The sequence below is a fragment of the Lissotriton helveticus genome, chromosome 3_1 (assembly GCF_964261635.1).
Source record: "Lissotriton helveticus chromosome 3_1, aLisHel1.1, whole genome shotgun sequence".
Lineage (NCBI taxonomy): Eukaryota > Metazoa > Chordata > Amphibia > Caudata > Salamandridae > Lissotriton > Lissotriton helveticus.
This window is the reverse complement of record NC_136061.1, coordinates 1,266,893,634-1,267,037,812: the sequence shown is the minus strand read 5'-3', so window position 1 is coordinate 1,267,037,812 and position 144,179 is coordinate 1,266,893,634. Positions and strand designations below refer to the sequence as shown.

The 144,179-nt window shown below is 45.5% G+C and overlaps 1 protein-coding gene across 1 annotated transcript; it reads left to right on the top strand.

Moving 5' to 3' along the window:
* Positions 1-74,200: 74,200 nt before the first annotated feature.
* Positions 74,201-119,007, top strand: LOC144823422 (digestive cysteine proteinase 2-like). Its single transcript, XM_078681915.1, has 11 exons — positions 74,201-74,323; positions 84,117-84,197; positions 84,647-84,739; positions 99,939-100,111; positions 102,454-102,694; positions 103,428-103,629; positions 104,007-104,200; positions 104,978-105,069; positions 114,638-114,799; positions 116,146-116,335; positions 117,931-119,007. The coding sequence occupies exons 1-11, from the start codon at positions 74,272-74,274 to the stop codon at positions 118,116-118,118; spliced, it is 1,668 nt and encodes a 555-aa protein (XP_078538041.1). The 5' UTR covers positions 74,201-74,271; the 3' UTR covers positions 118,119-119,007.
* Positions 119,008-144,179: the final 25,172 nt, after the last annotated feature.

Here is a 144,179-nt window from a genome sequence, read left to right as displayed (position 1 = left end):
ACAATCTGCCCCACTCCATCCCGAAACAATCTGCCCCACTCAAAGCCAAAATTATCTATTGCACTCAAATGTGCCCCACTCCAAACTGCCTCACTCCAATCCAAAATAATCTGCCCCACTGGTCAGCCTCTTACCAGTTTGTGAAATGGTTATGCTGAAAATTCCCGACTTCCTTATAGGCCAAGGGGTCAGTTGTACGAACCCTACCTGACCCAAGGGGACGAAAGGACGCAGACTGGTTGAATCTTCAGTGTGTCACTTCAAGGCTTTTGGTCTTGGCCTCTTTCCTTCTATAAAACAAACAACAACATTTTAGAACCTAAGTAATATTGTTGTAAGCTGAATATGTAATATTTCATCTGTTCCCGTTACCTAATAGCCCTTCCTCTCTTGGCAGGTATGCTGATGTTGTCAAGCGTATAATGCTGTACCTGTGTAATAAAGGAGCTACAATGTAAGTCCTGTTATAATACCTTCTCACCTATATGATTAATAAAGTAATCTAACACTCATGAATCAAACCTATATATTTATAATATATATATATATATATTACCTACTGGCGGTCGCCAGTAGGTATATATAGTTAGGATTTTTTCCCTATGGGATTTTTGAAAATTCTATGTCTAATAACTTTGGCGTTTGTGGACGGAATTGGCTGAAATTTTCTGGAAAATGGAACATTTTGTTTCTGAGCAGCCCCTGAAAATTTGGGGGGGGTTCGTCCAGGGGGGGCCGAGAAAAAAGGGGGGTCCCAAAACGTGTTTTTAACATTGAGTTTTCCATAGGGCGGTTAGCCTCACTTTTAGCCCGAACGGCTGAATGGATTTGCACGAAACTTGGCTAAATTGTAGGGACTGGTAGCCCGATGTGCCTTTTGTAGGTCTCAATATATGTGCTCCAGTGGATTTTGAGAAATTAACGTTTAAAAAAAGATATATATCTGTAACAGCGGACCTGGCAGCGTCCCAGGACGCGTACTTTACGCGCAACGGAGCTTTGTGAAGCGAAGCTGATTGGTTCTCCGGCGTCTGTCAACATTCCAAACAGTCCGTAGCGGCCGCCATCTTGTCTCTCGGTAGGATCGAGAGACAAGAGGAGGCCAAAGCGAAGGGGCAAATGACCATAAGGGGGCATAGTACATTGTCGCTCACCCCCTAGGTTTGATGTGGAGGTTTTAAAAGGGCCCCGCGGGGCAAAAAAAAATAAAAATAATAATAATCGAACAGCTGAATGGATTTGCACGAAACTTGGCAAAATTGTAGGGACTGGTAGCCCGATGTGCCTTTGCTAGATCTCAATATATGTGCTCCAGTGGATTTTGAGAAATTAACGTTCAAAAAAAGATATATATCTGTAACAGCGCACCGCTTCGCGTACTTTTCGCGTTACGGAGCTTTGCGAAGCGAAGCTGATTGGCTCTCCGGTGTCTGTAAACATTCCAAACAGTCCGTAGCGGCCGCCATCTTGTCTCTCGGTAGGATCGAACAGCTGAATGGATTTGCACGAAACTTGGCAAAATTGTAGGGACTGGTAGCCCGATGTGCCTTTGCTAGGTCTCAATATATGTGCTTCAGTGCATTTTGAGAAATTAACGTTCAGAAACAAGATATATATCTGTAACAGCGCTCCGCTTCGCGGAGATAAAATTATATGTGTATTACCTAGCTGTTGCTAACACCAGTTAGCGACGGCTAGTAGAAGATAGCGACCATCTTGGGCCCCACTTTGCATGTGAGTGATATTTATCACTAATGACATGCAAAGTGGGCATGCCAAGATGTTAGCGACTGGAAACAGTCGCTAACATCGCTATCTCCTATTATCAACTTTTGGAAATATTCGAGATAAGCGCGAATATCTCCAAAAGCTACCACCTGCCCTGAGCAGTTCTTAGCCATGTTATCCAATGGGAGGTGGATAACATGGCTAAGAGCATTAGCTCGGTAATGCATGAATATCGCTGAGTTTTCAGCGATATTAATGCATTGCGGTCGTTTTTTATCGTATTTCCGATAAACCTTGATAATAGCAAGGTTTATCTGCGATAATTTCTGACGGTAAAAAAATCGTTGCTAAGCATCGTTAGGGATAAATATCGCTTAACTTTGGTAATATGCCCCAACGTCTGTTAACGTTCGATTCGAAGGAAATCAGGAAGTGTTGAAAAACATTGTCTGCGCCATCTTGTCTTTTTTCAAATGCCACACTTTTGTCGTGCACGGCAGCCATTTTAGATGCCTTGACCAGACCCACTCTGTGCACGCTGTCGATCCTTAGCATGGCTCCCCACCCTCGCAAGCATCTCCCCCAGGCAGTGGTCACCCCCGCTCTCTGTCTTATGCATGGGTAATAAACCTCCCCCCATCTGCGCTGCTCTTCCCTGAGAATCACACCCTGTGCCCGCCCGACACCTCCCTTTCGCCCTATTCACTACCGCACCCTCTGATACTCCTTTTCCTCTGTGTCCGATTGTCCAGGCTGGTCCTAGGGTATCAGCTAGCCCTGCAGATGTAGTTTATGGCCACAGCTGTAAAGAATCACCCCTCTTCAAAGGAGTTATAGTAGATCAAGGCCCACACTCGATGAGATCCGTCACAGCAGAAGCGTTGCTATTATCTGAAAACCATCCTGTATTGTGATTGGGGAGGGGACCGAGCCTGAAGCGGAAGATTCCAGGGATGACTCTTTGTACATCAAAGTTTTTACAATTATGTGTCACATTAAAAATATATAGCACTCCGACAAAGTAGTAAGATTATAAAACTTTAATAATTTATAAATATATACAAGAAAACAAAAATAGTAATAACATATAAACATTTTTAGGGAAAAACAACGAAGTAGCGGTCGGCTGTGCGAATAGTCCCAACGCAGCACAACGTCCAGATTTCCGGCGTGGGGCGTCGCGGGGGGTGGGTCATCAGTAGCAAACTGTTGTGCGAATAGTTCCAAGGCAGCAGAACGCGCTGAAATCTAGATGACACTAAAGTGATGTCTAGTAAGTTGCCACCCAGCAAATAACGGCATGGGGCGTCGCGGGGGGTGGGTCATCAGTAGCAAACTGTTGCGCGAATAGTTCCAAGGCAGCAGAACGATGGCACCAAGGTGATGTCCAGTAAGTTGCCGCACTGGTTTTGGTATCCTACAATGCTGCTCCGAATAACGGCGCGGGGCGCCCCGGGGGAGGCGGTGAACGGGCCTGTCCAGGTGGAGTGTCATCTGTTGTAGTGGGGCGCCCCTTTACCGTTTCAGTTGCCATTCCGTCCGTTTTTGGTCCACTGTGTCAAAAGCCGCAATTCAGCTGAGTTGCGCCCACTCTTGCGGTGCAGCGATAGGCGGCTGTCACAGGACTCTCAAAATGGCGGCAGGCTGTTTCCTTTTTGGGCCTGGTCCACTGAAATGGCCCTGGGACACCTTGGAAATCGGACGCTTGTCTGCTAGGTCTTGGACCCCATTCTCGAAAGCGTCCCCTCCGCCTTGAGAATTCATCAAAAGTTTTGGGGGCTCCGACTCCTGCAGGCTTCTGGTGGGGAGCGGCTGCCATGATTGCTCGCGGAATGACCACGACTGAGCTACGAGATGGTGGTGCTCTCATGCTGACGCCAGCTTCAGTCTGAAACATCCAGAAACAAGGTGGGGCTTTCATCGTTTGGGAAAAAAAAAAAGTTTTCATCCAATGAAAAGTGTTGTTTTTAGGTCACATGATCAAGCCTTCCATCATTAGGAAACCAAAAGTAAAATGAACCAATGAAAAGTTTTATAAACAAGTCACATGACCTGTTATGCGGCATAGGGTGTAAAATGCGGAGAAAATACGTTGGCACGTGAGGCGGCGTCAGTAGCGGACCGATGTGCGAATAGGCCGAAGGCAACACAACGCGCCAATATCCGGATGGCACCGAGGTGGTGTCCAGCAAGTTGCAGCACTGGTGTGGCCATCCTACAATGCTGAAAGTCGGCGTGGGGCGCCCCGTTGGCACGTGAGGCGGCGTCAGTAGCGGACCGATGTGCGAATAGGCCGAAGGCAACACAACGCGCCAAGATCCGGATGGCACCGAGGTGGTGTCCAGCAAGTTGCAGCACTGGTGTGGCCATCCTACAATGCTGAAAGTCGGCGTGGGGCGCCCCGTTGGCACGTGAGGCGGCGTCAGTAGCGGACCGATGTGCGAATAGGCCGAAGGCAACACAACGCGCCAAGATCCGGATGGCACCGAGGTGGTGTCCAGCAAGTTGCAGCACTGGTGTGGCCATCCTACAATGCTGAAAGTCGGCGTGGGGCGCCCCGTTGGCACGTGAGGCGGCGTCAGTAGCGGACCGATGTGCGAATAGGCCGAAGGCAACACAATGCGCCAAGATCCGGATGGCACCGAGGTGGTGTCCAGCAAGTTGCAGCACTGGTGTGGCCATCCTACAATGCTGAAAGTCGGCGTGGGGCGCCCCGTTGGCCTGTGAGTTTGCGTCAGTAGCGGACCGATGTGCGAATAGGCCGAAGGCAGCACAACGCGCCAAGATCCGGATGGCACCGAGGTGGTGTCTAGTAAGTTGCCGCACTGGTGTGGCCATCCAACAATGCTGAAAGTCGGCGTGGGGCGCCCCGTTGGCCTGTGAGTTTGCGTCAGTAGCGGACCGATGTGCGAATAGGCCGAAGGCAGCACAACGCGCCAAGATCCGGATGGCACCGAGGTGGTGTCTAGTAAGTTGCCGCACTGGTGTGGCCATCCAACAATGCTGAAAGTCGGCGTGGGGCGCCCCGTTGGCCTGTGAGTTTGCGTCAGTAGCGGACCGATGTGCGAATAGGCCGAAGGCAGCACAACGCGCCAAGATCCGGATGGCACCGAGGTGGTGTCTAGTAAGTTGCCGCACTGGTGTGGCCATCCTACAATGTTGAAAGTCGGCGTGGGGCGCCCCGTTGGCCTGTGAGATGGCGTCAGTAGCGGACCGATGTGCGAATGGGGCCAAAGGCAGCGCAACAATATTTTCTGAATAGAAGACACCACAAGGCGCTGAGATGCCAAGATCCGGATGGCACCGAGGTGGTGTCTAGTAAGTTGTCGCACTTCTGTGGCCATCCTACAATGTTGAAAGTCGGCGTGGGGCGCCCCGTTGGCCTGTGAGATGGCGTCAGTAGCGGACCGATGTGCGAATGGGGCCAAAGGCAGCGCAACAATATTTTCTGATTTGAAGACACCACAAGGCGCTGAGATGCCAAGATCCGGATGGCACCGAGGTGGTGTCTAGCAAGTTGTGGCACTGGTGTGGCCATCGTACAATGGTAAAAGTCGGCGTGGGGCGCCCTGTTGGCCTGTGAGATGGTGTCAGTAGCGGACTGATGTGTGAATGGGGCCAAAGGCAGCGCAACAATATTTTCTACAATATTTTCGGAGTAGAAGACACCACAAGGCGCTGAGATGCCAAGATCCGGATGGCACCGAGGTGATGTCTAAGTTGCGGACCGATGTGCGAATGGGGCCAAAGGTAGCGTAACAAGATTTTCTGTATGGAAGATACCACTAGGCGTTGAGATGCCAAGATTCGGATGGCACCGAGGTGATGTCTAGCAAGTTGTGCCACTGGTGTGGCCATCGTACAATGGTAAAAGTCGGCGTGGGGCGCCCTATTGGCCTGTGAGATGGTGTCAGTAGCGGACTGATGTGCGAATGGGGCCAAAGGCAGCGCAACAATATTTTCTGACTGACACCACAAGGCGCTGAGATGCCAAGATCCGGATGGCACCGAGGTGATGTCTAAGTTGCGGACTGATGTGCGAATGGGGCCAAAGGCAGCGTAACAATATTTTCTGTATGGAAGATACCACTAGGCGTTGAGATGCCAAGATTCGGATGGCACCGAGGTGATGTCTAGCAAGTTGGTGTGGTCATCCTACAATGCTGAAACTCGGCGTGGGTCACCCCATTAGCCTGTGAGATGGCGTCAGTAGCGGACCGATGTGCGAATAGGCCGAAGGCAGCACAACGCGCCAAGATCCGGATGTCACCGTGGTGGTTTCATAGTTGAGAGGCTCTTCATCTGCAGTGGGGCGCCGAGATCCGGATGGCACCGAGGTGATGTCTAGCAAGTTGCTGTACTGGTGTGGTCATCCTACAATGCTGAAATGTAGTGGGGCGCCCATTTACCGTTTCAGTTGCCATTCAGCTGAGTTTCGGCTGCTCTTGATGCTACAGCGACAGGCGGCTGCAAGAGGACTCTCAAAATGGCGGCCTGTTCTTTGGATTTGGGCCTGGTCCACTAAAATGGCCCTGGGACACCTTAGAACTTGGACGCTCGATTTTTTTTTCCTTTCCTGTACATGCAAAAAAAGGTAAATGCCCGGTACGTTACACGCTTCATCTGCCACGATGAACTCTCCAGAGGAACCGAAAAAAAATATAGTTGTGGTAACTATACCATGCATCGTCATATGGAGAGGTGGCACCAATTAATTATAGTGCTGCATAAAAGAGAGATTTGGAGGAGAACCCCTGACCTGCTAGTACATTCATCAAAGAAGTGGCACTGAGAGCTTCAGAGGCAAGGGAAACGGTCCCAAATATTTAGAAGAACTTTGGAAAGATTAAAATGACATGTTTAGATTGTGGTAAATTAATTTCATGTGGACAGATGAGTGTTACTCTAATAAATACAGCATATGAACATCATCATAGTCGATGGTTGGTAGAGACATTTTGACTATATCCTGGACCTGCCCGTCCTCGCCCAAAATGGCGCCAGAATAAATGGGACTCGTAACTCCTTGTTGTGTACTGGTTGCAGAACCTTGAAATCACGAGATACGTATGCAGTTTTGAAGCACATGGCGGGCGGGGACGAGAATTGATTGAATATTTCGACATCCCTATTGATATTAAGTTCTGATGTGTTATTGATTACTGTACTGTTGAAAGTTCGAATTAACGTCACCCATGGTACTTGCCCGCAAATGTATATCTAGATAATTTTATTGTAACTGGCCCTGTCGTATTTTAATTATAAAATGTACGTCCACCGATTCCGTAACTGTTAGACACCTTAGTTCTTGCAACCTAATGGCCCGCCCGTTACGTTCCTCTACAGTGTAAATGTCTATTCATCATATACGATTACAGTTTGCTCCGTGGCAGGCCCACGTGGTTATAGGCTCGTATTTGTATAATGAAATTTTCACAATAAAGGTTTTTAAAAGAAAACATGGTAGTAGTATATACATTGGTAAAGTTTTTAATAATAGTCACTGTTTTAGAATCATTAAAAGGCAAGTGAAATAAAGCAGACCAATTACATGAAGGGTAAAAGGTATAATACGAAGGAACGCAGTAAAGATAAATGGTCAAGGGCTGTTGTGTTTTCTATTCCTGCAACATAAAGTGATCGATAAGAATCTCATATTCAGGCGTATCGGCGACTAAGACAGCAGGTCGACCCTCTTTTGCTCAACGGCTCCGTCATGGGACGAAGAAACGCTCTTTTTCTCGAAAAAAGAATATATTTTACTTGCAGGACAGTTGTAAAATTTCCGGGAAAGTACATTAGCCTGGAACATTATAACATATATTTAAGAAAAAATAATGTTCGGAAGTAATTAAAAGCGTAATTTTTAGGTGATATGACCAAGGCTTTCATCATTAGAATAAGAAAAGTAAAATGAACCAATGAAAAGTTTTATTAACAAGTCACATGACTTGTTATGCTTACGTTACGCGCTGCGCGCCCCGGATGACTTCCGGATGCGCTAACGCGGCGCGTCATATGACGCATTACGCGACAACGCAGGTCCAGAATATAGTCAAAATGTCTCCACCAACCAGCGGTCGAAACACAACCCCTTTCAGCAGGCTAAATAGTTCTGTTAAATGACAACAGAAGGGACAGGCAACAAGAACCATCAGTCAAAGAGGGGAGGGCTAGTTCTTCTCTACCGGGTTACATTGGGGCGCTACCGGAACTGATCGAATTGGTAGTCTACAGTGTTTCTGGATGTTTCAGACTGAAGCTGGGGTTAGCATGAGAGCAGCACCATTTCGTAGCTCCGTCGTGGCCATTCCGCAACCAATCATGGCAGCCGCTCTTTATCGTTATTTTGGGCGGGGTGGGTGGCGGAGCCGAGCTGTTTTGCAGCCATCATTGTGTGGAGTTCAGTTCATCTCACTAGTTTTGTATTTGTCATGAGGGGTTGTTCCTAATGTTTCTATTTTAGCGAGGTCAAAAAGAGATCCCATTAGTGGCCTACTGATTTTGCTCGATTCCTTTTCTTTTTTTTTACACGATTTTTCGTTATCTGCAAAGACTAAACAGAGTATTGCGACTCTGTGTTTGTTTGTAAATAGAGAATGAACCAAAGAGAACTAATTCTAAAATAGTAAATACTTGGATAACAATCAATCAAATGGAGAGAGAAGCAGGCACGACTGATTACAACGGGGGCAAAGGCCTGCGTTAACTACCTTTCACTATCTGCAAAGAGAGAGTACTCCTAATAGAAATGAGGGGGGGGCACCATTCAAAGCAGATCAGTGTGCATAAACACGAAAATGTTTTCACTTACCACGTACTTGACATTCGACAGCTTATGATATTTGCTATTAAAAAACCATTGAAATTCACTGAAAAACCATAGGTTATAGACCATATATAGTTAGGAATTAGCATTTACAAAACCTTGAAAATTCACTGAAAAAACCATAGGTTATAGACCATATATAGTTAGGAATTAGCATTTAAAAAACCTTATTTTACTCACACAAAACCATTGAAATTCCATATATAGTTAGTTGCACTAACTATATATCGCGCACCCGCAATCCACTGCTGATCATGTCACATATTACATCATTCATGACATGGTCAGTGACATCACTGATGACATCACTGATGACATCTCAAATGACATCACTGATGACATCACTGATGACATCTCATTTGACATCATTCTTGTGCTAATACGATAAACCTCTTCAGACTCTAATATAACCTTAGATACACTCAGTGTATACAGACACTCACACACTGCCACTCATCCATGGAGTTACTCACACACCCAGTCAGTCATGCAAAGAAACAATCTCACCTCCATTTCTTCAACTATATAGTTAAACACACCTTACTTATTGAAACATATACTAACACATATTTACTCTCTTATACAATCCCTGATACAAGTTCACAATGATCGATACAACCACTCACTCATTCAGTGGCTCTCATGCACAGTTATTTATATATGCCAACTCTCACATGTACTGTGTTTTACATATGTACTTACTATGACATGTAGCATTGAGATATCCATTCACTCATCAATACACTCATGCACACAGTCAACTGCCCATGTAGCTGTTTCCACATGCACTCTTGAACTCATACACCTAGTGAATAAACTGCTCACACATCTATGCATAGAGTCACACACCTTCCAGCCACCCCCACACAAACTCAATCTCCCATAGAAATACTTGGGCAACCAATTAATAACACATATAGCCTCTCGTATAGCTAATGATCAACACATGCAGCAGTTTACAGAACAACAGACATAATGATGCACAAATTAAGACAGTTTAGTCACTAACCCATGCATTCAGTGAGACACATTTAATCACTCACTCATACAGTCAGTCACGCACCTACTAAATCCTTCATCCAGACACTTATACATCCACTCATTCTTCAATATGTAAGACATATTTTAACTTTACAGAAACATACAGTCACTGGATGTTGTCATCAGTGATGTCATCAGTGATGTCATTTGAGATGTCATCAGTGATGTCATCAGTGATGTCACTGACCATGTCATGAATTATGTAATATGTGACATGATCAGCAGTGGATTGCGGGTGCGCGATATATAGTTAGTGCAACTAACTATATATGGAATTTCAATGGTTTTGTGTGAGTAAAATAAGGTTTTTTAAATGCTAATTCCTAACTATATATGGTCTATAACCTATGGTTTTTTCAGTGAATATATATATATATATGTATATATATATATATCATCCAAAAAGCACAGTTACCCAGAAGAGCCGCACTGCAAGTGAAATCATCACTTTATTTTAGTAAAAGGCTGCAAACAGGTAAGGTGAAATAGAACGTCAGAACATCAGTCATACGCGTTTCAGGATATACAAAACCCTTTATCAGTGGCTTGCTGTTGGCAAAGGAAAAGCGGGAAATCGGCACCCTTTATCAAAGTCCTGCCCCAGTGGGCGTGGCCCCCATGGCCTTTTGGACCCCGTAGTGTTGATAATAGTCCACTACAGTGAGTCCGCTTCTACGTCAACACATAAATTAAAATAAACGCCCACTGGGGCAGGACTGTGATAAAGGGTGCCGATTTCCGGCTTTTCCTTTGCCAACAGCAAGCCACTGATGAAGGGGTTTTGTATATCCTGAAATAGGTTTGATCATGAGTGTTAGATTACCTTATTAATCATACAGGTGAGAAGTTATTATAACAGGACTTACATGGTAGCTCCTTTATTACAGATACAGCACTATACGCTTGACAACATCAGCATACCTACCAAGAAAGTAAGGGCTATTAGGTTGCCGTGTTGCCCGACGTGTTGCCCGCCGTAGCAAGAGGCTTGGGCTGTTGCTTAATTTTATGTGTGTGTGTATATATATATATATATGTTAAAGGAACAAACAAAGCAACAACGGCATTACCATGTGCGAGGATGGGACATTGTACCTTAATCTGACTACTTGTGAGTTCCTCAACGGCGGGACGTAGTGCACTGTGTCCGAGGTCTCAAGGCTGGGAGCATAGCGACATTTACCATTGGAGGAACTTTCCCTGTCCGCTTCTCCTGAGAACGACTCCCAGCCAATGAGAACACTCGGGTGGTATTTAAACAGAAGCTCCGCGGCAAACTCACCTTGGCACAGTCAGCAACTACCCGGCACTGATAAGGCACACGCCGAAACGCGTCTGCCGGATGCTGATAATTTGTGGACATCGCGAAGCTTGGTAAATGTGCACCGGTGGAATAAAATCACTGTTGGTAACCTGAGCATGTGTCAGACCTGTCTTTGAGTGAAGCAGGATGGGAGTAGTATGTTAAAGCGGAGGTCGGCTCTGCTTGATCTGACACGCCCCTCGGTCTGGAGCTCCGCATATAACCGACAAACTTTGACTGGCTTGTAGTGCTTGGAAGGCACAATGCGGCGCCCCCCCAACATGGAGTGTCTCGAAAGGTAATGGGGAGAGGGAGCAGACAGTACGTTTGCTTAAAGGATTGCTAAGCAGTGACGAAAGCCAACCTATGTTTTCCCGCAAATTTTAAAGGAACAAACAAAGCAACAACGGCATTACCATGTGCGAGGATGCGACATTGTACCTTAATCTGACTGCTTGTGAGTTCCTCATTGCGGGACGTAGTGCACTGTGTCCGAGGTCTCAAGGCTGGGAGCATAGCGACATTTACCATTGGAGGAACTTTCCCTGTCCGCTTCTCCTGAGAACGACTCCCAGCCAATGAGAACACTCGGGTGGTATTTAAACAGAAGCTCCGCGGCAAACTCACCTTGGCACAGTCAGCAACTACCCGGCACTGATGAGGCACACGCCGAAACGCGTCTGCCGGATGCTGATAATTTGTGGACATCGCGAAGCTTGGTAAATGTGCACCGGTGGAACAAAATCACTGTTGGTAACCTGAGCATGTGTCAGACCTGTCTTTGAGTGAAGCAGGATTGGAGTAGTATGTTAAAGCGGAGGTCAGCTCTGCTTGATCTGACACGCCCCTCGGTCTGGAGCTCCGCATATAACCGACAAACTTTGACTGGCTTGTAGTGCTTGGAAGGCACAATGCGGCGCCCCCCCAACCTGGAGTGTCTCGAAAGGTAATGGGGAGAGGGAGCAGACAGTACGTTTGCTTAAAGGATTGCTAAGCAGTGACGAAAGCCAACCTATGTTTCCTGCAAATTTTAAAGGAACAAACAAAGCAACAACGGCATTACCATGTGCGAGGATGGGACATTGTACCTTAATCTGACTGCTTGTGAGTTCCTCATTACGAGACGTAGTGCACTGTGTCCGAGGTCTCAAGGCTGGGAGCATAGCGACATTTACCATTGGAGGAACTTTCCCTGTCCGCTTCTCCTGAGAACGACTCCCAGCCAATGAGAACACTCGGGTGGTATTTAAACAGAAGCTCCGCGGCAAACTCACCTTGGCACAGTCAGCAACTACCCGGCACTGATGAGGCACACGCCGAAACGCGTCTGCTGATAATTTGTGGACATTGCGAAGCTTGGTAAATGTGCACCGGTGGAATAAAATCACTGTTGGTAACCTGAGCATGTGTCAGACCTGTCTTTGAGTGAAGCAGGATTGGAGTAGTATATATATATCTTTTCCTTTTTTACCTGTGTGGTATTGTTCTATATTATATACTTCCTGTTTGTACATATGATGTCCACATTGTTGTGCACCTTTGCGACCTGTTTCTTTAGGCGCTTTGGCTTTTATCTTGTACATATTGTATTCATTTGCTCCGATCGCGTCATGTGACCTAGCTCCGTTCGCGGAGCGAAACGCGTCAGGGAGAGCACTTGCTCAATGATTTGCAATAAACCTTCTGCACTGCTACACTCCATGGTGTTTGGCGCCTCTTACTTGACTTGGAAGTAAGAGAAGTTGTTGTAAAGGAGAAGGAGAAGGAGGTCCGTGCCCGACTTTTGACCGCAGTCATCGGCGGTCGGGTTTTCTTTGATTCCATTGCCGGGCTTTGGTTTGCACCCGGTTTTCACGGACCCGCCCAGCTTGAGAGGCACAGCGTTTCTTGCAGCCAGTAACGCCTTGGACTTCTGCTTCGGCTTTAGCTTTGGCGCTCTATACTTGAACTCGGATGAGTTTTCTTCAGCTGTGCCCCCCCGCACCTTGCATTATCACTCGTTTGAATCGGCACTGGTGTTTGTTTTAACCCGACGAGACACTTCGGAATCGTTGAGGTCGGCTGACCTCCGTCCATCTCTGAAGCATAAGTCGGGTAAGACGGACTTTGTGTTTGTTCGAGTGTGCAAAATAGAACTGTTCACAGCGGGGTTTGGGATTTCTCAAATTTTGAACTGTATTACAACGAGCCGCTTAGCGAGCAGACAGCATCTTAAAGCTGTACATTACTTTTTTTGACAATGATCTCCAGCGACGCGCTCAGGAGTAGGGAATCAGCGGCGGAAGCCCTCTATGAGAACCTACCGGAAAACACTGCCAAAACAGCCCAGGACAATAGCACTATGCCAAGCAACAGCAATGCTAGGGACTTGCTAAGAACATTAGAAAAATTACTTCGCAGTGAACTTTCCAAATGGTGGGAAAAGAAATCTTTAGAAAAATATCTTGAAGCAAACCGTGTCCCACGAGGGTTGGGGGTTTTGATTGTTCCCACCTACGAAAACCCCGACCCCAAAATGCTACTGGAATGGGCAGAGAATAACTTACAATCATCCAAGAACATGCTCCATATTCTAGTTAAATATGCTCAATCAGACAGGGATGCACTATTGGTTGAAATTGACCGTGTCAATGGACTCTTGGAAGCAACCGGAGAGACTGAATTAATCAATAAGGGTCGAAAGGACATAGACCAGAGACTGGCAAAATTGGGAAAAACCATCCAAGAACGGAAAATACAAAAATTCGCACGCGATAAAAATGACTACGCTACTGGCCGCATCTTTACATTCGCCAGAAAATACGACACATACAAACGAAAAGCAATGTCAGTACAAAATAAAACTGGCGTAACAACTGACAAAGCAACAACCAGTAGCTCCGCTCTTTTGAATGTGGATAATCTATCTGTATCATCATACAGCAGCTCTGAAGGCAGTCTAATTTCAACCGCAATGGGCTCTACTGATCTTACAAGCTTCACATTGGTGGATGAACTAAATTTTGTAAACGAGGACCGGAGATATGCCCTGCGCTCACGGAATATTCCTCAACCAGCAGGCAAACCAGCAGCCAAAAACGCCGATTCAGAAGGCGCAATACCAAAGCGAGGTGGAGGGAGAGGCAACACACGAAGGAACTGGAAAAAATAACTATGACACAGGAAAATACAGTAATACATTTAACTGATTTAGTCCTTTCGAAGGCAGAGGAGCAACTTCTTTCTCTAGGGCTATCTTACTGTCCTCCTAACAATTTTTGCTACACTCAGGCACGGATTGATGTCTTTAAGTTTATCAGGAAGATTAAACTTATGAAATATTTTCTGATTCATCCTGAAATCAAAGACAAAATTACCATTTCCACTGATGAAACTTCGATTAGTAAGCCCTTAAGTGTTAGCAACCTTGCAGGTCTACAAACCTTAATCTCTTTGGCCTGTGAAGACAGTTCTCAGGATACCCCCACAGTCAGTCAGACTATTCCTGTAAACAAGTCACCATCTACCCCATTCCGTGGTAAATCCACTTTCTTACCCCTTATGCCTAAAGACGCCTTGGACATATTCAGTGATAGGGTAATCACTGAATTAAAAACATTGAACCGAACTATTCTTGGCAAAGGAAAAAGACAAACAGACTTCAATAATTTGAAGTATAACGCATTGATCAAGAAAATTCAAGGAAATACGAATGTGATAGTGAAGAGTGCAGACAAGGGTGGGAACACCGTATTATGGGCTAAACCTGACTATCTTCAGGAGGCAACACGCCAACTGGATGACTCTCTTTGCTATACTAAATCAACCAAGTTTGTGATGCTGAAAACTTATGACAGCACTAGAAAAAGGATCAATCAATGGCAAAGACTTGGTCTTCTCACAAAGGAGGAGGCCAAATTTCTTCAAGTACCACATCCCATCACTCCTCTTTTCTATCTTTTGCCCAAAATTCACAAATGTATTTCCCCGGTTCCAGGTCGTCCTATTATTTCTGCACAAGGGAGTATGAATGAGAACATTTCCAAATATGTTGACTTTTTCCTCCAAACACATATGATTTCACTCCCTTCCTATTTGAAAGACACCACTGATTTTTTAGTTAAAGTTGGTGAGGTCATTTGGTGTACTGATTTTTGTTTTCTGGTTATGGACATAGAGTCACTGTACACAAGTATTAATCATGCTCAAGGTTTGGAAGCGACAAAACATTTTCTGAACACCAGGGAGGCAATTTTCAGGGAACACAATTCAATGTTGCTGGAAATGATTCGCATTTGTTTGTTTAACAATTATTTTCAATTTGGTAAGGAAATTTTTCATCAAGAACAAGGTGTGGCTATGGGTTCGTGCTTCTCCCCCAGCTATTCATGTTTACATGTTGGCTGGTGGGAGAAGCACGTTCTAAAGGAAACACATAGCAAATGGCTTGAGCATGTTATCCACTACTGGAGATTTATAGACGATATTTTTATCGTCTGGAAGGGAACACCGGAACAAGCTGCTCTTTTTGTTGATGACATCAATGTCAACAGCAGAAATTTAAAGTTCACTGCCACTATAACTTCTACTTGTGCTGAGTTTTTGGATGTTAAGGTCTACGTAGAACAGGGACAAATCCACACTAAACTTTTTAGAAAGAGCACTGCGGGCAATGCCATTCTTCATGCCCAAAGCTCACACCCGCCCCACACCATCCAAAGTATTCCATTGGGCGAATTTATTCGCATCAAAAGAATCTGCAGTGACCCTGTGATGAGTAATCAATGCTTAGCTGAGTCTAAGCAAAGATTTTTGGAACGCGGGTACAATCGAGATATACTGGACCGTGCACTTTCAAAAGTTGGAGAACGTCCAAGGGAGCAGCTATTGGCCCCAAACATCAGATCTCCTCCAGACTCCACCGGCTCAGTAAGATTTATAACCACTTACTGTTCCCAAGCACAGAAACTACGGCAAATCATTAAAACAGAGTGGCCGATTGTACTTACAGACGTTATCTTGAGCCCTCTGCTACCATCAACACCTGCTATTACATTTAGGAGGGCTCCCTCTATGAAGGATGCCCTGGTAAAAAGTCAACCTGAACTTTCCATCAAAACCCCTTTGTGTATCAAAACAGGTTTCTTTAGGTGCGCATCATGCCGGGCCTGCAATTTTGCTGAGAACAATACTCACTATAAATCAGCTTTTAGTGAGTCACCCATACAAATAACTGAGCATCTTACCTGTCGCAGTGACTTTGTTGTTTATAAGCTTACCTGCACTTGTTCACTCTCCTATATAGGGAGTACAAAATTACCTGACAATCAGCGTATTCTGCAACATATAAGAGCTATAGTAAATTCAGACATGAACTACCCTGTGGCACGCCACTTTAAAGCAGTTCATGATAAAAAACTTAAAGGTCTGAAATACACGCTGCTTTGCTCTGTACCAAACAATGGAAGAGGTGGGGACCGTGAAAGGTCACTCAGACAAAAAGAGGCCTATTTCATTATGTTACTGGATACTAGATCCCCTAATGGGCTGAATGCTTTTGATGAATTACATCATTTCCTGTAAAATTTATTTTCTGATGATTATCAATGTATCTGTATGCTTCCGCTTTAGTTTTATTTCATTTTATTTCTTTTTGAATCTATTCGTATAAATCAAATTGTTAAAGTGTTTTCCATCAATGATGAAACTATATGTAAGATGAAATGTTCAGGATGAACTAAACTTTTGGTTTAGGTTTTTTTTCTCTGTTTTTGGGCTTCCTAGCCACTGATTGTTGTTTTTATTTTTTAAATCTCACTTAACCAGCACTTATATTGACCACAACTTTTGATTATTACATTGAATCAATCATGGGAAGTATGGAACTATGGAATTCACAATCTAATGGCAATCAAGTAAATTCTCTTTTGCACTTGCATTTTGTCATAGCACAACTTTGAATGCTATAGAGTTTTTTGAACTCAGCGACATGATTGTTATGTTGGTGGAGCACTACGCTCTCCATTTGTGCTAAAGTTTCTTCAAACTTAAAAGATTTTCTTTTTTTATTTTGATTGAAATGATTAATTTGCCATGATGATGTGATTGTGTTAAACTTAGACACTTCGGAATCGTTGAGGTCGGCTGACCTCCGTCCATCTCTGAAGCATAAGTCGGGTAAGACGGACTTTGTGTTTGTTCGAGTGTGCAAAATAGAACTGTTCACAGCGGGGTTTGGGATTTCTCAAATTTTGAACTGTATTACAACGAGCCGCTTAGCGAGCAGACAGCATCTTAAAGCTGTACATTACTTTTTTTGACAATGATCTCCAGCGACGCGCTCAGGAGTAGGGAATCAGCGGCGGAAGCCCTCTATGAGAACCTACCGGAAAACACTGCCAAAACAGCCCAGGACAATAGCACTATGCCAAGCAACAGCAATGCTAGGGACTTGCTAAGAACATTAGAAAAATTACTTCGCAGTGAACTTTCCAAATGGTGGGAAAAGAAATCTTTAGAAAAATATCTTGAAGCAAACCGTGTCCCACGAGGGTTGGGGGTTTTGATTGTTCCCACCTACGAAAACCCCGACCCCAAAATGCTACTGGAATGGGCAGAGAATAACTTACAATCATCCAAGAACATGCTCCATATTCTAGTTAAATATGCTCAATCAGACAGGGATGCACTATTGGTTGAAATTGACCGTGTCAATGGACTCTTGGAAGCAACCGGAGAGACAGAATTAATCAATAAGGGTCGAAAGGACATAGACCAGAGACTGGCAAAATTGGGAAAAACCATCCAAGAACGGAAAATACAAAAATTCGCACGCGATAAAAATGACTACGCTACTGGCCGCATCTTTACATTCGCCAGAAAATACGACACATACAAACGAAAAGCAATGTCAGTACAAAATAAAACTGGCGTAACAACTGACAAAGCAACAACCAGTAGCTCCGCTCTTTTGAATGTGGATAATCTATCTGTATCATCATACAGCAGCTCTGAAGGCAGTCTAATTTCAACCGCAATGGGCTCTACTGATCTTACAAGCTTCACATTGGTGGATGAACTAAATTTTGTAAACGAGGACCGGAGATATGCCCTGCGCTCACGGAATATTCCTCAACCTGCAGGCAAACCAGCAGCCAAAAACGCCGATTCAGAAGGCGCAATACCAAAGCGAGGTGGAGGGAGAGGCAACACACGAAGGAACTGGAAAAAATAACTATGACACAGGAAAATACAGTAATACATTTAACTGATTTAGTCCTTTCGAAGGCAGAGGAGCAACTTCTTTCTCTAGGGCTATCTTACTGTCCTCCTAACAATTTTTGCTACACTCAGGCACGGATTGATGTCTTTAAGTTTATCAGGAAGATTAAACTTATGAAATATTTTCTGATTCATCCTGAAATCAAAGACAAAATTACCATTTCCACTGATGAAACTTCGATTAGTAAGCCCTTAAGTGTTAGCAACCTTGCAGGTCTACAAACCTTAATCTCTTTGGCCTGTGAAGACAGTTCTCAGGATACCCCCACAGTCAGTCAGACTATTCCTGTAAACAAGTCACCATCTACCCCATTCCGTGGTAAATCCACTTTCTTACCCCTTATGCCTAAAGACGCCTTGGACATATTCAGTGATAGGGTAATCACTGAATTAAAAACATTGAACCGAACTATTCTTGGCAAAGGAAAAAGACAAACAGACTTCAATAATTTGAAGTATAACGCATTGATCAAGAAAATTCAAGGAAATACGAATGTGATAGTGAAGAGTGCAGACAAGGGTGGGAACACCGTATTATGGGCTAAACCTGACTATCTTCAGGAGGCAACACGCCAACTGGATGACTCTCTTTGCTATACTAAATCAACCAAGTTTGTGATGCTGAAAACTTATGACAGCACTAGAAAAAGGATCAATCAATGGCAAAGACTTGGTCTTCTCACAAAGGAGGAGGCCAAATTTCTTCAAGTACCACATCCCATCACTCCTCTTTTCTATCTTTTGCCCAAAATTCACAAATGTATTTCCCCGGTTCCAGGTCGTCCTATTATTTCTGCACAAGGGAGTATGAATGAGAACATTTCCAAATATGTTGACTTTTTCCTCCAAACACATATGATTTCACTCCCTTCCTATTTGAAAGACACCACTGATTTTTTAGTTAAAGTTGGTGAGGTCATTTGGTGTACTGATTTTTGTTTTCTGGTTATGGACATAGAGTCACTGTACACAAGTATTAATCATGCTCAAGGTTTGGAAGCGACAAAACATTTTCTGAACACCAGGGAGGCAATTTTCAGGGAACACAATTCAATGTTGCTGGAAATGATTCGCATTTGTTTGTTTAACAATTATTTTCAATTTGGTAAGGAAATTTTTCATCAAGAACAAGGTGTGGCTATGGGTTCGTGCTTCTCCCCCAGCTATTCATGTTTACATGTTGGCTGGTGGGAGAAGCACGTTCTAAAGGAAACACATAGCAAATGGCTTGAGCATGTTATCCACTACTGGAGATTTATAGACGATATTTTTATCGTCTGGAAGGGAACACCGGAACAAGCTGCTCTTTTTGTTGATGACATCAATGTCAACAGCAGAAATTTAAAGTTCACTGCCACTGTAACTTCTACTTGTGCTGAGTTTTTGGATGTTAAGGTCTACGTAGAACAGGGACAAATCCACACTAAACTTTTTAGAAAGAGCACTGCGGGCAATGCCATTCTTCATGCCCAAAGCTCACACCCGCCCCACACCATCCAAAGTATTCCATTGGGCGAATTTATTCGCATCAAAAGAATCTGCAGTGACCCTGTGATGAGTAATCAATGCTTAGCTGAGTCTAAGCAAAGATTTTTGGAACGCGGGTACAATCGAGATATACTGGACCGTGCACTTTCAAAAGTTGGAGAACGTCCAAGGGAGCAGCTATTGGCCCCAAACATCAGATCTCCTCCAGACTCCACCGGCTCAGTAAGATTTATAACCACTTACTGTTCCCAAGCACAGAAACTACGGCAAATCATTAAAACAGAGTGGCCGATTGTACTAACAGACGTTATCTTGAGCCCTCTGCTACCATCAACACCTGCTATTACATTTAGGAGGGCTCCCTCTATGAAGGATGCCCTGGTAAAAAGTCAACCTGAACTTTCCATCAAAACCCCTTTGTGTATCAAAACAGGTTTCTTTAGGTGCGCATCATGCCGGGCCTGCAATTTTGCTGAGAACAATACTCACTATAAATCAGCTTTTAGTGAGTCACCCATACAAATAACTGAGCATCTTACCTGTCGCAGTGACTTTGTTGTTTATAAGCTTACCTGCACTTGTTCACTCTCCTATATAGGGAGTACAAAATTACCTGACAATCAGCGTATTCTGCAACATATAAGAGCTATAGTAAATTCAGACATGAACTACCCTGTGGCACGCCACTTTAAAGCGGTTCATGATAAAAAACTTAAAGGTCTGAAATACACGCTGCTTTGCTCTGTACCAAACAATGGAAGAGGTGGGGACCGTGAAAGGTCACTCAGACAAAAAGAGGCCTATTTCATTATGTTACTGGATACTAGATCCCCTAATGGGCTGAATGCTTTTGATGAATTACATCATTTCCTGTAAAATTTATTTTCTGATGATTATCAATGTATCTGTATGCTTCCGCTTTAGTTTTATTTCATTTTATTTCTTTTTGAATCTATTCGTATAAATCAAATTGTTAAAGTGTTTTCCATCAATGATGAAACTATATGTAAGATGAAATGTTCAGGATGAACTAAACTTTTGGTTTAGGTTTTTTTTCTCTGTTTTTGGGCTTCCTAGCCACTGATTGTTGTTTTTATTTTTTAAATCTCACTTAACCAGCACTTATATTGACCACAACTTTTGATTATTACATTGAATCAATCATGGGAAGTATGGAACTATGGAATTCACAATCTAATGGCAATCAAGTAAATTCTCTTTTGCACTTGCATTTTGTCATAGCACAACTTTGAATGCTATAGAGTTTTTTGAACTCAGCGACATGATTGTTATGTTGGTGGAGCACTACGCTCTCCATTTGTGCTAAAGTTTCTTCAAACTTAAAAGATTTTCTTTTTTTATTTTGATTGAAATGATTAATTTGCCATGATGATGTGATTGTGTTAAACTTAGATTTGAAGTTTATCACTTACTTAGAGCACTATGCTGCAATTCCTCTTTTTCCTTTTTTACCTGTGTGGTATTGTTCTATATTATATACTTCCTGTTTGTACATATGATGTCCACATTGTTGTGCACCTTTGCGACCTGTTTCTTTAGGCGCTTTGGCTTTTATCTTGTACATATTGTATTCATTTGCTCCGATTGCGTCATGTGACCAAGCTCCGTTCGCGGAGCGAAACGCGTCAGGGAGAGCACTTGCTCAATGATTTGCAATAAACCTTCTGCACTGCTACACTCCATGGTGTTTGGCGCCTCTTACTTGACTTGGAAGTAAGAGAAGTTGTTGTAAAGGAGAAGGAGAAGGAGGTCCGTGCCCGACTTTTGACCGCTGTCATCGGCGGTCGGGTTTTCTTTGATATATATATATATTTATGTGTGTGTGTATATATATACACACACACATAAAATTAAGCAACAGCCCAAGCCTCTTGCTATATATATATATATATATATATATATATATTACCTACTGGCGGTCGCCAGTAGGTAGTTATAGTTAGGACCTAGTTTCCATAGGAAATCCACAACATTCTATTTGGAATAACTTTGGCGCCGGTGGACGAATCTTCGTGAATTTCTCCAAGAAAATGGCCTGCTCGGTTCCGCTCCTTCCCTGTAAGGTTTGGGGTGATTCGTCAAGTGGGGGCCGAGAAAAAAGGGGGATCCCAAAACGTGTTTTCCCCATGCAATTTTCCATAGGGACCTTTAGCCATGGCTACAGCTCGAATGGCTGAACGGAATTACACGAAATTTGGCAGAGAGGTAGAGTTCTGTTCGCAGATTGTGCTTTTTGTTAAATGGTGTAAATCCGTTTAGTAGTTTCTGAGGAAATTGCAAGTAAAATCATAGCGATATCTAGAGACGGAGTTCAGCAAGCGTACGGAAATCCGTTCAATTACGAGCGCGAGCTGCATGCTGATTGGCTGTGAACTGTCTGTCAACACTCGAACCCAGGAAGTATTGGTGGCCATCTTGTGCCTCGCTAGAACCGAGTCACAAGAAAACAGTAAAGCAAAGTTGAGAAATAAGGGAAAGGGGTAGGCTACAAACATTCTGATCCTCTAGGCTTGCTCAGGGGGTCGCACATGGATGTTTAGGCTCTATTTTTTATTTTTATTTTTTTAAAGGAAAATCGCGGCGTACGCGTATGGAAACACGTACAATTACGAGCAAGAGCTGCATGCTGATTGGTTGTCAATACTCCAAAACAGGAAATGTTGGCAGCCATCTGTTTGTCGCGAGAGCCGAGTCACAAGAAAACAGTAAAACAAAGTAGAGAAATAAGGAAAGGGGGCAGGGTAGAAACATTCTGGCCCTATAGTCTTGGTCAGGGGGATGGTACATGGATCTTTAGGCTCAATTTTTATTTAAAATAAAATAAAAAATGGCGGGGTACTCGTGCAGTACTTGTACGCGGTGGAAAAGGTGAAAAAAAACTAGAAGTCCGTTTTGTTTATTAGGTCCCGGGGGGGGGCAAATTACGGGGGCAATTTTTAGAGCTATATGTCTATGACAGTATGTAAAACTTTCCGTTTTTTTTCCTGCATCAGTTGTACTCTCTACGCATGCGCAGCCTTGTTTGCAAGTGCACTTTCTTTTCTTTTACTTCAAGTTCGCCAAGCAAACCTCTCCTGATTTTAGGTATTAAATTTGCTGCTTTCTTTTCCTGGGTCATGTGTGTCATCCGGTGTTATACTTTTGTAATATATTAATAAACATATTGTTTGTATATTTATTTGAAATGTAGTGTTGAGGCGCCAAACGTTGATTACATACTCCGTCCAACCTCATTTTAGTAGTTTTTCTCTGTTATTTTTATTATACCTGTTACTTTAATTTTACCCTGTGCATATTTTCTCTGTGATCGATGAGATTTCGTGCCACAGATACCACGGTGTTTGTCCTTTGTCTCCGATCTTATGTGTGTGGTAATGGTTTTGTGGTGACGATCACGCGTGCTTATGAACGGGTCTGGGCGTGGTGGAGTCTAGGGTACCAGGCGGAGGGGCACGCAGCTGCACTCATACAATATAGAAGTAATATAGGATTTTTTAAACTTAAAAAAAATTCTTCCATAGTTATCCTAGATTAAGTCTTCTGTTAGTATGTTCATTAAATACATGAATATATGTTTTTAAACAATTAAAAACATTTGCGTCTTTTTTGAACGGGGCGCCGTACATGACGTCACACGGAAGCTTTGATGCGACGTGTAACGTCAAAGCGTATCCGTAGCGTATGCTGAGAATGATTAGCAGTACAAACTATGGTGTGATCACACTCTAAATCAGAGCACAGGGTGCGCTATGAGAATGGTTAGAAGTGCTGACTCATTGGAGATCCAATTCCGGTGTGTGGCTTATCCACAGTATCATAACGTTATTTTTTAACCTGGTTAAGTTTGAGGTTTGCATGAAATACTATGCTATAGGCAGATATGGATGTTTAGGGAGCGCTTATCTGCATGAAGCTTGGTTATTACCATTTACATATAGGTGTCTGAGGGAGGTAAAAGAAGTCTATGTGAATGGCGAGGATTGCACAATAGTACTAGATCACAACTTAATTTGTAGGACACATACAATTGCATGGCTCTTGTATACAAGATGCGCCTAATTTGGACTGAGTTTTGAAAGGTAGTCAGACACTTGCTATCATAACAACGTTCACTTTACTGGAAACGGGAGTTATTTACTTTGAAATAATAGAGATTGTTGTGCAATGTTAGCAGGCATGATTACGGTAACTGAGCGTGTGGTTTGATTAAAAGAAAGTTGTGTTAACTCCTCTGCATGGGAAGCTGGATGTTTCCATCTGGCTGTCGATTTCGACCTCGAAAGCAGAGTCAACTAAATGAGTCGTATAAGAGCGCTATTGTCTCATAAAGAGGTCGCTCTTATATCTGGTACAGAAACATTTGTCCTTCATGTAGCAAACACCCGCACAGAAGTGCATGCTTTATTAAATACAGACGTGCTCATGAATTTTGGGGAGTTAATTCAGAGTATCTTTAATGTGTCCTTGACTACGGGGTTACCTTAGTTTTTTAAAGTTAGAAGCAGTGGCCTTGTGACTTCTGTAGAAAGTATATTTGGTGTCTTTTTGGGGTTTTTCCATTTGATTTTTTCCAGTATCTTTGGTGGTTTGCGCTTAATACTCGCATTCATTTGCCGGTGTGCTTTTATTAAATTGTTTACATAAATATGGATGCACATCCTGCAGCAGACGATAATATGTCCCGGCTGTTGCTGCTTCGCAGCCGAATGATTAGTTACCATGGAGCGCTGCCTCTTGCAACGTTGAGTGCAGTTTATGGATTATCGTTTTGATTCTCCTTTTTCACATGCGTTCAACTTGTCTTCCATTGCCTGAGCTGTGATTTCGACTGGGCCCTGGATTTGTGTCTCTGTAGTACGGTGTCTCCCAACGCGGATTATGACCAGCTGATGAGCCCCTTACTGGTTCATGACGTGCTCTGTATTGGTGGCGGGATTATGGCCTTAGCAGCGACACATGGAATAATGGGACGTTGGAATGTTTTTGCAGCGGCGCTTGAGTTCTTGGCACGCAGTTACATTGAAGATTACCTGAGTTTTCCTCCGATGGTGATAGAGGCTCCGGTCGTTGAGGAACATGTATGTTCATTCTCACTATTGAATTGGATGGCTGAAATGTTTTCAGATGAGAACAATGACTTCCTGTTGGAGGCTGTTGCAACATACTGTGCTTACACGCTGTTGGATTAAGACTCTTTGATTTTTCTACGTATTCTTTATTATTTAGCTACTGCTTTCTATCAAAGAGCGAATAACTTTTTTTGGGAAATGTGAACTTGACTCTGCTTTTTAGGCTTGGACTCTGCGTTTCTAATGCGCCCACGTTTATATCACGTGCTTTGATCAAGAAAGGGTGCCGTGGGGCTGAGCGTTGCACTCACAGCCTGTTTGTGAGAAGTTGGCCTGATGTATGATGTCTCCAATTCTGGGGGCACCTTGTATCAGTCCAAACAATCCCTTCTGGTGGTGGTTGTAAGTCAACCTTAAAAGACAAGCTATCCTAATGGTAGCATGGACTAAGCAGCCTAAAGGCTTAACTCAAGAGGGCATGTGAAGCCAGCAATCCTGCAATATCAAATGAAAGGACACCACACAAGTTATATATTATAAAAATATATGTATTTATTCTTAGAATAATCCCCTGTACTCTTTATGAGTATAGAAGCACAAGCGTTTAAACAAAAGCACAGTATAACATATGAAAGTTGCACAATTATGGATGAGGCCGGTGGCCACTCAAACCATATATCAAAAAAGTAGTATAAGTATCACCTTTTGAACTGTGGTAAGGCCTAGGGCCTTGGAAATCGCTGGGACTACACTGGACTAACAGCAGTTAGGACGGGAGTAGCCCGCTGGATTCGGGTGCAGCGCTAAAAGCACATGCATGCACCAATGCAAAGTCAACGGTGCGTAAAAGTTATCGAGTTACAGTTATAAGAGTCTTCCAACTGGACTAGAAGGACAAAACTTTAGACACTAGAGGTGTAAACCACTACAGGAGCATTGGCGTTCAAGAGTCACGTCGCCCCCAGGAAGCGGGTGCACAGGTGCAAAAGCGTGTCGGGTCTCGACGTGTAGATCTATGGAGCCTGGGGATGAAGATGCTGCAGGCAGCCAGAAGAGAAGAGTCCGGTTGGATCCAAGGGTGGATCGAAGATGTAGAGTACCTGAAAGCAGAGGGGACAGAGTCTGGGTCACTAGCCAGTGACCAAGAAGGAACCAGGAAGGAACCAGGCAATGTCGGGCGCAATCAGGTGGTTGTTGTGAAGCTTGTCTCCGCTGCCATGTGGACTCTGGGGCACCAAGGATGTCCTGGAGTGAATCACAAGCTGTCCCACAAAGGTTCTCGCTGTTGGCGGTGTCGGCTTCCGAATCGGAGTTAACAGGCCTTGGCAAATGCAACCCACGCAGGATTCAAAGATTGCTTCTTACTCGGATCAGCAAGGTCAGAGCGGGTGCTCCTTTTCAGGGGAGCGAGGGCCAGTCTTGAGCAACCAGACTAGCAGAGCAAATTTAAAGGTTTGTCGGTACTGGGGCCACTAGCTAATGGGCAAGCGACCGGACCAACGTGTCAAGCAGGAAAATGCAAAAGGGCCCCACGCAGCACTCAATGAGTGTGGAGGGGTGAGCTTTGGTGCAAAAGCTGCTTGGGGCTGGGGCTTCTAAAACCCCAAAGCACAGCTTCGAGGGAGCCTTGGGAGCTGCATGGTCAGCACTTCGTAGTTTTTCCAAGATGGCCGGCCCCACGCTTCAGGTCGCCTCCACGGGTCTCAGATTTGCTGGGACTGTGGATCGAGCTGTTGGAAGGCAGGAACGCTGGGTCTTGTTGATCTCTGTTGCTCGAGTACTGGCAGGAACTGCAACAAAGCAAACGGTGAGGTGCTGGATAGTGCCTGTTTGCACAGGGTGGTCACTCCTTGACCACAAGGGAGATTCTTCAGTCTTCCACGTCGAGTGGGATGTCGAAGGGTCCAGAGTTTTGTTTCATAAGTTTCAGTCAGGATATTCTGATGTGCATCAGCACAGCTCCTACCTTTATTCCAAAACAAGGGTCTGGATTACCTGCTAGGTCCCTCCTATGGGTGGGACCCAGGAAGGGGGTGGTTACTGTAAACAAAGGGTTCAGGCAGATCAGGTCGATTGCCCCTTTTCAAGGTTTGCCCGGCGTTAGCCGCTTCTCACCCAACTCACGATTATCAAATACAGAGGCAGGCGCTGGAGACTGGAAGGCAGGAAACGGGAGTTTATTTCCGACGGAGCAGAACACATCAGATCAGACAACGAGGTATCGTTTCGAGGTGCTCTAACCGCATCTCTGAGGCCTGGCCTCTTATACACAGTTTTATGGCTTTATTACATTTGTGACATCCGTGGTATTGCTTTGAAGTACGGAAAAGGCATCTTTGGAATCCCCGGTTCAGGCCCGTTCCCACACATATCTACAGTAGGAGTCCCCACCCCTAATCTCAGCATGATGGCTATCGCGCAGCTGGACATTCCGCTGGGAACAGAAATGCGGGTGATCGGTCGGATCTAGGGCTGTGAGAGCATTTGATGTGAGGCGAGGTCCTACTGTAGGGGCAATAAACTGCATCTGTTGGGCTAAATGATGGCCTGGGATCAGGCCGGACAATCGGGCACGGAGGAAGAGGTTATCAAAGGGCCTGTTTTATGAATGAGATGAAAGAGTGTGGGGTTTCAGCACGGGATGTGGCTCGGAGGCAGGGTCGCGCTGGAGGTGTGTTTAGGGCCCAAGCAGGAGAGACCGGGTGCCGTCAGGGCGCGCGGGGGGGGGTGCTTGCGAGGACGGGGAGTGAGGGGGAGAGACGCGCTGGCTATCGGCAGTAGGCAGAGAGGCCATGGCACCTAAAATGGGTGTTGTGCATACTTGTGCGTGAGTCTGAGGAAATGGACAAGATGGCTCAGATGATGTTCAGTTCACAAACTAGATTTCAACAGTCCTCCCTTTTAACATGTCTCGCCAACTTGTCAATTCGGATCTATCCCCATAAGGCCACGTATTTCTACCTCATAGAGGGGACTCATGTGCTCAGTTCCGAAGTCCAAAGTCTTAGGGCACATGCAGTTGGCAATGAGTGAACACAAAGGTGGCAAGCATTGAATACCTAGGCAACACCCACACAGTACCACGACCGGTATCAATATAAATGTAAACAACCTCCATCCCCAGTCCTTCAAAGTACCCCAGAACCAGCTCCCAAGCGACCATCCTTCCTGCTCCTGGTGAACCTCTGAGGAAAGTCTGTGGAGGTGCTCGATTGCTTTGTAGACTGAGGGCGAGTTATCTGGCACGTAGGTGCAACAGCTGGACCCAATGATGCGGCATGCTCCTCCACGGTCAGCTAGAACCACATCTAGAACAAGGCGGTTCTGAAGAGCCACCAGGCGGACTGCCTGAAGCTCGGCCGTATTGTTAGTGAGGATGCCAGCCGTGATGTTCATGGTCGTTTCTACTGCCTGGGTCAGGTGTCGGATGGCGCGGCTGTTTGCCATTGGGCCCCACAGAGGAACAAGTCCCTTTACTGCATCCAGGAACTGTGCTCCGGTGGAGTCGGCTTGTTCAATGTCTCTTGCGCGCTTCTGCCGGTGATGGTTTGCTGGGGCCACGTACGTTGGAGGGAGAATGAAGGCGATATAGCAAGTACCCCCCCAACCTTTTGGAAGCCAAGTGCAAGGTTTGGTGCCACAAACAAAGTACATATTCGGAGAAGCAACAAAGGAGGGGGGATCAATTGAGTCCAATGTTCTGGTGATGTGGCAGGAACTGTGACCCACCAGCTGTGTTCCCAGGCCTTCGAGGCACACGAGGCCCGTGACATTAATAACAGACAGAGCCACAGTCAGAGTGGCAGCAGTTTGTTTCCGTAGGTAGGAGAAGGTGGGTCTGGCTGGATTATGGAACACCTGCATTTCAACTCGATCCTTGGCAGGGATGTCCATATGGAAGGAGGAACCAGAGGTCAAAGGACAAAAGGGAGCAGATGTTCTTCCGGTTTTGTTCAGCCAGAACCCATGGTAGAAGTGTGACACTGTTTGACCAGAAGTGGCGTTGTCCTTGTAGCTCTCTTGCAAGAGGATCAACCAGGCAAGGCAGGAGCCGTGAACTGAGAAAGGGGAAGGGGAAGGGATGAAAGGGATGGAGTGTCCGGTGGCATGCGGGAGCAACCCGCAGATCCAGCAGTTTGTGGCGTTGGCGGCAAGGTTGTGTTGGTGCAACAGTTGCACGAAGGAATTGTTCCAGAACTCCTTACGCCTTTCTCGGAGCTGAGGCGAAAGGGAGATCAGGTGATGCTCTTTCATAGTGGTTGGCTGTGCAGTGGTCAGCAATATCTGATGAGCGGGTGCGCTCTCTTCCACGATCCAGAAGGAAGTCATGAGGAGGAGGCAAAAGAGGAGGACAATGAAAAGGGCAATTGTCTTCGATTTGTGCATACTGTCAGTCTTTGGGTCCGGTAGTGGGTATTTCCGGTTGCTTCCATCATCTTCTTATCTGGCGCTTCCATCATCTTCGAGGTGCTCAGTAGTGGGCAGAACCGCAGACTTCGTTTAGTTTCTCTCTGGGTAACCCTTGGTTGTGTTTAGGCTACCGTTCTGAGATTCAACTTAGTCTGTGGTCTACTTAGCCGAAGCTCCCTCCTTTCGACGCAGGAAATACCCTTCCCTGGATGGCACAGTGGGATCAGAGAATTTTGCAAGTTCGAGTGCCTTGGTATCAGGATAACAGTTCAGTGATGGCCGGTCTTTGTTCAGCAGTTCTTCTTGGGTGCTGACGTTTTCTGTCGTGGCCAGGGTCGAGGAGACCTTCTTACAGTGGTGTGCGTGCAGCCAGTGTCGTTTCCCCTCCACTCGAAGAGCCGTCCGGGTGGTGATCAGTACTTGCCAGGGGCCCGTCCACCGGGGTTCCAGACTCTTTGCCCGTTGGAAATTTCGGATCAGCACATAATCCCCCGGTTGGATATCGTGACCCGGACCCCTGGAAGCTTTGGGGATGGCCTGCTGCACCTGCTGATGAATGACAGACAATGTTTTAGTCAATTTGCACAAGTAATCAGACAGCAGGACGTCCGGGACGTCGTGAATGGAGGTCGGTTTAGGGGCAGTCCAGAGGTTCATCGGTCGCCCAAATACAACCTCGTAGGGGGTCAAATGGTGTTTAGTGGGAGTGGAGCGCATCGATAGCAATGCCAGTGGGAGGGCATCTGGCCATTTAAGTTCTGTGGTGGCCACTATCTTCGACAGTTTTAGTTTCAGAGTGGCGTTGTGTCGCTCAACTAAGCCAGCAGATTGGGGGTGAAAGACTGCATGAAACCTCTGTTTTACACCCAACCCTTTCAAGATTAGTTGGATAACTTCAGCTATGAAGTGGGAGCCGTTGTCGCTTCATAGAAATCGACAAAGACCGTAGCGAGGGAAAAATTATTTCAGTAGTACCTTGGCAGTGGTCATGGCAGTGTTATCACGGGTTGGATAGGCTTCCACCCATTTGCTGAAGGCACACACAATGACTAATACATACTTCAGGCTTTGGCATCTTTCTAGTTGGATGTAGTCCATCTGGAGGACCTCAAAAGGATGGTCGGGGACCCCAAACCCTCCCCGGGGTACCACAGTTCCTTTCCCAGGGTTGTGTTGCAGGCAGATAAGGCATTGCTGGACCAGGCGTCTGGCTGAGTCGGGGATTTTGTCGTTGTGCCAGACCTTGGAGATGAGTTCGATCATGGGGGCAGATCCTATGTGTGCAGGGGAGTGAGCCATAGTCAGTATGGGGATCAAGTATGAATTGGGTAGCAGCCATTTGTTAGTGTCCTTTGTCCGCCAGCAGCCTTCATCGTCTTTCAATCCCACCCGTGCCCATTCAGTCAATTCGTGTGGTGAGCTGGCCATCTGGATGTCCCTAATCGTTTCCCTAGCGTCAGTCCATTTTTCTGCTTGTGACCTGGTCACATACATGCGTGTCGTCGTCCTATTCTCAGCTGTGGTTCGGGCAGTGATGTCGGCCAGCGCGTTTCCCTGTCCGACTAAGTCTGTCACCTTCCTGTGTGCCTGGCATTTGATTACAGCTAATCGTTTGGGGAGGAGAACTGCTTCAATCAGGGCGGAGACTAGATCTCCGTGGAGGATGGGCGTTCCGTGGGACGTCAGGAATCCCCTTTCTCTCCACAAGAGTCCAAAATGGTGAACCACTCCGAAGGCGTACTGGCTGTCCGTGTAAATGTTTGCCGTAGTCCCTGTCGCTATAATACATGCTCGTGTGAGGGCAATCAGTTCTGCCGCCTGTGCGGATCGTTGCGTGATGCGGGCGGTTTCAACTACAGTTCGGGCTGTGGTAACTGCATAGGCAGCTGAGGTGGTGCCGTCGGGGAGTTTTATGCAAGAGCCGTCTACCCATAGCTCTCCGTCAGGGTCTGTGAAGGCGGTGTCTTGGAGGTCAACTCTACTCCTAGTCTGTTCGTCTGTGAGGGTCACACAGTCATGCATAGGGGGGACATTTGGGTCGTTTTCGGGCAGAGGCAACAAGGTGGCTGGGTTCAGTGTGGTGCATCTTTTCAGTGTGATGTGGGGTGCAAGCAGAGTCAGTTCGTATCCGGTCAGTCGTGCGCTAGTCAGGTGTTGCGTCTTAGTCTGGTTTAGGAGGGTGTCAACAGCATGGGGCACTAATACCGTGAGGGAATTCGAGAGTACGATCCCCTCACTTTGTCGGATAGAGACAGCAGCGGCAGCTACGGCTCGAAGGCAGGCAGGCAAGGCTCTCGCTACGGGGTCAAGGGTGGCAGAGAAATAGGCACAGGGTCGTTGCTTGGGGCCAATAGTTTGAGTCAGGACAGACAAAGCGCACCCCTCCCTTTCGTGAGTGTAGAGAGAGAAGGGCTTGGTGTAATCGGGGGTTCCTAGGACTGGCGCAGAACAAAGGGCGTCTCGAAGTTCTTTGAAGGAAGATTGGCATTCGGGGGTCCAAGGGAGTGGGAAGGGGACATCTTTGGCTAGTAGGGAAAGTAGTGGCTTTACAATGAGGCTGAAATTTGGCAACCACTGCCGGCAGAAGGAGGTGAGGCCTACCAGGGAGCGGACTTGTTTCTGGGTCTTTGGGACAGGGGTTTCTAGAATAGCCTGAATTCGATCGGGTGTAAGCTTTCTCCCGTCTTTGGACAAGAGGTGGCCTAGGTAGGTGACCTGGGGTTGGCAGAATTGCAACTTCTTCTTGGAGACCTTGTGGCCATTTTCCGCAAGGAAGTGCAAGAGTTGGATGGTGGCTGTGACTGCAAGTGGAGTGGTGTCGGCCGCCAAAAGGATGTCATCGACGTACTGTATCAACACCACTCCCTCCGGTAGCTGAACGGCGTCCAGCTGCCTCTTGAGGGCCTGGCTATAGATGCTGGGACTTTCTGTGTAACCTTGGGGAGCTCTACAAAATCTATATGAGCGGGATTTTAACGTGAAGCCGAAAAGGTAGCGGCTGTCTGGGTGGATGGGGATGGAGAAGAAAGCGTTCTTGAGGTCTATTACAGTGAAGGTGGTGGCTGTGGAAGGAATCAGGGTCAGAATGGTGGCGATATCTGAGACTACGGGGTACTGAGGTACAACTACCTTGTTGACCTCTCGAAGGTCGATGATGAAGCGGTACGCTTTCTCATCTCCCTTGCCCTGCTTCTTCACAATGGGTAGGATAGGGCTGTTGCAAATATTGCTGACTACTTCCTCTACCACTCCTGCCTCTACCAGGGACTGGATTATCATTACCAATGCCTTCTCACCATCGGGCGATATCCGATACTGTGGGAGTTTTGGGAGTATCGCATCTTGGCGAACAGTTATGCGCACGGGGTCGATCATCATTCGTCCTACGTCAGCGTCAGTCTTAGCCCACAGATACAGAGGTAGAGAGTCAAGTAAGGATGCGTCAGCGTCAGAGATGGAGAACATGTGTCGTGCGGGATGAGGTCTGAGCAGAGTCGGGTTATCGTACAGAATGACTCGAACTCCGTCCTGTGAACACCTGATAGTAGCTCGGAAATGCTTCAGTAAGTCAAGTCCCATAATGGCATCGGGGGTGTTGGAGGAAAGCAGAAACGTCGTGTCAGTGGGGTTACTGTCCAAGTCGAAGGAAACCGGTGCGGATAAGGGGTTAGTGGAGGGCGTTCCATCAAAGCCTATTGATGTTATGTGTGAGCCAGACAAGGGTGCCCTTGGAATCGGTCGTTTAGATAACGCACTACGTGTCGCGCCAGTGTCTACCAGGAATGGAGACTTCGTACCTAGGACCTTAGCGGTGACATAAGGACCTTGCTGGTCAACATAGAGCTCGACTGGATCCCTTCCTTGCCCTTGGCAGTCCTTTGCAAAGTCGCGGGCATTGTCGCAGTCAGACTGTTGGCACTGATTCTGCCGGGGACGGTCAAACGTGTTCGGTCTGCCAGGTCTGTCATTGTTGGTGTCGTGGGTGTGACCTCGTCCCTGCCCTCTAATCCTGGGGCCATTCGTCATGTCCCTCGTCTCTTTATTTTTAATCATTTCCAGAAGAACCGGACATTGAGACTTCCAATGGCCAAATCCTTTGCAAAACGCACACTAGTTCTCATCGAGGTCTGTTCGTGGAGCGCCGGGTGTGGGTGTGCGGTCTCTAGGGGGTGGATTTCTAGGGGCATTCGACTGGTAGTTTCCTCTATACTGTTCCCTTCCTGTCGTCACTCCTTGCAATTGAGCAATCATCACTCGTTCTTTCAAGTCCTTTTTCTTTTTCTCTGTTGCCCTATCGTTCTCGTTCTTTTGGTGTTCGTAGTACTGAGCCATCTGAAGGATAGCTGCAGGTTTGGAGGCCCCCCAACTACTCTCGCTCATCTGTAACTTTTGGGAGACCTCTTGCGATAGACCCTTTACGTAGTTTTGCACAAATAGGTGTTGTACGGTTGCAGTGGTCATGTCTTGGCCACTGTAGTCGGAGAACACCGTCTCAAATCGGGAGAAGTATTCTGATACGTCTTCCTGGGGTTTCTGACGGCAAGCCGTGACTATCGACCAGTCTACCTTCTTCTCTGGGATCAATGTCTTTAGTTTCTGAACTATTTTGTCCGGGAGTTCCAGTATGTCTTTTACAGGTTTCTTTCCGGGTTCTCGCTATCTTTCTCCCCCACTGATTGATTGGTTGCCCGAACATTGTTTGTTCGAGGATTGCTTTCTCGAGAATTCTCTGTCTACAAACGGGGAAGGATAAAAGTATCCTGTCCTCCTTTGCAGATAGTGAAGAATAGGTAACGCAGGCTTTTGCCCCCGTTGTAACCCGTCGTGCCTATTTCTTTCTCGCCACTGATTGTTTGATTAAACGGACATTGATTGTTCGATATTGGTTCTTTGGAGGTATTCTCTGCTTACAAATAACGTGGAATAGAGATATTCTGTCTAGTCTTTGTAAGCAGTGAAAGGGTAGGTAGCGCAGGCTTTTGCCCCCGTTGTAACCCGTCGCGCCTATTTTATTCCTCATTTGATTGATTGATTGTTTGTCCAAACAGTGACTGTTTGGAATTGGTTCTCTCTTTGGGTATTCCCTATTTGCGAATACTGTAGAATAGAAATATTCTGTCTAGTCTTCGCAAAGTAGTGAAGGATAGGTAGTGCAGACTTTTGTCCCCATTGTAACCCGTCATGCCTATCTTCTCCCCATTGTTCAGTAGTTGGTTCAGCCCGGACCGCTTATTAGAGGTGGATCATCCGGCTCCTCTGGAGGGCACCCCTAATAAAGATATGTTTTTAAAATATGGACTAGTCGCCGTAGCTTATAGTAAGTTGTGGCATAAATATACTAAAAAGGATCAGGAAAGTCAGTGGCCACTGATAGGATCCTTCGATGACGCAAAAATAAGCGTGCTGGAAACAGCCCTTTGTAACAATAAAACAACGCCCACTATGCTTGATAGTTTTGGCATGTGGCGCAAAGAAGCAGAGCAACGAAAGAAAAGAGAAGAAGCAAGAATAGGAAAAGAGTTACGAAAGGCAGCCCACCTGACCGCTAAGAAACTAGAAGAAGAAATAAAAGAAAGAAAGGAGGCCAGACAAAAGCAGGAATCTGAGTCGGCAGGCCAATGCCCTGTTAGGACCCCCTCTACGCTCTACTCTGAGCTGCCCTCCAAACAACGGGCGAACGATGAGTTACTGCTAGGTCCTCCGATCATCTACATGCCCCCCCCATATGCCCCCTCCCAACCTCTAGTACAGCACCTGCCAGCTCCGAGTGCAAATGAGAATGACCTTGGAGCTAGTACCCCAGCCCTCACGGCCTCCGCACCGGCCGCATTAGTAACGACATCAGATGAACTCGAGACTAGCAAGCAGCCACCAGCCAGACTGAATAGATTGAGCAAAGATGAGCGGGATGGAATTGACAAGATAGTAAAGACACTGGTAGAACGGAAGGAGAGCGAAGAATACACGATAGATATGCACAATTCACATGCCGGTAGCCACAGACGGCATTTCGTGTTACGGTTTAGCTACCACACACTGAACGCATATGAGGATAGGTATCAGAATCAGGGTCCTGCTAAACTGACAGCTTTATATAGAAAAGTCAATGTTGGAGACGAGGCTGAACACGACGTGACGGACCTCTTCATGCAAACGCTTGAGGTCTTCCGCCACCTCACGGAACAGAAACCAGAAGTTAAGATTACAGTCCCTGACACGACTGGGTCCTCATCAGAAGTAGCCAACACTATGATGCCTATCAGAGAAGCCGCCCCCTACTGGGTTCCCCCGCGAGGTCAGGGAACAAACGACGATATCAACCACGCAAATGCGAAGGGGAGGGTTGTGTACAACTGGGTTTATCAACCATGGGATCGGCAAGATATTTTAACTTTTAGGCAAACCCTGCCCGATTTGAGAAAGAACCCGACAGCATTTTATACCGAACTAGGTACAGCCTTGGGTTCAACAATAATGACTCTAGCGGACATTGACTTGTTTTTCGGGTTATGTCTGCCGGCTGACGTGTGGAAGCAAATCCGGAAAACCGACCACACAGATCTGTTCGGACATATCTGGAATCAACTCAGTGAACTAGATAGACAGTGAGAACCCAGAAAGAAACCTGTAAAAGACATACTGGAACTCTCGGACAAAATAGTTCAGAAACTAAAGACATTGATCCCAGAGAAGAAGGTAGACTGGTCGATAGTCACGGCTTGCCGTCAGAAACCCCAGGAAGACGTATCAGAATACTTCTCCCGATTTGAGACGGTGTTCTCCGACTACAGTGGCCAAGACATGACCACTGCAACCGGACAACACCTATTCGTGCAAAACTACGTAAAGGGTCTATCGCAAGAGGTCTCCCAAAAGTTACAGATGAGCGAGAGTAGTTGGGGGGCCTCCAAACCTGCAGCTATCCTTCAGATGGCTCAGTACTACGAACACCAAAAGAACGAGAACGATAGGGCGACAGAGAAAAAGAAAAAGGACTTGAAAGAACGAGTGATGATTGCTCAATTGCAAGGAGTGACGACAGGAAGGGAACAGTATAGAGGAAACTACCAGTCGAATGCCCCTAGAAATCCACCCCCTAGAGACCGCACACCCACACCTGGCGCTCCACGAACAGACCTCGATGAGAACCAGTGTGCGTTTTGCAAAGGATTTGGCCATTGGAAGTCTCAATGTCCGGTTCTTCTGGAAATGATTAAAAATAAAGAGACGAGGGACATGACGAATGGCCCCAGGATTAGAGGGCAGGGACGAGGGCACACCCACGACACCAACAATGACAGACCTGGCAGACCGAACACGTTTGACCGTCCCCGGCAGAATCAGTGCCAACAGTCTGACTGCGACAATGCCCGCGACTTTGCATAGGACTGCCAAGGGCAAGGAAGGGATCCAGTCGAGCTCTATGTTTACCAGCAAGGTCCTTATGTCACCGCTAAGGTCCTAGGTACGAAGTCTCCATTCCTGGTAGACACTGGCGCGACACGTAGTGCGTTATCTAAACGACTGATTCCAAGGGCACCCTTGTCTGGCTCACACATAACATCAATAGGCTTTGATGAAACGCCCTCCACTAACCCCTTATCCGCACCGGTTTCCTTCGACTTGGACAGTAACCCCACTGACACGACGTTTCTGCTTTCCTCCAACACCCCCGATGCCATTATGGGACTTGACTTACTGAAGCATTTCCGAGCTACTATCAGGTGTTCACAGGACGGAGTTCGAGTCATTCTGTACGATAACCCGACTCTGCTCAGACCTCATCCCGCACGACACATGTTCTCCATCTCTGACGCTGACGCATCCTTACTTGACTCTCTACCTCTGTATCTGTGGGCTAAGACTGACGCTGACGTAGGACGAATGATGATCGACCCCGTGCGCATAACTGTTCGCCAAGATGCGATACTCCCAAAACTCCCACAGTATCGGATATCGCCCGAAGGTGAGAAGGCATTGGTAATGATAATCCAGTCCCTGGAAGAGGCAGGAGTGGTAGAGGAAGTAGTCAGCAATATTTGCAACAGCCCTATCCTACCCATTGTGAAGAAGCAGGGCGAGGGAGATGAGAAAGCGTACCGCTTCATCATCGACCTTCGAGAGGTCAACAAGGTAGTTGTACCTCAGTACCCCGTAGTCTCAGATATCGCCACCATTCTGACCCTGATTCCTTCCACAGCCACCACCTTCACTGTAATAGACCTCAAGAACGCTTTCTTCTCCATCCCCATCCACCCAGACAGCCGCTACCTTTTCGGCTTCACGTTAAAATCCCGCTCATATAGATTTTGTAGAGCTCCCCAAGGTTACACAGAAAGTCCCAGCATCTATAGCCAGGCCCTCAAGAGGCAGCTGGACGCCGTTCAGCTACCGGAGGGAGTGGTGTTGATACAGTACGTCGATGACATCCTTTTGGCGGCCGACACCACTCCACTTGCAGTCACAGCCACCATCCAACTCTTGCACTTCCTTGCGTAAAATGGCCACAAGGTCTCCAAGAAGAAGTTGCAATTCTGCCAACCCCAGGTCACCTACCTAGGCCACCTCTTGTCCAAAGACGGGAGAAAGCTTACACCCGATCGAATTCAGGCCATTCTAGAAACCCCTGTCCCAAAGACCCAGAAACAAGTCCGCTCCCTGGTAGGCCTCACCTCCTTCTGCCGGCAGTGGTTGCCAAATTTCAGCCTCATTGTAAAGCCACTACTTTCCCTACTAGCCAAAGATGTCCCCTTCCCACTCCCTTGGACCCCCGAATGCCAATCTTCCTTCAAAGAACTTCGAGACGCCCTTTGTTCTGCGCCAGTCCTAGGAACCCCCGATTACACCAAGCCCTTCTCTCTCTACACTCACGAAAGGGAGGGGTGCGCTTTGTCTGTCCTGACTCAAACTATTGGCCCCAAGCAACAACCCTGTGCCTATTTCTCTGCCACCCTTGACCCCGTAGCGAGAGCCTTGCCTGCCTGCCTTCGAGCCGTAGCTGCCGCTGCTGTCTCTATCCGACAAAGTGATTGGATCGTACTCTCGAATTCCCTCACGGTATTAGTGCCCCATGCTGTTGACACCGTCCTAAACCAGACTAAGACGCAACACCTGACTAGCGCACGACTGACCGGATACGAACTGACTCTGCTTGCACCCCACATCACACTGAAAAGATGCACCACACTGAACCCAGCCACCTTGTTGCCTCTGCCCGAAAACGACCCAAATGTCCCCCCTATGCATGACTGTGTGACCCTCACAGACGAACAGACTAGGAGTAGAGTTGACCTCCGAGACACCGCCTTCACAGACCCTGACAGAGAGCTATGGGTAGACGGCTATTGCATAAAACTCCCCGACGGCACCACCTCAGCTGCCTATGCAGTTACCACAGCCCGAACTGTAGTTGAAACCGCCCGCATCACGCAACGATCCGCACAGGCGGCAGAACTGATTGCCCTCACACGAGCATGTATTATAGCGACAGGGACTACGGCAAACATTTACACGGACAGCCAGTACGCCTTCGGAGTGGTTCACCATTTTGGACTCTTGTGGAGAGAAAGGGGATTCCTGACGTCCCACGGAACGCCCATCCTCCACGGAGATCTAGTCTCCGCCCTGATTGAAGCAGTTCTCCTCCCCAAACGATTAGCTGTAATCAAATGCCAGGCACACAGGAAGGTGACAGACTTAGTCGGACAGGGAAACGTGCTGGCCGACATTACTGCCCGAACCACAGCTGAGAATAGGACGACGACACGCATGTATGTGACCAGGTCACAAGCAGAAAAATGGACTGACGCTAGGGAAACGATTAGGGACATCCAGATGGCCAGCTCACCACACGAATTGACTGAATGGGCACGGGTGGGATTGAAAGACGATGAAGGCTGCTGGCGGACAAAGGACACTAACAAATGGCTGCTACCCAATTCATACTTGATCCCCATACTGACTATGGCTCACTCCCCTGCACACATAGGATCTGCCCCCATGATCGAACTCATCTCCAAGGTCTGGCACAACGACAAAATCCCCGACTCAGCCAGACGCCTGGTCCAGCAATGCCTTATCTGCCTGCAACACAACCCTGGGAAAGGAACTGTGGTACCCCGGGGAGGGTTTGGGGTCCCCGACCATCCTTTTGAGGTCCTCCAGATGGACTACATCCAACTAGAAAGATGCCAAAGCCTGAAGTATGTATTAGTCATTGTGTGTGCCTTCAGCAAATGGGTGGAAGCCTATCCAACCCGTGATAACACTGCCATGACCACTGCCAAGGTACTACTGAAAGAATTTTTCCCTCGCTACGGTCTTTGTCGAATTCTATGGAGCGACAACGGCCCCCACTTCATAGCTGAAGTTATCCAACTAATCTTGAAAGGGTTGGGTGTAAAACAGAGGTTTCATGCAGTCTTTCACCCCCAATCTGCTGGCTTAGTTGAGCGACACAACGCCACTCTGAAACTAAAACTGTCGAAGATAGTGGCCACCACAGGACTTAAATGGCCAGATGCCCTCCCACTGGCATTGCTATCGATGCGCTCCACTCCCACTAAACACCATTTAACCCCCTATGAGGTTGTATTTGGGCGACCGATGAACCTCTGGACTGCCCCTAAACCGACCTCCATTCACGACGTCCCGGACGTCCTGCTGTCTGATTACTTGTGCAAATTGACTAAAACATTGTCTGTCATTCATCAGCAGGTGCAGCAGGCCATTCCCGATGCTTCCAGGGGTCCGGGTCACGATATCCAACCGGGGGATTATGTGCTGATCCGAAATTTCCAACGGGCAAAGAGTCTGGAACCCCGGTGGACGGGCCCCTGGCAAGTACTGATCACCACCCGGACGGCTCTTCGAGTGGAGGGGAAACGACACTGGCTGCACGCACACCACTGTATGAAGGTCTCCTCGACCCTGGCCACGACAGAAAACGTCAGCACCCAAGAAGAACTGCTGAACAAAGACCGGCCATCACTGAACTGTTATCCTGATACCGAGGCACTCGAACTTGCAAAATTCTCTGATCCCACTGTGCCATCCAGGGAAGGGTATTTCCTGCGTCGAAAGGAGGGAGCTTCGGCTAAGTAGACCACAGACTAAGTTGAATCTCAGAACGGTAGCCTAAACACAACCAAGGGTTACCCGGAGAGAAACTAGACGAAGTCTGCGGTTCTGCCCACTACCGAGCACCTCGAAGATGATGGAAGCGCCAGATAAGAAGATGATGGAAGCAACCGGAAATACCCACTACCGGAACCCAAAGACTGACAGTATGCACAAATCGAAGACAATTGCCCTTTTCATTGTCCTCCTCTTTTGTCTCCTCCTCATGACTTCCTTCTGGATCGTGGAAGAGAGCGCACCCGCTCATCAGATATTGCTGACCACTGCACAGCCAACCACTATGAAAGAGCATCACCTGATCTCCCTTTCGCCTCAGCTCCGAGAAAGGCGTAAGGAGTTCTGGAACAATTCCTTAGTGCAACTGTTGCACCAACACAACCTTGCCGCCAACGCCACAAACTGCTGGATCTGCGGGTTGCTCCCGCATGCCACCGGACACTCCATCCCTTTCATCCCTTCCCCTTTCTCAGTTCACGGCTCCTGCCTTGCCTGGTTGATCCTCTTGCAAGAGAGCTACAAGGACAACGCCACTTCTGGTCAAACAGTGTCACACTTCTACCATGGGTTCTGGCTGAACAAAACCCTAAGAACATCTGCTCCCTTTTGTCCTTTGACCTCTGGTTCCTCCTTCCATATGGACATCCCTGCCAAGGAACGAGTTGAAATGCAGGTGTTCCATAATCCAGCCAGACCCACCTTCTCCTACCTACGGAAACAAACTGCTGCCACTCTGACTGTGGCTCTGTCTGTTATTAATGTCACGGGCCTCGTGTGCCTCGAAGGCCTGGGAACACAGCTGGTGGGTCACAGTTCCTGCCACATCACCAGAACATTGGACTCAATTGATCCCCCCTCCTTTGTTGCTTCTCCGAATATGTACTTTGTTTGTGGCACCAAAGCTTACACTTGGCTTCCAAAAGGTTGGGGGGGTACTTGCTATATCGCCTTCATTCTCCCTCCAACATACGTGGCCCCAGCAAACCATCACCGGCAGAAGCGCGCAAGAGACATTGAACAAGCCGACTCCACCGGAGCACAGTTCCTGGATGCAGTAAAGGGACTTGTTCCTCTGTGGGGCCCAATGGCAAACAGCCGCGCCATCCGACACCTGACCCAGGCAGTAGAAACGACCATGAACATCAGGGCTGGCATCCTCACTAACAATACGGCCGAGCTTCAGGCAGTCCGCCTGGTGGCTCTTCAGAACCGCCTTGTTCTAGATGTGGTTCTAGCTGACCGTGGAGGAGCATGCCGCATCATCGGGTCCAGCTGTTGCACCTACGTGCCAGATAACTCGCCCTCAGTCTACAAAGCAATCGAGCACCTCCACAGACTTTCCTCAGAGGTTCACCAGGAGCAGGAAGGATGGTCGCTTGGGAGCTGGTTCTGGGGTACTTTGAAAGACTGGGGATGGAGGTTGTTTACATTTATATTGATACCGGTCGTGGTACTGTGTGGGTGTTGCCTAGGTATTCAATGCTTGCCACCTTTGTGTTCACTCATTGCCAACTGCATGTGCCCTAAGACTTTGGACTTCGGAACTGAGCACATGAGTCCCCTCTATGAGGTAGAAATACGTGGCCTTATGGGGATAGATCCGAATTGACAAGTTGGCGAGACATGTTAAAAGGGAGGACTGTTGAAATCTAGTTTGTGAACTGAACATCATCTGCGCCATCTTGTCCATTTCCTCAGACTCACGCACAAGTATGCACAACAGCCATTTTAGGTGCCATGGCCTCTCTGCCTACTGCCGATAGCCAGCGCGTCTCTCCCCCTCACTCCCCGTCCTCGCAAGCACCCGCCCCCCGCGCGCCCTGACGGCACCCGGTCTCTCCTGCTTGGGCCCTAAACACACCTCCAGCGCGACCCTGCCTCCGAGCCACATCCCGTGCTGAAACCCCACACTCTTTCATCTCATTCATAAAACAGGCCCTTTGATAACCTCTTCCTCCGTGCCCGATTGTCCGGCCTGATCCCAGGCCTTCATTTAGCCCAACAGATGCAGTTTATTGCCCCTACAGTAGGACCTCGCCTCACATCAAAGGAGCGGGGATTAATCAATGCTCTCACACCCCTAGATCCGACCGATCACCCGCATTTCTGTTCCCAGCGGAATGTCCAGCTGCGCGATAGCCATCATGCTGAGATTAGGGGTGGGGACTCCTACTGTAGATATGTGTGGGAACGGGCCTGAACCGGGGATTCCAAAGATGCCTTTTCCGTACTTCAAAGCAATACCACAGATGTCACAAATGTAATAAAGCCATAAAACTGTGTATAAGAGGCCAGGCCTCAGAGATGCGGTTAGAGCACCTCGAAACGATACCTCGTTGTCTGATCTGATGTGTTCTGCTCCGTCGGAAATAAACTCCTGTTTCCTGCCTTCCAGTCTCCAGCGCCTGCCTCTGTATTTGATAATCGTGAGTTGGGTGAGAAGCGGCTAACGCCAGGCAAACCTTGAGAAGGGGCAATCGACCTGATCTGCCTGAACCCTTTGTTTACAATTGTCACCCCCTTTTCCTTTGTCCAGTTTCGCGCCAGAGCTGGGGCTGGAGTGCCCCAGAACCGGTTTGACTGGATTTTGCATGGGACACCTTGTGTGCCCCAGGCAGTGTCTAGTTTCTTTCAACCCTCCCTGCTCCAATCCACTATCTCCTGTCTGGGGTGGTGTAAAACCTCCCTGTGACAGAAACCCTTTGTCCAGGCCTCCCCTGCCAAGTTTCGGTCAGCAGCAGGAGGTCAGACTTGTGTTGGGGCAGCAGCATCCATTTTGTGATGCTGAGGCTCTGGTTAGGATTAACCGTGTTTTAAGTAAAGTAACATGTCTTCTCCCTCTAGAAGGGTGGAATGCTACCCCCGTCGCCAGAACGGGCGAGGGAGTAGTATTCCAAAGTGTATGACACGAAACACGACATATTTTGATAAAGCCAAACCAAAGTTAGCATTAACCGCGAGGATTATAATGCACTTAAGAGTATATGGTATGGCAGTATCACTGGAACAGCAGTAAGGAAATGGTCCCGAACACTGCAGACAGGCTGAGCTCATGCTAGAGCACCATCTCACATAAAACCAAGCACTCTGCCTCCAGGATTGTAAAGGCCTGCCATAGGAGTGACTTATAGGTGCATATGTGCCCAGATATAGGTTTAGACATAGGTATACTATATCTAAGCAAGGGGTGAGTACACCACCTTGCCCCAGCTGAGTGATCAGCCAGTTATGTCGATTTGGATGGCCAGCCAGGGGTGGCAAAAGATATGCTGCAGCCCCTGGTAGGCCTTGGATGCACCTATGCCCTGGGCACCTATAGTGCACTGTACAGGGGCTGATAAGGTGACCCAATCCAATTTAGTTATGCACCTAGGGTACATGGGGTCCATTTTAAAGAGAGAGCAGATAGCCTGGGGCCCTGAATAGCAGGGTTCCAGGCCAACTAAGTCGAAAACCAGCTAAACACAAGGCAACAAATCTGGGGTAACCATAGTCAGGTATCCACCTTCCTACACTGTTAAGTTAGCATGGGTTTATTAGAAGCTTATATGCTATTTTTGCTTTCCTGCTCTGCTTTGCGCACGACAAGTACTTGTGATATTGTTTAGAGAAGGCTGAGTATTTTGCTTTATATGAAAATAATTTGGTATGCTAGATTTGTAAACTACCTCGCTAGTTTTGTGTGTATAGTGAGAGCATGGAACATCAAGGTTATCTTGAATACTGTGTCTGTTATTCAGAATGATCCTCACACGTTCGAGCCATAATACATATGGAGCTGTGGCCACCTCTGATACTTGCGCGTTTCATAATCCATTGTGGAGGCAAAGTTACACACAGTTGGAGAATATTCGTATCTTGACAGTTTGTGGAGCACTGAATGTGATCCACTACTGCTTAGTACCAGAGGTATGGGTCTGCCCATGTAATCCTATGAGACTTTCTGTAGTTATAAACTAATCTGCTAGGTAGGGAGGGTGAAATGTAGGTATATTTTAAATGTGGTTACCTTTAGCATTATAGGATGCTTTTTCTGTTTGTATTTCATAGAATAGTAACAATGCTGACAACCTTGTTTCTGATAGTATGTTTGGTTGTATTTTCTAAAGTACCGTGCATGAGATTATGGCATTAGAAATAAACATTTCAAAGTTGCACGTGTCTTTATTTACATCTTGTTTTGGACTGGTGTAAGACTATATTGAAAGAGTGTTTTTGTTATCCACTTTACTTCATGTAATCTAAGTCGCATGTTCTGGGTTGACTAGTCATTGGTGTTTTTGCTCTAGGTCGAAGAACCAATGAGTCACTGATTGCTAGTTTGGTAGGGGGTTTGTGTAGTAAGGTGGGTTTTGGAACACTGTAATTCACTGAGGTCCTAAGTCTTTATGCACAGTTCAGTGTATGAGCAGAATTCCTGGAACAGTAGTTCAAACAAAAAGGCTCGATAAAGGGCTTGCACTTTGAATATGAATATAAAATAGAAGAATAGTTGATAATCACAGCTAAGGAATGCAGCAATTAGATGTGTGTTTGTGTAGATGATGTGTAGATTGAGTGGAAGATGAAAAACGTGATAAAATAAGAAAGGTTGGAGAGATGCAAACTACCCACTGCATTGTCAGTGAAGTGGATCTTTGGATTTCCAGGTCATTAAACAGATAGGGTGTTGGATTCCACAGTGGGAGCAAGAAAAACTAGTACAACAACTAAGGAAGAAAGCTAGTGCATAAAGTACACACAGTTGGGCAGATTTACAAGGTCGTGGGAAAAATGATGCAAAAGTGGAGAAAGGGGCTTGTAAACCTGTCGCAGTGTGTGGTAGAAAAGACGCAACAAAGGACAGAAGTGTGCAAATTACCCACTGCTATTCACGGGTAGTAGTTACCAAGAAGGATGAATAAAAGGCCTGCACTTTGAATTTGAATTAAAGAAGAATAATTGATAAGCTTAGGCAAGAATGGTAGCAAGTAGGTGTGTGTATTTGTGGTTGTTGTGTTCATTGAGTGGAAGATGACTAAGGTGAAAAATTAGAGAGGTTGCAGAGATGCCAACTTTCCATTTCTTTGTAAAGGAAGTGGGTGTTTAGTTTTCCAGTGCATATATATTCACTGAAAAAACCTTAGGTTTCAGGCACATTATAGTTAGGAATTAGTATTTAAAAAACCTTAGAAATTCACTGAAAAAACCATAGGTTTCAGCCACGTTATAGTTAGGAATTAGCATTTAAAAAACCTTAGAAATTCACTGAAAAAAACATAGGTTTCACCCATGTTATAGTTAGCTGGACATTTCTCTCATACAAAACCATTGAAATTCCCCCGTTATAGTTAGTTCAGCTAACTATAACTCGCGCGCCCGCAATGCACTGCTGATGACGTCACATATTACATCACTCATCACATGGTCAGTGACATCACTGATGACATCACTGATGACATCTCAAAGGACATCACTGATTACATCACTGATGGCATCTCAAAGGACATCACTGATGACATCACAGATGAAATCATACATGTCAAAGAGTGGCAGACCTCCTCTCACCCTAATATAACCTATAATACACACATTCAAAAATAGATACTAAAATTTCCAAAAAATGGAGATACCAATACCAGTTACAACAACTTATTCAGTAATTCCAACATCTACATACAACATACACATCCACTCATCCACTAACAGTTCTATATGGTCACTTAAACATGTACTCACTCATCATATGTACTCATACACCTATACATCCTGTTACACACCAATATTCATCCATACAGTTACTCACACACATACTCACACATGCAAATAAACTATCAAACATCCATTTGTTTGCATATACAGCTATACACACACACCAGTACACTTACTTTTACAGAAACGTACGCATACTTACTCTCTTAAACAATCAGTTATAGAAACACATACTTATTTATACAGGACATTTTTCAATCTGTCACTGTCATATATCCTTAGTTATATACATCAATACTCACATACACTAGTTTAAAACATATGTAGTTACTCATAAAGACACTATTGAGGCAGGCAATAACTCACTAGCACACCCATACACACATTCATCCACCCGTACAGTCCTGCACACATGCTGTCTTCAAAACACATACAAACAGTGAGACAGTCTTTCATGCATCTGTGCCCTAAGTAATAACCGCCACCAAACCATACAGACACACATTCGGATAAACAAAAAACCAACTAATAACCCATATAGACACTCGTGTAGCTACTCACCAACCCATGCAGCCACTTATACACAAAGTGAGACACTGATACAGATATTTACATATTTAAACATTACTCGCTAATACATGTATACACTAAGATATACTTAATAAGTCAGTTATACAATGAAATTTACAACAAAAAACATCCTTTTAGAGACTTATTTACCTATTTATTCTTCCATCGACCTTTAGATATACATTTATAAAAATATTTATTTTTCAGAAAGACACACATTCAGTGGATGATGTCATCAGTGATGTCATCAGTGATGTCATCAGTGATGTCACTGACCATGTGATGAGTGATGTAATATGTGACGTCATCAGCAGTGCATTGCGGGCGCGAAAGTTATAGTTAGCTGAACTAACTATAACGGGGGAATTTCAATGGTTTTGTATGAGAGAAATGTCCAGCTAACTATAACATGGGTGAAACCTATGGTTTTTTCAGTGATATATATATATATCAATCTAATCCACCCCACCCCACCCCACCCCACTGCAATCCAATCTACTCCACTCCAATTCAGCCCACACCAATCCAATCCACCCCACTCAAATTCACCCCACGCATTTCCACCCCACTGTAGTCCACCAACCACACTTCACTGCACCCCATTTCAATCCACCCCAGTCCAATAACAGCACCCCATCCCATTTCAGTCCACCCCTCTCCAATCTAATCTACCCCATTCAGTCCACTCCACTCCACTATAGTCCAATCCACCCAACTCTACTCCAGTCTGCACCGCTCTACCCTACTTCAATCCACCGCCACCACAGTTCAGTATACCCCATTCAATTCAATCCAAACAGCCCACCACACTCCAATCTACCCTCCCCAGTCCAATCCACCCCACTCCAAACCAATCCACCCCCTCTAGTCCAGTCCAATCCACCCCTCCACTCTAATTTACCCCACTCTAACTCAATCCACCCCACCCCAATCCAACCTACCCCACCTCAAACCAATCTAATCCACTCCAATCCAACCCACCTCACCCCATTTCAATCCACCCCACCCCACGCCAATCCAATCCACCCCATCCAGTCCATCCACTCCAATACACTCCACTCCACTCAATGCAACCCACTCTAGTCTAATCCACCCCAATCTATTCCAATCCAATCAACCCCACTACCTCAATCCACTCCAATCCACTCCACCCTATTCTACCTCATTCCACTCGACTCTACTCCACAACACACCGCTCCACTCTACACCACGAGACTCTAAGACACTGCACTCTAGAACACTGCACTCTACGAAACTCTCTGCCACTGAACCACTGAACTCAACTGCCATGTATTCAACTTTACAACACTCTACTCATCCTACTCCAATTTATGACACTCTACTCCTACAAAACCAGTCTATGACACTCTTCTCCCTCACTTCACTCTAAGACACTCTACACCACTAACTATTAGCCATGCTGAACAGCAGCCACGCTGATGTATAACATAAGGAAAAGCACATTGCCAAAGCCAATATCTCTTGTGTAGGCGAGACATGTTGGCTTTGTCAATGCTTGTTAAAAGTACCTGTTCTAAAAAATGAATTACAAAACTGACTTAAACAATCAATTTAGGTTTATTACAAATATTTTGAAAAGTCCAATAATGAACTCTCTAGGTTTTTCCTAAGCGGAGATAGCAATATTAAAATTAATATTGGATCTCAGTGCTTTCCTATGGAACAGCTAACCCTGCTACAGTGAAAATAGCCTTTTGGGCCTTTTCGCTGTAAGGTCATATTTTACATTAAAAATTGTCATGTAGTACTCTTATATACCATGATCACTGCCTTAATGGGCATTAAGGCCTACTTTGAGGTGACTTAATAATATTGAAAAGGGTGGATTTGCCCTGCCAAAAAGTTGTTTTCTACACGTCTAATTGGCAGTGAAAACCTGCACCACTGTGTTACACATAGCAGGCCTGCAGTCATGTTTATCCAGTCACTGCATAGGGTGGCACAATTTTTTCTGCAGCCCACTGGTAGCATTTTACTTACATGCCCTGGTTACACTTTAAGTACCATATACTGTTATATTCCTGAGTTAGGCCCATGTAGGGAAGCAGCTTATTTCTCACATTGTCCTCACAAATAACATATCCAGCTGTGACCTTTTGCACATATTTGCATGCACAACAATGTCGGATTAGTTTCTCTGAAACTAAACTTGTTTTTACATCTAGCTTTGCACAGTATCACAACGGCCTGAACATCATATATAAGGTCTTGTTTCGCACTAAGTACAAATGTCATCATTATCTTCATCCACAGGGCGAAAGGGTTATCTACATATCCATAACATCACAAATGTATGTGCATATCGAAGGCTGATTTCTAATATAAAAGATGAGCATCCTGATAGATTAGTAGAGGAGGCACTTCCGCCGACACAGAGGGTCATTGCATTCTGAGAAATCACCACGCAGTGGTCTGACATCTCACGAGGGGTGTCCAGTTCGTGACCAAGACGGGGTCCTTCATTCTACCATCAGGTAATGGGGGTTGAATTGTCCCTTGGGGGAACTCTTGGCTCTACACCTGCACACACTCTAGGTACACTTAGAGTACGGTTCGCATAGTAGGAGTATGCTAGATTACTGCCTTGTTTTTATGCCTTCATATATACATTGTTTAGCACCATGGTAGACCTATATCTACTATTAACACTTATGGGGCCACATGCATCAACCTATTTAAGAAGTGCAAACGGTGCGAATCGGTAAATTCGGCCGTTTGCGATTCCTAAATAAGTTTTTGGGATGCATCATACATTTTTGTGAAAATCGCTATTTTTAGTGATTTCCAAATATGCGATTGCTTTTAAGGAATCGCAAAATTGCGATTCCTTAAAAGCAATGCATGATTGTTTTTCAAATTGCGAATTAGCAATTAGGGGGTGCAAATTACCACGAGGTTGGACCTCGTGGTAATTTGCGAAAAGTTATGAAAATGCTCAAAAATGCATTTTTTTTAACTTTCATGTTACAGATACATATGTCCTTAGGACATGTGTATGTGAAACATGCACTTTAAAATACATTTCAGGGGTGCAGGGGGGGTCCTTTGGACCCCCCTCTGCACCCTTGCAATGCATCAAACAAATGGGATTCGCAAAATAAAAAAGTGCAAAACGGCATTGATTCCTATGGGCCTCTAGGCCCATAGGAATCAATGTAATGCCATTCCTTAATTGCGATTCGCAATTAAGGAATCGCAAATACCGAAAATTAAGAAATCCTAAAAACTTTTAGGATTTCTTGATGCATAGGATTTTGCAATTCCTAAATTGCGATTCCTTAATTTTCGCAATTTAGGAAATGCAAAATCCTACATTGATGCATGTGGCCCTTGGTGCTTGTAATCACGTTTATCTGCTTCTGTCTCATAACCATTGCAGCACACGTAATTTAAGCAAGAATAACGTTGGTTCAATAAATATTATTGAAAACATACTACTGTGTATTCTCTGTATATTTCTCTGAGAATAAGTAAGCGAGTGACTGAACAAAAGGTTCTGCACTGTTTTACTGTTTCCACAATCCATGAGGGGACAGGGTTGTCATGTTTAGTGGATGCCAGAAACCATTTGCTCCCAGTGAGGTTAGGGGGGCTTATGGTGGCACTGTGTGCTAGCTGGTCTATAGACCAACATATCCTGTGGGGGTATCCAGAGTCAGTCTTGATACTGAGCCCCTAGTTTATGTTGTCCAAACAATGGCAGATCCTACAGATTAATGGGTGCTATATGACAATATTAGGGATTTATAGGTAAATTAAATATGCTACTTAGAGATAGGCTATTTCATCCATTTAAAAGGGAGAGCACATGACTTTACCAGTGGTTACCAGGAATAAACTGCACAGAGTTGCACAGCCAACACAAATAGCCAATTCAAAAATAGGGGGATACACCACTTAAAAGATGGTTATTTTCAGTATGCTTGCTAATACATGAGTGGTCCATCTTCGTCCCAAAAGTCACTTTCCTGTTCTCCATACCTACCATTCCCCCTGTATGGGTTTGATTTGTGAGGTTTGGCCCTGCTGTTTTGCTGTAGTACCAGGTATATGAGACTGTAGGTGTGACCAGCAGCGGCCGGTGCAGGAAACCGCGGTGGGGCTATGAGGTGGGACAGTGGGGATGTCGACAGATGATTGAATAGGATGTGTTTATTTTTTTACTTTTCCCTATTCCAAAGTCTGTAGACATCCCCCCAGCCCCACTCCACCCCACAGCGCTTACCTGCACCAACAGCCGCTGGACGGGACAACCATAAAAGGAGCTGTATACGCATTTGTAGGAACCAGCACTTACCTAGCTTTTCTCATCTTAGATTCCCAAAAAATCAAATACAGGCTGAATGGAAAATGAGTGAGGGATGACTTTCCAAGGGAAGCGTGGAGTCAGTACCCCCAACCCTAGAGCTCAGAAGATTCTCCTGGTTGCCACTGGTGTGGGACCACCTGCTTCTAGTGAGTAAAACTTGGCACACTGGAAGTTTCTGTCCCATCTTCATACCCAAGTTTCAGACAGATTGTGTATTCCAGTAGTTTAGTTCTTTGGCAGGTTCTGGGCAGTTATGTATCATTATGATTTCCATGCAAACTGGTCCAGGAATGGCCTTTGTCAAAAGTGTAGGCACAGAGGTGGGGTGGAGCTGGGTGTTTCCTCTCAGAAGAAATATAAACAAGGGCATTATAAATATGTGGATTACCACTACCGGTAGTGTTAACCAGCAAGGAGAGGCTCTGCCCGATAACAAAAGGCCAGAAAAGAGCAAAGGACACATCCTGGCTTCAAAGGGACCCACTGTCCCCTCTACTAAGGACTCTCCAGTAAAGCCCACTTCACTGACCCCTGAAATGTGTGACAGGGCTCTTCAATTCACTACAGTTGCCTGTGTGCGCTCTCGACAGAAGACCACAAGGGAAAATTAAATAAATAATTATTTTTCCCCTTGTCGTCATCTGTCGAAATCCCCCCGCCCCCACCACCGCCATACCGCTCTTACCTGCATAGGCTGCGGCTGACAAAAAAACACCTCAATCACATATATGTGAGCACACGTTACTTGCTTCACACACTGATGTATGAATGACCTGATTGTAGGGAATGACAGAGCACTAAAAAAATAGGTGCTGCTGGTAAGTCCTCTGTCTAGCACCACAGTCAATCCTCTACATCCCAGCGAGGTGACAGCAATCCCTCTTGTACAAGAAGGGTACACATGGTGTGCCCTTCCAAACTCAGAGCCCACACAGGGCCTCAGCCGACAGGCATGATCATCCTGTGTATTGTCGTGGAAGTCAAAACACTACAACCTACAGTGAAACTCCGGACAAGGTGGTCTGCTCAGCGGAACCAGGCAGATGGACCTGTCTTCCTCTCCATGCACCTTCTTTCTGTCGTAGCACAAACATTTATTCAATGAGAGAGAGATGCACACCATTTTGATCCACTTTCTTCAATAGTTTCGACCAAGTTTATCTTTCAAACTATTCTGGCGTGCAATACTTTCTACGCGCTTTGTCCCGTCGCGCTGCAACCATAACTACACGATTTGTCAAAACAGATTGAATAAAATGAATTGAACAAAAAAGAGAAAAAAATGAACGGACAAAATTGTGAAAAGCATAAAAAAGTACATGAACTTAATTCATTAGATTCCAGCTACTACAGGGCTGTGCAGCTTTGTGGAACCAATGTTGGCTCCCTTCGTGGTGTAGTAGCACAAACATTTGCCTGCTATGTATTAAGTCTTTATTACGGGAATATAGTTCTCTGATGGGCACCTACATGTATGTAGTGCTGCTGAAGCAGTTTATAAGAATGTGATTATGCCAGTGGTCGAAGTGCATTAAAAAACAAGCATTTACAATGCAATAGGTCTCGCATTTGCGAGAGTTTGAGCGCTTGGCATTGTAAATGACAGTGCCTTGTATTTATGTGTTTTTAAAACCTGCAAGAGGTGCGTAAACATGCACTTGGTAACTATAGTCCTTGCTTACGAGAAGCAAAGCTGGTAGTAAAAAAGGTGAAGTCTTGTTTCTCATAAGCAACAACTATAAGTGCAAAGTGCATGTTTACATACCACTTGCAGCTTTTGAAAACACATAAACAAAAGGCCTTGTTATTTACAATGCCAAGCGCTCAAACTCTCGCAAATGCAAGACCTATTGCATTGCAAATGCTTGTTATCTTTAGTTTGGGAAACGGGATTATGGAAAGATTTATTGTTTTTATTGTGAGGGGCGTGTTATGGTTTGTATGCTTACATAGTGACATGGAATGTAGAGGGTGGTAGATGGTGACACAGTGAGGTTCCACCGTCCAGCATTCTGTGCAGGAGTTGCTGTGGCAGAGGAGCTGGACATATCTGTTTCCTTTATGATTGAAGCTTACAAAATAAAGTGTGTGTGTTCCTGCAATCTGCCCCATTATTTCTGTGTAAGGAAGCTGTACACTACACACATACACTCACTGTACAATAATATGAAGTAAACAACAGTTAAAAAACTGTGCACAGCAAAATACTGAGATGCAGGGGTCATTTTGGAATCATGATGTTGTTTGATGACATATACTTAATTGTGTAGTGCACATTGTTCTGTAATGTGTGCTATTGCAACTATATAAAAATGATTTAAGTGCATCTCCCAAAGATAGGTCTCTAAAAATTCACAGAGTAAAGATACAGTTCTATCACCTTTTTCACTGAGAGAAGAAAAACATTATTTAACAATAAATCATTCCTTCAGTAAGGATAGTGGTTTGTATTATTTTCGAACACCTACTATATTCACAATCTGTTCTGGAAACAACATTTAGGTGATAGCTTGAGTTTTGTAAAATTTGTTAGGCTTCAGACTGATATGCACTATTGCTTGACCGCAGCCACTAGTTAGTTCTCAGACATCCAAGGAAGCCAACATACAATGTCAAACTATGTGCACATGCAAGTGAAGCTCACACGAGTTGTTTGTATGCGAAGACCCTGCAATTTCACCTCCCCTTACTTTCAAACAGCGAGCACACTTTATAGTAAAGTGCTGATATGTACTACTAATTAGGCACTTCATGGTAATCTAGGTTTACAATCATTTTTCACACATAAATCCATGCTGGCAAAACCTACATTGATTGAAAAATTCAAAGCAAAGGTTTATTTTAGGAGCCATGGAACTGGGTACCTCAACTTAAAATCGGGTGCATCTAAACTCTGGCGTTCCTGCTCCGTGATATAAGCCGCTTCATGTCAGTGAGACAAAGAAAATGCAGTGAGCTTCTGTGTGAAGACAACACTAGGCAAAGTATATTCTTAGAGAGTCAATGAAACGTGAAAAAATAGTTCTACTTGAAGACGTGTGCAAGGCCTACTTGCATCTTTCAAAGGAACCAGTGTGTCAAAACATGTATATGATGTTCCTTTCTTCCTTCCCAGAGACTTCTCCTGAATTCATGCAGAATATTCACTGCAGTTGTAGTTTCTAGATCCCGTATTATGGTAACAGCAATGTGTTATCCGGTTACCATAAGTAGCATACCATATACTGCAGGTATTATTGCCATAGAAGTACAAAAAAGCGTATTGTAATAACTCCAAATTCATGAGTATGAATATCCCTTCTTTGTGCATTTATTTCCTGTTTAAACAACAAACTATACGAAGGTCACCATTGTGCTAATTGGCCAAACATAATGTTTACACTGCATCAGGCAACAGTATAAGCTCCACACCATAACAAAGGTGGCTGTCGACCAGTGATAGTTGCTCAAAGGATAAGTGCTTGTAACTGTGTTCACTTGAATAACGAGAAAATGTCTCCTCTGAAGTAACTATAAACAAACATACGGGGGGTCAAGGGGAAATAATTTAAAGACCTGTCTACTCGCGCCCCTTCTATCTCAGTGCATACATACAAAAGAGAGGACCAGGTCTGGTGTGGTGTACTGTAAGATGCGGCAAGCAGAATCACATGGATGCGTGTGTAACACTAACTGAGTCGCACTGGGCTATTAAATTTCCCTTCAGACCACCCTCGTGGTGGAAATACATCATGTGGGAAAAAGCATTCGCTCCAATTACCGCCCAACCGCCAACTGACGGTGCGGATGGATAAAGCGACGCATAAGGCCACAGTGTTGCTCAATGAGTCATGCTGAATGGGTGCAGTGCTCTAATGATAGTGCTAACTAAAAATGACTACCCGAACTTGAGATAATGATTTACTAAAGACAAGTGTGGGTGCCAAGATTAAAAACACGCCTAGTGAATGAAGAGGAAAAATACACTATGGCGCTGTGCTGTGTGGTCAACTAGTTTCAGCTTAATGGAGAATTGCTCCAGCTTTCGTCAGGACCTAATAGTTAATCAGCTACTGCAACAAATTATACTTAATATGTGAGATTGCAAACAACTGAATATTTGCATCAAAACCAATAACGTGAAGTGTACTTGGAAAAATTGGTATCTGCCAGGAACTTGGAGCCCCAATGTCCGCTGGAGACAGGAAGGTAATCTTCTTCCCAGCTTATTTGTGGGTGACGACCTCTCCTCACCCGGCAACCGCTCGGGAAGTGGAGGCCCCGCTCTCTCCGTCGGTACCCCATACTAGATTCGAGCGGAAGGGAACAAAATTGAAAGAACACTTCTTTAGTGAGGTCCAAGTTCATAATGTCTGCGTGTATCCAGCTATGCCGTCAGAGCTAATTGCGAAATTAAGCCCCAAGTACTGTGATCTTTCTCAGCACTGAGTCAAGCAGCAGTTAATTATAGACTACATACAAGCAAATCATATATAAATCATATAATACAACTTACACATGCCCAGCTGGAACTGGCTTGCTTTTGGGAGGAGATGGGTGTTATACAGTTCTCCAAACAGAGCTGAATGGGAGCGTGCTTTGCCCTGTGGCTAGGGAAGGGAGAAACCAATGTTGAAAGGCCAGGGACTGTAGACGGTCCTCGCTGCCTCTCACCCCACTTTGCCTTTCAAGCCTTTATCCACGGTGTTCCTCTCGGGGAGCCTACCCCTGCCTCTGTTGCTGCCTGGTGCTCTTCCTCCACTGGTAAGTTCTAGCAGATGTTACCACCCATTTAAACCAGAGCCTTCCTGCAGCAGCCTGTGTCCCCGCTGCTTGCAAGAGCTGCTGCTGGCTCTACTCCGAAGGAAGCTCGATTGCCGCTGCTAAAGACATGATGGCAGAGGAAAAGCCCATCTCTTGCCGCTTGTACCGACAGTGCTCTGCCAGCTTCCCTGACAAAGCCAGCACTGAGCGGGGAGTGCCCGTTCTCACACATGCAGCAACAACCCCAGGCAGAGACACACACTTCTCCGACGTTCAAAGAAACTGAAACAGACACCCGGGCTAAATAAACAAAGCGTTTCTATTGAAAACAAGCTCTCGGCATTGCTGTGGCGGGGGCAGGGCGGAGGAGCACATTCCTCAGAGGTGGGGCTGTGGGAGCCCGGTCTGACACAGGAGCTGGGCTGCTGCTGGAAAGCCAAGCAGGGAGGCCCCACACGCACTGGGGCTGCATAGAAATGACATCTGATTTAGGGAAAGTAAAGAAATAGAAAAGATTTTCCATTTCTTTACTTTTAAAGAATCACTGCAACCGTGCATCTGAAGGAAACAAAAGAAAAGCCTGGGGCCATTATTAGCAAGGAGGCTGCTGGGCTAATTAAATAATAAACTTTGTGGGAGAGCATGGCCTGATAGTGATGCGGGCGGAGGCGGAGTGAGGTGGGTGGCATATAAAGAGGGATGGGCAGTGTATTGTGCAAGGAGCAGGCACTTCAAACAAGCTCTCGGCATTGCTGTGGTGGGGGCGGGGGAGTGCATTCCTTTCAAGTCTGATGCGGGGGCGGTGGAGCGGCAGCCTTTGAAGTCTGAGGTCGAGGCACAGACAAATGGTGGTGTGTAATGTGTGATATGGCTGGCAATGATGTGCACGCGCCTGGCTCAAATGAACTGTACGCGATCCACAGCTAGGTAGACTTTTCGGACCGCTTACTATAATCTCGCCTATCATCCCTTCGGGATGTAATAGGCGAGACCTAATAAGGGAACTGTGATGCTGTGCACAATGGATTTGAGGCAAGTAAGTGTGGGCGCATGGTCAAATTAGTGGCTAAAAAAAATGTTAAACAAATGCAAGATAAGTCAATCAGTAGGAAACACACTGTCATAGTTTTTGAAACCTCTATTAGAGGTCTGTGTCTGTAACCAGAGAACCACAGGACTGAATCTTGGTTGGAGCAGTGGAGAATAGGGGCACAGCACAGGCCCCTGCATTCCCTTCAGCCACTTTAAAAAGCACACACTTCACAGCTCAGCTGATAACTCCTTTCCAATACCACTCAAGAACAATTAATCTGTGTCATCAAAAAGTGTAAAGTGATTGCATTAATTAAAGCCAATAGCGGCATCCCAGCTCCCTTCACATGTGCTGCAGATTGACCCATTGTGCACATTTACATTTCTTTCAGGTAAGCTGGCCCCCTGACAAGAAGGCTTGTTTAGCTGTCTGTCCCTCCCTCGGTTTCACAGCACAGAAGACTCACCGCTTTAGGCCGGAGCATTTCAGCTCTTGGAATTAATCCTCCCAGGACGGTTATCTTTTCACAGAAAGTAGGGGAACTATTTTCCTTGAATTAAAAAAAAGTATGGGCACGTTGTGCCCCTCTGATCCCTCCCATTTGGACCACTGCATTATACCATAAACTTCTCTTCAGAACCGCTTCCAGGACCTGTGTTTATTAGCATAAATATTTTAAAGAAGCGACTGGGAAACGTGAAAAATGGCCCAATGCTTTCATAACTTGTGAAGGGGGGGTGGGGCGGGGGGTGGGTGGGCTCCTTTACTTCTGGTAATCAGACGGCTTCAATGTTGGCAGTGTCATGTCCTTGTAGCCGGACTGCCAATATACCACACACAGGACACAGGTGAGTATGTGTAATCTTCTATATTTTATTTTGCAGCAGCCTGCCTCAGCACGTCCTGTCCCCTTGCTCAGTCCTCTTTGTGTCCGTCCTCTTCCTGTTCCCTAACAGGATGTGGTGTCCGGTGACCTGGTCACCTCCCTCATGACCCACAGGGTCCTAGTGTCCCCTCATGTCCAGTCGCCCATCTGTCAGGTCACTACACCTCCCCCCTTGTCGCAAACAAATCTTTGGTACATACAACAAATCTTTGGTGCATTTCACCAGACATTGTCACCCTCTTTTATGGTGACAGTATTTGCTGATGATACTGGAGAGGTATCGAGAAAGAGAGAGAGAGAGAGAGAGAGAGAGAGAGAGAGAGAGATAGACATTGATATACGGAAAAATGTGTCCACCGGTCTCCGTTTCTTTGCATCTCCTCAATCAGTCTCTTGGGCTTCTTGCCTTCTCTCTTTGGTCTTTGTTCTATTAAATCCTCTTGTACTGTTTCCTCTTTGGCGTCTTTCTTCAGCCCACGTTTCGGCCGCTCCTCTTCTTTTGTCTTCAATTCTCTAGAGTACGACCCATTCCTGGTGATGTGGTATTGTCCTGCTGACGCCGTTATCATTTGCCCTTTCACTTCCGTTACCGTCAGTGGGTCTTTTGCGAAAGTGCTGTCTGACTTCCGTTGTTGTCTTTGTCGGACTAGCGCAGTGTCTCCTTCTTTCGCTTTCGCATCTGTTGCATGTCTCTTCCGATCAGCATACGCCTTCATTCTTGTTGTCGCTTCTTTGTCTCTTTCAGCTATGTCTTTTTGTTCCACCCTTTCCACTTCTTTCACTTGAGGCAACCTCGTCCCACTTGATCGCCCCAACACCAGCTCTGCAGGGCATCTTCTTGTGGGGCTGTGAGCGGTGTTTCGACAGTCTCTCAGCACCTGACATAGTGCTTGTCCAATTGAGATCTGTGTTAGCTTGTTGCTCTGTATTGCCTTTTTGATCGTTCCCATAGATCGTTCGGCCATTCTCTTTTCTTGCGGCCACAGAGACGCTATTCGTCGATCGTTGATCCCAAGGTACTCCATGAGCCTTTTGCATTCGTCACTTGAGAATGGTGGTCCATTGTCTATTTGTTGTGTCTGCGGTGACACCCATGCTGCCAATATGTCATCCAGAGCTGGCAAAGTTGCGTTGGCTGATGTTGAAACCACTTGTCTCACTATGGGGAATCTGGAGAATTCATCTGTACCTACCAGTAGGTAATTTCCTGTTTCCAACTGCCCGTAGAGCTCAGCTGCCAGCTCTGTCCATGCTGCTTTTGGAAGTGCGGACATTTGCAGTGGCTTCTGCTTTGATGTGGGCCCCGTTATTTGGCAGATGTGACAGTACATCACACTTTCTTCTCCCATGTTGTCACGTCCCGGGAACCATACTTTTTCCCGCACCATTTTCCTCCTTCTCAGCGTCCGTGGTATTACTATCTTGGTGCCTCTCATCACTATTCCGTTCTCGCCTTCTGATTGTTCTTCGCTAATCTTTTTGAACGCCAACAGCTCTTCCTTCAATACTTTTTTCCCCCAGCTGCTGTTGTTGTTGTTGTGCCTCCACCTTTGCTGTTTTGTCACCTTCATTATTGTCTGCATGGTGATGTCTTGTTTTGTCTCTTGTTCTAGTTCCTTTACTGTTATTGTTGCCGGTGTGTTATTCTTTCGTGCAAACTTTAGATGTTCCTCTGCCATGGTTGTCGCTTGGGACACTTGTGGTAGGGTTTGCTTTGACATATCGTCTGCTGTGTGGTGTTCCTTCCCCGGCTTGTGTATCATTTTGACGTTATAATCCATCAGCCTTGTCCCCCACTTCTCTATCCTGGGCAGTCTCTTTCCGTTTGGGTGTCCGTATCTTATCATCAGTGCTTGGTGATCTGTTATGATTGTGAACAGCCTTCTGTGGATGACCATGTGGTAGCGTTCACACGCCCATCTTGCCGCCAAGCTCTCTTTTTCCGGCTGGGAGTATCCTTCTTCTACGTTTGATAGACTTTTGCTCCCATATGCCACCATGTGTCTTGGGGAATCTTTTCCTGCTTTGTGTTGTGCCAATATTGCTCCCGGTCCCACTGGGCCGGCATTTACAGTCAGTTCAGTGCGCTGCTTGGGGTATTCTTTTAGGATGCTTCTTTTCTCTGGCATGGCCATGAGACCCATTGTCTGAGCTGTGATTATGCTCAGCAAACATGGCGCCGGGATGTAACCCTTCAGCACATGAATGTCCTCTTTGATCTTTTGGTCTTCATGTGTCGGTTCTTCTGTTAATTTCCCAATGTTTGTCACTTGTTTCCGTGACCCCCAAGTGAGAACCTCAACTCGGGACAGTCTCAACGTCTGCTTTCTCTTCATCTTTTCGTATTCCGATATACACCTGATGTTACATGTTGCACCGCTGTCCCACACAAACTTTGTTTTATGTGATCCTACTCCTATAGTCACGTGCTCTGTCTTTTTCATTTTTTTGTCCACCAGGCACCCTCTTTTTCCTTTTGTACCTTCATCCGTTGATTCTGTGGTAACATCCGTCATAAGATAGAGTCGTTCAGTCTTTTCTTCTTCTTCTTCCCATTCTGGTGATGAGTTCCTTGTTCCTGTTTCAACATGTCTATTTGTTGACACTTGCAGTCGCCATAGTCTTCCTCTGTCGTTCCTGAGCTGCACTCCTTGGCGTGCGCTGGCATATTCAGTTCTCCGGTTCCATTTCTTGCATGTCTGGCCAAATGTTAGGCATGGGCCTCGATGTGGAAATTCAAATCCACCTCCGTAGCATGTTCCTTCATGGTCTTTTCTCGTGGCCTGTTTATTCCTGTCTTTTTTCCAGCTGCCCGCGCGATCATTGATAAAGATCAATTCAAAATGGTCAGGCGATTTCAGTAGATGTTTCCTAAGTTAAATTTGCCCGGCGTAAAACGCCTCTAATACCATACGAAGTTATTCAATAAAGAGGCAGGCGCTGGAGACAGGAAGACAGGAAACAAGTTTTATTCCGACGGAGTAGAACACATCAGATCGGACAACAAGGTATCGTCTCGAGGTGCTCTCTCAACCTCTCTGAGACCTGGTCTTTTATACACTGGTTTAAGACATGTGAACGTTCTTTATTACAACAAGGGCATTGTAAAGTATGGGAACGACATCCCTGGCACCCCCCCAGTTCCGGCCCATTCCAACACCTGACAACAGTAGAGGCCCTTTCCCCTCATATGATTGGGAGGGGGCTATCACGCAGCTGAGTGTTCTGCCGATTCCTTTGGAATGTGTGCGCCTGATCGAATCTCAGGGGGTGGGGAGGTCGTGATCAATAGTGGCTCCTTTCAGGAAAGGCGAGTGCATACAGTAATGGGCAATAAACTGTATCCTCGGGCTAAGGGATGACCAGCGGTTCGTACAGGCAGTCGGGCTCAGAGGAAGGGGGGTATTCATGGACGGAAAGGAGGTGTTGGTCAGGCGCGGGGTGTGATTCCCTGAGACAGAGTCATGGGAGGGGAGGGTTCATGACTTGTGCATGTGAGTGCGGGGGCAGCCAGGGTGCGCGGGGAAGGCTTGCAAGGTTCAGGGAAGTGTGCTGACGGGCGATCGTGAACAGGGAGACCATGGTACCTAAAATGGCTGTCATGTATGCTCATACGTGAGTCTGCAAGATGGCGTAGATGATGTTCAGTACACGAACTAAAATTCCACAGTCCTCCCTTTAACATGTCTCGCCAGCTTGTCAGTTCGGATCGATCCCCATGAGACCACGCACCTCTATCTCGTATAGGGGACTCATGTGCTCAGGTTTAAAGTTCAAAGTCTTTGGGCACATACAGTTGGAAATAAGTGCACATAAAGGTGGTAAACATTGAATACCTAAGCAACACCCACACAGTATCATGATTGGTATCAATATAAACGTAAACAATCTCCACCCCCAGTTCTTCAAAGTGTCCCAGAACCAGCCTCCAAGCGACCATCCTTCCTGCTCCTGGTGAACCTCTGAGGACAGTCTGTGGAGGTGTTCGATTGCTTTGTAGAGTGAAGGTGAGTTATCTGGCACGTAGGTGCAACAGCTGGAGCCGATGATGCGGCATGCACCTCCACGGTCGGCCAGGACCACATCTAGAACAAGGCGGTTTTGAAGAGCCACCAGGCGGACTGCCTGAAGCTCAGCCGTGTTGTTAGCAAGGATGCCAGCGGTGATGTTAATTGTTGTTTCTACTGCCTGAGTCAGGTGTCGGATAGCGCGGCTATTTGCCATTGGTCCCCACGGAGGAACAAGTCCCTTTGCTGCATCCAGGAACTGTGCTCCGGTGGAGTCGGCTTGTTCAACATCTCCGGCGCGCTTTTGCCGGTGGTGGTTGGCTGGAGCCACATACGTGGGAGGAAGAATGAAGGCGATGTAGCACGTACCCCTCCAGCCTCTTGGGAGCCAAGTGTAAGCTTTGGTGCCACAAACAAAATACATATTCGGGGAAGCAACAAAGGAGGGGGGGTCGGCTGAGGCCAATGTTTTGGTGATGCGACAAGAACTGTGACCCACCAGCTGCGTTCCTTGTCCTTCGAGGCATACGAGTCCTGTGACATTGATGACAGACAGGGCCACGGTCAGGGTGGCAGCCGTTTGTTTCCGCAGGTGGGAGAAGGTGGGTCTGGCTGGATCGTGGAGCACTTGCATTTCGACCCTTTCTTTGGCAGGGATGTTCGTAAGGAAGGTTGAACCTGAAATTGCAGGACAAAAGGGCTTTCCTGTTTTGTTCAGCCAGAACCCATAGTAGAAGTGTGACACTGTCTGACCAGAAGCGGCGTTGTCCTTGTGGCTTTCCTGCATGAGGATCAACCAGGCGAGGCAGGAGCCGTGAACTGAGAAAGGAGAAGGGATGAAGGGGATGGAGTGTCCGGTAGCATGTGGGAGCAACCCACAGATCCAGCAGTTCGTGGCATTTGCAGCAAGGTTGTGCTGGTGCAACAGTTGTACGAAGGAATTGTTCCAGAACTCCCTACGCCTTTCTCGGAGCTGAGGTGAAAGGGTGATCAGGTGGTGCTCTTTCATGGTGGTTGGCTGGACAGTGGTTGGCAACATCTGGTGAGCGGGTGTGCTTTCCTCCAAGATCCAGAAGGAAGTCATGAGGAGGAGGCAAAAGAGGAAGACAATGAAGAAAGCGATTGTCTTTGATTTGTGCAAATTGTCAGTCTTTGGATTCCTGTAGTGGGTATTTCCTGTTGCTTCCGACGTCTTCTTATCTGGCGCTTCCATCATCTTCTTATCTGGCGCTTCCATCATCTTCATCTTCAAGGTGCTCGGTAGTGGGCAGAACCACAGACTTTGTTTAGCTTCTCTCCGGGTAACCCTTGGTTGCTTTGGGTCACCGTTCTGAGATTTTTAACTTAGTCAGTGGCCTACTTAGCCGAAGCTCCCTCCTTTCGACGCAGGAAATACCCTTCTCGAGATGGCACAGTGGGATCAGAGTGTTTTGCCAGTTCAAGTGCCTCGGTATCAGGATAGCAGTTCAGTGATGGTCGGTCTTTGTTCAGGAGCTCTTCTTGGGTGCTGACGTTGTCTGTCGTGGCCAGGGTCGAGGAAACCTTCTTGCAGTGGTGTGCATGCAGCCAGTTCTTTTTCCCCTCCACTCGAAGAGCCGTCCGAGTGGTGATCAGTACTTGCCAGGGGCCCGTCCACCGGGGTTCCAGACTCTTCGCTCGTTGAAAGTTCCGGATCAGGACGTAGTCACCCGGTTGGATATCGTGACCGGGACCCCTGGAAGCATCGGGGATGGCCTGCTGCACCTGTTGATGAATGACAGACAATGTTTTAGTTAACTTGTATAAATAATCTGACAGCAGGACGTCGGGGACGTCGTGAATGGAGGTCGGTTTGGGGGCAGTCCAGAGGTTCATAGGCCGCCCAAACACAACTTCGTAGGGGGTCAAGTGGTGCTTAGTGGGAGTGGAGCGCATCGATAGTAATGCCAGTGGAAGGGCATCTGGCCACTTAAGTCCTGTGGTGGCCACTATTTTTGACAGTTTCAGTTTCAGTGTAGCGTTGTGTCGTTCAACCAGGCCAGCGGATTGGGGGTGGAAGACTGCATGGAACCTTTGTTTTACCCCCAACCCCTTCAGGATTAGTTGGATAACTTCAGCTATGAAGTGGGGGCCATTGTCGCTCCATAAAATTCGACAAAGGCCGTAGCGAGGGAAAAACTCTTTCAGTAGTACTTTGGCAGTAGTCATGGCAGTGTTATCACGGGTCGGATAGGCTTCCACCCATTTGCTGAAGGCACATACAATGACCAATACGTACTTCAAGCCTTGGCACCTCTCTAATTGGATGTAATCCATCTGGAGGACCTCAAAGGGGTGGTCGGGGATCCCAAACCCTCCCCGGGGTACCACAGTTCCTTTCCCGGGGTTGTGTTGTAAGCAGATAAGGCACTGCTGGACTAGGCGTTTGGCCGAGTCAGGGATCTTGTTGTTGTGCCAGACTTTGGAAATGAGTTCAATCATGGGGGCAGAACCTATGTGTGCAGGGGAGTGTGCCATTGTCAGTATGGGGATCAAGTATGCTTCAGGCAGCAACCATTTGTTCGTGTCTTTTGTCCGCCAGCAGCCTTCATCGTCCCTTAGACCCACTCACGCCCACTCAGTCAATTCGTGTGGTGTGCTGGCCGATTGGATGTCCCTGATCGTTTCCCTAGCGTCGGTCCATTTTTCTGCTTGTGACCTGGTCACATACATGCGTGTCGTTGCCCTATTCTCAGCGGAGGTTCGGGCAGTGATGTCGGCTAGTGCGTTTCCCTGACCAACTAAATCTGTCACCTTCTTGTGTGCCTGGCATTTGATTACTGCTAATCGTTTGGGGAGAAGAACTGCTTCAATCAGGGCGGAGACTAAATCTCCGTGAAGGATGGGCGTACCGTGGGACGTCAGGAATCCCCTTTCCCTCCACAGGAGCCCAAAATGATGAACCACCCCGAAGGCGTACTGGCTGTCCGTGTAAATGTTTGCCGTGGTTCCTGCTGCTATGATACATGCTCGTGTGAGGGCAATTAGTTCTGCTGCCTGTGCGGATCGTTGTGTGATGCAAGCTGTTTCAACTACTGTTCGAGCTGTCGTCACCGCATAGGCAGCAGAAGTGGTGCCGTCTGGGAGTTTGATACAAGAGCCATCTACCCATAGTTCTCCATCAGGATCTGTAAAAGCAATGTCTCGGAGGTCAATTCTACTCCTAGTCTGTTCGTCCGTGAGGGTCACACAGTCGTGTATAGGGGGCACATCGGGGTCATTTTCGGGCAAGGGTAACAGTGTAGCAGGATTCAATGTCGTGCATCTCTTCAGGGTGATGTGGGGTGCAAGTAGAGTCAATTCGTACCCTGTCAGTCGTGCACTAGTCAGGTGTTGAGTCTTGGTCTGGTTCAAAAGGGTGTCAACTGCATGGGGCACTAATACCGTGAGAGAGTTCGAAAGCACAATTCCCTCACTCTGGCGGATAGAGACAGCAGCAGCGGCTACTGCTCGAAGGCAGGCAGGTAGAGCTCTGGCGACTGGATCAAGAGTGGCAGAGAAGTAGGCACAAGGGCGTTGTTTGGCGCCGATGGGCTGAGTTAGAACAGACAATGCGCATCCCTCCCTTTCGTGAGTGAAGAGGGAGAAGGACTTGGAGTAATCTGGTGTTCCTAGAACGGGTGCCGAGCAAAGGGCATCCCGCAATTCCTTAAAGGATGCTTGGCATTCGGGAGTCCAAGGGAGTGGGAACGGAACATCTTTGGCCAACAGGGAAAGTAGGGGTTTTATAATGAGACTGAAATTTGGTAACCATTGTCGGCAGAAAGAAGTAAGGCCCACTAATGAACGGACTTGCTTCTGCGTTTTTGGAATGGGGGTGTCTAGGATGGTTTGGATTCGGTCGGGCGTAAGTTTCCTCCCTTCTTTGGACAGGAGGTGGCCTAGGTATGTTACTTGGGGCTGACAGAACTGCAGTTTCTTTTTGGAGACTTTGTGGCCATTCTCCGCAAGAAAGTGCAAGAGTTGGATAGTGGCAGTGATTGCAAGTGAAGTGGTGTCGCCGGCCAAAAGGATATCGTCAACATATTGGATCAACACCACTCCATCTGGTAGCTGGACGGCGTCCAGCTGTCTTTTGAGGGCCTGGCTGTAAATGCTGGGACTTTCAGTGTAGCCCTGGGGAGCTCTACAAAATCGGTATGAACGGTTTTTTAAAGTGAAGCCGAAGAGATAACGGCTGTCTGGATGGATGGGGATAGAGAAAATTGCATTTTTAAGATCAATAACGGTGAAGGTGGTGGCAGTGGACGGGATGAGAGTCAGGATGGTGGCGATGTCTGAGACTACGGGGTACTGTGGCACCACCACTTTGTTGACTTCTCGCAGGTCGATGATGAAGCGGTACGCTTTCTCATCTCCCTCACCTTGCTTCTTAACAATGGGTAGGATAGGGCTATTGCAGACATTACTAACCACTTCCTCTACCACTCCTGCATCCACCAAGGACTGAATAATCGCTACCAATGCCTTCTCGCCTTCGGGCGATATCCGGTACTGTGGGAGTTTCGGGAGTATTGCATCTGGTCGAACAGTTATGTGTACAGGATCGATCATCATTCGTCCTACATCCGAGTCGTTTCTGGCCCATAGGTACAGGGGTAGGGTATCGAGCAAGGATAGGTCAGCATCTGTTATGGCGTACATATGTCGTGCGGGGTAGGGTCTGGACATGCTCGGGTTGTCGTACAGGATGACTCGGACTCCATCCGGGGAACACCTAATAGTAGCTCAGAAATGTTTCAGTAAATCAATACCCATAATGGCGTCAGGGGAGTTGGAGGAGAGCAGAAATGTTGTGTCAGTGGGATTGTTTCCTAGGTCAAAGGAGATAGGTACAGACAGGGGATTAGTGGAGGGCGTTCCATCGAAACCTATCGAGGTAATGTGTGAGCCAGACAAGGGTGCCCTTGGAATCAGTCGTTTTGATAATACACTACGTGTCGCTCCAGTGTCTACCAAAAATGGAGACTTTGTACCCAGGACCTTAGCAGTGACGTAAGGACCTTGCTGGTCAACACAGAGCTCGACTGGATCCCTCCCTTGCCCCTGGCAGTCCTATGCAGAGTCGTGAGCATTGTTGCAGTCGGACTGTTGGCACTGATTCTGTCGGGGGCGGTCAAATGTGTTTGGTCTGCCAGATCGGTCATTGGTGGTGTCGCGGGTCTGCCCTCGTCCCTGCCCTCCAGTTTTGGAGCCATTTGTCATGTCCCTTGTCTCTTTATTTTTAATCATTTCCCGAAGGGCCAGGCATTGAGACTTCCAATGCCCAAATTCTTTGCAAAATGCACACTGGTTCTCATCGAGGTCGGTTCGTGGAGCGCCAGGTGTGGAGTTGCGGTCTCTAGGGGCCGAATTCCTAGGGGCATTCGACTGGTAGTTTCCCCTATATCGTTCCCTTCCTGTAATCACTTCATGCAATTGGGCAATCATCACTCGCTCCTTTAAGTCCTTTTTCTTTTTCTCATTCGCCCTCTCGTTCTCGTTCTTTTGGTGTTCATAATACTGAGCCATCTGAAGGATAGCTGCAGGTTTGGAGGCTCCCCAACTACTCTCACTCGTCTGTAACTTTTGGGAGACCTCTTGCGATAGCCCTTTTACGTAGTTTTGCACGAATAGGTGTTGTCCGGTTGCGGTGGTCATGTCTTGACCACTGTAGTCGGAGAACACTGTTTCAAATCGGGAGAAATATTCTGATACATCTTCCTGAGGTTTCTGACGACAAGCCGTGACTACCGACCAGTCTACCTTCTTTTCTGGGATCAACGTCTTTAGCTTCTGTACTATTTTGTCGGGGAGTTCCAGTATGTCTTTTACAGGTTTCTTTCCGGGCTCTCGCTGCCTATCTAGGTCATCGAGTTGTTTCCAGGTGTGTCCGAACAGGTCCGTGTGGTCGGCTCTCCGGATTTGCTTCCACACATCAGCCGGCAGACACAACCCGAAAAACAAATCAATGTCCGATAGAGTCATTATGGTTGAGCCCAAGGCTGTGCCTAATTCTGTATAAAATGCTGTAGGGTTCTTTCGTAAATCGGGCAGGGTTTGTCTAAAAGTTAAAATATCTTGCCGATCCCATGGTTGGTAAACCCAGTTGTACACAACCCTCCCTTTTGCATCTGCGTGGTTGATATCATCGTTTGTTCCCTGACCTCTTGGGGGAACCAAATAGGGGGCGGCTTCTCTGATAGGCATCATAGTGTTGGCTGCTTCTAATGAGGGCTCAATCGTCTCAGGGACTGTGATCTTGACCTCTGGTTTCTGTTCCGCGAGGTGGCGGAAGACCTCAAGCGTTTGCATGAAGAGGTCCGTCACATCGCTCTCAGTCCCATCTCCAACATCGACCCTTCTATACAGAGTCGTCAGTTTTGCAGGACCCTTATTCTGGTACCTATCCTCATATGCGTTCAGGGTGTGGTAGCTGAACCGTAAAATGAAATGCCGTCTGTGACTACCGGCATGTGAATTGTGCATATTCATCGTATATTCTTCGCTCTCCTTCCGTTCTACCAATGTTTTTGCTATCTTGTCGATTCCATCCCGCTCATCTTTGCTCAACCTATTTGGTCGGGCTGTTAGGTGCCTGCTAGTCTCATGTTCATCTGCTGTTGTTACCAATGCGGCTGGTGCGAAGGCCGTAAGAGCCGGGGCACTAGCGCTAGGGTCACCCACACCTGCACTTTGAACTGGTGAGTGTTGTGCTAGAGGCTGGCTGGGAGCATAAGGAGGAGGCATGTAGATAATTGGAGGACCGAGCAGTAACTCGTCATTTGCCCGCTGTTTGGAGGGCATCTCCGAGTAGAGCGCAGAGGTGGTCCTGACACGGCATTGGCCTGCCAGTCCTGATTCTTGCGTTTGTTTAACTTCCTCTCTTCTTCTTATTTCTTCATCTAGTTCTTTTGCGGCCAGATGGGCGGCTTTTCGTAACTCTTTCACTATTTTCGCTTCCTCTCTTTTCCTACGATGTTCTGCTTCTTTGCGCCACATGCCAATACTATCAAGCATAGTGGGCGTTGCCTTGTTTATTTTTACAGCTGCTTCTAGTGTTTTTATTTTATTTTCATCAAAAGAACCTATCAGTGGCCACTGACTTTTAGGATCCTTTTTTGTATATTTATGCCATAACTTACTATAAGCTATAGCGACTAGTCCTTGCTTAGTAAACATGTCCTTATTAGGGGTGCCTTCCAGTGGAGCTGGATGGTTCATCTCTAATAAGCGGTCCGGGTTGACCCAACTATGAACCAATGGGGAGAAGATAGGCATGACGGATTACAAAGGGGGGCAAATGCCTGCACTACCTATCTTTTCGCTATTTGCAAAGACTGGACAGAATATTCTATTCTACGCTATTTGCAAACAGAGAATACCTCCAGAAAGAACCAATTCCAAACAGTCAATGTTTGGACAAACAATCAATCAATGAGGAATGAAATAGGCACGACGTGTTAAAGGCTTGCGTTGCCTACCCTTCACTATCTGCAAAGGGAGAGAGAATATTCCTATTCTTCCCCGTTTGCAGGCAGAGAAAATCCTTAAGAGAACCAACTTCGAACAATTCAATGCTCGATTCAATCAATCAATCAATGAGGAGAAAAGTAGGCACGACGTGTTAAAGGTTTGCGTTGCCTACCCTTCACTATCTGCAAAGACTAAACAGAGTATGGCGATTCTGTGCTTGTTTGCAAATAGAGAATTTTCTCAGAAACAGTCAATAAGTAATACTAGTATTTTCAAACAATCAATCAATCAATTTCGCAATTTGTCGTATGTCACGACCTTACCCGGACCGTATGGACAGTTTCTCGTCTTCCGCTTCCAGCGCCCGATTGTCCTCTATTCTCTTGTTGCTATCGCGGCACTCCTGGTGGTTCCCAGTCAGGACCGTAGATCACTCGGGAGAGGTCTGCTCGGAATCAGTGAAGTTCAGATGATCGGCTGTCAGACGAGGGTCTATCGGACAGGAGCTCTTCCGATCGTTGCAGTTGTTCACTCTGTCGTCGGGACCTCTCCCACTGGATCCACGTGTCGCTGATGGGCCCCGCGTTTGGGACGCCAATTGATAAAGATCAATTCAAAATGGTCAGGCGATTTCAGTAGATGTTTCCTAAGTTAAATTTGCCCGGCGTAAAACGCCTCTAATACCATATGAAGTTATTCAATAAAGAGGCAGGCGCTGGAGACAGGAAGACAGGAAACAAGTTTTATTCCGACGGAGTAGAACACATCAGATCGGACAACAAGGTATCGTCTCGAGGTGCTCTCTCAACCTCTCTGAGACCTGGTCTTTTATACACTGGTTTAAGACATGTGAACGTTCTTTATTACAACAAGGGCATTGTAAAGTATGGGAACGACATCCCTGGCACCCCCCCAGTTCCGGCCCATTCCAACACATGACAACAGTAGAGGCCCTTTCCCCTCATATGATTGGGAGGGGGCTATCACGCAGCTGAGTGTTCTGCCGATCAGTGGCGGCTGGTGACATTTGAAAGTGGTGAGGCGTAATTATATTGTCCTAATGCACCGCAGCGAGCGAGCGTAGCGAGCAAGCCGGAACAACTTACGGAGGGTTCGGGGGAGAACATTTTGAAAAAAAGAGTGGACAAATGGTGCATTTTCAAGCAAATTTGAGAAAGCTGGAAGGTTAATAAAGCAATTATAAAAGTGCAGTTATTACATTAATAAAGAGATGTCATATAACATAGGTAGCTGCTTATTCAGTATGTGTGTCTTTGCTCTCCCTGTGCCCTTACATATCACTCCTCTGTGTCTTTGCTCTCCCAGTGCCCTTACATATCACTGACTCATCTGTATCTTTGCTCCCCCTGTGCCCTTATATATCACTGACTCATCTGTATCTTTGCTCCCCCTGTGCCCTTACATATCACTGACTCATCTGTATCTTTGCTCCCCCCTGTGCCTTTACATATCACTCCTGTGTGTCTTTCCTTTGTCCGTGTCCTAACATATCTCTCATCTGTGCCTTTGCCTCTCCATGTGCTCTTACATATCACTACTGTTTGTTTTTGCTCTCCCCGTGTCATTACATATCACTCCTGTTTGTTTTCCTCTTCTTGTGCCCTTGCATATCACTCCTGTCTGTCTCTGCTCTCACAGACCCCACTAGCTGGACACAGCAAGAACAATTGTCACAGTTAAAATACAATTTACACCAGGGAGTCTAAAATCGGAGCAGTAAATTTCATATGTAAATGGTATTATTGCTGGTATTAATCTTTTACATCACACATAACAACAAATAGCATTGTATCTCGATGCTTCATCGTCATACCTGATATACACCGCCATTGAACAGCAGAAGTGTGAGAATCCCTAACCGTGTCCCCAACAATGATCGTACATGTAGCAGCAGCATATTGCTTCGATTTGAAAAACGAGCTGCCCCTTTGAAGGTAGGAGATGTTTCACAGAACAGTAAATCTGCCCTTGCGCTGCGTACACCCACAGCAGCAGGAACGCCAGAGCGCTTCCTCGCAAACAACCGCAGCATCCATTAGTCTTCACAATTTTGTTTTCTGGCAGCAAGTAATGTATATGTGATTAAAATTACACGATGCCTTGAAAAAACATGTCAGGCAGCCGTGCCAAAGCCGTAATTGCACAACAACAGGCATTTAAAGATCCTGCGCACAAACCGATCGAGGAGAGAGCAGAAGAGATGATCGAAGGTGGCAAGGCTCAGCGCTGTGGAGTGTTGTTTGACATGACAGTTACCTAATAGGGGTGTGTGATACTGTAAACACTTTCTCATGCAAACACCCCTTCAAAGGCAGTTGCTTCAGGAACCTTGCTCATGCGTGGGCTGTTGGCCCATCTCTAACTATGGTAATTCTGGCTGTGTGAAGCCCTGACCACCACAACTGGTTTTAGCCGGGCCAGCAGAAGAGGCTGGTAGCGGCATACCGGCTGCTGAGAAAGAAATATTTCTACTTCTTCATTAACCAGAATCAGATAACGACGCAAAAATCTCACTTTCAAAAACTGTGCCTGTTCGCGCAAGAGATGAGAAGGAGGAGGTGTGTGCAGTTATTTCTTGAGCATTGTATGATTTACAACTCATATTATGCATGGCTTTCGTGAGCATGCGCAAAATTTCGATGTTCAGTTCCTGAGAAGTCGCAATATTAGTTGCAGAGTTATTTGAAGTTTGAGACATGGCACGCACACATTTTCACTGGGGTCCTCGTGTGTATCGAAATGTGATCTAAAATATGGCTTTTACCTTTGGAAGGGTCACCCAAGGAAACCCTTGCTATGACTGTGACATGCCGGATGGAGGGAGGGCAGTGGACTGCGCAACTATTGCAGTAGCAGAGTGCGGATCGAACCAGTGCCACAGTACACCCAGGGTCTGTAAATGCGACAGATACCCTGTCTGCCCAAATTACGTCCATATGACAGCCAACTAACGGGCCTGCTGTCTAAAGCGAACATATAAATAAATCCAACCACACATGGGCCCCTGACGGATCCGCCACACTTCATGCTGCTGTAACCCTCAAAACCCTGGTTAGCTTCCAAATTCGAATGCAGGCAGCCCTGCGGCTGAGACGTAAATGTAATGGCTTTGTTTTGTTGCTATGTTCGTGAAGACCACGCAGGTGTGTTTTTTGTGTTCCGTGGTGCAGCGCTCAGCAGTGGTGAAAGCATACGAACCAGGCTTGGATTTTCAGTTAAGAAAAGTCAATAATAAACTTTTACTTAACTTACCTATACCTTCCCAAGTTACCGCCTTCAAGTTCCGACTCGGACTCCAGCAGACTCCCGCCGTCCTGTTTAACTCCCATGGTGCTCGATGTCGTCACGCAGGAAGGCTGCAGGCAGCCTCCCTCCACAACAGCACAGCGCTGTGATTGGTTCGGCCGGCTGCCCCAACACCACGTGATTTCTTGTATGCTGCTGCATACAGAGAGCAGGGACAGTGGGAGGGGTTACTCGAGGGCAGGGGGGAGCGGCTTGACCGCTGTTCTAAATACAGTTAATACTGTCTGTTTGGACAGCCTCTCAGGCTTCCCAAACAGACAGTATTAACAACAGTGGGAACGCCACTCCCCCCTGCCCTCGAGAAACCCCTCCCACTCTCCCAACCGGAACTTCTGCTTTCTCATCGTGCTAGAAGGCAGAAACAAATGGTAGTTCTCTACTATTTGTTTCTGCCTTCTCGCACGGCGAGAAAGCAGGGGGGCGGCGCCCAAACGCCCCCATGGAAGATCCGCCACTGCTGCCGATTCCTTTGGAATGTGTGCGCCTGATCGAATCTCAGGGGGTGGGGAGGTCGTGATCAATAGTGGCTCCTTTCAGGAAAGGCGAGTGCATACAGTAATGGGCAATAAACTGTATCCTCGGGCTAAGGGATGACCAGCGGTTCGTACAGGCAGTCGGGCTCAGAGGAAGGGGGGTATTCATGGACGGAAAGGAGGTGTTGGTCAGGCGCGGGGTGTGATTCCCTGAGACAGAGTCATGGGAGGGGAGGGTTCATGACTTGTGCATGTGAGTGCGGGGGCAGCCAGGGTGCGCGGGAAAGGCTTGCAAGGTTCAGGGAAGTGTGCTGACTGGCGATCGTGAACAGGGAGACCATGGTACCTAAAATGGCTGTCGTGTATGCTCATACGTGAGTCTGCAAGATGGCGTAGATGATGTTCAGTACACGAACTAAAATTCCACATCTTGTTCCATTCGTTTGTCTTTTCCTCGCTCCATTTCCTTAGCGTGTGCTGTCGCTCTTGCCTCCGCTCTTGCTAGCGACGCGATATTCTCTAGTGACGTTCGTTCTTTTATTCCTACTTGTGGCTCAGACAACTTGAAGGGTGGCGGTCTTCTGTATTGTGCACTTTGTCTTTCTGTTTTAGTTTCTGCCATCTCTTCTATTGTATGTGCTCTTCCTGGCACTCTTCTATTCTAGGTGCTCTTCCTGGCACTCTTCTGCTTTCTGTGCTCTTCTTGGCACTCTTTGTTTGAGGTGCTCTTCCTGGCACTCTTCTGTCTTCTGTGCTCTTCTTGGCACTCTTTGTTTGTTTCCTGCGCTATCTCTTCTTTTCTGTGCTCTTCCTGGCACTCTTTTGTGTGCTCTTCCTGGCACTCTTTTGTGGTTTCCCGTGCTCTTCCTGGCACTCTTCTGTTCTCCGTGCTCTTCCAGGCACTCTTTTGTTGTTTCTTGTGCTCTTCCTGGCACTCTTCTGTTCTCCGTGCTCTTCCAGGCACTCTTTTATTGTTTCTTGTGCTCTTCCCGGCACTCTTCTGTTCTAGTGCTCTTTCTGGCACTCTTTCGTTGCTGTGTCTCCACCTGATGATAGTGTGTACCCTTACTTTAAAAGTGTCACCAGGCGTACATGTTCAATAGACACAGAACCAAGACTACAGCTCCCAGAAGGCACTGATTTCTCAAATGAAAGCCTATGACAGTAAACATGGGGGGGGCGGTCGCTTGTGCACCCTTGAGTGGGCTGCTCTCCGTTCCTGGTCTGGCACCGTGGTTCCGTGCCCACGCAGTCCTCTCTGAGGAGCCTCTCGCGCCCTCAGCGCGGTCAGCTGAGGCTCGATTGAAATCAGCCGCCTCTTCTTGCGCAAGCTGGAGAATCCGCGCTCGCCATTGGCTCCGCTGTTTGTCCGTCACGGATGCTCCTCCTTAAAAGGCGGTGTTGTTGTGTGATCGTGACCGATCCTGGGTGTGGAAGTGGGTAGTGCAGGGTCATGGAGCGTCGCTGTCTGGTCGCACTGTTCGCCCTGTGTCTCTGCCAGGGAGGTAAGTGTGTAGTAGTATTGTCCAGCGCCCACTGCTTACGGATTCACCTCTAGGCGCTCCGCGGGGCAATGGTGTGTGCAAGTGTCTCTGCACAGCGCCGGAGTCTGAGCCTTTCTACAACAGTGCGATGCGGAAGGGAAGGCACTTGATGGGAAATATTTACAACCCTTCTATCCTTGGCCTCTCTGCTGTGACCGCAACATCGTGCTGTATAGAGGGCAGTCCCTAACAGCCAGATGCGGTGTGTTCTGATTATGTGGATCTAAGGAGGAGAGCTCCCACGTTATGGTGTATTTGGTGTCTGGTCCAGGCTTGTCAACTCCCGTCTTCTATATGATACTGACCCAGTCTTTTGGACATCTTTACTGTCTGAGGGAGGTATGATGCATTCTGGGATATGAAGTCCGGGAACATCTATAGTAAATGTACTGCAAGGCAAGATACACTGTCCAATTTTACATTGGTTTGTAGTCCTATGAGGAATGTGTCCCAGGGACTCGCTGTTTTATTGGACAGGTTGCCTAGGACATGTCGGGAGTGAACAGCGCATCCAGGCGGGTGAGGCAGGGGGGTTGTGGGACATATTATCTAACTTCATTCAATGCTGCCTGTCGTTACATGTTCTACTTCTACAGGAAGTACTGTGAGCGATGTCGGCCCTCGCGGGGCAGCACGTGCTGCACCCTTTTGAAGTCGGCCACTTGACAGTCCTAAGTCCTTTAACTTTTCCCTCCCTCTTCAGTGGTAGGCATGTTCGGTACCTGCGAGTCACGTGATAAGCCTCCTACTCCTTTACATAATGTGTTGTAGGAATTTGCGTTTCTACTTGATTGTGAATCCTTTACACTGCACAAAACTAGAGGAATACCGTTGGCAATATAGTTAAAGCATGAGGTGAAATGAGGAAAAAGTGAATCCTCACAAAATAGCTCACTGGTACTTGCCGCTGTCTCCCACAGGATTGCAAGTACCATTAAGCTCTGCTAAGACAGTGAGTTTTCTGTACTCTTGAGTCGGTGTGCATTCTGGGGCGTGTAGTTCTCTGCTAGGGGCGCTCGAAAGCGCTTCTTTGCGCTCTCGGACTCCTTGCATATTTCACACTTTATAAATGCGGTTCAATTTCTCCTCCGCCCTCTGTAATTGCATTCGAAACGATAAGGTATCTGCTTAATGCCAGCCTCAGACTGGGCATTTAAATCTCGCTCGTAGCCTTTGAGTGACGTTGCTGGGAAAGGGGGGAAAATAAAGCAGAACCAAATGGGATCAGTTATAAATGTGTAGCCCAGCTCTCGCGTAATTCAAGTACCAAAGGGCTCTTATGCTTACCCTGATGCATAGTGCTGATATAGGCAACGCCCCCCCCCCCCCCGCAATATAAACATAGCATGCACTGTATTATCAAAAAACAGGTTTGTTGGAAAACCGTTTGCTGCATGTGTCATGCAAGGAGTATGCCAACGTGGTGGATTAACTTGCAGGCGGTCCAAGGGCAGGCAGCGGTGACTGACCTAAGCTGCCTGAGCCAAAAAGCACCATGGCCAACCCAATCGGTGCTACCATTTGAGTTGATTCTCCCCCCCCCCTGGACCACCAGTCCATGACCCTACTCATGCCTTTTTAGGGCTGTAGCAAGCCAAGCCCCCAGTTGCTTAGGCTTGCAACCACCCGAAGGACCAACGGGGTGCTGACGTTTATCCAGGGTCCTGCCGTAAGTCCTAGGGTTTGGCATAGAGCACCCCTATTGTGCTCCTGACGAGGGTACCTCTATGTACCAGTCCGCCTCTGGATCGCCCTGTAACTCTGCCAAAGCCCTGTATGTGGCCACTGCCATAATGGGGGACCCGTTAACATGGCAGGCTCCATACCCACCTGCATATACCAGTCCTTCCAGCTTTACCGAGTCCCCCTCAACCGCTGGCAGGTGTGCCCGTCCCTATCTGGGTACCCTGTTTGCACTAAAGAGGCCTTGCTTAATTTATCAAGCCCTTCTAATTGTATTTGAGTTGAACCAAGCCCTCCTGCTCGGTGGGCTTGTACTTGGCTTCATTTACCTTTCTGTAGGAAATTTCGATGGGCTCCCCGGAAGTTGGGAACTACTGTTAAACTCTATAACCATAGTTCCAAGATATGTCCCTCTAGTGCCCTCTGTCCTAATTTGGGCATTCTGATGGGGATTGGCTGGGCCTGGTATTTACCCCTCACTGCCCAGCCTCCAAACTCAGGATTTGCTGTTAAGCATAGAGGTGTCCGCCTTCAATGCCATGGGTATATTTGTTTAAATAAGTTATTTGTGGCCCACACAATATCCTTATCTATCTTCGTTATCCTCCATTTGTGTGCGTACAGCACCAGCAAGAAATAGGACCCCTTGGGGATTTAAAACTGCTCTTTTCGTAACCACAGTTCTGTGATACAATCCATTGTGCAAATTTGTGCATTTTCATTTGGGGGAAGACTAAACCCTTGTTTACTCCCTTACTTGGAGAGTCCCAAACTTGAGGAGTTACTCATGCCCAATTCCCGCACCAGCAATTGAACATGCAGACATGTATTGATTTTACGCTGTCCTATCCTTTCGAGGGCGCCTGATCTCCCCACCTAAAACAAGACAAAGGTGGATCTAAAAACAGGGGGTGAGGCCTGAGGTCCCCCAAGTGTACTCCAAATATTTTGCTACATATCATGTTCGTATTGCCTGCAAATATTTTGCTACATATCATGTTCGTATTGCCTGCAAAACCCATCAGCCTTACTGCGACCTGCTGGTGATCCCACCCTAGCATATGAGCCCATAGCCAGACTTCTGCTGAAGTAATACCAGTGGACAGAACAGATGCTCAGATGATAGGGAGCATATCTGCTCCAAACCCAATTTCTCAACACTATTGAAGCCACAGCACACCTTTTGGAATGACCAACTAACACAACCCACCTAGCTGAAGGGCTGCATTGTTTATTAGGTTAATTGCAGGAACCCTTGACCCACACATCTTTACAGTATTCTGCTCCATGTCATCATTGCCTGCAAGCCCGTCACCGTCTGACTGCTGAGTCACCCGCTGATGTCCTCACCCTAGCGTGAGTAGCCCAGTGCCAAACGTCCGCTAATGTATACCAGAATGCAGATGAGTGGATGGAAAAGCTTCTGGATGGTGAGAACAGTATGTACAGAATCCAACCCCAGTTTAACTGCGGACTCTTGATGGATGCTTTGTTGCTGTATTGATGCACCTACCCTACCCTACCCTGGCATGGATTGCCCAGCACCTGAATTCTGATGCAGATATTGCCGGGATGCAGACAACCTGGAATGAGGATTGCTTGCTTTAATACTGTCAGCCATTGTCCTCCAAACAAGCATTACCCACACAACACCTTGAGAACCTGCCCTCTTTCCAGATCAACACTCCTACACTACCTGGCTGTACCTGCCCTAGGACAGGCCGTTTTAAACCGTATGTGAAGCATCCTGTGGTACACACTGGTTTTGCTGAGGGCACATATCCGTTAACCGGCCACTAAGTTTGCACCTCACCCGTTTTTATTAATACAGCTCTATTGACCCAATATTGACATAATGCAGTACCAGTGGGTAGTTTTCTTTTGTGCGTCACCAAGTCGGTTCCTTGCTTAGTTTAACCATATTAAAATCATGTAGTATCTACACACTTTATTTTCCTCCTTGGACTGTACCATGAAAGGAGTTTGCAGCACCAATCTCACTGTTAAAATGTAATTAAAGTTTAAAGTGGTATGTCTGGGCATGACCTCCCATTCGACTCTACAGCTGGGATACCCGACTAGATCTGCTAGATGGGATACCGAAATTGAACCCCCCCCCCAGTGAAATTTGTAGTAAATCCATGATGTACAGGGATGGGCTTGCTGCATGAAAACTCATCAAGAGCCCATAGTTCCCGATTGCGACACCTCTGGTAGCTGGGCTAACCCATCCGCTCCTATTCGGTTGTAATTCATGGTGCTGACAACTGCAGGGCTATGTGTCTGAGGCCCTGGTTGAACTTAAACAATCTGCTTAGAGTGGATGGGTTGTCAACGTTGCATGGCAGTCGTCCAATACCTTGCAAATGTAACTCCTGACAAGTTGTGCCAGTGCAGATGAAGTAAGCTATATCCAGCCTGCCTTCATTTCCTCTTCCACGTGTGTGTATAGTGCTTGTTGGAGTATCGCATAGCTATGTATTTGTGAATCCCACGTGCTCCTGTTGGTACTGAATAAGACGTTTGTTACCCCACTCACTGATACTCCTATTAACCCTCAAGAGGGTGAAAGGTTGAAGAACCCAACTGGGTTTGATCCTATGACCATGAGTTTGAAACCAGCAGGAAATCGGTCTGGGTTTTCTTTTGCCATAGCCATGACCCCCTTCCCCTCCTGTGCCCTTTTGAGCAGGCCAATTAACCTGCAAGTGGCCATTTGGCTGAAACCCCAGTGGGACTTGGCAGTCCTGTTGAACCTTTATCCTTACAGCATAGCAACACTCACCACTGCAGGTGTCTTGGTGCATGAGCATCCTCTGGTCGCACTAGATAATTCAGTAATTATTTCAATTAATTCAATATAGTGAATAGGAATAAAACAATGCACAGGCAATTGAAAATTTCACGTGCACTGTAAATGGGGAAACATTTTGGACTTGTCTGTCAAAATTAGTTGGTCGCCTTAGATCCATTTGTGTGAGCAGTGCGGGTGCATCAAACAGAACCAAATATGGACAACAAGTGACCCCAATAGAACTAAGACATGAGCTTAGTGTGGGTGTGCTGTCCAGTTTTTGCCTGGCTATGGTGTAATTGCCTCCCATGTGCCACAAATTACTGTGCAGGTCTGCTCACACTCCCAGCCTGTATAAATGTTAACAATGTGAGTGGTCCAATGGCATCATTGTAAGAATCTAAGATTCCCAGTATGTTATAACTCAGCCCCCCTTGTGGGTCCTGCCTGCACCCCTCTGCCTCACTGAGTCACCTAGATACTTCTCACTTAACGCATTTGCGTGTCCCTCCAGAAAGACACCTAGCAACAACTTGATGCACTGCAGCTAGGAGGGAATACAACCCGTTGCACCCAGCTCTGTGGGACCATCTGCTATGGTTTGAATGGCCAGGACCACTTTTTTTTATATCTATATATCTTTCTGCAGTTACTTCTTCCTTGAGGGGACATATAGTAATGTCTTGGTCCTGAAGCTCTGAAATACCCAAACTATTAGCATTGCCCAGTCCTGTTCCTATAGTGGGGACATGATGGGGCACAATTACCCCAGGTCTGCATATGTTGCCTTTTGGGAGTTTAGAGTACATGCATACCATTTCTCTTGCGTTTGAATTATGAAAATATAATGCTGTCCCTCTATCATCTCAACCAACAATCCACAGGTTTCCTTGTGTTTATGAAATGCATTTAATTTAAGAGACTGTATATTTGTAGTTTGTTGAGGGATATCTTAAAATGAATGTGTTCCTACCATTATCTGGTGTGGGGCACCTTAGTTACTTTTAACTGGTATTAAATTTACCCCATTTTCATTATTGGGGTATTGAAAATTCATATGCCCATTCCCAACTGGGCAGCAAAGTCGAATCCTTAAAGTCATTAGACAGAGTGCTCAAAGGTCCCCTATTGGCTGTTCTAAGTTCCAGAAAAGGCACCATAATGACTGTAACCCATATAGATCTAGTTGCATCTTCCAATCTGTGCTGTGTACCCAGCTCATTCTGAAGTACTAGGTAAAGTTTTTTTTTTTTTGTTTTTGTTTTTTTTAATTGGGAAACTTGAGTTTAAACGGCATCAGCAGCGAGGACACATGTCCCACCGACATACAGAAGCATGTCCTGTTAAGGGCATTACTGCCTCTCTGAGGGCATCAAGGAAGTCAAAAGGGCAAGGTAATGGAACAGGGCAAGCTCACAAAATTAAAAGCACAAGAACCAACATGTAGCCATGAATGACAAAAGGTCACAGGTATACAGACAGCCAGTCTTTATGCAAACAATGGGTTGCATTCTGTGGCCCGTAGTGGCACACGTTGTCAATGGGATCCTTGATATGGTATAGATATGCTTCGCCTACCCTTAGCAACAAGACATGCCCAGCTGGATGCTCGGGCACTAGGGCAGTGATACTTGAAACAGGGTCCGGGGTCTGCACGACCACACTGGGCTTACAAGAGAAGAAACACCCACAATGCTGCAAGTAAATGGGCAAGCGTTTACAATAAATGAAAGAAAAGAAGCCCAGGCCTTGCACATGGGAGAAAGGACAGGAGAACCCAAGCCCCCCTTATGCCCAGTAACAACCAGGTTCAGACCACACTGGAGGCACCGCTAGGTAAATGCTGTTACAAGTATCAGCTTGCCCCCTCACCCATGATATCCTTATTTAAGGGGGGCAGCGAGGAGTGTTAATTTCAGATTCCTGAGGGCAAGGCTTCCAGCCCCAAAACAATGTCCTCTGAGAGGAGAGCAACTGTCCCAAAGGGCCCAGCCTCCACGCAGAACACAGCCTCCTGACCCGAGAACGCGACACAGAACCCGGGGTCGACCTTGGACAGCGTGACCAGGCAGCACAAAGACTGACTTCTAATGCACAACATGTTTGTTGGATAAACATGTGATCTGCCCAGGATCACAGGAGCTGGCAACTAGGCTCTAACCTACCAAATCACACTGCCCCACCAGCGCAACCTACCCAGCAAGGACAGCGGCTCTCGGAGGGAGGGGTAAGGTGGCCAGCGAGCTCTGCCCACGGCAAGGGACATGGCAAATTCTAAACAATCATTGGCATAGCCAATACGTCTCGCCTTTGGGACATTGTAAGTGTTTAGTTATCCAGCACAATATCCTTGGTGCAACATCAACTGTTGAATGGCTAAACACTTATAAGGCCCAAAAGCCGAAGACCTATTGGCTATGCCAATGCTTGTTTGAAGTTGTATCAGTCACAGTCCCCACTTAGCTGAAATCCCAAAGTGGCATAAAAGTACCCATGGTTAAGTCTGCCACGAAGTTTTTTTTACATAAATGTTTCTGATCTGTTCAATTTATAAAGGACTGCCCCATTACCATTTGTTCCTCCTATCTTGTCCTTTACCAGGGCATGTCTGCCTGACTTCTGTTCTAGTAATCCCTATATTGAAAAATTAAGGGATCTTTAGTAGAGGGTGGCAAACCTGCTTGATTTAGAAGCTGTTCTTGTTCGGATCTGGGTGCTATAAAGCTTGCATTTAAACCCCTGAATCCCAAATCACATATTACAACCATATATGCGTTAAGTAGGCAAGAGGATGCCCGAGAAAATAAAAATAAATAAAAAAATCTTGGGCAACTGGAAAGAGTCAGAGGAGCTGGACATATAAGCGGGGAAGGTTCTGGAGTAAAAAACACTGCCTCTTAAGATATGGATGTCCTTGCCCAATGCGACTGTGTAGGAAAGGGGATTGATATAACTGAAACCCTGTATTCTGTGGTGGTCGGAGTTCGTATTAATACATTTATAAAGGAAAAATCTGCTTTCTCAGATGCTTAGATCGTGAACCTGTGATGGTTTAGTAGGGTAATTAAGCAACTTCACGTTAAGACAGATCTTAGAAACTCTTAAATTCTCTGATTTAGTTTAAGGTGTAAAATCTTAGTTTTAGGTTGACCCCTGCACAGTTAGCCTTTTAGCGTTTGGAAGAGCCTCTCCCCAGCGAGAAGTGAGCCACGGCACACCTCCGGAAATAAAATACATTCACAGACTCTTACCAAGTGTTGCTCTGGACCCCTGCCATTCCTCCATTTACAATGACCCTGCAGCACCCTGACTAACTGCTGGTGCCTTCTGGTAACTCCCTACACCCCCCTATTTGGCTCCTGAGGTTGCCTATTGATGGAACTCTTTTCAGTGCATGGGAGCCTAACCCGTCACTTTCTAAATGAATGTATCCTTTCAAACCCATGTGTAATTCTGTGATATGTTAAAAGCAGGCTGTGAAAAAGCAGGCTGTGAAAAATGTGTATGTTTAAAGTGTCATGGGGGATTTTTTTTTCTGTGAACGTTACTCAAATGGCTGTGCAGGGAAGTGTCTGAAGTATGCGCAGTATATATTGTTTGCTTTTCATACAGCCCCTACAGAACATTCCTTGCGTTCACTGGAAAATTAAGCAGACTCTAATGTTATATAGAGAAAAAGTAAGAACTTGTTGTGGAAAAAAAAAACAATTTTGCATATTCAACTCTGGAGCTTACCTTTATCAAAATGCAAACCATCCCCCTTTCATGCAAAACTAGAGTTTTTCCTGCTAGTTGGAAGGCAGCAACTGCAGATCTGTTAAGGATCTCGTTCATCGATGAGTAGCGCCTACTGCGCCACATAGGCTGGTGCCTACTAACAACAAGTTTGAGGAGAGCAGGGGGAGGGAGAGGGGGCCTGCACCGGTTTCCCTTGCGAGAGTGAGCAGGGGCACCATCTGTTTGCAAGTTAATTACAAACCGATGGTTTCAAATCTCGCTCCTGCAAGGGAATCACCAAACGTGCACAGGTTGCGATTGAAAGCCATGCACGATTTTGGCCGAGTGAATGGATTCCTAAAGGTCTCCTCCTAAGCAGCGCATGTGCGCAGCATAGGCGAGACCTAAAAAAAAACGTGCTTCCTCCCAGCTTGCCAATGGAGGTAAGCACATGGGACAACCACTGTCCCCACAGAACTCCCCTCGGGCGTGCAGGCCTTTAGGTCTCTTCTACGGACAAGGTTTGCAGAGCTAATTAGGACTACACTGCCTAATAAAAGGCACAGCAACTGGTCTTGCTATGGTTAATTTTTCGGTCGACCAGTCAGCTGTTTGGTTGAAAAATATGTATTGTAGGCTCACCAAGAACATAGTAGCTTGTAGCCACCATGTCTTACTGTGGTGGTTTTTGCTGTCACTCATTTGCTTGCTTATGTGTCCCATCTTGATCTAATTTGTTCTGTCCATGGAGCTCGGCCTCTTCACCACCTTTGTTTGGTATTTTTAATGGTTTTTATGTTTCTACTGCTTCTGGTTTCACCTCCCCTCCCCACACTACTCTTGGGTTGAGTGCTCAATTAGTACTTTCCTACTGTAATTTCTCCCCTGCTACCCCTTCCGCCCACGTTGCTCTTGCCCTAGTCTATTCCCTTGTTGCTTTCTCGCCTTTGTCACCCCTACCCACTCCATATTGATGTCTCTACCATTGCTTCTCCTCCACACCCTCACCATTGCTTCCACCAGCACCCTCCGTGTTGCTTCTTCCACACCTGCCCTCCTTGTTGCTCCCCTAAGTTTGTATTTGCAGATCCAACTGGGTAGGAAAACTCGCTCACGTCCTCTTGCAGGCATGGTGCCCACGCTCAAGAATAACACAGCCATATTTTTACTTTTTCTTTAGATGTGCAGTACAGCATGACTGAAATCAATTGGCAAAGTGAATACACCCCAAAGGTGTGTAATTTCTGAAGGTTAGACTAGTTCAGTCAGTAGTATCTTCGTTGCACCAGTAACCCTATCATCCTGTGATGTGCACTAAAGGCATTCTGTACATTTTCGACATGGCTTCCCTGGGATGGGCATCTTGAGTCCCAGAATGCTTTGCATTGGTGCTAGAATAACCAGGACTCTTTAGCTGCCTTGACATGATAGGCTTGTTGCATTCGGGCGTTGCGCACGGATCTTCCCAACAGACGGGCTATGAGCTCTGCCTGGCCTCAACCTTCCCTCCTTTTTTAAGGCAATGCTGAGATCACTTTCATGTCTTCTGCTCTTCTCCAGGTGCCGGGGATTGGACTTCAGGTGCTGAGGAATGGACTTCCTGGGAGCTGCCGGACTTTGGTGACTTGTATCATGTGGCAGGTATGGACCCTACAGGTGGTGAAAAGCTACCAAGGTATAGAATGACCTTGGGGTACATTTTCAGGCCCCTCACAGCAAGCCACACATGGGTTCATGCTGCTTGAATTTGTCTCAGTCACTTTGGCTTGAAAAGCCATCCTTTTTGAAACTTCCACTCTAATTACAGGCCAGTACCACCCCCCCCCCCCTTTGTTTAAACACTGGGGTTATCTAGTTGCATTCTAAAGGGCACCGAGAATTGCTGGAAAAGGAGGTAATGGTCAGGTCTAGATATACTGGGTGTCACTTTTTTTTTGGGGGGGGGGGGCCACCTCACCCCCTATACGGTGGTAAGCATCTGAGACAGTAGCTGTCCCACCTGCTCCAAAGTGGGTAGAGTCAATGGGGGGGGGGGGTGGCTCGAACGGCAGGGCAGCTATGGTCTCAATGCCAATCTCTTTACCCCACAGGGACTCTCTACCTGCCTTATGCTGAGATTGTGGAGCCGTTCGAGGCCTGGTACAACCTTTCTGGCCGGGAGAGCCGCATCCAGTACTACGATGGTAAGTTTCCATAAGGAATCTTTGCACCCTGCTTTACAAAACTAGAACCTAATCGCAGACTGTGCCAGCCTTAAGGGACATGACTGGTGTGCAAATCCTACAGTTTTCAGCTTTACCACTTTTGTTCCCCTATGTTGGACTCTTCGTTTAAAAAAAAAATATATATATATATATGTATATGTGGTTTTTTGCCTCGCCACTCCTGCAGGAGGCCCTGCCGGTTACCTCTGAGCCTCGCATACACCTCTTCAAGCTGGTTTTCCTTATGACTGTCTCACATACCTTGTACCTCTACATACATGCACGTCTAGGCATTCAAGTATGTCACCTTTTTGGACTCCTGTTCTCGCAGCTGTTTAAACTATTCTAGAGATGACGCTCCCGAAGGATTGAATATCGTCAAAAGCCCCTCCCCCCCCCCCCCCCCCCCCCCCCCCCCCTCCCCGTCACTCCTCCTGATCGCCTCACTTTGTTGCTGGGACCACTTTGCAAGGCATCTGAACTCTGGCAGGGTCCTAAATTGGCCTAAATGGAGATTTTGTTGGCAGCTGCGAGCAGTACTGGGATTGTGTTCATAGCCTCCACAGTTGACTGATATCTGAAGGGCCTGGCGCATGGGTGAAGCTGTCGCGGAGCCCTGACCACTGCATCACTTAGTTTTAAAGCCATTAAGCTGTCCTCTCCACCAGTGCTGCTCGGCGAAGCGGGCCCGGAGTGCAAGGCTCTGCACTTGACTACACAATCTCACCTACTCCTTGTAACCTTGCTTGCGAATTTGCAATTTCTGAACCAAGCTAGGTCGCGTTTTCTTGCCTTCACTGACCCCTCCCCACCCCCCCACCCCAAGCCTGCTTTGATGCATGCTGAACCAACCCCTGCGCCTGGCACCCACTTGGTTCCCTTACATCACAGGTTCATTACATGGTCTTTGGTTGGGTGAGTACTCGTTCTACTTCACCAGCTTGGATTCCAAACCAAGGCTCTCTAGCGTGCTTCTAAACATGGAGTGCTGTGAAGGACCTCACTCAAGTCTCCAGAGCCGCATCTGTCCCTTCACCTTCATCCGTTCTCGGTCACTATGCCAGAGACTGGCACATAGGTGTTATAGGCGCGGAGATACTCCTTCGGGAGGTGATCCTAGCGCGGTATAAACCCGTAAATAAATAAATGGGTGACCGATGGAAGGTCACTGTTGGGGTTCGTAGGGTGCCAGAAAGCTTCAAAGTTAGCAAGGTTGCTAGAAGGTTTTAAAGTTCATTAGTAGTTGCAAGATGCTCGTACCTTGGAGTTGCTTTAAACCCAAGTAGTCCTTTAGGAACACATGTAGGTTCTTCAGATCGTCGCCAGTGTTTTAACGGAAGAATGTCCAGATCCAAGAAGTATCTTCAAGTAGTTTATTAGGGAAGAAGTAAAGTACAAAGAACGAACCCCAACAGGAGCAGCCTCCTTGCTGCTCGGCCCTACACTCAACTGACATTCACCCATGCATCCAACACTCTGACCTCACCACTTGTACTAACATTCTACACACATCCACTGGCTGAGCAGCAAGCTAGAAGCAGGTACCACAACTTCTGCTATCCGTTTAAAGAATAGATTGATATATCATGCAGACAGCTGCAGTCTTGCCAGTCCTAACCAGGAATGGCATGTCCATTAGTCGGGCACTTTACGTGGCAGCACAAGTCGAATATCCCTTGTTGCTCCTAACGCACTTACATCTGGAGAGCTTTTTACTTCATAGGGTAGTTGGTATTCATTCTAGAACCTGTCCCTCTGTCGTAAATGTTTTGATGCTTTTATTGCATACTATACAGTGGAATAGAAAATCTATTCCAGGTTGCAGTTAACTATGGCACATGTTTTCTGGTTGCTTGTGAAATACGGATTTCATCATGACTACTCAAGAGCTGAACTTTACCACTGTTTGGGCTACTTGCTCCATGCAGCAGGAAGGATTGGATTGAGAGGTGTTCTTAATTCGCCTCTAAGTGAGGCAAATTATACCGCAGTCTGTCAGCATCAGTTTTTAGCTAGAAACTTTTTGTGAATTCCTCACATTTTGTAGTACATGCATAACTTTGAGCCAACTGGTGCAACACTAGAATCATCTGGACCTCCCTATACTTTATTAGCAGTTTATTCCTGAACTGTAAAATTAAATGTAACATTCCAGTAAGGGCCCATTGTTGAAGTGTCAGGACACCAAACCGCCTATTCCGGATAACTACAGCAAAATAGCCTTGTTAATAAAACACATAATCTGCGTGATATGTCTAATGATGCCAACTCGGGGGTTCTGGTGACATGTACAAACTACTCTGCCTTCTGCCTCGTGGTTTAGTAGGTTACCAGGACCCCTTGATGGCCAAATTGGGCATATTCCATGCTATCTCCTAATGTGTAATAGCTTGAAAATATGTAGGTTTTAAGATTTAAGTAGTAACTGAATTGCATTAGTTACACTATTTAAAATGTAATTGCATTTTAAATGGTGTTAGTCCATATTTAAGTACCTTTATGTAATTTACTAACTCATGAACCCTAACCTCTTCACTACTTAAAACACTATACACACTTGTATCACATCTTCTTGCACCACGATCGCTTTTAAGACTTTTTAGAAACCCCAAAAGTTAAGCATATTCCGATATACTTATTCACGTTCTAATTAATTCAGCTACAAAGGATCTTTTTTCTATATACTGTAACTATTAATTACGTTTTAATCTTAACTCTAATTTATAACCTTTCTTGTGCTTTTGCCGAATGAGAGCCATCCTTAATGTGTGCACACAGTAATTTAGTCACTTAACTTAAAAAAAAAAAAAATAAACCACTTTCCTGCAAACCAAAATAACTTTATACTTGTGGTGCAAAGGCTCGCAATGTAACTTCTGTGATGTAATGTTTCCGTAGCAGAGCCTGTGAAGCGAAGGTAGCGCATCATAGCATTATTGGCTTTGGCGTTGCTTGGATATAGGCCAGTTGCTGAAAAGTTGATACCCTCTTTGCTGCGTGCCTCAAGATGGGAGCGGCTTGTACCATTGGTGGAAATAAGAGTCTGTATCTAGGATTGAGAGGAGCCATTGGTCGTGGGTTGCTAGAGGGACCCATCTCATGGTTGGAGAGGAGCAAGTGTCCTGTAAGAGGCCAAGCCCAGGGGGAAAAGCCATGCCTGCAATGAGTCCAGGGATCCAAGCAGCAGGCCCTCTTCACTTGACAGAGGCAGGTATCTTAAACATGGTGTTCCCTGAAGGGGCTACCCACCCTAGAGCACCTTCCGCCGTGCCTGACTACAGGAGTGACGGCAGCAGTGATGACTGGGATTGCAGGTACGTGCACCATCTCGCCACCCAGAATCCCGTCCTCTGTTATCCGCTGGGGTTGTCCTAGGGCAGTTGTCTCTTCTGGCTGCTGCATCATCTGCTAAGCAGTGTGTATAGAAGATGATGGGGATGGGACGTATTGGATGATTGTGGCTGTTCTTTGTTAATGGGTAAAGCGCTAGTGGCAACTAGGAAGGTTTTACTGCATCTTAGTCAGCCGCCTTACCCTCCAGGGCCAAAGTACTGGATGCAGGAGCCTGCCGATCACCCTTCGGGCTGTGATCGCAGAGTGGAGGTGCAGGAAAAAAGGCACGCAGTGTGATAGCTACAAATGTGCTTAAGTGCCTGGCCGTGAGATCACAAAAGATCACGTGTAGCAGCCATGATGGATTTTTTTTTTTTTTTGTGCCAGGCTGATTTCCTGTGGTGCAGGTGTGTAGGAGGTGCTGTGTAGTTGTCCGCCACTCCCTCTTCACAGGCAGAGGGTGCTGAAGGTAACCTGGAAGGGCAAGTGTGGATGGAGGATTGGCTATTAATGGATGCCTCCGCAGTCTAAAAGAGAAATTAGGGCCACTTAGCACAGTGGTTTCATAGAGATGGCAATGCAACCTTACTGGAAAGCAAACTGGCTTCAGGAGAAGGGTTGGTGAATTGATGCTGCAGCCTCCCTTTCCTCTTGTGGGCAGTGAGGGAGGGCTAGTGACTGAGGGAAGAGCAGTGTTCAGTTGCAGTATTTGTAGGCTGTCCCCATCCTAAAAATGCTGTGGTTTTGATCCTAATGGCGATGACTTTTATTGCCTGAAGCCAGCTGAACCACAGTAGCCAATGGGTGACTAGCTTTTATAACCTGTCTGATATGAGGTTCTCACCAGACAGCTGGAACTATAGTAGGAGAAACCTTAATGGGTCGCTTTTGTTGTCTTGGGGAAAATCTGAGTCGTATTCTGTGGAGGTACTGAGTCTGTTTGTTTCTGCTTCTGAGAACTCTGCAGTCCTATATGTGTGTAGTAATTCAGACTATTGTTGGGTCCTTGTACAATAACATGTTTTGAGTAAGCGGCATGCCTCAATTGGCAGCCAGTTTAGAGAAGGGGCTCCTGCATGGAGGACAGATTTGGTGGAACACGTCTACTTTATGGAGCAACACATGGAAACGGATGGTCTACAACTGAAAGCCTTGCTTTTGTAGACTTTTTTTTTGGGAAGTTTATTTCAAATTACTTTTCAGCTTGGTGACTTTGAGTTGACTGACTTCATGGATGTGATCTTTCAAGTAAAGATATCAATCTGTTTTTCAGAGGGGGGCAGGTTTGAGGAATGGGGCAGGTTTGAGGAATGGTGTGTATCTTTACATTCCACTAGTCTTGTCCAGTAGATTTACTTTGACTGTAATGCAAAGGAGAAACTCATCCGTGATGGAATTGAAGTTGTGTTCTTGCTTTGAGTATATTAGAGAAGATTATTAAATTGGAAGTTTGTTGGCTTCAGTTTAAACTGCATATTGTCCACATTAAAGAAAAAAAAATTTTCATCACCCCCCCCCCCCCCCCCCGGAGGCTAGAGTGCCTAAAGATACTGCCTAGGAACCTGTAATTGGCCAATAGAACAGGCCTTATGTCCACTTTTAATTTGGTTTCTTTTCTTCTTTCCCCACCTCCCCTTTCCCTGCCGCCACCTTCAGTGGCCTTTGTTCTGTGTAGCGTTAACCATCTTTCATCTGCTTCAGTGTGCTATGATGGGCAACCTTGACTTTAAGAAGTGGGTGGGGGGTGGAAAGAGTAGAAGGTAGTGCCAGCAGTGACTGGTTAACCATGAACTAGTCTGTTTACTCTGACTGCTCCTTGACTGATTCTGCTCAACTAAAAAAAGCACTGCATTTTTTTCGCAGTAATATAACCATTTCCTTGCCTCTCCAACCCACAACCACCTCTTGCATTACTTTCATTGATGTGCTGGTTATGGTGGTAAAAATGGTCTGGGCCCTAGGTGCCCATGCAGCAAGAGTAAGGGCACGGTGACTTACATCTTAGAACTGGCCCAGGGCACATGCCCGGACCCTTTTTTGGCAAGGATCACCTGTCCTATTACACCGGTGTTGGATGGGTGTGGGGTGGTAATGTGAGCCAGCCCTCGGTGAGTGGCAGGTACAGACCAACAATCTGAAACACCAGAACAGTGACCAGCCAATCGCTACAGCACTCGCAAACTTTATTGAAAATGGACCAACCAGTCCAACCTGTGGGAAAGAAAACAGGACTTCAGTCTTTTTGGCTGCTTTCCGGACGGGATGAATGTACAACTACAGCTGTGATCACCAGTTCTAATTGGCAAGGCTCAGCAGTTCACTGTGGATCCTGCCTTACCTGGACTCAAAGCATGGAAATCTATATACATCTGTCTACTCTGCTTGCTGTGAGGGTGCAAGTGGAGCAATAGTGAAGTCTGGACTATAAATGTTCATGGAGCACAGATTTAGTTTGAACAGCTAACCTCCTAAGACCGATATCCTGGTCAATGAGTCTTTCTCAGAAGCCGCAGCGCTTCCAGCTGTCATCTGGTGGAACAATTGCCAACCTTTCTCACCAGGATTCCCCTCTCATGGGAGTTCCCAGAGCTCCTCTTTACCAGACTTTCTAGGGACTGTGTACTTCACTGTGTTGCTCCGCTGATCTTCTATAGGCCCCTAGAAGAGTCTCTCCTTCAATTCACTCGATCTGCCTTGAGGGTAGTTAACAGGTCGGATTACTCCTGCCATCCAGAATCTGGTGCACCAGCATTAACCGGACCGTCTTTGGGGTAACCAGCTTCTGACAAGAGTTCTTAATGTTTCCTTGATCAGTGGGGGGGCCTACTGAAGATGCATTTAGTCAGGATTCTGCTCACCTTTGATTCCCTGAGGCCTTTGCCCCTTGATTGCCACAGTCTGGATTGGTTGGATCCTCTACTAGACGCCACAACCGCCTTCACTCGGGCCACAATCCAGTCTCATGTGCAAACCCTCACCCCCATGTAGCTAGTACAAATTGTCCAGCTTGCGCTCTTCCACAGGTTTGCTTGGTGTAACTAAAGACTTCTGGGCAGCCAGCCTCTCATGGTGCCAAAGATAGTTCACTGACCTCTGGGTGTTGCATAGGTACTGTGCGTCACTCATGATGTCCACAGCTCCTAAGATGTTCTTGCACTCAGTCATATTGCACCTTTGCAGTGTGCCAGATGTCTATTACACACTGCTCCTTCTTTCTTTGGACTCATTTCACTGACCTCCTACCACACTTCTTTTTCCTCTTTCATGATCTATTCTGGTCCCATCCTGTCTTACTCTTTTTCTGAACAGGCCTCTCTATATGTGATGTGCACTTCTCATGGGTCTCCCTGGCCATGTCCTACCCTTAGGACAATGCTTTCTCCTCATACAGTGACCAGATGGCTCATCATGACCTTAATTTCAAGACCTCTCCTAGGTCTTATTCCTTTGACTTCAGGCAAATCTTCTCTCTAAAATCTCACTGGTCACCTTCCCCGACCTCTCGCAGGTCTCTTCTTTTAAGGTTACTCCTTGTTGCACTCCAGCCTCCACACAGGCAGGCTTCACAGGGTCTGTCAGACCCTGTAACATGTGCCCTCTGCCTGGCTGGGCACTCACACTCCATGTCCAGCCAGTACTGTCAGTTCCTCTGGCAGTTTTTGGCGCACTTCTGACTTTTTTTTTGCCCTCTGTTCACCTGAGGGGTGCTCCTTCTGGTGCCTTGCATGCTCTGGTCCTTCTCTTGCGGCAGCATCCTCTTTGCCACTGAGCATGCATTCAGCACACGTTCTTCAGTCCTTCGTGGACTTGCTACTTAGCTGTTCTTGCCATAAGTGTAGTCTTGGCCGCTTTCCTTAGCTGGCAGCCTTCAAGTTCTTGGTTTCCTGTATGAGCATATACTGTCCCACTCCATCAGTTAATGCTTTTGGAGGCCTCTTCTCTCCCCTCCCCTCATGCTTCAATCACTGCCAAACATTGTTCTCCGCTTTTGGGGAGCCTTTTCTGTCGCTTGTCTTTACTGCTGCAGTGACCCATGGTCTCTAGGTGTTTCTGCATTCCACTTCATAAGCCCTGGCAGCCAGGCTTTCTTCTGAAGATTTCCTCTAGGAAGGTGCCAGTCTCATTCACTGTGGGCCTCAGCAGCCTTTCCTGTGCTGCTGTCCAATTCATTAATTTTCTTTCAAGGTTGTGGTCTCACGCCACCTCTAGGTGGCGCTGTCGCTGCTTCCCACTTCCTAGTGGCAGTATTTTTTCCAAATCGCAGGCTTCGCGTAGCCGCGGGTTCAGTTGTCTTGCTGTTTGTTCTTGCTGGGGACTGCATACAAGCCTTGCCACCTCAGTCTTCACTTCGGGTTGAGGCAGCCTGCTGCTCAGACCCCTGAGGCTACCGACTCCATTCCTCCCCACCTACATATGCTGGGGCCGGCACCCCCTTTACAGCAGTTCTCTGGGATGCGTCATGTGGCTGCTGCAGCTGGGTTTTTTGTATGACTTCCTGTTGCTGCACTTGGGCAGCAGTCTCACTTAATTATGGACTGTCCAGGCCCTCACACTGCTCACGCGGCCTTGTCCAGCTCGGCACTGCCCACCTGCCGAGCACACATCTGCCGGCAGCAGGCTCACTTGTCACTTTGCAGGACACCCTCCACTGGCCCGCAAACAAATGCCTTCACAGGGTCAAGTCAGTGCTCCGACGCATGTGCTGTTGTGCACTCCCACTGAGCGGCAGCACCACTCATCCTGCAGGCTTCCTCACGACTGTTGGGTCAGCCAGTTCTTCACCTGCAGCGCGGTACATCCGTGGGGGCGTAGCACCCCCCCCCCCCCCCAGCTCCCTCGGCGTCTTTGAACTTAAGTAAACCGATTCAGTTTACTTAAGTTCAAAGACGCCGAGGGAGAACTGACAATCATGTCAGTCAGCATGATGTCGGACTGCCCACCCCTTCAGATTCCGAAGGGGGTGGGCAGTCTGGCATGTTGACTGACATGATTGTCAGACCAGTGGGGGGGCAACAGGCAGCAGAACACAACTGCGCATGAGTGGGGACGGAGGGATATTTTTTACCCTTGCCCACTCATGCGCACTTGTGTTTTTACTTGTTGGCGCATGCCCATTAGGAGTCCGTTGGGCTCCTAATGGGCGTGCGGCGGGCGAAGAATAACTGTGCCCTAGCAGCGCCAGGATTGGCTGGGAGGGGCTGCCTGCCAGTCCACTTCACTGACGTTGTGAAGGCGCCAAGGGGAGCAGAGGTGGCGCGCACCGGCTGTGACTCGGTAAGTAAGTTTTCCTTCTTTCAATTTAACTCCCCCCCCCCCCCCCCCCCCGCCTCAAGCCGCAACTGCTGCAGGCTGTGGCTTATTTTCAGCAATAAGGAGCCGCTGTCGTAGAAAGTGCTCATTTCAACCCTCGTCGCAGCCTCAGCAAATTGCTGACAGTCCCACATTTTCCTGCCAATAAACGTGACCCTTTGATCTCCACTGTCCAGCACAAACACATTCCTTTCTCCTGCACATTAAATGACGTGTCCCAACATGTTGATCGCGATGCCCACTCGCTTCTTAGGAAATGCCTCTGCAGTTATCTGTCTGAGGGTAGATCCTTGCTACACAGAGGGTCCCTGAAAAATGTATGTATTCTGCCTTGCGAGCAGTTTTAAGGGTTGCACTTTGTTACACCCTCTTTACCCCACATCACTTCTGGGGTCATGTTGCCAACTGCTGGTATATGTGGCAGATTATTGGTAACATCAAAGGCCTTACCAAAGCACCGTACATGCCTTAACTACTGAGTGCTACTGTATTTTCAATATGTAATTAAAGTAAAATGTTGACTATATAATTTTATTGGGTAAAGTAATGGGCAGTGAAAGATGCTTTTGGAATGCAGCAGTCGGGTACGATCGACTTCCCTTTTAACTTAAGGATCTATTTAGCAATAGGGACCTCATTATGAAGCCTACTGAGAGGCTGGTAACCTGAGTAGAAGGGTGGGATACAGTGCAATCATGCAAAAAGTGACCATGCGTCCTCTGAGCTACCGGTACAGGGGCAATTGTAACCTCTGAGGGAGGGTGGGGGGGGGGGAAGTGACCCTGCGTCCTCAGAGCTACCGGTACAGGGGCAATTGTAACCTCTGAGGGAGGGTGGGGGGGGGGAAGTGACCCTGCGTCCTCAGAGCTACCGGTACAGGGGCAATTGTAACCTCTGAGGGAGGGTGGGGGGGGAAGTGACCCTGCGTCCTCAGAGCTACCGGTACAGGGGCAATTGTAACCTCTGAGGGAGGGTGGGGGGGGGAAGTGACCCTGCGTCCTCAGAGCTACCGGTACAGGGGCAATTGTAACCTCTGAGGGAGGGTGGGGGGGGGGGGGGGGAGGAAGTGACCCTGCGTCCTCAGAGCTACCGGTACAGGGGCAATTGTAACCTCTGAGGGAGGGTGGAGGGGGAAGTGACCCTGCGTCCTCAGAGCTACCGGTACAGGGGCAATTGTAACTTTGGAGGGGGGGGGGGGGGGCAAAGTTGCTGGGTATTACATGTGTCATCTTGAGGGTGCCCTGATAAATGAGGAATTACCAGCGATCAGTAATTTCGGTCCTTATTCCTCGGGATAATGCTCATACCACGCGCTCCTGTTACTGCAGCAGACTCAACCTACTTTTAGCCGGTGGAGACAGTCTGTGGGTGAAAGGCAGAGCCACAGAATTATATGATCACTTCATTCTATGGGTCCAGTAATTGATTTTACCAGCCCTATTGGAATTACATGGCCATTCTTAATGAGAACCCATATGTCATTGCATATAGAGCAAGCATCAGAACAGTTATGTCGTTTTCTATCCAGTAGCCGCACAATGGATGAACTGTTTTGTAGAGGTGGGTTTTTTTATCCTATACTTTGTGGAATTGTGAGAATTGCAGATTTGATGGACAGTACACGGGATGACTGCCAAAGTGAAAATGTTTTAATGATTTTCAGGACGATCTCCACATTTCCAGCATCTATTCACAAGTGTAAATGAGCTTTTGAAACTTTTCGTCCCTAGGAACCAGTATCTATTTTCCCAATTCACGTGGTAAATGTTCCTAGTGCAGCGCATGCAGTACACTTCCGGTTTCACAGGTCCCATGAAGCACGTAAACATATGCGTTGACGCACACCCAAGCACAAAACCTCTTTCTAATAACATTCACTTTACCCCAGTACCACGGTTTATACTTTATTAAATTAACGTGTAAAACTGAAACCGGTAATGGAAGCTTGAGCTGGAGAGGCATCCATTAAATAGTTTCAAAATCGGGTAATAAGGAGGCCTAATAGAAAATGAGCCCACATGCCCTTGATTTACACTGGGCATTGTTGCCAGGGCCATCCATTTGGACACTGGATGTGGAAAATTGGTAATCTCATTGTCCATTGCGGTCTGATTTCAAAATAGTGCCCGCTGCACGACTTGGAGCCTGTACACATTTCCGAATGCGGATGTGGCCACTCCAAGGATAAGGCCAGCCACCAGACTCCTGGAGCTAGGATGTGATTTGGTAGTCTGCAGGGCCCACTAATGAGTGGTCATTGTCATACCAAAAAGAGGACCGGGGCCAGCAAGTGACGACTTGGTCACAAGGACATCTGTGCAGCTGAAGTGGCCACCGGAAAAATTATTTTGCAGCATTCAAGGGATGGACAATCTGGCTATAAAAATCTGTAATTTCGTCCAACCTGAAAAGTCCCATCTTGCCTTCTGCACGAACCCCCCTCCCCCGAACCACCATTAAGATGTTTGAGCTCGCTCGCCACGGTACAATCCAAATAATTTTACGCTCTCACCACTTTCAAATGTCACCAACCGCCCCTGCCTGCTCTGCAGTAGCCTTCCTGGGGTCACGACAAGCAGCACACTCGGCCAGTTCGGCCCTCCTTATTACTGGGGACACCATGCTTGGCGCACCGCCATAGGCTCACCATCAGCTGCTGCTGCAGGAACATGTACCGGTGGGCGCCATCTCCTTTGCCCACCTTATTGTGGTGGGGTGCCCTCGACATAGGCAATGCTCCCCCCCCCCCCCCCCCCTTATCCACCAACAAGGCAGCAGCACACAGGCCCAACCCGCTCTTCATTAATAGAAAGGGTCGGCCCTAGGCCCCAATGATTAAAAGTAAGGAAACGGACACAGTGGCTTACATGGTAGAACTTGCCACGTGCACGTATGCCCAGCCACTTTAATTGGCCAGGTCACGACCTGTGAAGAATGGGTGTGGGGTGGTAGTGTAAGCCAGCCCACCGTGGAGTGGCTGGTACAAACCAACAATTATGAACATTAGGAACAGTGACCAGCTGGTCACTACACAAGGGGCACCTGGTTCAAAGTGTTTTTTTTTTTTTTTTTTTTCTTGCATGGATTTGCTGTAATGCGTCCTTACAGCATTGCTATAGGTGCCAGTTCCACACCGACTTCAGTTATCCCTGCTGCCCTGAACCACATACTTTTCCCAAGACTAGTACGAACCTTTCACTTGGCTGGATGAAAAATCTGTCAATCGCTCACTGAAGACTTTGGACTCGCTGAGTCACTACAGTTATTAATTTCTGGCTTTCAGTGCACTGCATCCAGATGAACTTTAGCGGCATACCTGAATTCGCCTCCACCCCGTCGCCTCATTAAAACTGGGCCCGTGACTGGAGTTACTTTAAGTACTCATTTTACATGTGTGCAGGGCAACTAGCAGTACATGCTCAAAGGTCTGAAGGGTGGCCCCTGATCAGAATCTTGCAGGACTGAGTGGACCGACCGGATCTACCCTAGGACCGGACTGTCTAGGTAGTAGGTATTTCTGATATTTTAATAGCCTTATTGCATCCTGCCATGTGTCAAACCACAAACTTGCACCACCTTACAAGTGTTGTCGCTGCCTTGGCTATGGTGAATTGCAGCTGGCCCACAGGCCTTTTGGCATAGATTGTAGTTAATTTCTCTATCTCAACCTCTTTATTTGTAAAGTGTTTGCCCTGTGCATAGCAAAAAGCCGACAGGTGAGTGACTGGCACCAAAGTGCTAGCACCCATTCAAGTCCACGACCCTGGCTGTCTTCCTGTTAACTTGTCCGGTAATAAATTGGTGTAGGGAGATTGCACTGAGCACCTTATATACTTACTGCCATCACTTCTGTGCACCGAAGTGATCACCATACTTCTTATTTGTCAGAAGTCACAGCGAGCACGTGGGTAGAATCCAATAGCATACACAAAGATTAGACAGACCAGGTTTTGGGGGGCAGGGGAATATTGGAGTCAAATCCTTCAGAAAATACACCACAGCCGGTAATTTAGACTGTTGATGAGAAACTTATAAGGGCCGACCATTATTTGTGCCCACCTACAAGACCCACCTTGTTGGGTCAATGAAAGTCAAACACTTCAGAAAGGTTCCCACACAGATGGGATAATGTGAGACTCCCCACCAGTCCACAATATTACCCAGTTTCCTGCATAGGAGTTGTATGGAGGAGGGGTGAGTTTATCTACACAAATTATTATATATGGCAAGTCAATAACTTGGCTGGCATCTTCTCCATGCAGGGAGCCATGGTTGTTGGTTGCAGGCATAGGCCCCACTTGTTACAAGGGGTCCTACCAAAGGAGTAGCTAGATCACAGGTTTAATGCCTGGGAGTTCTGACTAACGCAATGGCTGGCCTTTTCGGCACTATTGTGATTGGGCCTTAGTTGTCCTGACTTTGCTCAACTGCACAGGAGCAGTAGTGGCAGGCACTCTGTATCCCATCGCAGACATAATTTTTCCTAATTTCCTTTTTGGGAGGAACTGTGTACAGAAGTGGGTCTTTGGTCTTTGGTGTGGGTGTGTGGTGGAGGGGGACTGATCAATTGGGCATTCCATGTGTAGATTAAAGGTACACTGGCATCTCTGAATTGAGTTGCCCCTAGTTGTCCATTAGCTGACATCTGCTCTGGTTTTCATGGACTCTTCTAGGTGGCTGATTTCACGAAAGATATTTTGCTTGTTCAGCAACATCAAGAGCACTCTTGCCTCTTGAGCCAGGACCCTCATACAACACTACTTGTCGCAGCACCACATGGCAGTAGTGTTGTCCAGAGGGCCTGCACCAGCCCTCCCTTGATGGTGAAAATTTCTGGGCTAAGAGGATCATCTGAGGTTTATGGGGCTGGCTCTGTACTGGAGACCAGAGGCATCTGATCTCCACCTCCCCCAGATATCGTCCTCCATCCAGTAATTGTGAATCCGTTAAAACTGGCTTTCAAGTGCTTGTCCTGCCAATTCAGTTGGTGCTAGTATGATACCATATTATGTCCTGAGCTGTCTCTTGTATCTAGACTCAGCTGCAGAGAACATACAGTTGCCTCCATTGCAAACCATGTTCCGTTGCTGGGGTCCGCATTTACACCTATATGGTACAAGGAGTACGCCCAAGGTAAGGAGCCCAATAAGCCTCAAAACAATGGTCATGGATACCCATGATGCAGCTGAAATATCTAGCTCATACTGAATTTATCCCATTTTCTCTGCTGCTGAGGAAAGGCTTTCAACTCTGCTGTGTCCAGGATAGCCCCTAAGAAAGATAGTCTGCACAGGAGCCATGTGGGACTTCAACTTTTTGATGGACCTCCTTAAGGAGGTCAAGTGCTTGTATGTTGTCTGGCGGAGGAATACGACTTGACTGCAGAAAATCTGCATGCTGTCAAGTTACAGGAACACGTGTATCCCATCTCGTTAGTCAATAAGTGAGGCGCTGACCGCACATGCATTCTGCCAAGCATAGGGGTTCCATCTATTCTCCACTGTCCAGAATGGAGGATGTGAGCCAGAGTAAGCATTTTGAATTTGTCCTTTCTCAAAGACCATCTGAAATTGGAGCCTCTGTACAGGCCTGCAGCTTTCATTCCCCTTGAGGATGGAAACATAGCCCATATAGCACCCCTTGCGTGTATGGACCATCACCCATTTGATTTTTTTTTTGGCCACAAAATTAGTTTTGAAGCCAAATATAAGCTAATAATTAAACCTATGTAAAAAATGTGTCTATAAAATATTGCAATGGATACCTTTTAGATTAAAACTGTCATGCACCACCCGGGTATTTAAACTCTTGTATGCAAATGAAAGGTGTCTGTCCGCCCACCCCCCCTGTATGGTGGGTGGAGCTTATGTCGGGTGCTTGTAGTAACTAAAAACCATTTCCGGAGTATATTTAGTCTTCTGCACAGGGACGTGAATGAGCAAAGCGGTGTTCTACAGAAACTGGTCCCATAGCAGGTGCATTCTGGGATGTAGGGAACCTTCTTTTACCCTAACAGCGGCCTGTTAGGATCAGATCTAATAAAGTAGGTGTAGTGATATCTGGGTTCATCGTGCAGTGTTTGTCTTAGATCCTGACGCAGACATTGGCTGGGAGGAAATCAAAACTGCCACTTTTCTGGTAGGGAACAGCGGTCTGATTTACAGTTTAACATAATGTAATATTGAATCCAGATTTAAATGTGTCACCCCCTCCAGGTGGGGGAGCGGGGGCATCACTCTCCACTCATCGCATATCTTAAAAAAAAAAAAAGTTCTCTCAGTTGAGATCAGTCCTACCCAGAAAATGCCAGTGCGTGTGGATGTTGAAGTTGACTATACATTTGCACCTGGTTTGACATCTAGTGTAATTGAAATGTTAGAGTAGGCTCAATTGAGGCACATAGTGTAGTTGCATACACCTAGTCAATGGGTACATCCACTCTTCTCCCAGGATGTGAATCTCTGGCAAGGCAAATATGTTAAGCAAATGTTTGAGGTAATATACACAGATCTGAACATGTCTCAACCTTCTTTAGGACAAGTTGTGACCTACCAGCATGGATTCCAGGTTCCCTTTGGTGCTGCTTACAAAATCAGTCCAGAAACAACCGAATCGGAGGTCAATGTCCGAAAATGCTTCCAGGTCAATGGCACTGACAAGGACCCAGTCTTGCCTCAGTCAGTTTTGCCCAACTTGGAGGGCTTCAAGGTGAGGCTTCAAAAGAGCTCAGTTTGAATGCGCTCTGGAGATGGATTTATTTCCCTGAATGATAATCTTTTGTTTGAATCGCCCATTACTGCTGTTTAGAAAATTGAGATGACTATCGAATGCTCGAATAATTAAGAGTAGCTGCAATTCATTCAGAGTCCCTTTCCTGTTCATTTTGTATTTGGTTTTCAGGAAGTAAGCCAGGAAGTGACTGACCACATTTGAGGATGTGGTTTGAGCAAGGAACCCAAACTTGCTGTGCTGGCCTCAAGCCTGACGCTGATTGAGCACGCTTGTGATCTGTTCCCCCCCCCGGCCACATCCCTGTGCTCTTACATTTGTGGTACACTGGTATAGCTTTGGGGTGTTAAACAACTGAACAAAATCGTTGCCACCTTTGGCTCTTACAACCCTTTACGTCCCAGATTTGATCTAATTCCACTAAGCAATGATCAACACAACATTTTTCTTTAATATTTTATAGGAATTAATTGTATGACATCAAATGGATTTAACTGTTACTACAAAATTAGATCCTTCTCGCACATCCCTCTTCGCACAGTTAATGGTTATTACACTGCCCTTTGTTAGTGAAGCTCAGTTGGGCTTTCTCAGACCTCTAGTAAGCTCTGGCCTGAACAACAAAGGCACACTGGCTGTGCCCATGCCGTACCTGTAGCTGAAGAGTATTGGATAACAATCATTCCTGTCAGACTGTAGGATTCTGTTGAGTTCTGGAACCCATTTCTCCAAAAGATGATAACCTAAATCTCCCAGCCAGAGTACTTTTTAAAGCGTTAATTAAGCCCTGTCTTAGTGCAAATTAGGACTGTGCATAATTGCGGGAATTAAAATAATTTTGAAACAAAAGTACTATGCATGTAACTGAGAAACAAATGGTCATTTTACCGGTTTATCCTGGTGCCTAATCATTGATATCTATCTATCACAATCACTCCTTTCTAGCCTGTATTTATATTGCCACTTACAAACAAGTGGCCCTGTTGCACACGTCTTTCACTCCTACTTTTTATAAAGTTTCTCAGTCTGCAGCAAGTGAGGTCGGTGGATGTCTTTGTAGTTTACTTGAGGCAGCAACAGCCTTTGCCAGTGTCCAAATGTTAGAGCTTCGAAGGTATAAACAGTCTGCTTAATCACTCGAGATGCCTGTGCATCCGACTTGTAGAAATCATACAAATTATTGTAAAGGAAAAGGGTTCAAAATCAGAAAAATGCAAAGTACATGACTCTCCTCCAAAAAGAGATCCACTGTCCCAGAATGTATCCCTTAAAATACATGATCGATAATTTGAGATTTCAAAACTAATTTAGTGGTCTAGGATCGGAATAAACACGTTGTCACACATTTAAGGATTCCTTGTCTACCTCTTCCCTCAGGGGAAGCTGTATCTTGTACATTTAAAATCTGTGATTCAGCGGACTAGAGTTATATATTTCTTAATCATTTTGAATTTTAAAGTGTTTTTTTTCTTGAGCTTATTTTTGTTTTGTAAACTTTTTGTGGGACGGAAGAGTGGGTTTGTTTAGATGGCAGTGAAATCTTGGGAAAGGGAAGTATCCAATCTTACATTAATTATTTTTGATGAACCGTACTGTAACTTTGAAATAAAAATGAATTCATATAAATGGTGGTTATTGCTGAATAGAAACCCAAAGTATGGGGTTTAAACAAGATGGATAAAGTTGGTTTGGTGGTTGGCTGTTCCACACCTGTGAAGACTGGAGGCACCCATCTGGCCCAATGGACTGAACACCCACCCATCTAATGAATTACATCTCAGTTCATTTATTTGTGCAGGGAAAGGTTTGAGTCCAAGATTACTGTAGGGCACCAGCCTCTTCTACACAATGCATACTTAGAATTTTCCCACTACTAGGCAAGCATCAAGGGCGAAAGGTCTACATTTTATGTACATACTAGACTATTAAAATGGAGTAGTACTTGCTAGGGACTCCAAGTTAAACCAAACACTGCAGATTCTCCAAATCTCTGCAACAAGACCACTCCTGCACCTCTGCTAGGTGCAACACGAAGGTCCACCACAAGGTTGCAATGGCAGAGCAGTGTGGTTAACACTACAGGAATGGCATTGTGCTGTAGTTTTGTTAGTGGAATATGGATAGCGCTGTTGGATATCGGTACTGGTGTGGCGGGGAGTGCTTTAGATTGCTTATTTAGACATTTGTCACAAATCTCACTGCAAAGCTAGTTAGGAATTTGATGTGCAGATGCCTGTTACCAGGGCTGGTATTTACTTGCTTGTATTTTGACTATTCTGTAGTGACCGTTGGACCTTTTACTCTCCCAAAACTTTTTTTAGCCCATCCGTCGGGAGCACTTCCGCAGGCGGCCCTGCACGGTGTGGCAGAACGTGACTACCTGGGGAAAGAAGAAGAATGTGTACACCCTGTGGGTGACTAACAGCAGCAGTGGGCCTGTCCCTGTGCACTATGAGATGAGAGGGTTCAACAGCCTGCTGGGCTCGCACTATGACAAGTATGAGGTGTCTTACCACAAATTCTCCAAACGGTTATGCTGCCAGGTTTTCAAGCTGCCAGAGGGTGAGTATCCATGTGGGAGGTGGGGACCTGCGCATTAAGGGTGTTGAGACTACCCCAAACCGTTAGAAGGACTTTAGTCCTAGTGGAAGACTGTATGCAGGGGAAGATCCTTTATTAGAGATTGGGGCTGTGAGCAAATTCCCTTTCTTGCATAGCTTAGTTATTGTGAGGTTCGGGATGACTGGGAACCTCCAGGTGGATTGTGATCAGAGCACGCATTTTATGTATGGCTGGGCCCACATGTAAGGTGTGTGGTTAGGAGTTCATTAATGGGTAAATTGAGTGTCTAGCGAGCTGGCATTTACAGTTCTCTTTGGGGCACTGTGTAGGTCCAGTGTGGGTGGGCCTCTAGAAATGCCAAAACCAGTCCACCAAATTGTAAAGTTTAGTTGTGGTCCACCAGCAGACGAAGTCTTTGGAGAAGTGGATACTGGTTAACTCCAAAGATTTTAAATGTTCCATGAGGAGTTGGCAGACATGCGCCTCACTACAGAGCGCAAGATAACATCTTTGGTCCATATACGCTTGGAAAAAAGGTTACATTTAAAGAATATTATTTCCCGTGTCCAGGTTGGAGAACAGACTGGTGCAATAGTTTGTAGAACTGGTTTGAATTCTTAGGTATAGCATTTGCATGTAATAATTCATCCTTAACATGTTTTATTACAACTTGCAATACAAGCTTGAGAGCAAGTGTTGTGACTTGTAGGTCTCTTTTTTTCTGTTTTTCTAGGGTTAAAATGTGAAGGGTTTCCCGGGCCTGGACTTGAGCATAGGATCCTGGCCAATCCCATGCAGGACTACTTTAGCCAGTATGAGGAGGCAGACCGAGCGCATCGGTTGTTCACCCACTATACCGAGCAGTATGGGAAGGAGTATGGCATGGAGGAGGAGGAGCTGGAGCACCGCAAGCAGACCTTCAAACACAACATGAGGTGGGGTCTTGAGGAGTGACTAGTAAGCGAGCTGGAGACTGGTGCAACCGGGTAGTGAGTCCGAGCACAGTGTTTTTCTATGTCTCTGGAGAAATGCCTTAAACCAGCTCTCCTCCATGTTTCTGTTGACTAAGCTTCCGGCTCTGTACAAATGGAGCCCGAGCAATGGTGTAATTTAGGATGTTCTATGAATTCTATGTATAATTATAACTAAGGTGATCTTTGAATAATATATCAAGCCTACCAAAGTGTGTAGCCTGCAGGAAACTGGATCAAAGCTTATAGGAGTACTGCAGGAGTTTATGTCCCCCGCCCTCCCTGAATTCCAGGAGGCTACTCATTAGATCTTACTGTCTTTTATCTTCCAATTACCACAGATATGTCCATTCTAAAAACCGAGCTGGCTTATCCTACAAGCTGGCATTAAATCACCTGGCAGACCGCACCTGGGATGAAATGTCTCTGATACGAGGGCGTCAACCCAGTCGCAGCCCCAACAGAGGACAACCTTTCCCCGATGAACAGTACCATGGTGTTACCCTGCCTGATGACATTGACTGGAGGCTTTATGGTAAGTGTGAAATAAGCTGGACATAATGTAGTACATCATGGGTTTTCTGCTTTGTGTTAGTACTTGACTTGCTGAAATGAAAGGAAGTGGTTGGGCTCCGGGAGGAAGAGGTGTGGCGCCGCGGCCAGGGCGACTGACGCTGGAATCTGGGGATCAGGGTTCGATCCCCGGCTCCGGCGGCAGGTTAGCCCAGCACCATGTGACTCTGGGCAATAGCTCGCTTAATCTTCCCGACGGCCCCCAGCGCCTAGAGACCCTTACGGGTGATTGTGCGCTTTACAAATGTGGACTTTACTTTTACTTTACTTTATTGATTGGGGGGGTTTTGAAAGACCATAGGGCTGAGATGGAACTCGAACGCCAGTTGAATGTCAGGCTCCAGGGCCCCAGTATGATGGCATGAGTTGAGAACAATTGGAAGGCTTTGCTATTAGCAGGTTATACCACGCAAAGGTAATTAACATTGACAGATCTCCTCTTTTGCCAAATGAAGCAATGTGACCATCTGCTATGGAGCAGTCCTACCTTCTCATTCACCTACTAACATAGCCCCTGGCTTCCCCATGTTCCTTCTAGCTTTTCAGGCCTCGAAGTTTGCAACCCTTCATGTCCATGTTAAATTGTCAGGAGTGCAGAGTGCCTATTCCCTTGTTCTTACGGTCTCATTGATAAGACCCGTGAAGTGCTGTTTGCATCTCCTGTTAGTCTTTGTCTCTTCTTGGCTAGCATTATACTCTGGTGTTATAACGCATGATTGCTTTCCTTTCCACACCTCAGGTGCAGTGACTCCTGTGAAGGACCAGGCGGTTTGTGGCTCCTGCTGGAGCTTTGCCACCACTGGAGCATTAGAGGGGGCCCTCTTCATGAAGGTGAGTGCTGAGGGATGTAGACAGAAGACTAGTATCTAATAAGCGGTACAAAAGGGGGTGGTGATGGACTGAGCATCTGAATCAAACTCTCACACCCAGTCAAAAGATCTGGGTTTAATACATCACTGTTCTTTAGCCCACTCTGCCACCCCAGTTCATACATGGCCATATGCAAATCAGTCTGACCCTGTGCCTCATGGGAACAGTCCAGCCCGAAATGCTAAGCCATGTCTTCCCTGGACCGGAAACAAGCTTCCGAGGACCAGTTTCTGGCATTCCAGCCGTCTTCAGCCCGGCTTGCTTGAATTCAGTGGCAAAGTGAGCAAGGGACTCACGTCTGAGCATACCCTGCCACACTTATGGCGGCCAAAAGTGGTACAAAAGGGGGTGGTGATGGACGGAGCATCTGAATTATCACTCACACCCAGTCAAAAGATCTGGGTTTAATCCATCACTGTTCTTTAGCCCACTCTAGTAAGAGCAGACACCACAACCTTCAACAAAACGGAGCTGCTTAATATGTGATATTGCATGTAATCTGTTTGGAGCTAGGGAGAGATCAGTATGCCCATTTGAAGCTGGAACTTGTGACCTGTCATGACCCAACTCTTGCTTGACAATAAGATCATGAGTTCAGTTTCATGTTGCTGCTACAGGGATTGGATGGAATGTTGCCCGAGATGCTGTTTGAATATCTTTTGCTCTAATCCAAGGTTGTTTTGAGGCGCCTCGTCTAGAGTATGGTGAACCAGATATCTGTAGTTGCTGTAGAAGTGTGATTTCAATTTCCTGCAAAGTTTGAGGGCGCATTATGCAGCATGACTATGGACAGCAAGCAATAGCATGATTGAGGTCTAATAGGGTTTCAGACCTCACATAGTCTGTGTATGGAGGGGGGGGGGGGGGGGTCTGTCTCAGTACATTGGAAAAGACTGTGCATGGGGATTCAGGCTGGGCTTTTTAAAATGTATCTGTAGAATCATCTTGGCGTGTCACACTTGGCAAATTCGGGGTCCACTGTAGGCCCAAAATATGTAAAGCATTTTACTGAATGCCCGTGGTCTCGTGTGTTAACATTTTTATTGCGTGTGCCACCATTTTACTGCGTTTTTCAGCAATGAGGAATTGAGTGAATACAGAATCACATGGAATGAATCACAAGTCCTGAGTTTAACCAGGGTCTGGGGTTCTCGCAGGCTTAAACCCTGATTCATGGTAAACCTTCAGTGCAGTATAGCTTGGTTCTTCGCCTGGTAGGTTACGTGAAAAGCATAATCTGGTCTCTTTTTGTTATGCTTTTTTTCCACCTGGAGGAGCACTAACTGGTGTCTTACAGTTGTGATCCGAGAAAGTGATTGAGATTGGAGTGCAGTTAAAATTACCTCAATCTATATGAATTTTATTGTCCTTAGGAGGAGTAAGAATAAATGGATAAAAGGAACAGTGCAAAAATAGTTACTGTTCTATGGCACCTAGTGAAGGGGCATAAGTGGTCGACATGTTTCAGCCCATTGGTGCCCTGTCGGGTCAGTGAGCTTTCTTCAGGACCATATAGTAACGCGCTACGGTGCTGAAGTAAGTAGTGCACTTACCCATCTTGATTGAGCCTGTTGGCTCACTTACAAGGTATAGGCAAGATTGTGTGTCTCATTTACGGGATGATCGTGTTCCGGACGGGCAGTTGGACTCTTTGTGAGGTCCTGTCTGCAACTTGTGCTGTCAGTCTTCTGTGCCCTGTGGTGCCCCGCCCCCGAGAACCCCCAGACCCTGGCTACACACAGGTCTTGTGATTCTGTAGCTATTGGACGGAAGCTGAATTAATCTCTGCTTCTCTCCTCACCACCCCCCCTAAATCTTAAGAGATTTGAGTGAATATACATCCACTAGGATTGTAATTGCTAAATGCACTTACTACCTTTGAGGCATTGAAGTGCTTTCTGGTAAGTAGAACCCTACTCCAGAACCCGCATTTGGAAGTTAGTAGGCTGTAGATCAGAATGTGCCTTTCTTGGTGTATTGGTTTTGTTTGTTCTTGTTTATCTTATGTGTTTAGAGTAGGGCTAGAACGATGGGAATTAATTTGAATGGGGGAAGAGTAGTAAGTGGCTTTTGTAAGTAGTGGTCATGTGCCTGTTGGCTGGGTGACATGGCTATAAAGGAGAGTACGTTTGAGAAGGATGCTTGGGTTTGCTAGTAGTCAAAGCTTTGGGATTAGTCGGAGGGTTTCTTGTGAGATATGCAAATATTTCATGGCATTTAAGTTTTAGTAGCGGGAGTTAACTCTGCTATATATGTACATAGAAACCGTGAATATGAGGTTTGTAATATGTACATCTTGTGGTGTGTAACATACTTGGCTCATTAACATACCTCCTTACAATGGGAAGTATAGTTCAACGTACTATGATGAATGTGTAGCCCCCACTTTATCTCTATTGTGAGAAGCATAGTTGGTCATGTCTGAGTACACTGAAGTGGTACACTGGTGTTAGAGTATAGTTGTCATGTGGGGGAAGAGCCAATTATTTGCCCTTGTGAAGCTAAGATGGCTTTCAATGACTCGTATGTGAGAATTCCATTCTTTGGCTGTTTTTTAAAGAGCAATAATTTTTCTTAACTCGATTACATGTATACATGGGTTTTTGGTTAGCCATTCAGCTAGTGGTCTGTTCACACATTCATACTTACTTCCACCCATCACTGCGTAAAGCATGTGGCAATGGTTCAACCCACTATTGACTGTTTTGCATTGTGAATGATGCCATTTTGCCAAATCACATGCAAAGCAGCTGTAAAAGTAGGGCACTTAATTGCCAGGCCTTGTGCATCAACCTATTATCCCAATTTTTCTCTATTTTCAATTATTGGATCGTAATTGACAAACGCTGGTTGAATGTAAGCTCAAAAGACTGTATGGGATGCCTATTGCACAGAGATCAAGAGTGGGTAAATCGCTTAAACCCATTTACCCAGGCTGAATGAATAAATTCCTTGGCACCAACTCAACTAGATGTGATTTTACCTTCTATCCTGTGTAGGGCAGGATTCTAGATGTACCTTGTCTCATTGCCCATACATCTATGATCCTGATAATAGGCAGGGCTGGCCGTAGCAGGCAACTTTTATTTTACTGATGGGCCAGAAAGGTGGCGACTGGTTTTGGATCTATTTTTTGGGGGGGGGGGGGGGGCGGGGTTGTTTCTGGTGGCTGGTTTTGCAGCACTGCTGCAAAATCTGCCCTCTGTAGTAGAGCAGTAAGGCCGGTTTGAGGCAATTTCTAGGACTGGTTTGCGTTCCCAGTCCGGATTATAGCAAAAAGTATAAATGTGCGATGATCAATAAGGTCTTGATAACCAGAAATAAGTGGCTTTTTTTTTAAAGACTCTCTGCATTTGAGATGTCATCACTTTCCAAACTTTTATTGCTTTTATATGCATGGTTTTTGTTTGAGACTTTAATTTTCTTTGCAGACCAACCAATACTAAGATACAGAGCTCCTTAAATTCACTTTTTTTTCCTTTTTTTTCCCTTTTTTTTTTTCTGTTCGAACCCAAGCTGCAGTAATATGGCCACCAGGTTCAATAGGATCGTAACAAGACTTGCACTATACACAACTAAAGCACTGCAGTGTGACCCATGCTGATGCATGCACATTTGCAGTCAAAGGCAGCTGGAGCACAAACTCTCTTGGCGATGGGTACTCTTCTGCATTGTCTGGGACGTCACTCTTGGATTACTAAGTGGGGTGACCCGGGGCCTCTTTATTCCTTGGTGTGGGTGGGACTATTACTCATACTAAGGTCGCGCCCTCATGTGGAATTGCTATAATAAAATGATTAGCCATATATCAGAAAAATAACTGACCTACATGTTTCGGCTCTTGGCCTCTGTCCATGTCAAGTCTGCCAGCATCACTTAAATACACGGCTGCTAATTATTGGATAGCAGCACTGGTTCAGTAACCTAGTGGACGTACTCCCACAAGTTGGTCTGGGGTAGCATGGCAGCCATCTTACAACTTAGATGCTGGTCTACACTATCAATTCATACAAAGTGGACCTTCCATAGTGAGCAGAAGTCATCATTCATATTCACATGAAAATCAATATAATTGGCTCATGTTTGAATCCGGCCCCGCCCCATCGATATGTTCATTTATTCTGTTGCGTGGTGACCATTGTAGGACGGGCAGTTTCTCTATTCACAACCCCACACTGCATCATATATTCCATGGTGTGAATTGCACTCTAACTTCATCATACAATAATTCACCAAACCCTAGGCCCCCCCCCCCCCCCCCCTTCCCCGCGAAGCGTCAGACTTCACACCCTCCCAGGACCTCTGCAACAAACTCTGTTCAGTGAAGTTGTAGAGGGACTTTATCTTGAGATGAAGTAGAAGCAGAGACCAGGAACAACACTATGCCTACCTCCAGCAACGCCAGCCAGCCTACCTTCTCTACCTGGACCCCTGTCACTACAGAGGACACTGCCACGACCATGAAGAGCATACACTCAGGAGCCATAGGATCCAAACTACTACGCACAATCAACTCCACCTTCGAAACTGGCATGTTTCCAGACTAATGGAAACGCAGAAGTCCAGCCCCTCAAGAAGGCCTCTGCGTACCTGACGGACCACAAATAAACATATCTCGCTCCTCCCTACGCAGCCAAAGGCACGAAGGATGTAGATGTATAGATACTGCTGATGTCTTAGTTGGAAAGTTGTGGAACTCTTCCACCCATTGTTCTAAGGAAACACCACCAAGCGCTGCATTTTGTTTTTGTGAAGGGTGGGGAATGTTGGAGTGAAGGAGGGGAAATTAAGTATGTTCAGGAGAGCGTAAACTGTGCAGTCATGAGATGCATATTGAGGATTTGTAAAAGCTGTTGGGGCAGATGGGATGTTAGCGTCTAACAGTGAGACTGCATAGAATTTGTGTTGAGGGCTCTTTTTTTTTTTTTCTCCTTTCCAGTTAACGTTGTCTTAACCATTACTGTTAATCATTTGATGCAGCTCAAGTGCATTAGCAAAGCAATAGTTCTGGATTGTTTAAGGTCCCATTCTTATGCCTGACGTAGTAACATAGTGTAACCCCAAGAGCCATTCTTCATGCCACCAGGTTCTGGAGACCATACCATAATGGGATTTTTTTGTTTCATTGCACTGACTATGCAGTATCAGTTGGGTGTCAGGTTTTAGGGTTGTGGCAGTCAACTACCCAGTTCCCATGGTGTCAGGCTGTCATCCTCATTTTACTGTCTTATACTGCAAATAAATGCAATTATTAACGAAATAACCACTTTAATTTGAGTCACTTTGTTTGCATGTCACTTGATCTAAAATTTCATGTGAGATTCTTGAGGATCATATCCAGCTCAACCCTCCCTATGAATTTCTATGATTGCTTTGCTCTACCTCTTGTGCAGCATGAATGCCGGAGAAAATCTGCATCACCGAATGATTAACACAATGCAGGTTTATAAACCTGTTTAGCATAACAAATGTTAATAAAGAAACCTGTTGGAACATGCATGTTTGGCCTAAAGTGGAACCCTCAGGTGACTCTTGCATGCATGGTCCGTTTCTTAACGTACATGGCTGCAGTGCAGAGACGTTAGTTTGCCGCACACTGAGGAAATGAATTGTAGAGAACACTGGTGTGCTTTTTAATTTGTTAAATTCTTTTGCTTTGCTAGTTTTTTGGGGAATGCACAACCACTTTTCACACCCTGCCACTTGGTTTTTCCTCTTGGCACGTTGAGATCTGCTGGATGCACTTGATGATGGGGCAATCCTACACACTAGCATCTCATGCAGGAATTCTTTGCTTTGAGTAGGTGCTTTTATATTGTTGAAATCAAGGGGGGGGGGGGGGGGAGTAAATCACCGGATGTGATTAATTCAGTGCTCAGTTTTGTGCTTACTATCTTTCTTTAGTTTCATTAATGCAGATTGGGAACACTGGTTTTAAGATGGCTGCTTCATTAAGTATTTATGACCTGCATTGTGGGCCCATTCTGACCATTATAATTAAGCATCGCCTCAAAGGGTGTGACCTGATGGGCAGTATCCCTTCTGAGGGGAGAGGCTTCATCACTTGGAACCTATTGAGGCACGGTTACTCTTTAGTGGTTTCATTGTTACTGCCTTGTTTTCGCAACTTGATATAAGGAACTAAGCGACTGCACTTCTAAAGCAGAAGTCTGGATGCTAAACTCCATAGAACGGGAAAGGTAGGGTTTGGTCACCTTGAGGTGTGTTCTGCACTCAAAGGCTGTTCCAGAGGGAAAACAGTGGTGTAGGAGCATCGCCCACTGCATGAACTGCAAAAAAATCACACCGGGGGCTCCGCTCATCACAGGAAGGAGTGGTGGCAGCCCCTAAAGTGCATATGATGGTTTGTCAGGGCGACCAACCATCATGTGCACTTTGCAATTTCTCCACTCAGGCTGTAATTCAACTTGCATGGACAACATGCAGACTGCCAGACCCTGTTTGGTCTGAGTGCTGCGGCTCTGCACTCAATCAATGCTGCCAAGGCAGCACTCTGATTGGTCTGGGGGGGGGGTTGTGTGCTTCCTAAGAAGTAGGACAGAGGCAGAGATCCGCAGTATAAGTGCGTGTTTTTTTTGTTTTTTCCTCTTCTCCTTCTAATCTTCCCCACCCTCCTTCTGTTGCCCCAACCCCTGTTCAGTAGCAGCTGCTACTGGGTGTGAAGCGTATAGTGTTCCAGGGGGTGCATAGGTTTTTATTTTCATACCAGCGTGTCACTTTCATTAAAGCATGGGGCTGAGAACAAGGCCATTAGAAGCTGCTCTAAGACTATGGTGAAGATCTGGTGCTAGGCCACATGATTTTTACTGGTACTTGGTGATAGCAACATTGTTCTGCACATTCTTTTCTGGGAATTGGTGGGGAGGCCAGCCTTCAATGATCAGATAAGTTTCAAATATAAATGTACTGCCTAGGTCAGGTTTTTTTTGTGGTGGTTTTTTTTTTTTCCCCCATAGCGTTGAGAAACCTTATGGCAGACAGAGGATATGGCCTAACCACTAGAGTGGTCGACCTCGAAGCTGGGAAACCAGGTTCGAGTCTCGGCAGGGGGCGCTCAACATCCTATGGTTCTGGGCAAATAACATTAATCTCCCAGTCTACCTGAACACCAGTTGTTAGACACATGCCATTTTGTTAGCGTGAGCTTGACCGAAGTATCATAGCACTATGTAAAACTCCGCAAAAAAATGGCTGAACAGCAGAGGGCGCAGACTTGAACAATTGCTATATCCTTTCAGGAATACGTCGCCAGTCATTTAAACACAGTGACTTAATCGACTGCCTCCATGGCAACAAGGCACTAAAGGCCAGATGTAGGTGGCCATTTACCGACCGGTAACGGCCGATTTTGGCCGTTACGACCGGTAAATGGGTTATTGGTATGTAGGGGGCTACATTTACCGAATCGGTAAAATACCGAATCGGTAGTTTTACCGGTTCGGTAATTTCGGGATGTAGGTGGGACTCTTCAGAGTCCCTAAGGGCTTACAGATTCGGTATTTTACCATCCAATTGGGTGGTAAAATACCGAATCCAGGTGTGCATGCACATGTGTGCATGCACACCTATGCCATGTGACAGACATGCCTGTCTGCCACATGGCACACATGCCAGTATTTGGGGTGCTAGAGGGTGTCAAGTGACACCCCCTGCACCCTTGCTGGAATCGGTATTTACCGATTCGGTAAATACCGATTGTTACAGAATCGGTAATTCAATTACCGATTCTACCTACATCTCCCCCCTTCTATATTACCGATTCATAAATACCGAATCGGTAAAATTCAGTATTTATGAATCGGTAATATAGAATTACCTACATCTGGCCCTAATGCCAACCATACTCCCACCACTCGGATGAGCCTTGCACTACCAGAAGTACAAACTAGCCCTTTAACTTGTGGTCACTGACTAACAGACCACTTCTTTCATTCACCGAGGAAACAAATCTTCGGTCTCTAGATATCAGCAGAGAGGATGTCACACTGTCTCAGCAAAACATTTCTGGCTGTGAGGGAAGCTCTTCCCTCGTAGCTAGAGTCGTCTTCTTACAAAAATCTCTGGTGCCAGCAGCTGTAGGGTTTTCTACCTTATCCTTGGGCGAGACGTCCGTCTTCTGCACTGGTGAGGTAATGCGAAGAAAGTTGAGTTGTCCCTGGCACTAAAGTAGCTAAATTAGCTGTAGTATAAGATGCACATATGTATGCTTAACTAATTGTTTACATTTCTAATTCTGGAGGGCTTAATGTGGTTGGTTTAAAATTATTTCAGTTACTGTTACCTTTTTCTGTTTAGTTAGACTGCAAGCTGTCTTGTTGGGGTAAAACCTATTGTAAGCTTACAGCCTGCCCATTGCCTACCATTGTTTGGCTTGATTAAGTTTGTTGGTTAGTAGATGGCTTGCCTTGCTTGTCCCTCTCCTGGAGCATATCTGCTTTACAATGCTTTAGATTGTCGGACTTGTATCCTTCCATTGTTCATATATAGGGAATTATTTCTTTTTCATATTGAACACTTATGGTATTGCTGGTCTCCCTAGTGTGTGTGTGTGTGTGTGTGTGTGTATATATATCACCCCTCTGCTATGTTGCTTCCCAGCTTGACTATTTGTGCAGCAAGAGGAATATTTTTTCTGCTGTATAGCTGAATAGCAGACCAAGGCAGGTGATCCAATAAAACCACCCGATCAATATTGCATGTAGGCATAAGCTTTGGCACACAGGCTTTTATGGCATGGGAGGGGAGGGGGGGAGGGGAGAGGGGAGGGGAGGGGGGGGGGGAGGGGAGAGGGGAGGGGAGGGGGGAGGGGGGAGGGGAGGGGAGGGGGGAGGGGAGAGGGACCATCTGCTGCATTCTCAGCTGACAAGTGAGGCAGAAGATCTACTTAGCATGACACTTCTGCTGGAGGCCCATAAATGCCATCTTTGGACAAATGCAGAGTAAAGAATGGCTGAAAACTATGGAAAGTAAATTATTCTTTGGCAAGTGTTTGCCTTTATTCTGACACTTACTTTTTTTAATTGTCTGTTTTGAGTTAAACTTTGGTGCGACCTAAGCTATACCATTTTTTAAAGACTGAAGTTTATGTATAGTTTTGATGTTTGTTTCTCCCCCCGCCCCCCTCTGTGTGCTTATTTGGTGGGAAATTACAGGCACATATTGGCAAAGCAAAAAGCTTGCCACTCCTATAATATAGGTAAGACCTGTTTGCTTTTTTCAAAGCTTGTAATGGGTTGTGTGAACACGATGTGTTCGGGTTTAAACCAGTTACTGTCGCTAATCTTTCTATTTTTGGGTACATGGTACCAATTATCCTCTGGCAGGAGTGATCGACAAAAGGCCTGGGCTTCGATTTGCATTTCAGGTAATCCGAGGCATTCTCCTCAGATGCCACGTGGATTAGGCAGTCCGGATTCCCAACCGTTATTTTACCAGAGTTTGTGCCTATAATGCCGCATGTAAGGGACCTTTACGTGACTCTACCTTTTTCTCTTCCATCTCTATCCAGACCGGAGAGCTGGTGTCGCTGTCCCAGCAGATGCTCATGGACTGCACCTGGGGCTTTGGCAACAATGCCTGTGATGGTGGCGAGGAGTGGCGGGCCTACGAGTGGATCATGAAACATGGCGGCATCGCAACCGCAGAATCCTATGGTTCCTACATGGGGCAGGTGAGCTGGATGTGGATGAGATGAAGTAGTATCTTTAGATCAATGGAGGACCCAGATGGGTGGAGCTTGAAGGAACACTTTCATAGCCATGTGTTGCTGTGCAGTGGTGTAAGGTGCATAAAGGCCTGAGGGGAGGAATTTTCTGCTGGCCGAGTGAGGGGAAGTGATCGCTCGGATGTCCTACTGGCCTTTTAAGGCTCTTGGTCATGTGTTGTAGAAGTGGGTAAGGGTCCTATTTTGGACATGCAAAGTCTTTGCAGGTCCAAGGGGAGGACAAGATGTTGCTCCCATGGTTTAGGAAACTCATATGCTCCCCATGTGTATTTGACATGTGTGGCTGATCTGTAATTATTTCACGAGAGCTCGTGCCAGCCTCCGAACAGGTGGAGGGAGTCAAACTGAGGCAAGCCACTGGTCGTGCGCAGATAGCATTCAGTGTTCTGCTCTGGGGTGCAAACATTTTGCATGCAACCTTGGAATTGCATGATCTATATTTATATGCAAGTGAACCTTGGCCAGAAGTGGCTAGGAGATGCCATTTAACTGTAGGATGACTACCATGATCCGGGAGAGGCGCCAGTCTCCCATCTTCGCTTGGTCCAGTAATGTCTTCAGCTTGGCCACAGGTGAAGTGGACGGGGTGTTGTGCCTGTGGCTGAGAGGACCTTGCGCAGCTAGTGATCAATGGTTATTCAGTAGAAATTCTTCCAAATGGTGAAACATTAAAGGAAGATCTTAGTGGCAGATTTTTCACATGACACGTCATTGTTTGCCTATGTGTTGTGTGCATTTAAACTGTATGCTTCAGAATACCTCCTTTTAGAGCCGTACATATCGTGGACTACTCACCTGAACAGTTCTTCATATAGTACTATACCTGTAGTGCAACAATGGAACTAGCTGGGATTAATCCAGGCTGTGTAAACCAAGCTCTTAATCCTGTTTAGAGATGCCGCATACTCCCAATTACAGCAAAAATACAAACTGAAGAATGCAGTTTAGCCTCAGCAGATTTTAGCACTTTAGCTTTATCCTGAACTCGTCTTTGGGTTTTAACTTTTTAACAAGTTGACAAACCCTATTCTAATTGGACTTGGTATCTTCCGGGTGGAGGCATCTTTCGCTGCATTTTATATTCACATAAAAACGTTCTGCCACCCTTTGAGTGGATGCCAACATCACAAGCCCAGCGAAGGCTCAGGAGTTGGTTTGTAATGCAGCACCCAGACTACACGTCTAATTAATAAATGCTTATCAATGGAGGCTGTGTGCATGGAGGTGGTGGTTTTGTTGAGAACTGGAGACCTAATAGTTTTGTTGGTTAATCCTACTTTGTTTCTCCTTAGAATGGATTCTGTCATTATAACCAATCGGAGATGACTGCCAACATCACCGGCTACATCAATGTTACATCTGGCAACATCACTGCCTTGAAGACTGCCATTTTTAAGAGGGGTCCAGTGGCTGTTAGCATTGATGCTGCGCACAAGTCGTTCTCCTTCTATGCCAATGGCGTATACTATGAACCAGAGTGTGGTAAGTTGCAGATCTCATTTTAAGTGCAAGTTGGTACAGTTGAAGCGCCCAAATCTGCCTTGGTGGTACCTCCTTGGATATATGCAAGTGGCACAATGGTCCAGAACTAAGTTAAGTGTAGCTTCTATTCAACTTTTTTGTTTTGATTTTTTTTTTTTTTTGTTTTGGCTTGGTTTGAGATGGTCCATTGCAGAAGAATGGCCTACAGTGAGCATGCTACAAGTCTCCTAGTGACTGTACAGGCAGACTACCGATTCACTCTGCCTCACCCCCTCAACAGACTATCCATTTTATTTTTCCTTCATGCTACCTTACTCGCCGCCACATGCAAACGCTGCCAAAATCTTGTTACACACTGAAGTCTTGTGTAAAGCTCCTTGTTTACATGCTTGCACCCATATACGGAGGTTCAGATGATGCCTCGGATATCTGATAAATCCGTGGACCAGTCCGTAGACCCTTCAGATGCTCCAAGCAAAAAGTGAATCTTTTCGGACTAAAGACTGAGCAGCATTTGTCAGATCCCTATTCGGTCAATGTAGGAAGGGCGATCGTGTTTAATTTTTTTGTTTTTATTTTTACCATCGTAAATATCATGTTCTAGATGTGGTACCGAGTTCAAATTGCTTGTATATTGGGAGTTTCTGTGCCAAACAAGTCATTTGAACTGATGCCAGTTAAAAGGCTGAATGTTGGGCTTTTGGAAATTGATAATTATGGTCCTAATCAGATGAGCTGTAAGATTGCAGGTAACTCCGGGAAGACTGCCTGCCTGCTCAGACGCAGTCTATTTCGTACTTGTCAAGAGGTGAAACAAATGTGTACTTTAAAATGTTTTCTGACTGGGAAGTTTAATAGGGTGCCACCCTCGATCGTGCATAGGCCTTATGGTACTTTACTTTGTAGGTAGATTGAACAAGAAGTTCTGTTGTGATTGTTACTTTGGCATCCTGGCCCTAGTTCTACTTGTTGATGGTGACCAAACGCTAGTTCGATAGGCAAAGGCTTTTATATCCTAATGGGTTGTCCAGGTATCCCTAGTAAACTTAGGACCACTCACTGACACTGGGTTCTCTGAAAGCTTAACCCTGAGTGCCGTACACACCCCTGTCTGCAAGCATGGTGGCGCTCCTAATCCAGTATGCTAGGGGAGGGACGGGGATTGAGCAGGTTTTAGGGAGCCGTCATCCAATTAAGTTTAATTGCTGTACAATCCTCTCCCTATTCTGAGGTGCAGTGGGTTGTGAAAACTGTAGTAACGTGCACCTCCTTCCAGAGCATCTGAAGGGAGCTCTGCTCAGTTCTACTGAGAACAAATAAATATATAGTCATATGGGTCCTTGTATTCAGAGGTTTTAAAAAAAAAAAATTTACGTTTACCCTTGGAATAAAGTAAGGAGGGTGGGTTTTTGATTTGTGGTTTGGTGTTCGTCTGATGGTTGGGGTGCTAATAAACATGTTGGCAATTTGAAGTCCAGATTGTTTCTAGTTCAAGCACCATATTTAAAGGGATTGGGTTATTTATCAACTTCGGTTCTGTAAGTTTGATTGCATTCTTGCAGTTAGATGTTTGAATGGTCTGCTTTTACCTGCAGGTAACAAGACTGAAAACCTGGACCATGCGGTGCTTGCTGTTGGATATGGTGTGCTGAATGGAGATCCCTACTGGCTGGTGAAGAACTCTTGGTCCACCTACTGGGGCAATGATGGCTACGTCCTAATGTCCATGAAGGACAACAACTGTGGTGTGGCCACTGATGCCACCTACCCCACGCTAGACTGATCTCCAGGGGTCCATGGGTGATGGATGAAGTGCTAAGCTTGAGGCAGAAGCCTCCCACAACTTTCCTATCTGGAAATCTGGGTACCAGGGGGTGATTCTTTGGATTGAGGTGTGAATCACTTCTTCAATGAGTATGTGACCATACTTGGTAGTCTGTGGAGTGAGCAACTTTTATGAATACTTTGAATTTGACCACATATTTCGACTGCACTGAAGACCCATTGAGTTTCCCATTTCTGCTTCAACTTCAATTGATTCCCATTGCTTAAAACAACGCGGAGAAGTAAATGCAGGTGTCATTTTGTACTTCTGTTTTTGTGGACCAACCGCCAAAGAAAATTGGATTCCTTGGTAGCCTGGTTGACTCTTGGGTGGCACACGACTAAGACTTTCTCCTTGCTGGCATAGCACAAAAACCAGTTGCAGTTGATTTAAGCCTGAATAGAGTCCCTGCCCCCCCCACCTCTTACACTATTGAGAGGCGCATAGTTTGGTAGGTCTCTGGCTGCAGGTGCATATTCTGGGGGATTGTGGAGTTGTACACAATGATGCATTTTGTGCCAAGTGTCCCAACATGGCTCTAACACAAGCTGCGTGTTATATCCCCCCTTACACACCCATTGATCTCCTACAATAAAACAGTAGAAATTGGATAAGCTCTTGTCTAGAAACCACAAGTGTCACCAATAGTGCGATTTATTGAACTGGTCCACTGGCCTTCAGAGATGCAGGCAATACCTGTGCTGTTTCTTTATCCGGCATGCAAGTACTCATACACTTGCGTTGCAAGTAACCTGGATGGCCAACCGAGGGGCAGTGTGGTACACAACAGGTCTGTTTGTTCAAGGCTGTGTATTTGACATGCAATAAAGCACCCTTTAATTGAGCAGAAGCGAGTCTGTGTATTTGATCTTATGACTCTTTGGAATGCATTATTAACCCTGCCCTGATCGGTCAGCATTTCTCCTTTCATAGCGAGGGCTGGTTCGCCTGACCTAGGCACATGCCCGATCAGGAGTTTATTTTTAGTCTAGTGAATTATGTAAGTCAGACCTAATTCTGGATGATGTGGGACGGGGGTGGCACCAGCACCATCTTTGCAGCTGTGAATGTCATGACCTAAAGCCGGGAGGATTTCTGCTGAACTGTACTTTCTTTGCTCAAACTGCTTGAAGTACCTTCTCTGGTTTTACACCACTTTCTCCCCCTCCCCCCCGACCACCATGTTTCAGGCTGTAAGTACCACAATGTCAGCCATAAATGCTAATCTATAAATCTGTGCTCCCCCCCCCCTCCCTGCACTTCTCAAGAAGCCAGCTTGCTTGGCTAGGAGATGGCAGCTTGATCATAGACTGGTAATTAGGCCATAGCCCTTTTTCTCAGGGCAGAGGTTCAAGGGGCGGGGGGCGGCTTGGGGTGTTACACTTCCCAATAAATGTATTCTTTTTTTTGATTTCTGAAATTTTTTATTGTATATAAAAATATATATTTACATGGACAAGGCTTATACATGAGTGGAAGAAGAAAGTAGGCAGAGAAAGAGAAAGGGAAGGAGGGAGAGAGAGAGGGGGGGGGGCGGTAGTCCGTATTCTTGAGGTTGTTCGATGGCTCTGTATTCCAAAGTTCGGATTCCATTGTACATGGTCCAAGGGGCAGCTTGATGTTTTGTCATGTCTGTGTTCGCCCGTATCTTGCCCCCCGCCCCGGGCCCGAGGGGAACAGTAAAGAGATATAGTAGGAGTTGAGAGGTGTGCAGGGCATTTTGTTAACGCATAGGTTCCAGCGTGTGCCCTCAGTTACATCTTGTTCAAACGCCTATGGCGGCTTATGTGATGATAGGTAGAGGTCTAAGGACCCCCACATGGTTGACTGCTTGTGCGTTTTCGGTGTGTTTCGCTGTGATGTGGTCTGCCCCCTTAGGAACGTGACCCAGTTGAGCCATGCTTGGGGTGCCGCTTTTGATGTGTCCTTCCAGTTAGTTAGGACTATTTTAACTGCGGTTGTCAGCAGAAGGTCAATGAGGTCACGATCCTCTGTAGTTGTGATGGCCTGGGATGTGAAGCCTAGGGCTAGGCTTGCAAAGTCTATCTGTATGTCTATACTATACCTGTGATCTCATGGATGAGTGTTCTGATTCTTCCCCAAAAGTCCTTTATTTTTGGGCACTTGAGCAGGAGGTGTTCTAAGTCTCCCCTCTCCTTGTCGCAGTTCCAGCATACATCGCTGTCTCTAATACCCAGGGTGGCCAGTCGGGCCGGTGTCCAGTATGCCTTGTGTACTAGCCAAAATTTCGTCTGGTTTAGTGTCGCCGTTATCTTTTTCCTAGTTGTGGATCTCCACAGCTCGGCTTTCTCCCCCTCCCTTAGTTCTTCCCCTGCTGCCTCCCCCCAGAAGTTTGTGACTTTGTCATTAAGTTTGGTGTTTTTGGGGCGGAGGACCTTGTATAGATGTGCTACCTGGTGCCCTAGTGTGTTTAGGCTGGCAGCGAGCTGTATTATCGATGGTATCTGGCTGTTGAGGTTCGCCTTCCTTATTGCGACTTTTATCTTCAGGAAGTTGTAAAGTTCTATGCTGTGTAGGTTGTGGTTCCCCTTTAAGGTGTCAACGTTATGTCCGCGCCTTTGTCATGGAGGTCTTTGGCTACGGAGATACCTTGGCTGTACCATTCGTGCATGTCTAGAACCTTACCCCTGTACTTAAGGGTGGGGTTGTGCCAGATGGATTCAAAAGGACCCCCCCCCCCCCCCTGATGCTCGTGTTTAATAGTTTGTCTACCTTCAGGAGGGCTCGTTTTGTGTTTCTCAGGACTGGGTTGTCTTTAATTGCTGGGTGTCAGGTAGCTGTGAGGAGGGTGATGGGCTTCATGCCTTTTAGTAGCCCTTGTTCAAGTGATAGCCATGCTGGGGTGTAGTCCTGTCTCGGGTCTAGCCAGTGCAGTCCCTGTCTAGCTATGCACGCTTCGTGGAAAAGTTTGAAGTTTGTCATGTTTAGACCACCCTGCTCTTTTGATAGTCTGAGCTTGTGTAGGCTAATTCTGGGCTTTTTCCCTTTCCATAAGAAGTTGTTCAGTATTTTGTCTACCCTTTTTTTTGAAGTCCTCTGTGTTGGTTAGTGGGAGCATGGTTAGCATATAGTTCACCATCGGTGTGAGCATCATTTTTATTGTTTCTACCCTTCCCCACCATGTTGTGAATTGGGGGGACCACCCGTCTACTTTGTCCTTAATCTTCTGGATTGTCGCTTGCTCATTGTGTTCTAGTGTTCTTGGGTCTCTCTCAAAAAGGATGCCTAGATACTTAATGGGTTTCTGCTGCCACGTTAGGCCTGACGTTCCTAGTACTGTGCTTGTTGTGTGGATGTTCAGAGGTTTGCACTCTGATTTGTCCTTGTTGAGTTTATACCCTGAGACCTGGGCGTACTTCTCGATGGTGTCTGTCAGTGCTTTGATGGATCTTTCTGGGTTTTCTGTCATTATTAAAACATCGTCAGCATATGCTGCTAGCTTGAAGTTCCCCCCCCCCCCTCCCTATCGGGACCCCTGCTATGTCGTCGTTCGTTCTTATCATTGTTAGGAGCGGTTCTATTGCCAGTAGGAAGAGGCCAGGTGAGAGTGGACAGCCTTGTTTTGTACCTCTGCCTAAGTTTAGTATGTTTGAGGTGCCGCCGTTTACTACCACCCTTCCTTTGGGGCTACTGTACAGCGCCATCACCATCCTCCTGTAGTTTGGTCCTAGCCCGAACTTCCCCATGCAGCGGTCTAGAAAGGGCCATGAGACTCTGTCAAAAGCCTTCTTGGCATCCAGGGCTATCATCACAGCCGCTTTGCTGCTATTGGCTGAGTGGTTAATTATATGGCATAGTAGTCTGGTGTTATCGTGGGACATTCGGTTTTTGAGATATCCAACCTGGGAGTTGTGTATGAGCTTGGGAAGATATATGTTGAGTCTATTGGCCAGTATTTTTGCGTATATCTTGCAGTCTACATTTATGAGTGAGATCGGCCTAAAGTTCTTCGCCTCTGTAGCCGAACTTGAGAAAGATCAAAGCACTAGAGAACAGCCACATTGCTAGATTAGAAGACAACAACACACTCACAAACCTGACCAGGCGAAAGTATGAGCTCAACAGAATACTGAGCAGGGACCTGGATTACCAAATACAAATCGGTTAATCTATGCACTGCAAACAAAGCGGGGAAAAACCTAGCAACCTATCTAAGGGGAAAACAAAACAGCACACAATAGGGGCAATCTAAGACAAACATAACAAGGCCCAACGGCTAACAAGGACATCCTAGAGGTCTTCAGGGACTTCTATGAGGGCCTATACACAAGAGACGAGGCGCTAAAAGAGGACGGGGGCGAGGAACTTCTGAGAGACATATCCACACCCACACTAACAGACCGAGAACGAGACACCCTAGAGCTAGCTGTAACGGAAGAAGAGATAAGGAAAGCTACGGCCGGTCTAAAAGACGACAAAGCACCAGGACCAGACGGATTCACAGCAGGCTTTTACAAGCAATACCTCAACACGCTCCAACCCACAATCAAACAGGTATTTAAGGATTGCGTCCTCAAAGGACGCATGACCCCCTCAATGGCTGAGGCAAACATAATTGTCATACCAAAGGAAGGGAAGGACACAATAAATGTATTCTAATCAGTTTGGTACAGAAGCTTTCAGTCCAGTATGGTGAGGTGGCTGTCGAATTTCACTTGTGAGTTTTACATATACACACAGACAAAACTACTTTCACGTCTGTTCTGAAGATCTAAAAAAATTGAGTTTTGTAACCTTAACGCCACTCCTCCCTTTCCACTGCTCCTTAAGATGACCCTTGTGCTCTGCTCATCATTTTAACATACTATGTTAGCGTGATCGTTCAAATCTGATGCTCACAGTCCCCATTCTTATGGACCAAAATATGCTCCAACTTTTACTGCCCCCAAAAGAATCACAGGAGTAGTTTGTTAACTTCATGCGGTCTCAAACTGCCCCCCACACGAATGTGACGTTATTCCGCAAACTTTATTCCCGTATACCATGACTCCGCGTTTATTACAACGCATGAGCAATTACTCCGCAGTAAATAAGTTTGTGGTTGATCGACAAGTGCACAGCTTTGGTTAAATTCTTTTGTGAACAGAGATTTGTATGTTTGAGGTAGGTGCTCCCAGGTGTCGTCCTCTCCCCTGTGGACGAGTAGTGTACAGGATATGAAGTGCTGTCAAAGAACTGATAGCATCCCTTAGGGCACACTGTCTGGCGATTCTTGCCTTCACAGTTCAAAGAAACATGGTGATTCAAAACTTCTTGATCAGAACGTTTTTATTCCATTGTGTTCAATTAAAGGTATGTTGATTCACATTCATTGTAGCGATAATTTCTACTTTTTATGCATTACTGCTCCAATGCATTTCGGACAGTTGTCCTTCGTCGGGGAGCATCTGAAAGAAAGACATAAGAACCTATGTAGTCTATGCTAATGAAATATGCAACAAAGTTGAATTAATTGAAAGGCATGCTCAGTGCCGTGACTGTGTGATTGAAACAAAAAAGCGAGTGAAGAGTTAACTGTGAGATGGTTTAGCAAACAGTGACTAAGTGGCGATCTGTGAACAAACGCGTGGTGAACGTTAAATGGTGTGCAAACAAACATTAAGACAAATGGGGCGGATACGTCCCCTGAAGTTTAAACCTGATATGCTCAATATTGCAATACGTGCATGATAACGGAACTGCAGTTAATGTTGCGGGTTATAAGCTACGGGTTATAAAGTGAAATTGGCATGCGAGTGCTCCTCAAACTTAGTCACTTACCATCACTCCGCAATCTTTTACCCCGCATATAACTTTACCATGCATACCTTTACAACGCAAAGGTATGTGTGGTGAACTTATAAACTTAGTAAATGTAATTACTATATATAGATATACTTGATGCATATGTATATACATATATATTTTTTTACACTTTTTTTATATATATTTTTTAAATTACTCTTCACCCTAAAAATTAATCCCACCCTAGTCCCTTAAAATACCCCAGCACCCCTAAATACTAACCCATCCTGACCCTAAATACCCCTGTACTCCCAAACCCAAATGTAGCCCTGAACCCTAAAATACCCCTGTACCCCAAAACTCAAACCTACCCCTGAACCCTAAAAAAACCCTGTACCCCAAACCTACCCCTGAACCCTAAAAATACCCCTGTACCACAAAACCCATACTTATCCCCTAAAAATACCCCTGTACCCCATAACCCAAATCTATATCTGAACCCTTAAAATATCCAAACACCCCAAAACATATGCCTCTGTACCCCAAAACATATGCCTCTGTACCCCAAAACATATGCCTCTGTACCCCAAAACATATGCCTCTGTACCCCAAAACATATACCTCTGTACCCCAAAACATATACCTCTGTACCCCAAAACATATACCTCTGTACCCCAAAACATATACCTCTGTACCCCAAAACATATACCTCTGTACCCCAAAACATATACCCCTATACCCATACTTACCTTATCCCAACATATAAAAAACCATGCTTTTACCATTCATGCATTTACAACGTATTTCGTTGTAAATGTATGTGTGGTAAAAGCATATAAAATGTAATGCCATACATTATAATGGCATTGCGGAGTCATGGTACCTTCGAAATAAAAGTATGCGGAGTGATGGTATGTGGGAAGAAAGTTGTGGAATAATTGGTGTTTACCCCCACACACTTCTGTACAGGGGCGGCTCCTCTTCTAAGGTGAAGGATAATCACCCACCAGTTAAAATGCCCCAGTGAAAAATAAAATGGCAAACAGTACCATTTTATTTTTCTTTGGCTTTGCAAACCCCATTGAAATCTCAGGGCTGCTACTGACTGGACTCAGCAGAGGAGTGGTGGGCTGGGGTCTTTAAATTACACGTCTCTTTGGCCACTGTCTTGCGACAGTCAGGCATGCACTTTACTCGGTCTCAACCCAGCGTTAAAGACAGCTGGGTTGAGAGGTTTAAAGGGCTCTAGTGCTCTTTGGAGTGCTGAGAGCCTGCTCCATCCAGTCCAGGTGCTGCTCTCATATAGCGTTGGAATAGCACCAGGATTGGTTGGGACTTGCTGGAGGAGAGATCAGCACCGGAGCGAGGCTGGAGGTAAGTGACTTAACATTAACTCTGTATCCTTAAATCCGCATGCATTACATTACTGGTTTGAAGTTAATCTAGTTTACTATTTTGCCCGCCTCTATCGCAGGCAGCAGACACTGCCTTTAACGCCATGCGTGCGGCGCATTTTCCCGCTGTGCGCTGCAGTTTTTAAACACCCGCGGTTTATGACGAGCTCAGCTCGTCATGAGCGTACGAGAGGTGTACCTCATGACAAGCTGAGCTCGTCATGAGCCTCGAAGGGGTTAATGAGCACAAGAAAAACTGCTAACACGATCATCATGAGATGACTGTCTTTGAGAACATTTCACCATGGGGACAACAAATAGTGCAACTCCGTCGTTACCAGATCTTGAAGGATATAATAGTACAAGACTCTTCAATGCTGCACTAATCCTGCTAGCTGGATCCTAGCTGGGAAGGTGGTCCTGCTTCCACCCTGACCTAAAGGTCTCACTGCAGACCAGGTGCAACACTCCCCAAGAAGACACCTGACTTGAGATACCAATGGTGCCTTAGTGACCTGCCAAATGTCTGCATCTACACACTGTACATAGTGACTGCAAAGTCACATGATGAGCCTGGGGCACTGGCCTCTTCCAACAAGCACAACTTTGATTTTTCTTTCACTGCCTCCCTCGGCTCCTCATGGTGTAAAGCTCTCCTCCTGCTTCTATGGAGCGATCCAACATCCCACCTCTTGACTACAGTAGTAGATTTCAGGAAGTTAAAAAAATCCTATTGACACTTTAGGTGAGAATCCAATTGGACATCAGTGGAATAGGACTGAAACTAGAACTTTGGTTTTTTTTGCAAGTCTCGACGGGGAGATTTATTTTTTGGTACCTGAGGGCCTCTAAACAGGAACTAAACCTCAATTTCTTTTATTGGAACCATTTACCTCCAGTCTCTTGATTTAGCAGACCCTTTGTCCTCAAACCAGAAATCAAAATATACTGAAGAAAATGGCTAGTAAAGCAAGGAGTTTGCCTACTTATTACATTTAGGTGGTTGATCTGATCCAGCGGCCTATAGAAAATATATCATAAACAACACTACCCAACTTCATAACCTATAAACAATTCTATACTAAATTATGGACCCATTTATAAACCTGACATATTTTGGGCCTACTGAATCAGGTGGTCAAATTAAATCTATATACATATCTACAAATTATATACAATTTTATACATTTGCGGAAAGAATATTGTCATTAGAATAAATCCTAACCATTTAAACGACCACCATTGGCGACGTGATCTAGCTAATAGTAACCTGCACTTCTGAATAACCAAGACCAGCTTGTTTGTCAAAAGTAAGATTTTATTTACTAAATTATGGTATTTTAATTGATAGTTTTATAAAAGTAATTTATTAGCATTGAAGCAAGTATGATTGCAAAGAAACGTGAAAAATACAATTTAAGCAATTGAATCGAAGTTAAAGTAAATATTTAAAGTTTAGCATTTCTAAAACCTAAGTCCCTAACTGAGCTAAATAGATAGAAATTAAAGTAAAGTTCTTTGAGGATTCTTACGTGCTCCACGCAATGTCCGACAGCACTTCACCCTCATCGGAAAGTCAGAAAGCAGCAGCCAGCCCATCCCTAGGGGCATGACTTTTTATACCTTTCTACACTAACTAAACTACGCAAAGGAAAGTTTTCAGAAATCTTCGACGTCCCATTGGCTGAGAGTGACAAGTGACATGTCACCCACATTTCAAATCTTCCATTAAGTCACTTTTCTTAAGGACCATTGTCTTTTCCGAATGCAACCAGGAGCTTCCTAGGTTTGCAACAAATGTATAATAATGTTCTCATTGCTTCCAATTGACTCCCGCGGATGCCAAGTTAAGGGCTGACAAAATGTTCTTTTTCGACCTTGGCCATGTCCGACAGAATGATGATAGCACGTCAGTTTTTGCTTTGTGAATGCAGCTTTTGACGAACACTTTATTTCAGAATGGGCGTCTCGTGACTTTTGCAGAAGTAAAATTCAGCTTTTTTGTAACTCGAGCAAACTAGGCCCAAAAGCAGGCAACTTATGCTTTCTAGTATAAAACAAACACAAGAAAAGTATTAATGTAAGAAATAATGTAGATTCTGTATCCACCCCAGGATTTACTAATTAATTAACCCACCCGATTAATCTAATGTTACCTAGCAAATGCAAACAAATAAAGCAGCGTTTATATCTACCAGTCTTCATTAATCCATGAGACTTATGTGCACCTAGAATAGTAGAAATGACATCACACAGACAAGGAAAAGCAAAACAAGCACATGCTTCTTTTAAGTTTGCAGCAGTTAGTAGTGACAAAAACGAAAACAATAAATTTTACTATTTTGCACGAACAAAGATGCAACAATTATGCACGTTTATGAGCACACATGTTAGTCCCCCCATGTGTAAAGTTTAATCTAAGTTGTATTAGCACGACATATCTCAAATCATTAATATTATTATTCATGTTATGGAAATGTGACTTCACGAGTTTAAACAAAATTTTGTTTTCTATCTCGCTCCATCAACTCCCTCATCTGGTGATTAACAAATCACCACACCAGCACTCAAAATTTTGGTAATTTAAACTTCCAAGAAATCGATTCAAATTCATTTGTATCAGTAATCCTAAAAGTCAGTTTCTGCATAATCTTTGGAATTAGCATAACGCTCTCTATGTAACTCCTGTAATTCGATTTCCCTTTCTTCTTCTTTACTAAGTTTATAGATTCTTTTCTTCTCTTTCAACTGTTTCTTTCTTTTATGTAACAAACAACCTATTTTGGTTAAAATAAAAATGAATACTATTACTATCAAAGGTGCCAAAATCTTGCCAAGAATTGAACTTCCGATATTATGAAACCAGTTTTTAATTGCTTGAAACCTTTTTGAAAGTTTCCCTGTAAAATCTTCTTCTTCTAAAGGAATTATCTCTGAATGCATTTGTGTAATATTCTTGATGTACATTTCAATATTCTTACTTTCGTCGGGTATATATGTGCAACAATGTTGTACATGTAAAATGCCACAGACTCCTTCTTTTGCTAGGAGTATGTCTAAAGCAAGGCGATCTTGAATTACCATGGATCTAATTGCAATAACTTCAACATTTACTAATTGAAACCCATCAGCTGTGTCAGTTGATAATCTATCAACTATAGTGGACAATTTTCTAATTCTCCCTGCATTTAAGGTTATACCAACAAAAGGTATTACTGCTTGAAAAATATCTCCCAGAACTTCAGTAAAAGTTTCTCTTTTAACTCTATTTACATAATTATGAATTTTAAACAATCCTTCTGAATCTCTGTCAACATGAAACACTTTAGGAAAAACAATTCCCACATAAGTTCCATACCAGTGGTCTGGAAGGTTGTAGTAAGCTTTGTCACCACAAACAAAATAAATCCCAGGAAAGATTGGATCTTTTCCACCTTTGAATCCCCAACCTCCCAAAATCTGATGAGTATCTTCACAGTTACTTGCACCTACAAAGTAATTATCGAAAAGTGTATTATCTCTTCTAATGCAAAGCTTTCCACTAACTGGTTTGTCTATATGAATTGCAATATTTTCAAGCATTTTGCCATTTAACTTCTCATCCTCTTTCTGCCAGAAATTAGACTTAGTCTGCTTGACTAATTCATTCCTCTTATAAATTGCTCTTCTCTCCTCAACCATATTCAAAAATTTCTTTCCTTCAGCACTTAATTTGCAAGTTAGATTATTTTTATAAGCATACTCATAAGTAAGTTCGTTAGTAACAAGAAAAAATTCTCTCATTTGCTTTGCTTTCTTATGCTTGTTTAAAGCATTTTCAATCTTAATATTTGCAAAAATTTCATCATAATTTGAATAGTAATATTCTAAACGTCCAGTTTGATAAAATAAGCTAGTTAACACACTACATGTAACACCATAAGTGAGAGGAAGCATATTATATTTTACTCCCTCAGAAACAGAAGCAGGTAACTTAACGCAGACGTAGCAGTCTTTTGCATCCATTACCTTAACATATTCACTCAATAGCTTTGTGAATGTATTACTTGAAAAATCACTAATTGATTTATCTTGATGAATGTTAGGCTGATGATCAATAACTTTTGCAGACGCACTATGTTTAGTTTGGCTAACCAGAGCTTTGTTTGTTATGTTAACTTTGTGTAATTCTCTATTCATCTCCAAAGGGATAATCACAGCTAAAACCAACCAGAGCAGAATTAATATGAGCAGACACACCAGAGTCATTTTACAACATCTCTTAAAAACAGAACACTTTGAAGTGCTCTCCTTAACATAAGGCATTTTTGGTTAGTTTAGCCTCAAAATAAAATAAAATAAAACAAAATTTTTAAAATTTATATTTACACCCCCCTTTTAAAATATTTTTTTTTTTTTTTTTTTAAACCCTAAACAGGATTTCTTCGACCTTATGTCATACATAAGTTTTCTTCAACTAAACAGTTTTTCTTCGACCTTGTGTCAACTAACAAATTTTCTTCAGCCTTTTGCCAATTTAATATTTCTGTACTTCAATCATTGTCACTAATTTCTTGGATTTCGTCTTCTTCTTCACTACTATCATATATGTCAATAACAGGTGGAATTACTAAATAAGTCCACTCAGGAGACTTGTATTTTTGGTTTGGTCTTACTATTCTTTTTCCTTTTCTTGATATCACTTCAATTTTTCTTCCAACTTCTTTTCCAGGACTCTTTTGACTACTGATTTCTTCAACTTGTTCTTTTGGTTTCTTGATCAATCTGACTCTCAATCTTCCACCAGGCCAGTAGTCTGCTTTTCTCACGTACTTCTTTTTTGGTTCAGAATTATTTGATTCTGACTTCCAAGTCCTTTTCTTTCTGTTTTCACTTTCACCATCCACGTCACTTTCTTCAGTTTCGTAGTCTGAAATTTCAATTGACTCAGGAACTTCTCTATTCGGCAATTTCACTCCTTCAGGAACTTCACTTTGTTTTCCATCACTGGTACTCGGTAATTCGTCTTCCTCCTCTTCTTCAATTACCCCCAACTTCCCAGATTTCGGATTTCTGTTCCTTACTTCAGAGTTTGTTCTCTGCCTTTCGATACTCTCCTGGTCTGAAACTTCTTTTTGTTCTGCTTCTTTGTCTTCGATAGAGACAACCGAATCCTCAGTTATCTTTCCTTTTAACAGATTCTCTTCACCTTCAGAATCTATTTCAATTATTTCCAAGTCTTTTCTTGTCAAATTTCCATTCACTGGCACAGTTTCCAGATGTCGACTTTCTTGTCGATCTTCAGAATCTGGATTTATTTCACCTTCTGTTTCGCCTTCTGCTTCAGAATCAGAATCATTTGTGGTATCACTTTCAACATCAGAACTCTCAGGAGTTGGTACTGGAATAGTATGACTAGGATGAATCCAGCGTTTCAATCCTCTACACTTTACAGCATTAGTAGTGATCAAAATTATCTGCCTAGGCTTCTGCCATCTAGGAGCTAGACAATTCCTTCTCCGATGTACTTTCGTTCTGACCCAATCGCCAGGTCTCAGATCATGTGTCAAAACCTTTTCATTTGATTGTGCTTCAGTTCCCACCTGATTAGACACAGAAGTTACCATATCAGATAACCTTTTACAGTAATCCATAATAGCACTGTCATTTATGCTCAACAGTTTACCTACAGGTACAAAAGCTTGCCTCATAACTCTTCCCATTAAAATTTCATGAGGACTCAAACCTGTCTTTTTATCTGGTGTACTTCTTAATGACATCAAAACAAGTGGAAGAGCATCAGTCCACTTTACACCTGTTTCAAGACACATTTTTCCAATTCTGTTTTTAATTGTTCCATTAATTTGTTCAACCACTCCTGATGCCTCTGGTCTGTATGCACAGTGTATTTTCTGCTCAATGCTCAAAGCTTCGCAAATTAACTTCATCCGTTTGTTATCAAAATGGCTTCCTCCATCACTCTCAATAGTGACTGGAAAACCGTACCTTGGGATGATTTCTCTGAGCATTAGTTTTGCTACTGTAATTGAATCACAATGTCGTGTAGGGAAAGCCTCTACCCATCTTGAAAACAAGCAAACAATTACAAGCACATATTTCAAACAATTGTGTAAGGGCATTTCAATGAAATCCATTTGTAACCTGGTAAAGGGACCACCCTCTCGACCAATTATTCCTGTTCCCACCACTGATTTTCTGTTTGGATTCATTTGTTGGCATGACAAACACCTTTGACAAAAAGATTCTGCAATAGTTCTAAACTTAGTATTGAACCATGTTTCTCTGAAAAGTCTAACCATAGAATCTCTTCCTAGATGTGCTGGACCATGATATAATCTGGCCATGTCAGCAATCAAGCAATTTGGTAAGACTACTCTGCCATCTTTGTAAACCCACACTCCATCTTCTTCACGTGGTCTACAATCTGATCTTAACCACAAGTCTTTTTCTTCATCTGCTTCATTTTGTAAATCTCTAATCTCATGCCATGTTTCTACAACTGTTGTTAGCATTAATGAATTTGAATCAGTTTCTTTACTCCTCTCCCGATTGTAAGAATAATTTTTCCTTGCGCAGTATTTAGCTGTTTCATCTGCGAAGGCATTTCCCTTGGAAATATAATCAATTCCTCTAGTGTGCGCTGCACACTTAACAATGGCGATTTCTTTCGGCAATTGTATTGCTTCAATTAATCTCCTAATGAAAACTGCATTTTTAATTGGTGATCCTGCTGATGTCATGTATCCTCTCTGTGACCAGAGTTGTCCATAATCATGCACAACTCCATACCCATACTGACTATCAGTAATGATGGTAACTCTTATATCTTTTGATATTTCACATGCACGTATCAAAGCAATTAATTCAGCCACTTGTGCTGAACGAACTCCTTCAAGACATGATGCTTCTTCGACATCTTTGACTGTACAAACTGAATATGAAGCTTTTAAGACACCTCCTTCGGATCTTAAGCATGAGCCATCTACAAAGTAGACAAAATCCGATTCAGATAAAGGTCTGTCTTTGATGTCTTTTCTTGGTTTAGTGCAGAATTCCATGACATCTAAACATTCATGTTCTGTTTCAATGTCATCAACAATTTCAGAATCAGGCAGTAATGTAGAAGGATTCAGATTCAAACATCTTGAAATCGAAACATTATCTGCTCCTAGTATGATTTTCTCATACTTTGTCAATCTGCTACTTGTTAAGTGCTGAGTCTTACCTCTTGTCAGTAATATTTCTACTGAATGAGGCACAAAAACTTTTACAGGAAATCCCATAATGATCCCCTCACTTTGTTCGAGACTAATACTTGTAGCTGCAACTGCTTTTAAGCAACCTGGTAATGCTTTTGCAATTGGATCAAGAACTGCAGAGAAGTATGCAATAGGTTTCTTTAAATTTCCGTGTCTCTGAATCAACACAGATAATGCACATCCTTCTCTCTCACTGCAATACAGTTCAAAATCTTTCTCATAATTTGGCATACCTAAAGCAGGAGCTTGACATAAGCTCTTTTTCAGGTTTTCAAAAGAATCCATCTCAGCATCATTGAGTAATTGGATCTTTTACATCTGACTTTGTCAGTCTTTGTAGTGGTTTTGCAATTACTGAAAATCCACTTATCCATTGTCGACAGTAACCAACCATTCCCAAGAACATTCTGACCTGTCTTTGTGTTCTTGGTGGTAACATTGCTTGAATCATTTTTATTCTCTCTATTGTTACTTGTCTTTTTCCCTTTGCAATTCTGTGACCAAGATATTTTACTTCTTGTTTGCAAAACTGTAGTTTTGCTGGGGACACTTTATGTCCTTCTTCTGCAAGGCGATTTAACAGAATTATTGTGTCTGTCACACAATTTTCTCTTGTCTTTGCAGCTATCAACAGATCATCAATATACTGCACTAACGTAGACCTACCAGGTAAGTCTAGGTCTTCTAATGATCTTTTTAACAGTTCATTAAAGATTGAAGGACTTTCTGTATAGCCCTGAGGGATTCTTGACCATCCGAGGGTCTTACCTTGGAATCTGAAAGCAAAGATTTCGTAACTGTCTGGATGTAAGGGGACAGTAAAGAATGCATTGCAAAGGTCAATGACTGTATACCATTCAGCATCATGTGGAATCTGGAATAGAATTACTGCTGGATTTGGAACCACAGGACAACATGGAATGACAATTTGATTAACCTTTCTCAAATCTTGTACGATTCTAAATGTTCCGTTAGACTTTTTAACTCCCATAATTGGTGAATTACAAGGACTACTCCATTTCTTTTAATACACCTTGCTTGATTAATTTTTCAATTATTGGTGTAATACCTTCAATTGTTTCTGTTTTCATTTTATACTGTGGAATGTTTGGAAATTCTATTCCCTGTTTCAATGTAATTTTTACTGGATCTACGTTTTTCATCAGACCCATCTCATTTCCAGTAAAATCCCATATATCAGATTTCACTGTTTCCTTGAGCTCTTCAGGTAAATCCTTTTCTTCAAATGCAGGAAACAATTTTGTTTCTTCTGCTTCCATCATCATCATTGTCATTCTGTATAAACCATCTTCCTCCATTGTTTGTAACTCAACTCCATCAGGAGAACAATATATTCTGCAATTCATTTTACATAGGATGTCTCTGCCCAATAGATTCACTGGACTACTATTACAAACCACAAATCTGTGTTTGTCTCTGTAATTTCCAATTTCAACTGGTACTGGATCAGTTAAGTCAGTTTTAATTTGCTGATTACTTACTCCGACAACTTGGATGGTATCCCCAGAGAGAGGTAGGTTTTCAATTTCCACTGATCTAACAGTAGAACGGGTAGCACCAGTGTCCACTAGAAAAGTGATGTCTACATCATTAACTTTCCCGTTTACAAAAGGACCAGACTGGTCAACCTCAAGAGTGGCTCCAACAACACACTCTTCCTCCTCTCTCGGGCACCTTCAGCAATAATCATCAGAATCGCTATCTTGACTCTCTGTTAATAAAAACTGTTGTGAAGCATTTTGCATTTGAACTCTTTGCTGCCTTTGCTGTTTTTGTGGTTTTATTACCTGTTCACTTCCCTGAAATCCCACGTTTGGATTATATTTTTGAACTCCCCCACAATTCGGAAAAGGTGGTTGTGGCAATTGGTCTTGACGATTATTCACCTGTTGCTGTTGCTGCAACTGTCGCTGAATATTTAATTCGTTTAACCCCTGTTGCATCTGTAGCTGTCGCTGCAGGTCAACACCATTCTGCATCTGTGGATTCAATAAGGGATTCTTTAAGTTTTTAGGAGGATGAGGACACTCGTCTCTCCAATGTCCAATTTCGCCACAATTAAAACAAGGTAATCTTTGTTTCAACTCCTCAATCTTTGGGCTAAATTTCTTTGGGAAATTATTACTTTTAAACTTTCCTTGTATCTGGTTTGTTTTTCCAGTTTGAACAAAATTAGTGTTCTTATTACCCATGCTGGCAATTTGTTGCTCAGCCACTTTTACCTGAGCCCACATGGCTTTCTCCTTGAGCTTTTTCTGTTTTACTTCTATTTCATCACTGCAATATTTAGCCTTTCTTAGAATATCATCTACAGATAGTGATTGCCATCCTACAATGCTATTTCTGATCATTTCTCCAATTTCAGGTTTTAGTCCATAAACAAATCTATAGATAAAATGGCTCATATCCTTTTCGTCTAGTTTTTCATAACCACTGTATTGTTTAAAGATTAACAGTAGTCTTTCATAAAAAGAATGAACTGATTCTTTTGTTTCCTGTTCTGTCCTTTCTATTTTAACCCAATCGACTTCTTTGGGTGGAATTTTGTTTTTCATCCAAACAATCACTTTTTCATAAAAATCCATTACAAGTGGATTTGGAGCACCTGTTTCTTTGATTCGCTCAGGTTCTGTTTTTGGCCAACTAATCGATATTTTGCATTCTGTCCAAAGATCTGATGGAACGACAATGTCAAAAAATCCATCTAAATCAATCCACAGAACTTTTGACACTTTGATAAATCTATCTACTTGTCTGTACCACTCAACTGGTTTTTCCCTCAATTTAGGAAAGTCATTTGTAAACAACAGAATGTCCTGTCTCGACCAAGGGACATGAACATATCCTCCACCTGCAATTTCTCTCATTGGAAATTGTTTTGACAATTTTTCCAATCTTTCATCTTCCTTCTTTTTCGTCCATTTTACTCTCCATTTATTCAGTTCTCCTAGCTTTTTGATATAAACAATCAAATCTTTTATATGTACTATTCTTCCCATTGAGTTCAAACTCTCAATGTCACTTTCTGAAAAGTCTAATCTGTAATGTTTCGCAAAAATCTTTTGTTTGCTCACATCGATTTCAAGTTCCGCTGCTAGATCTTCTAGTTGATCATATTTATTTTTTGTTTTCCACTGAATGCTTTTGCAAATGAACAGTAGTTCATCATCTCGATAGTAATTTAAACTATCTGGACCGATTGTTCCGATTATTAATTCTTCGATATTCGCTTTTAATTTGGCCACATCAAGTTTTGGTGTGGTTACCCTGACTTCAGGACTCCCTATATCTGATATAGCACCCATTGGTGTTTTTGGAGATAAATCCTCAAAGGTTAAATCAGGCATTTTCGATCTAGAAGAGTTTATTTCAGATAAGTCTGAATAAAATTTTTCAGCAACCTTTTGAATTTCTGCATTTAAAGGAATAGTTAATCCTGTCTTGTTTGTTTCTTTTTGGTCAAATACAGGTTGAACAGGACCAATTGTTACGGGAACTGTCACAGCTTCCATGCCTTTTGTCATTCTTTTTATTAATTCTTCTTTAGATCTTAAATATTCATTATAATCGACATCTTCAACATTTCTTGCCTCTCTTGTATAATCTTTTGGAGCTTCTCTTGCCCTTGGAGCCATTGTAAAATGTCTACCTTCATTTCGAGCATTATCAAATTCTGGTCTTCTAGGAGTTTCGAGGATTTCACAATTGTTTGGATAAAGTTTAGGAGCTTCATTAATTGGAGGTGCACTCGGTGAAGTTTCAGTAGAAACCACCGGAGTAGACCATGATCTAGGAGGTCTCAAAGGCTGATTCTTTCTAGCTGTTGTATATATTTCTTCCATAACTGCATCCTCAGATTCACTTTCCATAGATTTCCCTGTAGGAGTACCCATTACCATTTCCTGAATTAAATACAATCCTTCACTCATGTTTCCCTGTCTCCACATTCGCAATCTATCTTCATGAGTTTCTCTTCTCCAAGGTGGATTTTTAGAAGGTCTTTTAATTCCACTAGCTTCTCTTTGTAACTGATACATCTCATCTTCCCACTCAACTAAAGCTTCAAATTGAGTTGGTCTCGGATTCGGAACAAGAGCATTCATTTTCTCTCGTAAATTTCTCAAGACTTTTACATTAAATGAACCATCAGGCCAAGTTAAAACATAGTCGTTCTTAGTATAGCGTTTCCAACTATCGAACCATAAGACAGTATGATATCCATATTCACCTTCCATATACGCTGCAGGTGTTTTATACTTATGAAGTAATTTACCACCTCGCGTTTCGATTTTCTTGTCAGGCGAAAATAAATTCTTAAACTTCTGAAATAATGTTGGCTTTTTCTCAACATGTTTAAAATGATAACTCATTTTTAAGAGTTAAATCTAATTCACAAAATCGTTCGTAAAATATTTCCGGGATGTTCCGCAAAACAACCAATCCGTGCGCGAAACACACCAACACACCAACAAGCCAATGACAGTTGAGCTATGTCACTTTTCTGCTCAACCAATAAAATGGAGTTTTTCTGAAGGACCAATCAGCTTACAGGTCGTCAGAGATTCAAGAGCCAATTAGAATATAGTTTGTGACGTAGGTCACCCAATCCCAGCGCAGCTCTGTGACGTACACAGCAGCTGCGGTTTCTCGTTTCTCACTCCTGGCGCTTACCCCTCCTTCACAAAATCTTTTCACAGCGCCATTTTAAGAACACTTTTCAGTGTAAATTAATTCTTAACAATGACTATAAGGACATCATCTGTTCGTTTCACTATTTAGGATAGTTTACATACATTCAAGTATCCACACTTCGGAATAGACGGCGCTATTCACACTAAGGATAATATCCAATTGTCAGTAGAGTAACCCTTACCCCACCCTTCTAACACGTATAATTATGAACTCGCTTTGCTCTGAACGCACCGCGAAGTGACAGTTCTAAGAGTTCCACTTGAACATAAAATACAAATCAAACTCGCACTTTCACGCTGAAAATTCCCTAATTTCGAACACACATGAAATCCGTACAGGACTCTCACCTGTTTATAGAGATCATGCACCGTTAGCAAAATAACGACGTTATCCGTACAGGGCTCTCACCTGTTTATAGATATGAAACATGTACCCGTACAGGACTCTAACCTGTTTATAGATAATCATGCACCGACGCTACTTTACCCTTCACTCAAGTTTGGATATAACTAATACTCTTATCACAGTGAGTTTTATGGAAGGCGCTTTGTCCCTATTCTCATGCTGCTTTAATTTCTTAGAAAACCCTCACTATTCAAGATTCACACCTAGCCCTAAAACTGTGTTGCTCGGCGACAACACTATGGTACACGGCGATACCTCTTGTGATACTCTGCGATATCACTACAAACAGAACAGATGGCTTGCGTGACTAATTTCTCGCCACACAATCTATACCGGTATAGCTTACAAATAGCACGAAAAACGAACTCAACATGTGTTAAAACATCGATCCTATTTCCATACCATAACACTTTAGTAACCCTTAGCAACCAACATATTACCTTGGTTACTCTTAGCAACCATCAATTTCTGCTACCAGAGAATTGATCCAGCGGCCTATAGAAAATATATCATAAACACTACCCAACTTCATAACCTATAAACAAAATTCTATACTAAATTATGGACCCATTTATAAACCTGACATATTTTGGGCCTACTGAATCAGGTGGTCAAATTAAATCTATATACATATTATCTACAAATTATATACAATTTTATACATTTGCGGAAAGAATATTGTCATTAGAATAAATCCTAACCATTTAAACGACCACCATTGGCGACGTGATCTAGCTAATAGTAACCTGCACTTCTGAATAACCAAGACCAGCTTGTTTGTCAAAAGTAAGATTTTATTTACTAAATTATGGTATTTTAATTGATAGTTTTATAAAAGTAATTTATTAGCATTGAAGCAAGTATGATTGCAAAGAAACGTGAAAAATGCAATTTAAGCAATTGAATCGAAGTTAAAGTAAATATTTAAAGTTTAGCATTTCTAAAACCTAAGTCCCTAACTGAGCTAAATAGATAGAAATTAAAGTAAAGTTCTTTGAGGATTCTTACGTGCTCCACGCAATGTCCGACAGCACTTCACCCTCATCGGAAAGTCAGAAAGCAGCAGCCAGCCCATCCCTAGGGGCATGACTTTTTATACCTTTCTACACTAACTAAACTACGCAAAGGAAAGTTTTCAGAAATCTTCGACGTCTCATTGGCTGAGAGTGACAAGTGACATGTCACCCACATTTCAAATCTTCCATTAAGTCACTTTTCTTAAGGACCATTGTCTTTTCCGAATGCAACCAGGAGCTTCCTAGGTTTGCAACAAATGTATAATAATGTTCTCATTGCTTCCAATTGACTTCCGCGGATGCCAAGTTAAGGGCTGACAAAATGTTCTTTTTCGACCTTGGCCATGTCCGACAGAATGATGATAGCACGTCAGTTTTTGCTTTGTGAATGCAGCTTTTGACGAACACTTTATTTCAGAATGGGCGTCTCGTGACTTTTGCAGAAGTAAAATTCAGCTTTTTTGTAACTCGAGCAAACTAGGCCCAAAAGCAGGCAACTTATGCTTTCTAGTATAAAACAAACACAAGAAAAGTATTAATGTAAGAAATAATGTAGATTCTGTATCCACCCCAGGATTTACTAATTAATTAACCCACCCGATTAATCTAATGTTACCTAGCAAATGCAAACAAATAAAGCAGCGTTTATATCTACCAGTCTTCATTAATCCATGAGACTTATGTGCACCTAGAATAGTAGAAATGACATCACACAGACAAGGAAAAGCAAAACAAGCACATGCTTCTTTTAAGTTTTCAGCAGTTAGTAGTGACAAAAACGAAAACAATAAATTATTTTATTATTTTGCACGAACAAAAAGATGCAACAATTATGCACGTTTATGAGCACACATGTTAGTCCCCCCCATGTGTAAAGTTTAATCTAAGTTGTATTAGCACGACATATCACAAATCATTAATATTATTATTCATGTTATGGAAATGTGACTTCACGAGTTTAAACAAAATTTTGTTTTCTATCTCGCTCCATCAATCCATCTTATGATAGATTGAGGAAGCTTGTGGCACTAAGGTCTCTGAACGATGGTACTGCCATCTACAATATTGTGATGGTAACTGTTTGATGGCCTGAGGACGTGGCAGTCCAAATATTCCAACCAAGTTGAAAAGCTCCAGGTTGCGCCAAACTGATGTTAAATGCAAAAACAGTTGATGGACAGAATGCAGAACAATGTCATATATTCACCCCAGTACAGAGATCTGGGCCTAACTCCATCGTTTTTGCTCACCATGCCAGTGTGGACCAGTCATATGTAAATCAGCCTTGACCCTGTGCCCCATGAGAACAGTCCATCCCGAACTGCCAAGCCAGGGCCTCAACTGGAAACAAGCATCCTAGGACCGGTTTCTGGCTTTCAGCCCCCATCAGCCAGGATAGCATGATTCCAGTGGCATGGACAGCACGGGACTAAAGTCTGAGCATACCCGTCCCACTCGGGGTGACAAATGTAAAAACAGTTTGGGCATACCCTGCTAACTTAGGGTAGACAAAGCAAAACCAGGTGTGGGTCCCTTGCTCACTTTGCCACTGGATTCTAGCTAACCTTGCTGGTTACGGCTGATTAGCCAGAAATGGTTCCTAGAATGCTTGTTTCCAGTCCAGGGAAGACCTGGCTTGGCAGTTCGGGCTGGATTGTTCCCACGAGGCACTGGATCAGACTGATTTGCATATGGCCATTTCTGAACTGGTTTGGCAAAGTGAGCTAAAGAATGATGATGGATTAAACCCAGATCAGTTGACTGGGGAGAGTGCTTGCAATGTTCAACACTCTGCCCATCATCCCCTTAGCTTAAACTGATAAGTTAAGCAGGGACTTTGAGGTCCATAAATACCTCGTTGTTAACAAAAGGTTGACCCTCATTCTAGCGCTTAATAAAATCAAATTCAAACACTGGTAGAGTTTAAACCTTTAGCTGTCTCAACACCTTCTTGGTGACCTCATTGTCCTGTATTGAATCTGCTCAAGTGCTTGCGTTTCCTGTGATATTAATCTAAAATAGGAGTCCCATGTTCACCTGGACAGTAGAAACGATGGAGTTACGAATGTCCAAAGCAAATGTGTATTCTGTGAGGAATGCTTACTGTGGAAAAGTCCCAGGTCATGATCTTCAGGTTGCCCTAGTCCGTATGAATTTATCCCGACTAAAGCTTTGGCGCATAAGAGGGTTTTTCACAAACTCATTACCTCCCTGTCCCATTTATTGAATGTTTTAAGAAATTAAGTCTCTGGTCCCAAGTGTGAAAGACTAATACCCAGAGTCGGGCTGGCCTACAGGGCAATTGAGCAGTGCCCATGGTCTGGTCATGAGCATTTTTTGTGTGCAGATTATGGGCATGTTTTATGGCTAGTCTCCTTTATTTCCCTGATGGCACCAAAAGCATTTACTACAGCAAACCAGTGCATGGCTTTCAAATGTGGGCCACCGTTTTAGCTATCTGACTTGCTAATGGGGGGGTACTTTTATTTGGTGCTTTTTTGTTGTTGTTGACAGAATCGGACTCCCTGGAACTACCTTGTTTTCGGAGTTAATGCTGACTTTAGAAAACATCCTACATAACTGTCCCTTGGTGTTTCCAGAGGTGAGCGAGATAACAAATTAACAGTGAGTGGGGGCCAAGGGTCTGGCTTTTATCTTTGAGCACGAGTCCAGCCCGGGCGCATCATGGCACTGCTCTGAGAAGAAGTACTTAACAAAAGCTATAGTTGTGTGCAACTTGTAGTCTGAATATTCATTATCACCTATAAAAATCATAGTTTGGCGAAAACATTTGTCAGACCCGCACACAATTTAGGCTGGAAAGCTGCGATTTAGCCAGGTATTCTGGTTGTAATTTGGACACATCCGTGACTAAATGATTTCTACTTGCCTTGTGTTCAGTGGTGGCTGGCATGTCCCGAGGGTGGTGGGGGGCACAGACTATAGTAAATAACCTTGCCTTCCGGCGTGAGCGCCACGTTCTCTTCAAGGATAACTAGTTTGCCAATCTTCAATAAAGGCCCCAGTCGAAGAAAAGGTGTTTGCTTTTGTCTGTTTGTTTTTTTTTTTGCCCTACCTGCCCTTTCATGAAGCTCTGGCAGGCTTCGGTCCAACAACCGGTCTGACCTGGTTGCCACCAGCTCTGGCTGCTAACACCTGCTCATGGGCCAGAAAACACAGCGCTGGCGCAATAGCCTCAGGGCGCTGTGAAAAGCAGCTCTTACCACTGTCACAAGCGAACTTCATCATTAGGGCATGGAGGGGAGTGCAGGTGCCCCGGTGCTGCCTGAGCCCACCTGAGACGGTAATCACTCCAGCACATGAGGAATTCGGCAGATTGTCTCGAGGTCGAAATCATCTGTCATTTACCCAGCTCTCCAGTAGCACCTGTCGATCAGTGGTCCAGCTCCTTATTCTGATCCTAACTTGCTATCCTGTGCAAAAAATGTGTTGTGGAAGTGCTGCTAGCTAGTTGTGAGCTCTGCTTTGTAGCCATTGGGTACTCCATTTACCATGTGCATGAAGTAGATTTTTGCAAACCTTGTTAAATTCCACTTTGTGCCACTTTTCCAAGGTTGTAAAGTTGTCTTTTCTTTGTCACTTATGTATGAAATTATGTTTTTTTTGTGGCAATCTGTCATATATCTTAAACACTAGAAAATGATTCTGCAATCTGCGCAAAAAGTACTTAGCGGGAAACCAGTGCTCGCCTGCGACGTGAGGGACACCCAGCAGGGAGAAGCACTCTGGGAAGTGGGGGTGGGTAAAGTTTGGGGCTGTGGCTCTTGCACCTAATTTCCATGCATTTTTCCTAGTGCTAACCTTGATACGGAGTAGTATCAGTCCTGGGCCAACACTTGCTGGAACTGCTCGCTAGGCACTCTGTAACGGGAGGCAGAGGTGCAACTAGAGTCAAATTTCGGGGGGGGGCCTAAAATTTCGGGGGGAGGCAAATTCTTCCAGCCATAGGCAGCGTGGAGATGCAGGGGCTGTAAGAAGGGTGAAAATAACAAAGCCTGTTAACAAGCAAATGGCCTTTTAAAGACCTTTGAAGTACTCTGGTGCAGCTGTGTGTGTGCCTGGGAAGCTGTCTCTGTGGGGCTGACACACATGATGGTGACGGGGCCTGAAGCCCTTTGAGCTCAATGGGCATTGTGCGCCTGACTGGAGGGCTTGGAGGCTCCAAATTCCCAAGCCAATCCTGATGCTTCTCTCCTGCTGTTGAGAGCAGCACCAGGATTTGAGGGAGGGCCTCTGTCAGTGCTCACAAGAGCACTGGATACCTTTGCAGGCCGAGCCTAGCGCAGCGCGCATGCGCTGCTCTAGGAGAGGGCCTCTCTGGATCACTCCAGACATTCAGGTCGCTTTCAGAAAGCGTGTGCGTCTGGTTATCAAATCCTATAGGCCTTTGCGTGTGGCTTTCAATAAATGAAAGCACGCAATTTGCCAAAGGCCGGTGCATGTCCCACATCTTCTTAAAATGTTCATTCCATTGGCGTTTTGCTCTCCGGAGCGAGCAGACTGGCAGCTGCATTCCTCCTTTGTCATGTGCTTTTGTCATCTGATAAAGCAATTTATTGCCTTTCCAAACGCAGATGCCCTGATTTATTTTTCTTTGAAATGCTTGTTATTAATGTGGCGCATTTCATACTGAACATCAGTGTCCACCAGTGAAGGAGGAGGGGTGTTGAGCACGGGCACTGTGCTGGGGAGAGGGGGCCATGAGCCAAGGGACAATTTCAACCGTTAGCACCCCCGTGACCGGAGCTGCTCAGATCAGTTGACTGGGGGTGAGTGTTTGTATTGTCAACGCTCCGTCCATCATCACCTTTGGTTTTTCTTTGTTCGCCCTAAGTTAGCAGGGTATGCTCAGACGTGAGTCCCTTGCTCACTTTGCCACTGGAGTCAAGTAAGCCCAGCTGAAGACGGCTGTAATGCCAGAAACCGGTCCTGGGAAGCTTGATTCCGGTCCAGGGAAGACATGGCTTGGCAGTTTGGGCTGGACTGTTCCCATGAGGCACAGGGTCAGACTGATTTTCATATGGCCATGTCTGAACTGGGGTGGCGGAGTGAGCTAAAGAACGGTGATGGATTAAACCCAGATCAGTTGACTGGGATTGAGTGTTTGTATTGTCAATGCTCCGTCCATCACCACCTTTGGTTTTTCTTTGTATTAATAGGATCCCACCCTCGTCGCCAGTGTAGGGGATCAATGGAAGAACTGCACACTGACACAATGCTGGGCTAGTTGGACCGGAAGTCCCGAGCGACCCCGGCCCATTTATTTATAGCCTTCTGGCCATGCCTGGCCAGAAGGTGATACATGTGTACACATGTTTCCGGCAGTAGCCAGAACCTGGGATGAACACTACAGAGGGCACAGTATAGATCAGATTCCATCTCCTCACATAAACGCTTAAAGGTAGTCAAATAAAAATAAGGAGTTAGGATGTAATCAAAGGTAGGTACCGCTAGAAAACAAATCTC

What these genes read in the sequence shown, in the direction of transcription:
- LOC144823422 (XM_078681915.1), top strand. Translation starts at nt 74,272, where the DNA reads ATGGAGCGTCGCTGTCTGGTCGCACTGTTCGCCCTGTGTCTCTGCCAG. An exon ending in ATGGTTCCTACATGGGGCAG is followed by an intron (nt 114,800 to 116,145) that starts GTGAGCTGGATG and finishes GTTTCTCCTTAG; the next exon opens with AATGGATTCTGTCATTATAA. An exon ending in ATACTATGAACCAGAGTGTG is followed by an intron (nt 116,336 to 117,930) that starts GTAAGTTGCAGA and finishes TTTTACCTGCAG; the next exon opens with GTAACAAGACTGAAAACCTG.